The 121,562-nt window shown below is 41.6% G+C and overlaps 9 protein-coding genes across 20 annotated transcripts; 6 read left to right on the top strand and 3 right to left on the bottom strand.

The window, feature by feature from the left end:
- The first annotated feature begins 8,421 nt into the window (after positions 1–8,421).
- LOC117746104 (E3 ubiquitin/ISG15 ligase TRIM25-like) lies at positions 8,422–9,589 on the top strand. The gene is given in 2 exon segments (XM_034554958.1): positions 8,422–9,468; positions 9,470–9,589. Coding segments are annotated over 2 exon segments (990 nt in total). The 5' UTR covers positions 8,422–8,521; the 3' UTR covers positions 9,513–9,589.
- Positions 9,590–12,208: 2,619 nt separating this feature from the next.
- slco5a1a (solute carrier organic anion transporter family member 5A1a) lies at positions 12,209–30,445 on the top strand. Of its 6 annotated transcripts, none has more exons than XM_034554956.1 (11): positions 12,209–12,273; positions 13,373–14,490; positions 14,563–14,800; positions 20,448–20,580; positions 21,512–21,732; positions 22,310–22,474; positions 24,055–24,253; positions 25,862–26,021; positions 26,451–26,695; positions 26,786–26,850; positions 27,058–30,445. In XM_034554956.1, exons 2-11 carry the CDS (start codon positions 13,858–13,860, stop codon positions 27,564–27,566), a joined length of 2,568 nt encoding a protein of 855 aa, XP_034410847.1. In that variant the 5' UTR covers positions 12,209–12,273; positions 13,373–13,857; the 3' UTR covers positions 27,567–30,445. The 6 variants fall into 6 exon arrangements, with proteins under 6 accessions (XP_034410847.1, XP_034410844.1, XP_034410845.1 ...); XM_034554954.1 differs by adding an exon at positions 12,361–12,435 and having other exon boundaries at positions 12,235–12,273; positions 13,373–14,800; XM_034554955.1 differs by adding an exon at positions 12,356–12,435 and having other exon boundaries at positions 12,246–12,273; positions 13,373–14,800.
- A 3,200-nt stretch (positions 30,446–33,645) lies between these two features.
- On the bottom strand, positions 33,646–42,092 carry stard3nl (STARD3 N-terminal like). The gene is made up of 9 exons (XM_034556344.1): positions 41,876–42,092; positions 38,908–39,268; positions 37,720–37,797; positions 37,028–37,105; positions 36,376–36,429; positions 36,038–36,155; positions 35,361–35,459; positions 34,613–34,680; positions 33,646–34,507 (listed from the first exon to the last, which is right to left on the bottom strand). The coding sequence occupies exons 2-8, from the start codon at positions 39,100–39,102 to the stop codon at positions 34,616–34,618; spliced, it is 687 nt and encodes a 228-aa protein (XP_034412235.1). The 5' UTR covers positions 39,103–39,268; positions 41,876–42,092; the 3' UTR covers positions 33,646–34,507; positions 34,613–34,615.
- Positions 42,093–46,907: 4,815 nt separating this feature from the next.
- Positions 46,908–48,584, bottom strand: LOC117746117 (tripartite motif-containing protein 16-like). The gene has a single exon (XM_034554987.1). It carries the CDS (start codon positions 48,582–48,584, stop codon positions 46,908–46,910), a length of 1,677 nt encoding a protein of 558 aa, XP_034410878.1.
- Positions 48,585–55,004: 6,420 nt separating this feature from the next.
- LOC117746119 (tripartite motif-containing protein 16-like) lies at positions 55,005–56,675 on the top strand. Its single transcript, XM_034554989.1, has one exon. The coding sequence runs from the start codon at positions 55,005–55,007 to the stop codon at positions 56,673–56,675; it is 1,671 nt and encodes a 556-aa protein (XP_034410880.1).
- Positions 56,676–61,055: 4,380 nt separating this feature from the next.
- Positions 61,056–62,729, top strand: LOC117746118 (E3 ubiquitin/ISG15 ligase TRIM25-like). Its single transcript, XM_034554988.1, has one exon. The coding sequence runs from the start codon at positions 61,056–61,058 to the stop codon at positions 62,727–62,729; it is 1,674 nt and encodes a 557-aa protein (XP_034410879.1).
- A 3,684-nt stretch (positions 62,730–66,413) lies between these two features.
- tep1 (telomerase-associated protein 1) lies at positions 66,414–91,921 on the bottom strand. Its single transcript, XM_034554986.1, has 56 exons — positions 91,730–91,921; positions 90,754–91,289; positions 90,424–90,615; positions 90,111–90,260; positions 89,192–89,356; positions 88,973–89,110; positions 88,639–88,710; positions 88,233–88,354; positions 87,229–87,386; positions 86,772–86,881; positions 86,595–86,673; positions 85,747–85,927; positions 84,908–85,343; positions 84,617–84,769; positions 84,415–84,486; positions 83,629–83,750; positions 83,368–83,433; positions 82,664–82,810; positions 82,244–82,535; positions 81,570–81,691; positions 81,228–81,341; positions 80,751–80,868; positions 79,942–80,130; positions 79,371–79,558; positions 79,122–79,263; positions 78,634–78,813; positions 78,438–78,530; positions 77,867–78,002; positions 77,536–77,695; positions 77,067–77,200; positions 76,876–76,964; positions 76,395–76,509; positions 76,268–76,294; positions 75,972–76,182; positions 75,660–75,780; positions 75,326–75,450; positions 75,121–75,220; positions 74,795–74,950; positions 73,868–74,080; positions 73,692–73,748; positions 73,424–73,559; positions 72,565–72,816; positions 72,224–72,375; positions 71,196–71,303; positions 70,937–71,041; positions 70,634–70,763; positions 70,437–70,522; positions 70,105–70,231; positions 69,546–69,676; positions 69,315–69,436; positions 68,590–68,733; positions 68,012–68,111; positions 67,728–67,875; positions 67,538–67,620; positions 67,068–67,172; positions 66,414–66,755 (listed from the first exon to the last, which is right to left on the bottom strand). The coding sequence occupies exons 1-56, from the start codon at positions 91,824–91,826 to the stop codon at positions 66,636–66,638; spliced, it is 8,127 nt and encodes a 2,708-aa protein (XP_034410877.1). The 5' UTR covers positions 91,827–91,921; the 3' UTR covers positions 66,414–66,635.
- Positions 91,922–92,137: 216 nt separating this feature from the next.
- zgc:66427 (uncharacterized protein LOC406256 homolog) lies at positions 92,138–97,986 on the top strand. Its single transcript, XM_034555689.1, has 5 exons — positions 92,138–93,003; positions 94,235–94,330; positions 94,434–94,539; positions 95,831–95,931; positions 96,627–97,986. Exons 1-4 carry the CDS (start codon positions 92,460–92,462, stop codon positions 95,886–95,888), a joined length of 804 nt encoding a protein of 267 aa, XP_034411580.1. The 5' UTR covers positions 92,138–92,459; the 3' UTR covers positions 95,889–95,931; positions 96,627–97,986.
- Positions 97,987–99,478: 1,492 nt separating this feature from the next.
- On the top strand, positions 99,479–113,482 carry si:ch211-284o19.8 (protein lifeguard 1). Of its 7 annotated transcripts, none has more exons than XR_004611360.1 (8): positions 99,558–99,726; positions 100,754–101,058; positions 101,213–101,413; positions 103,446–103,574; positions 103,723–103,866; positions 104,091–104,404; positions 110,686–110,856; positions 112,248–113,482. XR_004611360.1 is itself a non-coding variant. In XM_034556190.1 (6 exons), the coding sequence occupies exons 1-5, from the start codon at positions 99,663–99,665 to the stop codon at positions 110,539–110,541; spliced, it is 855 nt and encodes a 284-aa protein (XP_034412081.1). In that variant the 5' UTR covers positions 99,479–99,662; the 3' UTR covers positions 110,542–110,581; positions 110,686–111,565. The 7 variants fall into 7 exon arrangements, 4 of the variants coding, with proteins under 4 accessions (XP_034412081.1, XP_034412082.1, XP_034412079.1 ...); XR_004611361.1 differs by having other exon boundaries at positions 112,282–113,482; XR_004611359.1 differs by lacking the exon at positions 112,248–113,482 and having other exon boundaries at positions 110,686–111,565.
- Positions 113,483–121,562: the final 8,080 nt, after the last annotated feature.

The following is a 121,562-nucleotide window of genomic DNA, read 5'->3' on the forward strand; positions in this document are numbered from 1 at the left end:
TAAGTTATAACGATGCTCCAGCTGTGTTGTTTCTGCAGCAGCAGGAGACGAACTGAGCTTAATGCAACGTGTATCTCCTTTGAGTCTCCTGCTCGGTCTGCAGGCTGCAACATGCATTTAAAAGGCTGACGTTACAACGAAGAAGGCAATAAATAGAGTTAATTTATTGCGATTGTTTCATGCATTTAATGTGCGATTAAATTAAAAACCCCAATTAAGTTTCAACCCACCAGACGTTCCAAGAAGCATTAAATATGTCATGATGAATTTTGCGGAAAATGTGAAAAAAAATCATACGGAAGTAATGTAGAATATTAGATAGAGTTGATAATGGAGTTGTAATGCTTTACTCAGTGTACACATGAAGAGCTGATTATATGTAATGTGGTACAAGATTATTTTACCAACCTTGAAGTGACAAGAAAAACAGTGAAAAATTGACTTTTATTGGTGAGAGTCATAAAATAAACCACAAAAAACAATGTATTTTCTTACAGACATCCTGAAACCAGACCTTCTGCTCCAACTATCTCCTTCACCAATTTGCATCGAGATGCCATATTTGCATAATCTCCCCTCACTTTCCAATTAACAGCAGCTGTTTAATCCCTGTCAGTCACCTTCCTCACGCTGATGAGGATCTGTCTGCGTCACACGTCCAAACTGAGATCCCAATCGTCGCCTCTTTATTGTCGCTATCATCACATTTCATCACGTCCCACCTCCTCCTCCTCCTCCTCCTCCTCCTCCTCCTCCTCCTCCTCTTCCTCCTCCTCCGTGGTCCTCGTGGTGACTGGCTCCCTCTCCGGAGGATTATTTTAGGGGTGCTGTAACCTCTTTGTCTCTTATTTATCAGTAAATCTGAGCGCAGCGGAGTGAAAAGGAGGAGAACAAACTAAAATCCCCCTTGTTGATTTGACTTATTCCCATCTGTTGCTGTAGAAGTGTGTGGAATTGGATTTAATTGTATTTGTAGAGCGACATACATTTTTGAGAAATGTATATATATATATTTATTTTTCATTATCAGCTCGTTGCATGCATCTTTTCAAAAATAAATTACGTCTTCACAGGAAAGAACTCAGTTAGGTTAAAGAAAAGATGGAGAAATAATTAGTTAGGTTAAGGGAACAAAACGACTCGGTTAGGTTTAGGAAAAGATCATAGTTTCAAAATAAAAAGTTAAGACAAATAAATCAACATTGATTTCACATTTCACACATATATATATATATATATATATATATATATATATATATATATAGATTCAGCTATATTCATTCATATATATGTTCAGCCCACGGCTTCACTCTTTCTTTATTTGTTCCCCCCAAGTCCAGTTACTTTTTCTCTGTATGGCAACCCCGAAGGGACATATCATCTCCAATACCAAAACACATTATACAATATATATATAATAATACAAATTATATACAGTATATACTGTATATCATTTTTACGTCTCAAATCGACTAATGTTACTGGAGCTTTAAGGCTCCTCTGAACTCTGAAAACAAAAACACACAAAACCGTGAGAGCAGTAGCATGTGAGCATTAGAGGGAGCGGACAAAATAATGTGAAAAATAAAAATAAAGCAAATGTGGAACATAAACGTCCAGCTTTTCTGATGTGTGCACCCATTTAATAGAACAACAACATCTCCTCCAGACATCTAATCTGTTAGGGAGACATGTGAAACTCTATTAGTGCGTCTGATGAAAAACAGATAGATGGTACTGTATTTCAGCCCGTGGCAGAATGAACTGCTCTCCAAAAAATGAGCTCGACATCCCAGCAAATAGGACACTGTTGCTGCGCTCCTCGGGCCAAACGTCATACTTTACATCAGCTCACTGTTCACATTACAGAATTAGCATATTTATGGGTTTTTTCCGTCTGTCTCATCAACACTTTCTTCTTCTCAGACCAACACTTACTTTGCCTGGTTTGGTGTTTTCAGGTTTTCAACTGTTTCTGTTGATTCGTAGATTGATTTAATTAATCTGCCAACGTATATATTCACAGTTTGTATAATATCCTACAGTACAAATGTTTTTTGTGCGTTTTCCTTCTTAATTCCAGCCACACGTGTCATTTTCGGCTCCTTACATGCACACCGTCTTTTCAAAATAAAGTACCGTCTTCACAGGAAACAAACAAAAGTTAAGTTTAGACTCTAAATTACCATAATTTACTAAATGAACATCATGCTGTATTGAAGAAGTCTTGAAACTAGAGATTGAGACCAAAAACTCATGTTTACAATATTTACTGAGGGAATAAATCAAGAGAGAAGTAGAGTCATTTTCTCATAGACTTCTATACAACCAGAGGAGTCGCCCCCTCGTGGACAGGAGGGAGAATGCAGATTTAAGACATGAAGCATTGGCTTCACTCTTCAGAACCGGAGGTTGTCGCCTGAGTAGGTCCAAAACAAATCATAATTTGTGAAGTCAGAGAGACCTTGACCTTTGACCTTTGACCACCATAAACTGGCCAGGTCATCATATATTCCAGTTGGGTGTTTGTGAAATTTCCTCCAAGGTGTTAATAGTCAACAGTGCCACAATGTTTTCCAATTACGTTACATTACAACTCTTTCCCCCTGTTGAATTGTGGGTAAAAAAATTCAAGGAGACAGTTTGTTAAACATTATACCAAACAAACAGCTTATAGCAGCGCTGTAGAGCCCCATAGAGCATCACTGCAGACAATATATTGTTATTATGATAATATACAGTATTAGATTATTAAAAACAAGAACAACAGTTTGTAGTTTCTTTCACCGTCCTTCCTTCCTTCTTTCCTGTCTCCTTTTCTTATTTCTGCATATAATGTCTTTTCTGCGTTAATGCACTGCTGGATGTTGCTTATTTTTTTCCTTTCTTTCTTTCTTTCTTTCTTTCCTCCTTTCCACTTTACTTTCTCTGTCTACTTTTCACCCACCTTGTCATCCTCTGTGTGTGTGTGTGTGTGTGTGTGTGTGTGTGTGTGTGTGTGTGTGTGTGTGTGTGTGTGTGTGTGTGTGTTTGTGGATGAGGGGTGCGTTCGTTTCTTCTTTATTTTTGAGAGCGACACCGTGAAGTCAGCCACCCTGGTCACGCTCGAGTGAGGTGGCGGGGAGTTTCATTACGCCGTGAAATAACGATCATCCCCGCGATTAAGTTGATTAGATTTCATGAATATTTGAAAGGCGAAACCAAATTGATGATTAAATATTTACTTGTGGTTTTCCTTCACGACAGTCTGGGAGATCATATCGCATTTCCCAAAAGACTGACTGTACTGTACTGAAAAGTCTCCAACATCACATCAGTGCAATTATAATTTAATCAGGTTAATTAATATAAGTTTTAATTACATATAGTTCAAGTTAAGTATCTGATTACACGGGATGGTTGCGGTTTTATTGCATTTTAAAACTGCAGTAATGATAATAAAAAGAGGTGGAAACCCCCACAAATATTCTACTGAACTAATGTTGATATATATTATTCATGTAACAATAAATAACCATCCATCCATCCATTTTCAATACCGCTTATCCTCATTAGGGTCACGGGGGCGCTGGAGCCTATCCCAGCTGACATAGGGCGAAGGCAGGGGACACCCTGGACAGGCCGCCAGTCCATCGAGGGCACATGTAGGGACATACAACCATTCACTCTCACATTCACACCTATGGGCAATTTAGAGATCAATTAACCTGCAGCATGTCTTTGGACTGTGGGAGGAAGCCGGAGAGCCCGGAGAGAACCCACGCTGCCACAATAAATAACCGATGCATATATTTGTCCAGTAAAAGTACTAAAAGATTACACCTGTATTCAAATTATATTTGAAGTCTGAAAGTAAATAGTATTTGTGACCGATATATTATGATATATTACATGAATACTGTGCATACTGTAATACTGTGAGTGTTATTGTAATACTAATGTAATGTAAAAGCAGCATTTCACTGAAGTGGAACTTATTTTAACTCTTTCATATGCTGTACATTTGGAGAGTTGACTTATTGTTGTTGCTTTTGTGAACGATTTAATTATTTTACTTAAATAAAACTGTGAGAAGTTAAGAGGGGAAAAAGGTTGTTTTTTCTGGTGAAATATGAAATATAAGTGGGAACCATTCTTGTCATCAATGCATTGTATTTTAAAATCTTATCAGATGTTGTTTTATGCTTTGTGATTTCCTTCCACAAGGTTTCCTCTTTTTATTCATAAATGTACAGCAATTTGAGCTACATTCTCTGTAATGTGTGATTTAAATAGAGATTATTATTTTTATTATTATTAATAATGGGTAAAATCTTAATCTGAAAAGCATCTAGTGTCAAACAATATTGTTTAACATGAAAACAGTTAATAATATAATTATTAATCTAATATTTGGTGGATGATTATGCTCCCATAATGCTTTTGGAGAAAGAAAGGAAGTATATTGTTGCCTTTTTTTGGCCAATATTTGTTTAAATTTTTGGTCAAATTGTTGCCATTAACAATGTGCTGAATCAGCTCATAAAGTTCCTTTTTAAAGCGAGTTAACCTTAAACTCCCTCAGAGCTGCGTCGTAGGACGTGGAGCACTAGCGGCTCCAAGTGGCTGCAAGCGGTACGTCAATTCAATTCAATTCAGTTTATTTTGTATAGCCCAATATCACAAATTACAAATTTGCCTCAGAGGGCTTTACAATCTGTACACATACGACATCCCTGACCTTTGACCTCACATCAGATCAGGAAAAAGTCCCCAAAAAATAACCTTTCACGGGTAAAAAAGGGAAGAAACCTTCAGGAGAGCAACAGAGGAGGATCCCTCTCCCTGGATGGACAGAAGCAATAGATGTCATGTGTACAGAATGAACATCATTACAAAGTTACATAAACACATTACATGAATATGATAATGTATGAATGGACCTCCAATCCATGAAACAGAAGGAGGTAGAGAGGAGGGGGGGCGGGGCATCAGCAGGGCCAACGCGGGAGGCCGGCTCACCAGGCATCAGACACCTCCAGGTCCAATGGACCCTATGAGACATGAAGTCACAACGACTCCGGGGAGGAAGCAGAGTTAATAAGGTGCAATGGAGAGATGTAAATTCATCCATAAGGAGAGAGAGAAGAGGAGATAGGTGCTCAGTGTATCCTAAAACATCCCCCAGCAGCCTATAAGCCTATAGCAGCATATCAAGGGGCTCGACCAGGGCAAACCTGATTCAGACCTAACTATAAGCACTATTAAAGAGCACTATTAAAGTCTTAAGTCTATTCTTGAATGAGGTGACTGTGTCTGCCTCCCGGACTGAAAGTGGAAGCTGGTTCCATAAAAGAGGAGCTTGATAACTGAAGGCTCTGGCTCCCATCCTACTTTTTAAGACTCTAGGAACCACAAGTAGCCCCGCATTTAGTGAGCGCAGCTCTCTAGTGGGGCAATATGGTACTACAAGCTCCTTAAGATATGATGGTGCATCACCAATCAAGGCTTTGTAGGTGAGGAGAAGAATTTTAAATGTGATTCTTGATTTTACAGGGAGCCAGTGCAGAGCAGCTAATACAGGAGTAATGTGATCTCTTTTCTTAGTTTTTGTGAGTACAAGAGCTGCAGCATTCTGGATCAACTGGAGAGATTTAAGAGACTTATTAGAGCAGCCTGATAATAAGGAGTTGCAGTAATCTAGTCTGGAAGTAACAAACGTGTGAACCAGCTTTTCTGCATCTTTTTGGGACAAGATGTGCCTGATTTTTTAAATGTTAAGTAGATGAAAAAATGCAGTTATTGAGATTTTTTTTACATGGGAGTTAAAGGACAAGTCCCGGTCAAAAATAACGCAGAGATTCTTTACAGTGGTGTTGGATGCCAGGGAAATGCCATCTACAGAAACCACATCACCAGATAATTGATCTCTGAGGTGTTCAGGGCCGAGTAAAATAACTTCAGTTTTGTCTGAGTTTAACATCAGGAAGTTGCAGGTCATCCATGTTTTTATGTCTTTAAGACATTCTTGAATTTTAGCGAGCTGGTTGGTCTCCTCTGGTTTGATCGATAGATATAATTGAGTATCGTCTGCATAGCAATGAAAGTTTATGCAGTTTTTCCTGATAATATTGCCAAAAGGAAGCATATATAAGGTAAATAAAATTGGTCCAAGCACAGAACCTTGTGGAACTCCGTGATTAACGTTGGTGGTCATTGAGGCTTCATCGTTTACAAATACAAATTGAGATCGATCTGATGAATATGATTTAAACCAACTTAGTGCGGTACCTGAAATGCCAATCGACTGATCCAGTCTCTGTAATAGGATGTCATGATCAATGGTGTCGAAGGCAGCACTAAGGTCTAATAATACCAGTACGGAGATGAGTCCTTTATCGGATGCAATTAGGAGGTCATTTGTAATTTTCACCAGTGCTGTCTCTGTGCTGTGGTGTTTTCTAAATCCTGACTGAAACTCCTCAAATAAACTATTCTGATGTAGAAAGTCACACAATTGATTTGCGACTACTTTCTCAAGGATCTTAGAGAGGAAGGGAAGGTTAGAGATCGGTCTGTAGTTAGCCAACACCTCTGGATTAAGAGTGGGCTTTTTCAGGAGAGGTTTAATTACAGCTACTTTGAAAGAATGTGGTACATGCCCTGTTAGCAAAGACACATTAACAATATCCAGCAGAGAGGTGCCAATTAAAGGCAACACGTCTTTAAGCAGCCTCGTTGGGATGGGGTCTAAGAGACAGGTAGACGGTTTAGTTAGTAGAAACCGTTGAGGACAATTGGTCTAGGTTAATGGGAGGAAAGCCATCCAAATATACACCAGGGCATACAGCCGTTTCCAAGGCCACTCCTCTTGAGGACAGATTGGCACTAGTTGAGGGCAAGAGATCATCAATCTTGCCTCTAATAGTTAACATCTTTTCATTGAAGAAGTTCATGAAGTCATTACTACTGAGGTCTATAGGAATACACAGCTCCACAGAGCTGTGACTCTCTGTCAGCCTGGCTACAGTGCTAAAGAGAAACCTGGGGTTGTTCTTATTTTTCTCTATTACTGATGAGTAATAGGCTGCTCTGGCATTGCGGAGGGCCTTCTTATATGTTTGAAGGCTGTCTCGCCAAATTAGGCGTGATTCTTCCAGATTGGTGGAACGCCATATGCTTTCGAGCTTTCGTGAAGTTTGCTTTAGGTCGCGGGTCTGAGGGTTCTACCAGGGAGCAAACCTCCTTTGCCTCACTGTCTTTTTCTTCAGTGGGGTTTATCGAGTCTAGTGTCATTCTCAGTGAGCCTGTAGCACTATCGACAATATGATCAATCTGGGACGGACAAAACACAACGTCACACACAACGCAATAAGAGAAGCATGTACACAATATCACGGGAAAGGCACAGGCAGAAGCATCATGATTATATATGAATATCTTATTTTCATACATTTAAACTACTACATTCCAGAAAAATAATAAAATAATTCACACGTGTGTTTGTTTTACCTTTTTGTACGTTGGGCGTACAAACATACCAAATCATATTGACATGTATTGAAAAAAAACTGGTGACTTTGTTTTAGCTCTTAAAATGGTGTGCATTATTTTATAATCTACAAAAATCACAACATTTCATAGCATGAGATTTGTGATGATGGTAATATTCACAAAGACTATTGAATTCATAATCGTTTTAAAGGGTTGACCCCAACACCTCCATGCAGTAAGACATGTAAGGGATTATAAGGGAGCAATACATTATATAAATGGCCTTATAATGGAATCTGTAGAGTATAGGTTTAAATGCCTTTGACGTCCTCTCAAAGACTCTTTGGTTTGCAGCTCAACATTCCTAGTACAGTGAGTCATTTTACATAGTGAGTCATAAACTGTTAAAGAGGAACGTCTTAAGTCTACTCTTAAATGTGGTGACTGTGTCTGCCCCCCTGGACTGAAAGTGGAAGCTGGTTCAAGAGGAGCTTGATAACTGAAGGCTCTGGCTCCCCATCCTACTTTGATGTTGACGGCAAAGTGATCATCCCTGATGGACAACACCTCCCACCCCATGCAGGACACCCTGGCAGCTCCGCATAGCTCCTTCAGTTATTATTTATATGTCTCTTGAGTGCACTTTACCCCTTTTGCTGGTGTAATCCTGTACATTTTCCCACTGAGGGACTAATAAAAAATTATCTTATCTCATCTTATCTTACTGTGAGCAGAAAGAACATTGAGTCAGCACATTGCCGTGATGTCACAATGTTAAATGACAAACGAGGACAAAACACACCCAGAGTTTGTCAAACCGCTCCTCATTCTGGAATGAAGTAAAGCGTGTAAACCCATCCTTCTTTGTGCTGACCTTTGAACACCGAGCTCTGGTTTGTTTAAATAATCACCTGTTCCCTCCCCTTTCCCCGATCTGCGAGTCGAGTTTGTGTTGTCGCCAAGCTGATCGAGTGAGAGAGCTGGAAGTCGCTGCAGTTTAGGAAAGCAGAATAAAGTTTGGATTTGGGCCCAACTTTTAAAGGTTTAAATGACAATGGCTCAGGCAGAAGTTCAGATGGAGATGGAAATAATTTGCTGTTCGCTGTGTCTGGATCTACTGAAGGAACCGGTGACTATTCCCTGTGGACACAGCTACTGCATGAGCTGTATTAAAGCCCACTGGGATAAAGAGGACGAGAAGAAACTCCACAGCTGCCCTCAGTGTAGGAAGACCTTCACACCGAGGCCTGTCCTGGTGAAAAACACCATGTTAACAGATTTAGTGGAGAAGCTGAAGAAGGGACTCCAAGCTGCTCCTGCTGATCACTGCTATGCTGGACCTGAAGATGTGGCCTGTGATTTCTGCACTGGGAGGAGACTGAAGGCCTTCAAGTCCTGTCTGGTGTGTCTGGCTTCTTACTGTGAGAAACACCTTCAGCCTCATTATGATGTACCTCCATTAAAGAAACACAAGCTGGTGGAGCCCTCCAACAAGCTCCAGGAGAACATCTGCTCGCATCACGATGAGGTGATGAAGATTTTCTGCCGTACTGATCAGCAGTGTATCTGTTATCTCTGCTTAATGGATGAACACAAAGGCCACGACACAGTCTCAGCTGCAGCAGAAAGGACCGAGAGGCAGAGAGAGCTGGAGGGGAGTCGACTAAACATCCAGCAGAGAATCCAGGACAGAGAGAAAGATGTGAAGCTGCTCCATCAGGAGGTGGAGGCCATCAATCTCTCTGCTGATAAAACAGTGGAGGACAGTGAGAAGATCTTCACTGAGCTGATCCGTCTCTTTGAGAAAAGAAGCTCTGATGTGACGCAGCAGGTCAGATCCCAGCAGAGAACTGAAGTGAGTCGAGTCAAAGAGCTTCAGGAGAAGCTGGAGCAGGAGATCACTGAGCTGAAGAGGAACGACGCTGAGCTGCAGAAGCTCTCACACACAGAGGATCTCAACCAGTTTCTACTCAACTACCCCTCACTGTCACCACTCAGTGAGTCTACAGACTCATCCAGCATCAACATCCGTCCTCTGAGCTACTTTGAGGACATTACAGCGGCTGTTTCAGAAATCAGAGATAAACTACTGGACTTCCTGAGAGAGAAATGGACAAACGTCTTACTGACGGTGATTGAAGTGGATGTTTTACCGTCACTATCAGAGCCCAAGACCAGAGCTGGATTTTTAAAGTATTCACGGGAACTCACACTGGATCCAAACACAGCACACAGACAGCTGTTATTATCTGATGGGAACAGAAAAGCTACATTTATGAGTGAACATCAGTCTTATTCTATTCACCCAGAAAGATTCAATGATTATATTCAGGTCCTGAGTAGAGAGAGTCTGACTGGACGTTGTTACTGGGAGGTGGAGAAAGGTGTCGGTGGAATTCATGTAGTAGTAGCATACAAAGACTATAACACTGTCAATGTGAAATTTGGAGATAGTGAGAAGTCCTTTGCATTAGGTTTTTTCAAACAGCGTTATGAATTTAAACATAACAAAGTCCAAACTCCCGTCTCAGGCCCTGAATCCTCCATTGTTGGAGTGTACCTGGATCACAGAGCAGGTATTCTGTCCTTCTACAGCGTCTCTGGAATCATGACTCTCGTCCACAGAGTCCAGACCACATTCACTAAGCCTCTCTATGCTGGACTTCTTCTTTGTGGTCCACCTGGAAGCACTGCTGAGCTGTGTGAGTTGAAGGGGGCAACACTTGTCAAATAGATAATGTGTGAACCAGAATTTTTGCGGTTGGCTCTGTGGTATCCGGTGTTTGCTTTGGCTGTGACTGCTAATGCTATAACTAAGCCTGCAAAACCAAATAGAAATGTAAAACTACAGGGCCCTAAAAGGGAAACGGGCAACAAATGTGCTCTTTTTTTTGTGTGGCCAATGTCCCTTTAAGAATTCTGTATACCAAACATTAATCTTAAAAAGATGAGGATTTTCCTAGGAAAAAAGGGTCGGAGATTGAGATTCCACAACTGAAAAGAGAATCCTTTAATACACTGAAAATAATTTAAATATTTTATAACATTGATATAATCCCTGATAAATACGTCACTAAAAGTCCTGTTTTTAAATATTCCATTCATATATTTGCAGTAAACGTAAAAAAATGTTTTGAATCGGGCCATATTGATGGATACCTTTTTCTTTGCTTTTATTGTTGTAGGTCTGACATATACTCTTTTTTTCCCTTTTTTTTGAGGATATTGATGGTGAGGTTATATATTACCTATTTTTGATGCGAAGTATACTAGCTCATTTGTCAGGTATGTTAAGTGCAGTACTCATGTAAATGTACTTTCAATATGTTTAAAGGCAGGATGTTTTATTATTGAAGCAGTTGAGCTGAAGCTTAAATTATAATTTAAACAATAAGAATCATCGGCTCAGTGTCTATTGTGACCTCCATTGAACTTTAATCTTCTTGCTCCCTGACAGCTATTTGCAGATATTAAGTTCTCCACTAGAGGTCCCTCTTTACGGATGTATTCCACTGTCACATACTGAGGGGTGCTTTAACACACTGTAACTCAAAACTAGCAGCCAGACCTGCACCCAACATTAGTGTGGGGGAATACATATTTATCCTACTCTTTACGATAAATAAATAAAATTAAATAATCTTTGGAATTGCTGATTAATTTTCATTTATATCACTTGTTGTCATCTGCTACTGATGTAACAAATACGATACAGTGTATTACATGTTTTTCCTCTAATTCAACATCAGTATTACTTTTGCTGCATGATTCACATAATTTAATTCATACTCTTGTCATTCATACCTATAATCATATTTTTGTTGTTATTCTGTTATTGAGTTGGAATTTTTGGGATGTCCATGATGGTCTGAGTGCTGCACTTGAGGCTTTTTCATGCTTCTCATTTGAGCTTTACCGAGAAGTCAACCTGTGTTGAAATGTATGAGTGCAAACTGTGAGGGTTTACGTAATAAAATCACAACTTATTGGATAAGAGAAGTCGTTTATTTCCTTTTTTTGGACCCAAAATGCAGCCACAGTATCTGCTGTCAACATCCATTAGCTTTAATAAACTGTAGAAACTTGTTATTTGATCCGCCATTCAATCACACTATGTGTAAAGCTATCAATTACAGGTAATCTAGATGTGTGTTGACTTTAACAATTATTTTAAATCATCTTTCGGATAGATGTTTGAAATTTATATCACAGCTGCAAAGCCATTAAAGTCTCGTTATAAGAAGTACATAATTTAGACATTTTGAAATTAAAATGAAACCTGCCCCATAATATGTAATACTTGTAAACATTGACACTTTTTGCAACCATTGTTTGTTGTTCGTATTATTATCCCTGTATTTTCCTCCAAATGTAGGTAGGCATCACAAATGACTCATCACTGAGTAATGTCGTTGAACAAATGAATCATCAGATATGCTAAAACAGAAAATAAAAATCAAAGAAGATAAACACCCACAAATATTTATTTGGTGCTGTACAGTAAAAAAATAAAAAAATAAAAAATCTTTAACCTAAAACTCATATGATCTAAATTAGATTCAGGGATGTATAAGTATTTATACATCTCACTTTCTTCTTCTAGATATTCTGTTTTCGCTCATTATTTGTTTTAAATTGAGTTGTTATAAGATGCTAGTCAAATAAACTCGCTTCATCAAAAAAAAAAAATGGCATTCCTCTCTTTTCTTTCTCTCTGAGGTGACGCGCGTCATGCTTTTATTTTGAAGTGTTTCCGGTCTGCTTGGGTTTGACGCAGCTCCGGGAGAAGATGTTTTTTAGGTGAGATATTTGACCATTAACGTGTTTTTTTTTGTGTCCGCCTGTGTGTATGTCGGGTTTATAAACGCCTGTTCCTCCGCAGAGCAGCTGGTGTAAATCGGACATGAAGGTTTAAAGGCCCGTGTCGTCGCCTCGCAGTGAAGACCAGACTCGGCATTGATGGTGATGGTTTATCCATCGGGGGGGGGGGGAATAACGTTAGCTAGCTAACGCACCTAGCCGGCTAGCTTGTAGCGGACGCCCGCATGGGTTTGAGCCACATCTGCCTCAATTAATTGACTTAAATGAATCCCTTTGTGAATAAAACGCAGGCCGAATATATCATCAGACATCGGCGGTTAAGCAGTGTGTTATATGTGATTAAATGTGCATGATTTATTGAGCTACACGGGGAAACCGATCTAAATTGATAGATAATTTAATGGGATTCGGCGACACTTTCTACGCATATTGTCTTTTTTGCACTAATTCGTTAACGTTACTACATGTTGTCATTTGTATATATAATATATATTTATTTATATATATATATATATTTTTTTTTTTTTATAGTTAGTCTGATTTTTATTATACTTGTTTTTTTTTTAAACATACGCACACGAATTGGGGGAGTAGTCGTTGCGTTCTGCGCTTTTATTTCGAAGTGCTCCCTTTCCGGTGTCCACTGCTCTCTGCAGCTTGACGCGATTGTTTTTTTTCCAAAACAGCGAGCAGCTGAGCACTGCGGTGTTTTTCTGAGCACCCCGTCACCAGACACACTCTCTCTCTCTCTCTCTCTCTCTCTCTCTCTCTCTCTCTCTCTCTCTCTCTCTCTCTCTCTCTCTCTCTCTCAATCTCTCTCTCTCATTTCACAAACATTGTTTTTCATGCACATCTCCAGGGATTTAAAACGAAATATAATCACTAAACGACAACCTCGCTCGCCCGCTGGGACGACAGCTGGTGCTGTGATAACATCGGGACGGGGGTGGGGGGTGGGGAGGGGGTGATGCCCTTGACTTGGGGGGGAGGAGGAGGAGCTGGGAGGAAAATTGGAATCATCATCATCATCTAATGTACCCGAGAGAAGTGCCATTGTAACTGTGATCTTCATTGGCAGGAGTGTCGGCGATGCTGCGCATGCTCTGCAAGTTCACTTCATCCCTGCCGGCTGAGCAGCAGCAGCAGCAGCAGCAGCGTCCTGTATAGGCGAGCCATCGAGGGGAAAATGTTGTGCATCTGCAGGGATCCTCGGCCCTGGAGCTCCGCGGGTCGAGCTGAGGAGGCCTGAGACAGTCTCTCCACCCTCCGGATCGGATGGTGGCAGAAGGCGAAGTGTGCATGCCCAGATAAACAGAGGCTGTCCAGCCTGCGCTTTGCAGATAAGCAGAAGCTGTGTGAGTCAACTCTCCCTTTTGGGTTGATATTGTTGCTTTTTATTTCTTCTTCCATTCGTGTGCCAGACTTGTGGGAGTCCATGTACTTATTAATAATACATGTCCTGGGCAGCAGCCCCTGAACTGTGAATGTGTGCTTGGAACTGGGGCGTTTTTTTCTGAACGTCTAAAAGGAAGGAAGGAAGGAAGGAAGGTTTGCCTGTAAGTAATGGCTGACTGCGAGGAATCGGAGTTGTCCGAGTCCCTCCAGAAGGAGGACGGCTCCTCCAGCGAGCCGGAGGAGCCGGGCACGGACTTCAAATCTAAAAGTCTGCCCGTTCTGAACGAAGAGGCGCCTCAGGAGGAAACGCTGCTGGCCAGTTCCGCGTCCATAATGGCGGAGGAGAGCGCCGAATTCATCCAGCTGACGGCCAAGACCGAGTCCTTTCAGTCCCCGACGAGAGCAAACTACCAGCCCAAGCCGGGGAAGTCGGCGCTGAACAGGCCGAGCTCGTACATGGAGAGCACGGAGATCCGCAGGAGTAAAAACATGGCGAGGAGGAAGCAGCCGGGGATCTTCGCCTCCAGGCTGGCTCGGATACGTCTGCCCAGCAGGAAGTACCTAAACGTTTTCGTCCAGGACTCTCGCTGCTTCCTGTTCTGCATGTGCTACCTGACGTTCATCCAGTCGCTCATGGTGTCCGGCTACCTCAGCAGCGTCATCACCACCATCGAGAAAAGGTACAGCCTGCGGAGCTCCGAGTCGGGCCTCCTCGTCAGCTGTTTCGACATCGGGAGCCTCCTGGTGGTCGTCTTCATTAGCTACTTCGGCGGGCGGGGCCAGAGGCCTCGCTGGCTGGCGGTGGGTGGCATCTTCATTGCCGTGGGCGCCGCCCTCTTCTCCCTACCTCACTTCATCTCCCCGCCCTACCAGATCCAGGAGGTCAACTCGTCCTTCGGCAACGAGGGCCTCTGCATGACCAGCAACGCCAGCGGCCGCGTCGATATCTCTTCCTGTCCCCGGGACCAGGAGGGCAACGAGCACAACCTGTACGTGGCGCTGTTCGTCATCGCTCAGATCCTGGTGGGTATGGGGTCCACGCCCATCTACACGCTGGGACCCACCTACCTGGATGACAACGTCAAGAAGGAGAACGCCTCGCTGTACCTCGGTAAGACGTTTTGTGTGAGGAAGTGCTCCGACCAGCTGATGTCGCTGAGTAATCCTTTACGATCAAGTTCAGGATCAATCGGTGACATCAGCTCAGCAGGGATTGGTTTCGAATGTCGAGCAGCAAGCGTTGGTGGTCTTTTGTTGTCGTATTGAATCTTGATGGAGAACATCTGACACCTGTAAAAGGGGCGTCTCAGAAGCTACGTTGCAGTTTAGTAGAAAAACGAGGACACAAATAAACCCCAGAATACAATGTTCATGTTGGTTAAAAAAACAAAACAAGCGGCGACCTCAGAAGCCAGTGCGGAAGTACCAAATACTGCAGTTCCTTAAATGCCCACTTGAGGCTGTCTCCAGAGGAGAGTCATTTCTAGTACTCACCTGTTTATATTAGACGGAATTGAGGGCGTGGCCTCTTAAAGTGACAGGCGGGTGCCGCCGCTAGTCCACCAACGATGGTAAAAACAAGCAGCAGTTATGATTTCTCATGTTCAAAGAAGCACAGCATGACACAATTAGGTCTGAACTATACACTCAGTCTCCAGTTCATCCCGGAGGTGTCTGATGGGGTTGAGGTCAGAGCTTCACGCCACACTGGGGAAACCGTTTCTTTGTGTGCTTTGCAGCCTTCATGTTGAAAGGTTTTTGCAGCAATGTGCATTTCTGCAGTGTGTCAACTTGAAGATGCATCTGAAGTCACTGACTAAGCTCCGGTGCCATGCTCAAAGGCACATCAGGATGTGGGGAAAATAGGCGCAATGTTCCTGCCCCATTTTTTTCGTGGCCTACATGTGTCCTACGGTGTCACCCCCCCCCCCCCTCCTCTTCTTCCACATGCTTCCCCTGAAGTTCTCGCCCCAGTGGACTCAAACAAGAAAAAGCCTAATTAAACCAACAAATGAGAGCTAGGTTATGAAAGAGAGGAAGGGAGGCGGAGGGAATAGGGGAAGGTCTTATGTGCATTCCTGTCGGTGGTGGGGGGCAAAAAGAGAGGGGCTTTGATCTGTGGAGCAGCCGGTTGGTGGTACGATGCAGGGAGTCTGAACACCTCCAGTTTTTAATATATATATAAAAACAAGATTTGTAATAGTGACGGAAACAAACATTTAGAAAGGGTTAAGTAACTGATGTTGTTGACTATCCGGATCAATGGAGGGCTACATGCAGGGCTCTGGAAAATATGTTTTTGTTTTTAGTTTTCTCGCTCTCTCTCTACCCTAACTTTATGGAAGGCAATAACCTCCTTTTTATTTTTTATATATTATCAGAAGGTCTACAAAGAAAGAAACCCAATAAAATCCAATATTTAAGTACATTTTATATTTAAAAAAAATAATTTATGCCACAATAACGTCAACAGGTTCTTGTCTCCGTTGACCTCCATCTTCATTCTGTCACCTGTTCATGCCCAGACAACTAGACAACTACCACTAATATGAGTACATGGTCCGTCCTCCAGCTGGTGCCGAACCAATGGCTCACAAATGGCTTAAAAATATAGATTTTTTTCCGTTTTGAATCAAATACTGAGAATAAGAATAAATTTAGACACTAAACAGGTTCTCTTTGCACATCTCCCCCCACCCACCCCCACAAAAAAAGACACGTTTTTATCTTTAAAATAAGCAGCAAAAAAATCATTTATTACAAGTGGAAATCATCAACAATCGGCAAAAGAGTATATACCAAGTTAAGTGCTTGATTTCATTTTATTATATATATTGTTGTGTTGTGTTGTGTGTGTGTTTTGACATTGTCTGTTGGTGGTGAACTTTCCCGTCGGGTTTCGCATCGATGCCTTTACCAAACCACAGAAAACCAGTCGGTGAACTAAAAAACGGATGCGGTGGTCGGTCTGGCCTTATTCTGTCTCTCTGTTTCTCTCAGCCAAGTATATTTTAGGAAATTAACTAGGTTTTGAAATGCAACAAATGGTGATATTTAATGATGCACAGGTGCTGTTACTTCCCTAGTTGACTAACCTTCTCAAGAATAGTTGCAAAGTGCCTTTTCAGGTGTTTTTTGAAAATGCCACACGGGGGAATTTTGCGTGTTTGCCGATTTTTGACTCTCTCCCCGTCTTTGGCCCGGGGTCTGCAGCGTGTCTGATATTGACCATGAAGTGGGCACAAAGGGCTGACTGTCTACAGATAGGCCTCTTATGCTACTTGGCCTACTTAGGTTATTGTGTTAGTGGCAGAATATGAGACGAGCGGAGACAGATGATGTCTCGAGTAAATCTGCAGCTGTGCCGTGGATTCGGCAGGAGTGACTAGTCGCCGGGCCGCTGCTGTATTCATTCAGCCCTCCGACTGATCGAGCGTTTACTAAAGCAGAGGGGATTTTCCTGGCAAAGGGCTCGACGCTAACCGAACTCAAACAGTGCCATTTTGTCTGGTTATCCCTTCTTTTTTTTTTAAGGTCAAACAAAAGGGTGTTTTCTGGATCGTCCCAGCTGCTAATGGAGATGAAAAGGCAAAAACCGTGAGGGAGATTTAAACGTGACTTTTTCTGAAAATATTCAGTGAAATGGCCTCTTCCGGCTGGGGAACGGGGCCAGCCGAGCAGCAACACAATGCAACATATTCTGTCTGGTTGCTGCCCCGCCTCGGGGGGGGGGGGGGGGGGGCGGACATGGGGCGTCGTGCCGGGGACAAAGATGTGGTTTATTCCCTTGTTATTTAACCGGGAATCCAACAGCACAAGTCCAAATCTAGAGCGCAAAGTGGTGTTAAATATTTGTACCACTGGTCTGGTTTCAGTCTTTCCACCAGATTTCAGCAACATGGCTGCAGGGATTTGTCCCCATTTGGCTGCACGAGTGTTAGTGAGGTCCAGCTCTGATGTCGGGGGGGGGATCGGGTCCTTGTTTATGGCGCTTGCAGCGCTGCGTGGTGCCGGTATGGGTCGCGGCCCACTCGCTGTCTGCCGTAGAACAAACGCCCCGGTCCATCTCGGCCCTGCTTTGCCGTAGCCTACATATGAGATCATGCCCAAAGGCGTAACAGACCTCCATTAGAATAATTCAGCACAATATTGCTTTTTAACCCCAATAAGAGACGCTCTGTTTGGCTGCCATGAGAGGCAATCTGGTCCTTCAACGGCGCCAGTTCGGCACGCGTTGTCACGTGACTGTGTGATTCTAGTTTGTTTTAGTTTTTTTGCGAGAACTGTAGGTTGGAATTTAAGAGTCTATAAAATAATTATTTTTTAAAACACCCAAACCTGGATTTGATATAAAGTCGTTGTCGGCACGATGCTTTACTGTTTTCTCAGAAATCAATCAACAGATCTGCGAGAAGCTGCTTTTATTTTCAGCTTCTTTAATCAGCGCGATTGTCATCTGTTTTCCGTTTCAGGGGACGTTATTTAGTTTTCTACCCGTCTGGTGGTAGCGGTTGTTTGAAGCAGTTAACTCGTCCAAGCTAGAAATACGTGTCCGTTTAAGATTAAGTGGACTTTAATCAGCCTCTGTAACGGTGTCAATCTCATCCATGCTGCCTGCTTTTAATTGTGTTTCTAGCTTAATGCTGCCAACCGAGCTCTGATTGCTTGGTATATATTTATTTTATTTTTTAAACCCTTCGGGTTTCGCATTGATGCCTTTTACGAAACCACAGAACCCAGTTAGAAACGTACAGGAAACCAGTCTGTGAACTAAACGGACGCTGTGGTCGGTCTGGCCTTATTCTGTTTCCTTGTTTCTCTCAGCCAAATATATTTCAGGAAATGAACTAGTTTTTGAAATGCAATAAATCCTGCTGTATCGCTAAGTGAGCGTGCACCTTTTCTTGATGTTTAATGATGCACAGGTGCGGTGACTTCCCTTCCTTCTTTAAATATGTAGCAATTCAAAGATTTTACCGTTGCAAACACAGGTTGTGCAGCCATTTGTAAATCCACACAAAACACCATCTGTTCTCGTGGACGCCCTAATGTTTGCCCACAGATTTTTCCATTTAATATTGTGCTGCAGGCATCAGCTGCTGTGGGAACCCCACCAGTTTAACTCAGTATGGTCAGTGGTGTTGCGTAATGTCGTCTGTGACTCTGGCGAAGCTTTGGGAAATGGCTCCTTAGTTGGGCTTTATTTCTTTTAATGGAAAGCCTCCGTTACAAATCGAGGTTGTAGATTTTGACGGTCATGTCTTTTTAGATGGTGAAGAGAAGCTATCAAGTTGCATTATGGGAAACGAAGCTTAATGCCATTCAAAGTACTACAACCCAGCCGCTTAGATTTTGACTATTCTCCTTTTGAAATCGGTTTCTTGTCGAGTCCCTTTTCTTTATGTAACTGAGATGCTGAATCTCTGAAGAATCCCTTTAACCACTCCGTGGCTGTAATATACATAATGTGAATGTTAAGCTGTAGCTTGGCAGTCATGTTGTCTCGCAGTCACCATCAGCGGACAACGCAGGCAAGTCAGGCATGATTACAAACGCATTATTATAGCAGGAAGTTGCACGGGGGAGCTGTCCTCGACCGAAGAACTCATCAGACGAACGTCGACAAATCGATTTTATGCCACTGTCCCAATAATCGAGTCAGTAAACCATAAAAAATTCTAAATGTTATCCTTTTACTGCGTCATAGTCCTCTATTGTATTGTTTTTTTTTTGTGTGTGCACATCATGTTTAAATAGTACACTGTATACAGTTCCTACACAAGATCAGCGCGGCGTGTTATTTCCATTAATAGCAGAGGATAGGATTGTTATTCAGTCCTCAGTCAGCCATGAGAGCAGTCGCTTGCAATTTGTCATTTTATTTTGAAAAGCACAACATTGGTGATTAGAAATTGTGAACGAGGCGTTGTTGAAACTACTGCTGACATGAACCCAGAGCTCCCAGTGAGTTCCCAGCACCAGTTGGATAACGTTAGGTCCAGCTCAGCTTTGAGGTTTTATGTCACGCCATTTCTTTTTTTGTGTTTTTTTGTGTTGTTTCTTTCAACTAAAGCCAGGGACTCTTAAGATGTTAATTCCCTCTAATTGGCGAAATCTTATTCTCAGCCTGAAGCAGGCCTCTTGTTACCCGGTCGTGTGATCTGCACACATGACCCACACACATGGCCTTTTGTGCCCCGCTCGTAAAGCTAGCTTAGTTTGATCTGGAGCGTTGCATAAGGGTTAAAGTTGGGCGTCGAGTTTGGGTAAATGAGCAAATTAAAACGGAGGGGGACACGAAGTCGATCCCCTCAGACAAATGTTGATAAAATCATGTTCATAAGACGCAGACGGTCCGCGGAAGTGATCAGGCTGACAGTGACTTAAAAGCTGTATTGTCTCTACCGACCACCAGGGGGCGACTCCTCTGGTTGTATAGAAGTCTATATAAATGACTCTACTTCTCTTGATTTATTCCCTCAGTAAACATTGTAAACACAAGTTTATGGTCTCAATCTCTAGTTTCAAGTCTTCTTCAATACAGCATGATGTTGATTCAGTAAATTATGGTCATTTAGAGTCAAACAGACCAAATCAGAGCTAAAAAGAGAGTGAATATTAAATAGAACTCCGATTGAATTATAATCTGTGTCTGCTTGTTTGTTTTACTTATAAGACAGTAGCATGTGGTGAGCTTGTTGTGATGTTTTTATGCTGTTTAAAAGTTTGACCCCCCCTCTCCCCCACTTTCTCCTCAGCCATCATGTATGTGATGGGAGCACTGGGTCCAGCGGCTGGTTACCTGCTGGGAGGAGTCCTCATCGGCTTTTACGTGGACCCAAAGACCGCCGTCACCATCGATCAAAGCGACCCCCGCTTCATCGGCAACTGGTGAGACCAGTTTGGAGATTTAAAGCATTCACTCAAGTGATTTTCACCGGTTACAGGGACCAGCGGTTTTAGGAAATACTGAATGTTTTTAAAAAAGAGGTTTGTGATTTTAGTAGAAACCAATGAGCTGAGAGAGACCAACTGGTTTTGGTCTTTTCATGGGATTTGTTGATAAAAATCAAAGTCCTTGTTCTTTTTAATTCCAAATTGTTCACTGAGTTCTAACTAAAATCATTTTACCTCAATACAACAGCCTTAAGTTGGAAGAGTTCTTAGATTTCTATCAGGAAAAATATCTGATCAAAGCGCAGAGCTGACATTTGACGCCATAACTTGATATCTATACTCTTGTGTTGGAACTACTTTCCCCCCCATCGTGTCCTCAACCTGTAATATCTAAACTTCAGAGGGTAATATCCCTTAAAGAGAGACATTCCCTACCCTTAAAGTAAGTCTATCAGTGCAGAATATACTTTTTTTCCCCTTAATTTCTGTGATAAAAGTGTGATTTTTTAAAAAATTGCATCCACCTCCATTTAAAATGATACTGTATGCAAGAAGTGTATCGAACTGCCGCACCACTTTAAATGCGTGAGATGCATGTTTGAGTCACCTTTTCTTGCACCTTGTATCTGGCATCTATGCGATGGTTCGTCATCTACTCGCAGCTCTTAAACCGACAGCGCAGCCGGTGATTCACTAGCCAGCAACCACGGGCTTCCTACATGAATTATAGGTGGTGATGGCAGGAAGGGGATGGATGAGTGTACCAGGGATTTTTGCACAAGCCCGGTGACAGTTTATTTATTTATTTGTGTGCACAATAATGAGTCACTGAGATTAAGATATACTTAACTTCTCCCGTGGGCACCGTGTTTAGTTTTTTCCTGTATTTGACGGGGTGTTTCTTATCCATCCTCCCCCGTCCAAGGTGGAGCGGGTTCCTGCTGTGTGCCGTGGCCATGCTGCTGGTCATCTTCCCCATGTTCACCTTCCCCAAGAAGCTGCCCCCCCGACACAAGAAGAAGAAGAGGAGGAAAAAGGTGAGCCTGGACGACCTGTCCAGCGACGACGACGTCCTCAAGGAGAAGAGCAACAACGTTAAGAGCCAGGCGGTCAACTCGTCCATGGGCTTCGGGAAAGACATCAAAGGTATGCGGGAAGATGCATCACTGATGACGTCAGCGATGATGTCACTTTTTAAAAATAACAAGAGAGTCTCAGCTGGTCAACATCTCTCTTAAAGTTCATTTTGTTTCCCAGGTTTTGTGTATAGGTTTGTTTAGAAATGAGTCGTTAATCAGCAGCTATTTTGATAATCAATTAATAGTTTTGAGAGAAGAGAGATTCTCGTGTTTCAGCTTCTGCAACGTGAGTATTTTCCTTCGTCTTCTACACTTATTATTATTATTACATTATTGGGGTTTTGTACTGTTTTTTTCCGACTAGATAAGACATTTGAAAATGTGTTCAGACATTTTAATAAAAAAATTCAAATAAAGAAACTCAAATTGATTAAATCCCCCTCAAATTTTTTTTTTTCTCCTGAATCACGTTTTTACACAAAGGAAAGTTGACACAAAGAGAACGAGAACAGTGTCAAATTGTACCAAACGAGATGATGTCACAGTGTTGGAAGTTCAGACTAAAACAGGATGAAGTCAGGAGCCAGCAGATTCATTACAAGAGAAAATCTCTCCTTCTAACCTTCTTCCTCCTCCTCTTTCAGACCTGCCCAAAGCGGCAGTGAGGATCCTCAGCAACGTGACCTTCCTGTTCGTCAGCCTCTCCTACACGGCAGAAAGCGCCATCGTCACGGCTTTCATCACCTTCATCCCCAAGTTCATCGAGTCCCAGTTTGGCATCCCGGCCTCCAGCGCCAGCATCTATACCGGTGAGCTGGGTTACGCTCCCACTGATCATTATTGCTACACTTCCTGCCCTCCTTTTATTTAAAACACAGATTTCATTTATTATTTTTTCCTCATTTTTTTTTTCTCATGACGCTCTTACATTCGGGAGGAATTTGAGCATCTAAAAGACAAACCTGCCCGAACGTCTCTACAGGCAGAATGTAGACGGAGTAGAATATTCATACAGCGTCCAGGACTTTTTTTTTTGCATGTTCAGCGTCGCTCTGCTGTTTTTATTTATTTAATCTTGGAGCAGTCGGCCCAGAGCTGCAAGCCAACACGCATTAAGAATGTGCTGGTCTTCATATGAAGGGGGGCACCTGGGAGCCGGAGCACTGAGTGCATGACTCTGCAGACACTCGCCAGCACACGCGTGCTTCAAGGGGCAGACAGGCTACTGCCCTGCATGCAATCACGCTGAGGTTTGCCTTTTTTTAAAAAGGTGTTGCGTTGTTAAACGGACACATTTGACGTATTTAATCAGTTTTTATTGTTATATTCATGCTTTTTAACTTTAAAAAAAAAAAAAAAATCTTTTTATTTTTTCTTAAACCGCTGACGCCTTCGCCAACAAAATAAATGACTAAAAAGAGACGTCATTGGATGTCCTGGACTTAAAAGCAAACAAAAAATGGTCATACCGTATTATTATTTGCTTTGATTTCCAAGAGATTAATAACACACTCGCCTTTTTTTTAATAAATAAATGGTTTTGACTGCAAAGTGCAGCTCATCATTAGTCACACCGGCCGCAGCCGTGAGTCACCTGAAGTTTCCACACCAGCAAAACTTTTTAAAATATTTTTTGTTTTGGAAACCTGTTAGTTGTGCTCATTTTTGCTGTGAAGTGGGGTGGGGGGGGGGTCACAGGACAAGGCACTAGCACCCACCTGCCAGGGTTCGTGGTTCTATTCCCTGAGCAGAATAAGTGTGATATGAAGTGTTGTAAACCAGTCTGCACCGACTGCCATGCTCACCGTCCGAATAACATTCGGCTCATTAGCGGTTGATGAGCTCTTTTGATTGGACGACCTTTACCCAGTCACACTTTTCCTGGAAGAGGCAGATGAGTCATATTCCATTCAGCCAAGGAAGAACAAAAAAAAGGTTCTCTTGACATCATTTTTGTCTTCCTGAACCTTGTTTTTGCTTTTCCATTGATTCTTTTTTTTTTTTTTTTAAATTAGCATTTAACTTTCAGTTGAACTTTTATTAAAAAAAATCTTTAAAGCCTATATACACAGACAGTATTTATCTCGAGTCGTGTTTATTTGCCATCCATTTGTTTTTATGCACATACAAAAAAAAACCTGAGGGTGAACCCTAAAAAGTCAAATGTTTGGCGTATCGAGCAAACTGCGACAGATTAAGTGAATAATAAACAATGACATAAATGTGTCATGTGACATCAACGTTCAGTGGTTTTGTTTTTAAGTTAAACAATGGACATAAAAGATACATTCTCATTGGACCACAGCTTACGAGACTAGCTGTAAGATGCTCTGGTTGAATACAAGAGTTTTCTAATATGCACCTTTCCCCCCCCACCCCCCCTCCTCAGGTTTGATTATCGTGCCGAGCGCCGGCGTGGGCATATTCCTGGGCGGCTACATCATTAAGAAGCTGAAGCTGGGAGCTCGTGAGTCGGCCAAGCTGGCCATGATCTGCAGCGGAGTCTCCCTGCTCTGCTTCTCCACGCTGTTCATCGTGGGCTGCGAGAGCATCAACCTGGGAGGCATCAACATCCCCTACACCACCGGGTGAGGAAGGGAAACCGGGGACGGGGGAAATTATGGGGAATTGGTCGGTTGTCGCGCGTCGCTGCTGACGAGGAAAGAACCACGTCAGCGTCTTGTTGTTCACTGTGTTTTTCGTGGCTCTTACAAAGAACCTGAACACACCCGTGTGTGGGTATAAACGTGGGATTATTTATTCTTTTGGCTCAGATGTGTGAAGTCTAAACTTAGACATTTTTTTTTTTAATGGCCTCCATTGGGGTTCCCTCCCTCTCAGGTGGTCTCGTGACCCCAGGAGTAAACCGGGGTCTTTTTGAAAGGCCTTTTCTCGTACAACGGAGTCGGCGTTAGTTTTTATCGCCCCATCTGTGACCGGCGTCGGGGAGAAGAAGCCGGATCACAGAACAGCGAGCCAGAAAACGGAGGCGTTCTCTCTCTCGTCCCCGAGAGCGATTACATGGCAACGATGGAAAATGTCCAAGGACAGCTTGGAAGAGCCCATCGTTTGGCCGACTGCCTCTCATGTTTCTCCCTCTGGTCTTTTTGTTGTTGTTGTTGTTGTTGTTTTTTCCTCTTTCAGTCTGTCCGTCTTTCTTTTTGCCCACCTCTCTTGATCTTTACTTCTGTCTCTCTAATGCTCTTTGTTATCTTTTTTGTTTGATCTTTCAATATCCTCTTTTCTCGTTATCTTTTGTTCTTGTTTTCCCTTCACACTCATCTGCCTCCCTCTTTTAATCTCTCCTTTTTCTATCCTTCTCTTTGCCCTCTAATCTCGCTCTCTTCCTCCTCTTCTCTCGTCTTCATCTCGTTTCCGCATCCCTCTCTCTCTCTCTCTCTCTCTCTCTCTCTCTCTCTCTCTCTCTCTCACACCATTGAACCTTTCTCATTTCCTCTTCCATGGACTCTATCGTTCATCTTTCCTTCCTTCCTCACTTTTGTTTATCACCAATTCTTTCGAGCGCTCTTTACTTTTACTCCAGATTGACTCCATATTGGTTTCAGCCATGCAGTCTCGGTCTACTTCCACACAAAAAAAACAATCTCCGTCCACACGGCAAACATCACATGACCATTCACACGTAACCCCCGGAAGTTTTCAAACTCCTTCTCGGAGCTTTAAAACTCCGGCGTCGTGAGGACGCTCGGCGTAAACGAGGCAAAACACATGCGTTTTAAAATGGGAACGTGGACGCGGCCTCAGTTGCTTGGTTGATCTGCATTTATGCTCTCCAGGCGATGTACTGTGACTTTTTCCACTTTCCAGTGGCAAAATAAATTTTCTTTTAGTTGTAACTTCTTTAGACGTAAATGTTGATTGCACAATGTAATGACCCCCATCCAAAAACACTGAGTTAGCATCCAAAACGACTACTTTCCAAAACGGACTCAGAATGTGAAAGTGAACAAATTTTAAACTGCTGAATGTTTCATCCGGTTTAATCACAGGTTTCTTTTAAGAACCCACTTCGGCCTGTCCACGAGCTTCAAAGAGCAGGATATTATGCTGTCGGTCACCTAATTATGCGCCAAAAAAAAAATGACCCGTTCCGCTTTGCCTACTGGTGATCTTCACATCCGGAGATTTTAAAAATGCAAACGCTAAAAGGCCGACCGCGTGTTTCCTCTCTGCAGACCGACTCTCACCATGACCCAGAGGAACCTGACCGGAGGTTGCAATGTGAACTGCGGCTGTAAGATCCACGAGTACGCTCCGGTCTGCGGGTCCGATGGCATCACGTACTTTAACCCCTGCCTGGCCGGCTGCAGCAGCGTGGCCAACGACAGCACCGGGGTAAGAGGGATGGATGGGTGGATGGGTGGATGGGTAGAGGGGTGGATGGGTAGAGGGGTAGAGGGGTAGAGGGGTAGAGGGGTAGAGGGGTAGAGGGGTAGAGGGGTGGATGGGTAGAGGGGTAGAGGGGTAGAGGGGTAGATGGGTGGATGGGTGAATGGGTGGATGGGTGGATGGGTGGATGGGTAGAGGGGTAGATGGGTGGAGGGGTAGAGGGGTAGAGGGGTAGAGGGGTGGATGGGTGGATGGGTAGAGGGGTAGAGGGGTAGAGGGGTAGAGGGGTAGAGGGGTAGAGGGGTAGAGGGGTAGAGGGGTAGAGGGGTAGAGGGGTAGTCGCTGGCCTAATGTTTTTAATGCCGGTCTAAGAACTGTGAGAGAGCAGAGAAACCAAACGTCTTGACGTCTTCTTGACTCCGCCCCCTTATCCAGATCCGCAACTACTCGGACTGCGCCTGCGTCCAGAGCCGCCAGGTCATCACGCCGTCGTCCGGCGGTCAGGGCGGCAACCAGCTGCAGCTCGTCATCGTCAAGACCTACCTGAACGAGAACGGCTACGCCGTGGCGGGGAAGTGCAACCGCGCCTGCAGCACCCTCATCCCCTTCCTCATCTTCCTCTTCATCGTCACGCTCATCACCGCCTGCGCCCAGCCCTCCGCCATCATCGTCACGCTCCGGTAGGCCTCGTGTTGCATTTCCAGCGCCGTTGGGTTCGTCGTGGAGTTCCTCCGCCTGACCTTTTTTTTTTTTTCTTTGTGGTGTTGCAGGTCTGTCGCGGAGCAGGAGAGGCCGTTCGCTCTGGGAATGCAGTTCGTCCTCCTCAGGACTTTGGGTGAGTAGAAGAAGAACAGAGCACGACTTCCTTATTTCTTATAAAATAACTGGAGGGAAATAAACAGGATGTAGATTTAGACATTAGTCATTTGGTTCGATGCTCTCTGGTCTTCTTTCCTCTCCTCTTCCTCCACCTCTTTGTTCTTTTCTTGACTTTTCCTTGTTCTTGTCCTTCACCCCCTTCCCCCTTCTCTTCTCCACCCAGCCTATATCCCGACGCCCATTTACTTCGGCGCCGTCATCGACACCACCTGCATGCTGTGGCAGCAGGACTGCGGCGTCCACGGCTCCTGCTGGGAGTACGACGTCACCTCCCTGCGCTTCGTCTACTTCGGCCTCGCCGCCAGCCTCAAGTTCTTCGGCTTCTTCTTCATCTTCCTCACGTGGTACTCCATCAAGTACAAGGAGGAGCGGGTGGAGCGCTGGCTCAAGCGCCACCTGTCGCCCGTCGACACCGTGGGCAGCCTCGTCTGCCACCCGGGCGGCCACAAGGGACACGCCCGCACCCGCTCGTGCCCCGTCAACATCCCGCGGAACGACCCCTGCGCCCTGCCCGCCAACGCGCCGCCGCGCGCCGGCCCCCTCAACCGCGGCGTCAGCACCCAGAGTTGCCCCGGCAATGAGGTCAAAGCAGCAATGCCTCCTCCTGCGGCCGCGGCGCCGCCCGCCCCCGCGCCGGCCCGCTCGCTGGAACACGTTTCAGCCAGAGTCTGAGTTTCAGAAGGAGGAGGGTGGGGGGAGGGGGGAGGAGGGAGAGGCAGGTCTCACCCACTGACGTTTATTCTGAAAACCGCCGTCTAAGGTCCGGCTCTCACCTCATCGTTTTTTTGTTGTTGTTGTCCTCGCTAAACTGCCTCTGTGGGTTAATAAAAATGAATCGGAAACCTCCCGGATCGGCGGTCGAAAGATGAAAAGTCGGACGGATTTGGGGAACCAAACCCTCCTCGGACATGAAAAAAAAAAAAAACCCGCTTGGTTGCTGAAAATGTTGAAAGCGACCGTGTGTTTTCTTTGTTCGCCGTCAGCAGCCGGCGAACAAAAGCTCAGCTTTTCCACTTTGGATGGAGGAGAGTTCACCACTCAAACACACACCCCCCCCCCCTGACCTCGGCAGTATATGTGCCTTCTGTCGCCACGGTCCTCACATGTACAGTATACATACGTGCAAACACACTGGACGTCCAGACAGACTGTGCTCCCCCCCCCCCCCCCCCAACCTGTAGGTAGAAGAGTCACCTGAACGGGTACCTCGGCTTCGCCAGGGTACCCCCCCCCCCCTCCTCCACCTCTACCTCCACATCTGTGTTCTTTTTTAATTTTTAGTTTTTAGTTGTTTTTTTTTGTTTGAGTTTTTCCGGACACTGCATATCATCACAGCGCTCTCACGGAAACAAGAAAAAGAAAAAGAAAAAGGAGAAGAGAAAAAAAAAAAGGAGAACCCGATGAAAATGTGATACACTGCAATTAAGTGTTGACAACCGGAAACCGATGGAATGGTGCTAATATGAAATAGTCGTGTTTTAGTGTTTCTTTTTTTTTTTTTGTTCTTTTTGCTCATTTTTAGGGTTTAGAAAACGCTTCAAAAGAACCCGACTGGACAAACGCAGAACGCATTCCTGTCCCGCGCACGGCCTTTTTGTGCTGCTCCCCTGGCACAATGACGCGTCGTGTTACCCGCTGGAAGTCGTTATTGTTTGGCTTTTGCCGGCTCCACACAATGCATCCATACGTCCGAGCGGTCGCCCTCCTGACGAAGCAGCGTGATAAGTGGTTTAACCTATTAAAAAAAAATATATATATAAATCTTCTCGTTTATTCAGTTTTTCTGTGATTTTTTATTTTTTTTAATTTATTTTTTTTAAACATTTTATAAAACGCAGAAAGGCAGCAAAATGCTCACATTTGAGAAGCTGTAACTTTTAAATGTTTTGTGTCTCCGCTCAATCGGATTATTGTTAAGTTAAATTCATTCAGTTCACTAATCGCTGACGGTTTTAGCTCTAGTTCAGACCCCAATTTAGCTAATGAAGTAGTTCATGTGCAGAATAATTCATTTAAAAAATCAATTGTTACAATGCAGAAAAGGTATCGCATAGATATTACGAGCTTTTTGACAAAAACGATCTCACGTCGAGCTTCATTTCGTAGCTTTCGATAACGTCGTTATGGATCTGTAGGATCTTTTCTTTTCTTTTCTCTGAGCACTTTTGGGACTTTTTCATTCATCTTTGCTGAGAAGTTGCAGGTTAACAACAATAATAATAATAATAATAGTACAACTTATCTTATCACACTGGCAGATTATTGTCATTTATTTAAATGAGCCAACGGCCACTAAAATCATCTAATCTTGTCTTATTTTTATTTTTTTTAAGAGAAACATCTTACTCAAAGAAAACAGGTAGAAATTATACTTTAAAAAAAAAATAATAATAAAAAAAAAAGTCAACAATTCAACCACCATAAAATGTTTTTATTTAGTTAGTTAGTGGATAAAATAGTGAACATTTTAGCGGATGTAGCTGCCTACAGAAAAAAAGTATTATTTTTAATAAGCAACTGAACAATCTAATTATGACGATTGAATGTTGAAATTGAAATACCGCTATCCCACGGGAATGTTTTATTTTGAAAACCATCTATTTTAATTGATGTGGTTTCCTCTTTACTAAAGTCATTTCGATTTCTATTATTTTTAAGGTCAACAAATTCAGATAAGAATGTTTGTGTGAATTTATTTTATTTTATTTTGACCTTAGTTAGAAATGTGTGTCTTAGTTTGTTTTTTTTGTAAATATTTTCAACGCTTTGATTTTTGAATCCTGAAACGAGTAAACGCACACAGCGGTTTTGCGTTTAAAAAAAAAAAAATTTATTATCCATTTTTGGCAAATTCAACAAAAGGGGAATTTACATTAATTCAGACAAATGGTTTTCAAAGTAAAATATTTCAGTTCACCATTTAGTGTTCACTAATGGATCCATTTCACAGTTGGTCAACCAGTTATTTATACAAAAATACAGATGGTTATGGTGATAATTTGCTTCCTATTGGGGGGGGGGGGGGGTGATTACTCTATAAATACATTTCTGAGCTATAAGAACCGGAGTAACAGTATTACTTATTAATAATCCACTTGTTTCCTAAAGAGCAGCTTTCTTGCTCCTGACCGAGTTAGTGTTAAATCTTTTCCTGCTAACCGTGACTCGTATGTATAATTTAAGAGGCTCTGAGGACACCTGCTGGGTAGAAATGGAACAGCATGTAGACCGGAAGGCATGAATTCAACCAAAATCATGTCTCAGGCCCAGGATGAGAAGACAGATAAATGTGATAATAAAAAATTTAAAAAAACACCAAAACAGTGTTAACAAGGTGGGGGGGGGGCGGAGTCTTCTTGTGTCTCAGACAATCAGTATTTTTTACATTTGAGACTTTGAAAATAGATGTTTATTTTGTGATTGTTCACTTTCTGTTTCCTCGTCAAATCAATCTGGTGATTATTTGCTTAGTTCATTGGTTAATAGTGTTTAGTGTATAAAATGTAAAAAAAATAATAATAATTAAATAAAACCTGTTACAGCGTCTCCAAGATCGAGTTGACGTTTTTTTTAAACATTTTTAAACATGGTCTTTTGTTTCCGAAAGCCCAATTTTCATTGTTTAGTTTACAATCATAGAAGTTGATTAATAAACAAATTTTTTTCAGATCTGCAAAAAACATCAGCAGGTCATTTCACTCACTGCAATCAAATAAAATGGGTTATCATTTTACTTAAACCCCTCTGTTGGACGTTTGTAAGCAATATAGATATAAAGGAGTGACAAATACATTAATAAGCACGTATTCAATGTTTACACACTGCTTATAAATGCTTAATAATGCTTGTGCCAAGAACAGTTAATGGCACCCACATGTTTTTAAATGTAAAATGTGCCAAACTTCTCAGAGATTATTGTTGTCTCATCACTAAGGCTGCAACTTGTTTATTGATCAATCTGACCAGCTGATCGATTCATCTCTGTCCAAAACTCAAATATATAAATTTGACTCTCACACGAGAAGAAGAAACACCAACCGGTGAATCCTGTAAAACGACTCTAATGTTACGATTAGTCTGAAGTAATGCGGCACATTTATATCTAAACTATTATTCAATTTTCTGTTACCTATTATTTCTTGTGTACAATCACAAGTTAAATTCCTCATTGCGAATCTTCTTTTTTTTAAATGTCTTCACAAACAGTGTCGAGCTTTTATTTTTCCAACGTTGAAAATATCAGAAATCTAAAATGTTAAAAATTCAAGAAACACACTATTCAAACATGACAAACTGGACATTTTGATAGTTTTTTTTTTTTTTTTTTTACTTTTAATTCAGCTAAAATGTGCACCGTGTTGAATGTTTCTTAGATAACAATCACAGCTTTTGTTTTTGTTCCTTTTGTGGCATCGAGGTGAACTTTGGAGAAGACAAAGTTTCTGTCAGACGCACTTTGTTGAAAAGAAAAGTCTGAGGGACACAAAAGAAGCATTTTTAAATATATGAAAGAGAGGGGAGGGGGGGGGGGGGGGTGTAGTCGGTGATCATCCGACACTTCAACACAGTAGACTAGAGTGGAAACACAAAACCCGACATTCCATTTTCATGTAAAGCGAGAACCGTGCAGCCGGCTTTTCTTTAAAGGAGCTCACTGAAAATAGTTCCATAGTAATAGTTGTTACTGTTTCTTATTGTCTACAAATCCCAGTTACATTTTTTTTTTTTTTTTTTTTTTTTTAAAGACCAAAAACCAGCAATTTGTTAGTCCGCCTCATTGGTTCCCAATGAAGACGTAAATCTTCACAAATATGTAGTTTAAAAAAAAAAAAAAATGGAGCTCCGTAATTTCCTTAAACAGCTGCTCGCTCTTTTTTTTTTAAATTTAATCCAACAACGGGAGGAAATAGTTGTTTGTTGGGGCGGATTAATCCTCGTTCAGTGCTCTAGTCGGTATGTGTGGCAGCAGGACTTTGTATATAACAAGAATAAACAACTTGTTCGTGGTAAAGAAATAAGTCACCATTAAAAACACACCAGTGAGGCTCACTGGTGTGTTTTTAATGGAGTTCTGTGGCACAAGGGAAGCGTGTATATGTTAGGAGGAGAGGTTTTTGATGGTTTTCGGTCTTTTTAATTGGATTTGTTGACAATAAGGGGAATATATATATATATATATATATATATATATATATATATATATATATATATATATATATAAAATGTTTACCCTTTCAAGGCTTGATCCATGGCCTCGTTTAGTAGTGTGAAGGCGAAATGTGGTCCAACTCAGTGGGCTTTGACAAAGTGTTGTCAAATTAACATTTTATGTTTGTGTATTAATACTGTAAAACAATGTGTCAATTAGTGAGCTTCAGAACAAACAAACAGTACTTTTCTTTTAGTAGCTGCAACGATAATGGTCTGATTTTACATTTGGTAGCTCAAACATAATATTTTTGCAACATTTAAGCTGGGAAAAAAAAAGAAAGGAGATTAATTGTGTTTTAAGACCCAAAATGAAACGCTCACACACTTAAAATCAGTCACGCGTAGCGGCCTCGAGTATTTCACCCTCATGTTGTTGATTTTCTCTGAGCCCACTGACATTTGTGGACACCAGATTTGACAGCGTCTCTAGTTCTTTTGTGTTAATCCTTCTTCCGCCTCCTCTTTGTGTGCCGTGCAGTCGTTCCATGTAGTGTCGTGGCCTCGTTTCCAGACCGTGACTACAGACGAATACTCTGGATTCTGTATGAGCTTCTTCGGGCGGATGTAGGTTAGAATATTCTCAGTTTGACTTTCTTTTCTTTAAAGAAAAAAAATAGGAAAAACAATAAAAAATCAGTATTGTATTTATTTGAAAAAGGAACAGTGTGCGACGCTGATGAGAGGCAAACTGTAGATTTGTGGACACGCTTGTGTACAAAATGTCTTGGGTACTTGACTTCTGTCAATAAAGATGTGAACAAATAATAAAACGGTATTACAGAAACTGCTGGTTTATGGGTTTGATTCTCCGGACACATGTCATATTTGTAGTATGATACAGATGTCATAGTTCAGTATGACATAAAAGTAATGTTTTTCATAAACATGCCATGAAATGTCCTAACATATATAATGCAATGAAATGTCATGTTGTAAAAATGTCTAAAGAAATATGGTATAGTACATTAAAAGGTTATAGTCATTAAATTGTCATAGAAAAACGTTTTAAAGAGCCCTGGTATAGAACATTTCATAAAAATGTTATAGTAAGGCATAAAGATGTAATAAAAAAATAATGTATAGTATGACAAAACGTCCTACAGATATAGAAACAATGTATGTATATTTAGTCATTATGCAACACTGTTGCACAATGCACTGCTGTCGGAGCGACACAAAACAGTGTAGTTATTTTTTTTTTTAAAGTCACAATATAGCATTTCTAAAGTTAGTAAGTCGAAAGAAAATCCAAGCATAGTTTCTTGGAAAAGAGTAATATAATAGTCATAAGGTATAAAAACTGCAATAAAATGCCAGTATGCCTAAAAGGTAATAAAATCATAGTATATTACGTTGGAAAAAAAGTCAGAATAAAAAAAAAAAGTCCCAGTTAATATCACATTCTATTCTGATATGAATACTTTTACCCCAAATCAGCATTCACAATGCAGGACTTTTAAACTTTTGGTCATACTTCTCTTATTGGAGTTCAAAGATCGGATCACATGGGGAAAAAAAAAAAAAAAAAACTAAAACGACACAAGATTTCACATTTTAATGATTCCATGTTAGACAAGCTTTTCATAAAAACAAATCCACTCGGCTCGCAATGGCATGCATGAAGATACGCACATGTATTTTCATTTATTGATCATACCTTGAGCTCCGACTGCGTTCCATAGCAGCTTTTTTTGGGGCTCAGTGTGTACAGTCGCTACAGAGCAGCTCGAGCTTCACGTTGAAGTGCTCGTTCAGCATTAAAGTCAAATAATACTTCGCAGATGATGTTCTTCAAATCTCGACGCCGTAATGATTTTTCGCGCAAGCCGCTTCTCAGTTATTAAACGGCAGTTAAATATGAAATATTACTCCTCTCGTTTGCTTCGAGCGTCGTCCATTAGCGGTGACACTAGCTGAACAACAACAACAACAACAACAACAACAACATATTCCTTTACAGTGACTGAACCCAAGCGGGTGAAAAATTATCAGCAAATCAAATAAAAAAAAAAAGGCATCAATTACGTCGAGAAAGAATAATAAACGTTTTGTTTGTTCGAAGGTTTTTTGTTAAAAACACTTTACTGGGCCGACGCTGAAATACAACAAATCACATTCTTCTTCTCGGTGTAATATCCATGAATATCACTTCTCCTCGGCGCTCCAGAGTTTATTAAAACGTGAGGAGAACAGAAACCCAGAAAGTCAACAGGTCGTGATACGGAAGTTGCTTTTTGAGCGGCGCCGTCCCGGGTGCACATGCAGAAAGGCCGATTTTCAGAAACAGCGGTGCATTCGTGGCGATGAATGATTATACAAAGACTTGTTTTTTTTGGCAGAATGTGTAAGGCAGCATTTCCTCCTCAAGTAGCACAATAGGAGCAGGAAGGGAAGTGGAGATCCTGAGGAGAAAGAGAAAAGGAAAAAAAAAAGGATCAAAATGAGGCTCATGGCTGAACAGCGTCCTTAAAAAAAAGAAAGAAAAAGGAAGCCGCGTCGCTACCTACCCGCTAGATCACCTGCTGAATGAGCCCTTTTTCTGGCTCGTGTTTGTCATCCAGGTCGTCGTCGGAGTCTGAACAAGAGACAGAAACAAATCGGTGGGAAGACAATAAAAGGCAAACTGTCCTCTCTCCATCAGTAGGATGGGAGCCAGAGCCTTCAGTTATCAAGCTCCTCTTTTATGGAACCAGCTTCCACTTTCAGTCCGGGAGGCAGACACAGTCACCTCATTCAAGAATAGACTTAAGACTTTCCTGTTTGATAGTGCTTATAGTTAGGGCTGAATCAGGTTTGCCCTGGTCCAGCCCCTTGATATGCTGCTATAGGCTTATAGGCTGCTGGGGGATGTTTTAGGATACACTGAGCTCCTATCTCCTCTTCTCTCTCTCCTTATGGATGAATTTACATCTCTCCATTGCACATTATTAACTCTGCTTCCTCCCCGGAGTCGTTGTGACTTCACAGCTCAGAGGGTCCATTGGACCTGGCGGTGTCTGATGCCTGGTGGGCTGGCCCTCCTGCCATGGCCCTGCTGATATTGGGCTATATAAAATAAACTGAATTCAGTTTCTCCCTCGTCATTCATTCGTCATAGTTTCCGTGGACGGGAACCTCGTATCCGACAACCTGGACGGACACAACGACAACATCGGCACATCGGTCTCTCGCGGGCCTTTGAGAACGAGAGAGAGAGAGAGAGAGAGAGAGAGAGAGAGAGAGAGAGAGAGAGAGAGAGAGAGAGAGTTCACGGACCTGCCACGGACTCCGGAGGCGAGTAGAACTGCCCGTCGGATAAAGGACCCGGACACATGAGAGGCGCTCGATCGGCGGCCTCCACGATGGACTGATATCCTGAAACACAAGAAGGGCGGAGCCGTGAACGGGGAGACTGGACGCGGTCGCATTAAATGGTGGCAAATAATAATAATAATAATAATATTAATAATAATAATAATAGTAGGTGAAGAAAAAGGAGGGAAAAAAATGGCAGAGCAGTAATTGACCCTTGGCTAAGCCCCGCCCCCTGCTGCTACTACCTCAATGATGGAGCCCACACGGTCACTAACTTCACTCCATGAAGAAATATTGTGATTTCTTTTCTAGAAGGGTCTAAAATATGTGTTTGAAGGATTGAAAAACTAAAACACCTGGTGTATATTTCTCCATTAAGATGAGTTTACTTCAAAAATACTAAATACATGTCTGGGGATCTTTTGCAGCCGAATTTAAATAGTTTGCAGGATATTAAACCTTTGTTTCTTTATTATGCTTCTTTTCTTTTCATGGTTTGTTCAAAAGTAAGAAATGTAGTCCATGAATATGAGATACTAGTTATATATTTATATTTATTTTAGAGTATTGGTACTTTTAAGTAAAGAATAATCTAAATGCTTCTCCTCCTGGATAATGGCAGCATGACCGTGACTCACTGTTTTCGTCCTCGGCCTCCTGAGGCAGAACCTTGAAGTCGAGCAGCCAAGTTTCTATCCAGGCCAACACGAAGGAGATGATGGGCAGCAGGTACCCGAAGGCCCCCTGAGACAGCAGCTACACACACACACACACACACACACACACGCTTTAGTTTTCAGTAGACTCACTGTGGTACCTCATAAGATAAAAAAAAGGAAGAAAAATAAGAAATACAAATAAATCTCTGATAATTGAGATATACTAAGTTTTGACTGGGCATTCACATTTAAAGAAAATGAAATTAATTATAAACAATAATTATCACGGTGCCAAAAATGTGACATGTGACTCTCACCTTTGATAAAATGACTTTAACAATCAAGAAAGCACAGCTGACTGCAGTCGTGATCTGGAAAACAGGAAACACTGATTACTTTTACAATTAATTCACCAATTACAGTTGAACTGTTAGATATTCTGGTGTAATATTTATGTATAATAATGTATAATATTCAAGTTTTACTACTTTTAGATGGTTGTATTTTTAATGTTATTATTAAATGTGGAATGTTTAATCATCCTTATTTGTTACTATATTCTTTTTTTAATCATATTTAATAATTATACTCCACTTGTAGCTTGTATTTCTTAGCGTTATGCGTTTGTAAAGAAGATAGTAAATTGTTTTTAAAAAAAGAGCTACATAAATAAAGTTATTACCGTCGTTATTATGTCTGAACATTGGCTTTTTAAATGTTTTTCGATATGAATGAATGTAAGGCCCGTGAGGATGATAAAGTATATTGTATCTCAAATCAGTGGCAGATATAAGAACCGCTACACAGAAATAAAAGATAATTTGCATCCAGGTAAACAACAACAAAACTAAAATTAACTTTGATTAAAAGCTCATAGAAAGTAGGACTTTATCCCTCGGCAGCGCCCTCTGCTGGCACAAATAAAGAAACACTGCAGTCTTTTAAAAAAAAAAAAAAAAGAAAACTCACTGCGATGGCCCACCAGTGACGGAGCTTACAGACTGCGTAGGCCAGGATGAGAGAGGCGAACCGGAACACCGCCAGGAGCTGGGGGGAGGGGAGTGGTGGGGGGAGTGGGGGGGGGAGAGAGGGAGAGAGAGAGAGAGAGAGAAAAAAGGAGGGAGTAAACATTTAGGGAATGATTAAAGAAAGAGGAAGAAGCGACGACAGGAGAACAAATAACACCAGAGAAATGGAGAAGGAAGAAAGGAGGGAAACCAAAAGGTGGAAGCAGTAGAGTAAGAGGACGTGTGATAAAGATAAGAGAAAGAACAATAAAACACGACAATGAATCATTTGAATATGGTCTTCCGATAGAGCACCTCCCACCCCAAAAGTACAAAATATACATGTATTAGAATCTGAATTTAATAGATCCCAGGATTCCCTCATGCATTTCCATTGGAATAATATAACGTAGACTCATTTATTTATTAACTTATGTAAATGTGTAAATTCATTATACATATTTAGAGGCCTAATAGATTTGTTCACCAAGTTTTCTTCAGTTAAAAAAAAAAATATCTATGTATATATTTTATGTGTGTAAAAACATTACAATAATTGATTGACTTATTTCCTTTTTCCCTCTCTCCTCCTGCACGTTCCTCTGGTCACAGTTGTGCATAAAAGGAGGACACAGTCGCACCAAAAAAACTTACAAAGATGTCGAAGAAGGAGGCGCGGTAGTTGTAGTGCAGGACTTCTTTCTCCAGCTGCTTCTGAATGCCGCCGTTCACCTGCCAAACACAAAGAACTGGTGAGAACACTCAAATGTGTTTATTAAAATGATTTGATGGGGAAATCCTGCACGAAATCTTAAGAAGTAGACTTCACTGCAGCAACATGAACTATTTAAATAGCTCTTTACGTTATTAGTTGGGATTCATATATGTGTATACGTATATATACATAAACATATGCGTATATATATATATAATTTTATTTATATTATATATATATACACATTTATACATATACACACACATACATATATAAATACATATATATATATACACACATATACATAAATAAATATATATACACATGTATGCACACACACACACACACACACACACACACACACACACACACACACACACACACACACACACACACACACACACACACACACACACACACACACACACACACACACACACACACACACACACACACACACACACACACACACACACACACACACACACACACACACAGGAGAGCAGGAGAGCAGGAGAGCAGGCCGCTACAAAAGGCCTCACCCGACTGGATGGAGCTCATTCAGCTGCCTCGTCGGCTCCTCTGTGGTCATCGGTATGAAAGGAATGAATTGTCTGGGCAGGAGGTGCCACTTGGTATGCAATGAACTATGATGCTTTTATCTTTAGTTTAATTCTCATGCGGGGACTCAGTAAACAATCGAATCACTGAGATGTGCACACACAAGAGAACTGAGGGTCATATTTATATTATATATATATATATATATATATATAAATAAAGATTTATGTACGTGAGCAGAGTTACTGTTCAACACATAAAGTTCCTCCAAATACAGTTATACAGACAGTGTGTGTGTGTGTGTGTGTGTGTGTGTCTGTGTGTGTGTCTGTGTTTGCTGAAACTGGAGCGTTCTGGGAATGTGCGCCGCAGTAAAATCACTTCCTCCTTCAGGGCTCAACGTGTTACGGGCCCACGGCCTTGATGTCATTCCTCCAGCAGCACCTGAACTGTTTCCGCTCGACACAATTCAAACAAAAACATTTGACAATGAAGCCGCCGCCGCGTGACCAGCTGTGGCTACGTCTTAGGGCAGTGTGTGTGTGTGTGTGTGGATAACGTCTTACATTGAGCTCTATGATCCAGAGCATGGTGATGAACAGGAAGTCAAAGGTGACGAAGAGGCAGAAGGTCCTCCTCACGTCCGAGATGCACTTCTTCTCCCCGGCTTCGCACGACTCCACCCTCGGGTAGGTGTTGATGGAGCCCATCCCCCTGCCGGTCAGCCGGGAATCGGCGCTGCTGCTGCATCGGCTGTCCATCTTTGGCCACGCACCCAACACCACCACCCAACACCACCACTACCCTGAGCCGGGCCAGCCCCGCCCACTGGTCAACAGAAGGTGGCGTCAGAGGAGGCGGGTCATTGGTGCAGGACGGTTTAGTGGATGGGGACTCGCTCTGTGGAGGTCGATGTCATCACTGCATCTGCAGGGGGGGGGGACAAGAGGTACAAAATCATGATTCATCCACTGCACACTGAAGAAAGTGAAACATTTGGAGCCGGCTACGTTCCCGTTATCGGACAAAAACCCGACTCCAGACGAAAGTAAACTTTGATCTGTGTCTGCCGAGCGACCATAAAACATTGTGATGCGTTTGTTTCAGGAACTAATTATTTGCCCTTTGATTACCAAAGTCTGGTTTATTTTGGTGATATCAACATCAAATATAAAACACGGTGTTGTTGTTGTTTTACAACGACGGTATTATAATCACATGATTAATAAATCAAATGGGGATTCTCCGCACAAAACGTTTGATCGATTCTACAATTTTTTCACTCTTGTTATGGACAAATTTAAGGGAACGCATGTTAAGAGAAAAAGGGCTGTGTTTATTGTCTCTAAATAACAATAAAAATGAGATACATACCCACATGTGTTTTGGGAGGAGGAGCCCACCTCGTAATATAAATATAATATATAATAAGATTAATTCAGAGTTAGTAGAATACAAGCTTTGAGTCACCACAGAGAAAATAGGAAGTTACGTAACATTTGATTTGAGTGTTGAAGAAAGCCAAAGCTGACATGACTTCTTTGTAATCTTTCCCTAAAAGCACAAATCTACTCCAGCCTCCTCTTTTCATGCAACGGGGATTTTTTATAAACGACACAAAACAATATTCCGGGAATTGGCTAAATGTTTTTTTTTTTTTTTAAAGTATTTCTATGGCAGAAAAAAAGAATAACATTTATGTTTATTTATTCCGTAAATCCCATGCGAGAGAGGATACTCAAGACATCTGCAAGTGCAACGAGAACGTGAGTAAAGCAACGTCACGAGGAGAGTGTCCGTCGTCAGAGACAATAATAACAAAGATAACAATAGATATTATAATATGTCATAGAGAACGAGCGGCTCTCACAGTGACACACAGCACCGGAAAACCAGTCTTCCTAGTTCAGAGTTGGAATGAGGAAACTTCTTAAAAGCTCAAGATGAATCGGATGACTGTAGGACAGAAATGCCCAACGTGCTCCTCCTCCTTCTTCTTCTTCTTTAACTACAAATTCGTACATATTGATATCAGACGGCATTACAATCGATGATCAGATCGATCACATGATCAGAGGATGTGCCGTGAAAAGAACTTGAACTAAATACAGAAGAGATGTAGAATCCTTCTGCAAAATCCACCAACTTCCTAATTTCTAATTATATGAGAGGGAGGAAGGAGAGGGTGAAGAGAGAGGGAGGGAGGAGAGGAGAGGAGAGGAGAGGGTGGAGAGGAGAGGGAGGAGAGGAGAGGAGAGGAAGGGTGGAGAGGGAGGAGAGGGAGGGAGGAGAGGAGAGGGAGGGAGGAGAGGAGAGGAGAGGAAGGGTGGAGAGGAAAGTTGGAGAGGGAGGAGAGGGAGGAGGGCGACACCAGAGCTTTAGACAATCAGTTCCTCGGCATGACCACCAGCCCATTCCTCATAAAATAATATATCTAATTGATTAGATTATGTTTCTTGACGCCGAATCGATTGATTATATTTGGTCACTTAAAAGGTTGACACACACACACACACACACACACACACACACACACACACACACACACACACACACACACACACACACACACACACACACACACACACACACACACACACACACACACACACACACACACACACACACACACACACACACACACACACACACACACACACGTCAGGTTTTTAGCTCTAGTTTGGTCTCCACATTTTCATCTTCACAATGGACCTTGAACACATCATGTGTGAAGAACATTCGGAGGAAAAACATATTATTCTACATGTCTCGTTTGCCTTCTTCCACACGTGAAGCCACAGAAACAGCTTTCTTTCACCGGTAAACATTATTTCCTGGTTTCGAGAAAAAAAAACTGTATGAGCTCTACTGTGAGATATCTCGAGGGGTTTTGTATTTCATTCATTCTAAAATGAGCCATAACCTCTGGCTGTCAAATCTAACTAGTAAAAGTACAAAAATAATCAAAATATACCAGGTTTTAGAATACCAGAAGTACAAGTACTAATTACGCAGAATGGCAGATTTCTAAATCATAAACTAGAAGTATGCATTAATGTATTCACCACTTAAATGTTGTTTAAGCGCATTACTAACCCGTGGTAATATATCATCATTTATCAGGTGAATTATATTTAGTATTCACAATATGAAGCGACAAAGTAACTACAGGTGTTTACGTAAATAATACTTGCCGAAGGTATTGACATCAAATGGAAATAAAGCATAAAGTACCTCGATATTTGATGTAGTACTTGTGTAAATGTACTTACTGCTAATGTCTCTGTGGGTGAGCGAGACATTCAATTAAATCTAGTCTGCACTTGACATTTCTGATTTGAGACGCAAAGTGCCTGAGGCAGAGAGGAGGCCAAACAACAACAACAACAACAACAACAACAACTACACTGTGGGTTCATTAGCACATATTGGAGCTGACCGGGACACCAGCACAAACCATGAACACAACATGGAGAAATGTCCAAGGCAGAAGCGATCAGCTGTCAGGTGCCACAATATAGCAGAGGTGTTTACCAGCAGCTCAAAACGTGACGTCACAACCAGCTCGTGGAGCCCGGCGCCGTCGTGTCGTCGTCCTCGCCGGTCAAAGTCGCTCCTTGTCGGGGTTCGAGTCGCTCCTGAATCGGCCCCTCGGAGAGGGTTCGGTCTGCAGGGTTCAACCTCAACGCAGCAGGCGAGTCATCCGTTTCCCCTTCTGCGAACTCGGGCCGGATGTCGGCAGCCGGAATATGAAGAGGGGGGGGGGGGGGGACGGAAAACACCAGTCGTGAAGGATTCTGGGATATGAAGTGTAGGAGCTGGAGCAACGGCTTTCTGGGTCCCCCTGGTGGCCAACATAAAATATAAAATGTAAAATGTAAAATATAAAATGTAAAATGTAAAATGTAAAATGTAAAATGTAAAATGTAAAATGTAAAATGTAAAATGTAAAATATAAAATATAAAATATAAAATGTAAAATATAAAATGTATTTATCTATTCATTCAGGTACTAGATATATTCTTAACTTTTGCCTACAGTTTGTGTTTGTCCGTTTGTTTGTTTTTCAATTGATTGATTTAATTCATTTTCCGGGAACAGTCCACATTAATCAACACAGTATGTATTTTTGTATTGATTTATTTGTTCTTTCATTAATTTGTTCTTTTATTCCTATTTTTAGACACATGGCACACACTGTACATGCAGACATCATGTACGTTTTTAACAAACGGAAAAAGAAAAACACGTGTGTGTTTTTGGTTGTCTGAACAAGACCTGCGATGAGTTGGATGAGAATTTACGAGCTTCATTAACAGCTTATTTTCTTTAATAATTCAAAATACAAAACTCCTTGTCTTTTTGTCGAGGGAAGCAGTGTGACGTGCTGTCTGATGGGATTTACACAGAAGCCATACAAGTCTGTTTCGCAAAGCAAAATGTTATCTGATTAGAAAAGGTCGGACTTCTTAACGGGGATGAACTCTGATCTCATCACGCGACATCAAAGGTTTCAGAGATCCCTTAATCAATGTTAAATAGCTTTCCCTCAACACAGAACTACAAAGGCAGAAACTTCATTAACTCAATATATATAGTCTAATTATTCAATGAAATAATTTTTTTACTTTCGCATAGCATTATAAAAATAATTCAACAATCCCATACGGGTGTCATGTTGCCCACATACTTTGTTCAGGTGTCCACTGTCGTATTTGTTTTACTATTAATTATATTAAACGGGATTTTTCATTGAAATGATGCCTTTGTATTAAATGGCGAATTCTGCCAAGTACACGCAACCCTTGGAAACACAGTACTTTTTCATGTACATTTCGGGAGGAAAACTCACTCCGTTATACTCTCACATTAGTTTCATTTTGTATTCATCAGCTTTGTATGAAACCCTGAAATGAAGACAAGAAGAAAATACTTTGTTCATGTTTGTTTATTCATCATGTAAACACTTTGTTCTCACATCCCATCAGTAAACTGTATGACTGTTGATTTATTTACACATTTACAAAACGTGGTGAAAACAAAAGATTACTTTGAAGTCTGGCGCTTTGTCTCCTAAAGCTCGTGTGGTGGAGAAACACAATTATAAATGCATCAATACAAATATTCATCAAACATTTAGGGCACAGTATTATTCCACTCCAGCTCTCTCTGCCTCTCGGTCCTTTCTGCTGCAGCTGAGACTGTGTCGTGGCCTTTGTGTTCATCCATTAAGCAGAGATAACAGATACACTGCTGATCAGTACGGCAGAAAATCTTCATCACCTCATCGTGAAGAGAGCAGATGTTCTCCTGGAGCTTGTTGGAGGGCTCCACCAGCTTGTGTTTCTTTAATGTTGGTGATTCAAAATGAGGCTGAAGGTGTTTCTCACAGTAAGAAGCCAGACACACCAGACAGGACTTGAAGGCCTTCAGTCTCTTCTTCAGTTGCTCCACTAAATCTACTCATGTGGTGTTTTTCATCAGAACAGGCCTCAGTGTGAAGGTCTGCCTACACTGGCTATTTATTTAATTCATGTTCATATCACTGATACTATTTTGAATATATAAATATTAAGTAGAATATACAATATATGTCCTTCAAGGCTCACCTTTAAAGATTATTAAAAAAACAGGAACAAATTGAAAATCATAAGATCATTGGATCATTCGGGACTACAGATAAAAAATAGCCTCTTGGCTAACTCTGGCGCATTTACAGAAATGTTTTTATTAATGTGCACTGTCCCTTATCAAATAAACCAAAGTAAACCATAACAATTGTCCTGGAGCTAAAACTAAATATAAGCAGCGCTTTTTTTTCTTTCAATAATTTTATTTTAAGTTTTTACAAGTTACACATTACCTCACATTACTAGACAACAAAACCAATAAATAAAAAAGACATAACAGCATAACAACCAACTATACGAACAATCAGACACGGACAGAAGAACACAGACATAAATCGAACATAAATCATCATCCTCCATATTGAACCTAATATAACAATTGTATTTATCTCATTCTTACCACCATTTTATTTTGAATTCATACAGGCCACTTGTCGAATGTCCCCCCCAAGGAAGATTATGTGCAACATGCACGCTACACAGGAAGCCAGGCACATCAACAACCAATGCTAAAAAGAAAAAGGGTACAACAGAATTGCAGATCAGAAAACTCTCTATTATGTCCGTCAAAACCATTAAATCTTAATAAATATAAATATTGCGGACCCATTCCTTCACAGAGTCACTTGGGTCCCATGTTTGCAAAGCCCCTTCGTATGGTTTCGGCATAGTCCTCGCCAATAAAATTCATAAATGGGTTCTGGACGGAAAAAAACCCTGTTCATGTCTTTTTTATCTCACAAACTTTTTTATACGCATGAAGTCTAATAGTTTTTCAAATCTGAAAATGGAGACCACCAAAGTTTTATACAAAACCAATAATGTATAAATATTTGTTTTAAAATGTACAAATACATAAATAAAACCTTGGTTCACAGTTAATCACACACAGCTGAAGCTGAACACAGAATAATCAGTCAGGAGTGAAAACAAGGACAAGTTTAAAGAGTCAAAGTACAGGTTTAGATAGATATATAGGTAGATAGGTAGATAGGTAGATAGGTAGATAGGTAAATAGGTAGATAGATAGATAGATAGATAGATAGGTAGATAGATAGATAGATAGATAGATAGATAGATAGATAGATAGATAGATAGATAGAGTACTTTATTCATCCCCAGGGGGAAATTGGTTAGTGAGACGGTGAGAGAAACCAAACGACTGTACTCTGAGAAACTCCAACAGCAGTTCTCAGTAAACGACTCTGCTTCTGTCTGAAAAGATCTCTGATTGATCAACTGCCAACATGAAGCTCCTCACTCCACTAACGACTTGTATGTAAAACCCTCTGAATGAATCCTCCTGTGTTTGAGAAAGACAAAGAGACATCCTGACACCAACGAGGACTCTCTCCCTCCTGGAGAGAGACGTTAACAAGTCAATTCAATTTGTTGTGTACAGCCCAACATCTCTAGTGGGGTAATATGATACTATGAGCTCTCATCATTTTGTGACACTGCGGGTTCCATTTTGATTACTTTCCGTGCTTTACTTTATACATTTAAACGAAACGCTAAAAGAAGCCTTCTTTCTATGTTACTAATACACTATGTCATAAGGCTCACTAGTCCTCATTGTTTCCAACTTTTTAAGTATCGGAATTTACACATTCTTTATGAGCAAGATAAAGTCAATAGTTATTTACACATTCTTCATTAGTACACAAGCTGCAGCATTCTGGATCAGCTGGAGAGATATAAGATACTTATTAGAGCAGCCTGATAATACGGAATTGCAGTAGCCTAGTCTAGTAGTAACACATTTTTCTGCATTGATTTGAAGTAAAATTACTTCAGTTTTGTCTGAGTTTAACATCAGGAGGTTGCAGGTCATCCAGTTTTTATGTATTTAAGACATGCTTGAAGTTTAGCGAGCTGGTTCGTCTCTTCTGGCTTGATTGATAGATAGAATTGAATATCATCTGCATAACAATGAACGTTTAAGGAGTGTTTTCTGATAACATTGCTTACAAGAAGGATATACAAGGTGAATAAAATTGGTCCAAGCACAGAACATTGTGGAACTCCATCACTAACATTAGGGTTCATTGAGGTTTCATTGTTTACATATACAACTTGATTTAATCTCTCTAATAGGATGTCATGGTCAATGGTGTCGAACAAGCACTACGGTAACAGCGATGAGTCCTTTATCTGATGCAATTACAAGGTTGGTAGTAATGTTCACCAGTGTCAAGAGAAGCCCCTGTAGACAACAACAAACACTAATCAACAGACATCACTCTTTTTTTTATCAAACCCTTAAAAGGATTCACGTTTCCCTGATGGTTGGAAAGAATACTGTCGATATTAAAATATCACCCCAAAATATAATCTTTAAATGCTCAATAGGTGGAAGCATTAGAATGACACGGCGGGTTTTGAAGTTGAAGGACAAACTAAAGTTAAACCTCCAGTCAGTTTCACAATTTCTACATCAGCTTTGTATGGAACCCTGGAATGAAGACAAGAAGACAAGACTTTGTTCATGTTTGTTTATTCATCATGTAAATATTCAGTTTGTTTTCACATCCCATCAGAAAAGTCTGTTAAATGACTCTTGATCAATGACTTTACAAAGTTTAGACAACTAAAATATATTTGACAAATGAAGGTCTGGTGCTTTCTCTCTTAGGAAACATGCAGTGGAAGAGAAACAACAATATAAAATCTACAATAGAAATATTCAAAACAATATTCAGACATTTAGAGCTCAGAGAAGTTTAAAAGTGAGCTCAGGTAAACAAATCATGATGAGCACTGAGAGTGTCTAAACAGACACAGGAACTCAACTATTTACAGATGATCAGTGATCTCTCATAAGATGTCAAAGTAGCACCAAGAATGTTTGACTGACAGCTGATCTCAGTGCAGTGAAGAAACGATTCAACAGCTCTCAGACACAAACAGAGTTTAACCCTCAAATGACTTCTGTCTATTTTAGTTTACACAACTCAGCAGTGTCTCCCAAGTTGTAATAAAAACTAAATCCAGCATAGAGAGGCTGAGTGAATGTGGTCTGGACTCTGTGGAGGAGAGTCATGGTTTCAGAGACGCTGTAGAAGGACAGAATACCTGCATTGTGATCCAGGTAGAGTCCTATTCTGGAGGACACAGGACCTGAGGCAGGAGTTTGGACTTTGTTGTGAAAAAAGATATAACTTTTTTTGTGGCATGTTAATGCCCAAGACTTGTTATTGTATCCAAATCCAGATACATTCCAGCCCCCTTTTCTGCTGATATTCTTGTATGCGACTGCTACAATACCTTCTCCTCCTCTCCACTCCACCTCCCAGTAACAACGTCCAGTCAGACTCTCTCTACTCAGGACCTGATCACATCCAGTGAATCTTTCTGGGTGAATAGAATAAGACTGATGTTTTCTCATTGATGTAGCTCTTCTGTCCCCATCAGATACTGACAGCAGTGTGTTTGCTGTGTTTGGATCCAGTGTGAGTTCCCGTGAATACTTTAAGAATCCATCTCTGGTCGTGGGCTCTGATAGTGACGGTAAAACATTCACTTCAGTCACCATCAGTAAGACGTTTGTCCATTTCTCTTTCAGGAAGTCCTGTAGTTTATCTCTGATTTCTGAAACAGCCGCTGTCACGTCCTCAAAGTAGCTCAGAGGACGGATGTTGATGCTGGATGAGTCTGTAGACTCACTGAGTGGTGACAGTGAGGGGTAGTTGAGTAGAAACTGGTTGAGATCCTCTGTGTGTGAGAGCTTCTGCAGCTCAGCGTCGTTCCTCTTCAGCTCAGTGATCTCCTGCTCCAGCTTCTCCTGAAGCTCTTTGACTCGACTCACTTCAGTTCTCTGCTGGGATCTGACCTGCTGCGTCACATCAGAGCTTCTTTTCTCAAAGAGACGGATCAGCTCAGTGAAGATCTTCTCACTGTCCTCCACTGTTTTATCAGCAGAGAGATTGATGGCCTCCACCTCCTGATGGAGCAGCTTCACATCTTTCTCTCTGTCCTGGATTCTCTGCTGGATGTTTAGTCGACTCCCCTCCAGCTCTCTCTGCCTCTCGGTCCTTTCTGCTGCAGCTGAGACTGTGTCGTGGCCTTTGTGTTCATCCATTAAGCAGAGATAACAGATACACTGCTGATCAGTACGGCAGAAAATCTTCATCACCTCATCGTGAAGAGAGCAGATGTTCTCCTGGAGCTTGTTGGAGGGGTCCACCAGCTGGTGATTCTTTAATGGAGGTACATCATAATGAGGCTGAAGGTGTTTCTCACAGTAAGAAGCCAGACACACCAGACAGGACTTGAAGGCTTTCAGTCTCCTCCCAGTGCAGACATCACAGGCCACATCTTCAGGTCCAGCATAGCAGTGATCAACAGGAGCAGCTTGGAGTCCAGTCTTCTTCAGCTCCTCCACTAAATCTGCTAACATGGTGTTTTTCACCAGGACAGGCCTCGGTGTGAAGGTCTGCCTACACTGAGGGCAGCTGTGGAGTTTCTTCTCGTCCTCTTTATCCCAGTGGGCTTTAATACAGCTCATGCAGTAGCTGTGTCCACAGGGAATAGTCACTGGATCCTTCAGTAGATCCAGACACAGCAAACAAGAGGCAGTCTCCTGGTCGAGCTTAATTCTTTTCTGTGCCATATTCTCCTTGTGGCCGAGGCTGTGTGAGTTTCTCTGATTATAAAACAATAATCTGGGTTTTTTATCAAAAATCTCCTTTTTTCACTAATCCTCACTGAATGAGGTTTCTGCTCCAATGAAGGCAACATGTACTCAGAGTCGAGCTTCCTGGGTTTTAAATCTGGAACTAGAGGGAGGAGTTATCAAGCTTTCATGTGATTGGACAAGAACACCTAATTTGAAATAAAAGAAATTAACTAATATGACAAACTTTACTGGGACTATTAATGTAATATCCAGTAACTCTCATTCTAGACACCACCACTGACTGTCCCTAGCATTTTCTACTGAAGATAAAATAAAATGTAAGCAGCTCGTTTATCTCACAAACAGCATTGTAACTGATGAAAAGTGACTCTTAATATAATTTAAAAATCAATGACAAATAGTTAAATACAAACCCTTGTTTACATCTTATCTCAGACAGCTAAGGTTGAACATTGAAAAATAATTCAGGAATGGAAACAAGGACCGGTTTAAAGAATCAAAGTACAGGTTTAGTGAGACGTTGAGAGAAACTAAATGACTGTACTCAGACTTCACGGTTTCTCTTAAACTTAACCAAGTACTCTAAAAAACATTTGTTTTGTAACATAATGTTGCGATGCAAGTAAATATTAGGTAGAATATACAATATATGTACTTCAAGGCACAGAATTAAAGATGAATAAAAAAACAGGGAACATTTGAAAATGTGAATAATGCAAATTATAAGATCATTGAAATGACCATCTACATTTTACAGAAGATAAAACACAATTTAATTTCACAAACCATATTGTCACGGATGAAAAGTGATTCTTAATATTATGCAGAACTCAATGCTAATGGGTTGTGTAGCTACCACTGAAGAAACTGGTGACATTCCTTCGATATTGTTTTAGGAGTTTAAAATACCATTTATATAAATTCTACTACTAGTAGATTTGTCAACTTGTTTTTGACACAATCTAAAAATGAAGACAATAACGTTGGATATAAACCCAATAATGTGTCAATATTTGTTTTTAAATACACAAATATATAAATTAAACCTTAGTTCACAGTTAAACTCACACAGCTGAGGCTGAACACAGAATCATTTTTCAGGAGTGGGGACAATAACAGGTTTAAAGAATCAGAGTACAGGTTTAGCGAGAGAATGATTATTGTTTGTTGTCTGCTGCTGAGCAGGTAGTCTACGGGCTTCTCTTGAACAGCCTGTTAACGTCTCTCTCCAGGAGGGAGAGAGTCCCATGGGGCTTAAAACGGTTGGAAAGAATACTGTCAATATTAAAACATCACCTTAAAATAAAATGTTAAATGTTCAGTAGGTGGAAGCATTAGAATGACACGGCTGACTTGAAGTTGAAGTTAGACCTCCACTCAGTGAGTATCATAAGACAAACTACTAAAAAAAGGAAATAATTCATTTAAAATGATGTCATCATCGCCTACAATGTCTGTAAAGTTAACCGGTAGTTTTGTTGTAAACCTAAAGTTCATTTTGTTCACTAAGCTCATAAACTTATTTTAACCCCAAACCTTCACGGTTTCTCTTAAACTTAACTAAGTAATCTTATTGCCTTGTAATCTTGTTGTCTAGAGAAACTAAAAGACTGTACTCAAGCCTGTTAACGTCCCTCTCCAGGAGGGAGAGAGTCCTCGTTGGTGTCAGGATGTCTCTTTGTCTTTCTCAAACACAGGAGGATTCATTCAGAGGGTTTTTACATACAAGTCGTTAGTGGAGTGAGGAGCTTCAGGTGTGCAGTTGATCAATCAGAGCCCTTTTCAGACAGAAGCAGAGTCGTTTACTGAGAACTGCTGTTGGAGTTTCTCAGAGTACAGTCGTTTGGTTTCTCTCATTGTCTCGCTAAACCTGTACTCTGATTCTTTAAACCTGTTATTGTCCCCACTCCTGAAAGATGTTTCAGCCTCAGCTGTGTGAGCTTAACTGTGAACTAAGGTTTTATTTATATATTTAAAAACAAATATTTACACGTTATTGGGTTTATATACAACGTTATTGTCTTCATTTTTAGATTGTGTCCAAAAAAAGTTGACAAATCTACTAGTAGTAGAATTTATATAAACGGTATTTTAAACTCCCAAAACAATATTGAAGGAATGTCCCCAGTTTCTTCAGTGGTAGATACACAGCCCATTAGCATTGGGTTCTGCATAATATTAACCTTTTGAAAACCAACCTATTTTTTAGTTTTCTGTACTAAAACCTGTCATCATCGCCTACAATGTCTGTAAAGTTAACCGGTAGTTTTATTGTAAACCTAAAGTTCATTTTGTTCACTAAGCTCATAAACTTATTTTAACCCCAAACCTTCACGGTTTTTCTTAAACTTAACTAAGTAATCTTGTTGTCTAGAGAAACTAAAAGACTGTACTCAAGCCTGTTAACGTCCCTCTCCAGGAGGGAGAGAGTCCTCGTTGGTGGCAGGATGTCTCTTTGTCTTTCTCAAACACAGGAGGATTCATTCAGAGGGTTTTTACATACAAGTCGTTAGTGGAGTGAGGAGCTTCATGTTGGCAGTTGATCAATCAGAGACCTTTTCAGACAGAAGCAGAGTCGTTTACTGAGAACTGCTGTTGGAGTTTCTCAGAGTGCAGTCGTTTGGTTTCTCTCATTGTCTCGCTAACCAATTTCCCCCTGGGGATGAATAAAGTACTCTATCTATCTATCTATCTATCAACTATCTACCTATCTACCTATCTACCTATATATCTATCTACCTATATATCTATCTAAACCTGTACTTTGACTCTTTAAACTTGTCCTTGTTTTCACTCCTGACTGATTATTCTGTGTTCAGCTTCAGCTGTGTGTGATTAACTGTGAACCAAGGTTTTATTTATGTATTTGTACATTTTAAAACAAATATTTATACATTATTGGTTTTGTATAAAACTTTGGTGGTCTCCATTTTCAGATTTGAAAAACTATTAGACTTCATGCGTATAAAAAAGTTTGTGAGATAAAAAAGACATGAACAGGTTTTTTTTCCGTCTAGAACCCATTTATGAATTTTATTGGCGAGGACTATGCCGAAACCATACGAAGGGGCTTTGCAAACATGGGACCCAAGTGACTCTGTGAAGGAATGGGTCCGCAATATTTATATTTATTAAGATTTAATGGTTTTGACGGACATAATAGAGAGTTTTCTGATCTGCAATTCTGTTGTACCCTTTTTCTTTTTAGCATTGGTTGTTGATGTGCCTGGCTTCCTGTGTAGCGTGCATGTTGTACATAATCTTCCTTGGGGGGGGGGGGACATTCGACAAGTGGCCTGTATGAATTCAAAATAAAATGGTGGTAAGAATGAGATAAATACAATTGTTATATTAGGTTCAATATGGAGGATGATAATTTATGTTCGATTTATGTCTGTGTTCTTCTGTCCGTGTCTGATTGTTCGTATAGTTAGTTGTTATGCTGTTATGTCTTTTGTATTTATTGGTTTTGTTGTCTAGTAATGTGAGGTAATGTGTAACTTGTAAAAACTTAAAATCTACTAGTAGTAGAATTTATATAAACGGTATTTTAAACTCCCAAAACAATATTGAAGGAATGTCCCCAGTTTCTTCAGTGGTAGATACACAGCCCATTAGCATTGAGTTCTGCATAATATTAACCTTTTGAAAACCAACCTATTTTTTAGTTTTCTGTACTAAAACCTGTCATCATCGCCTACAATGTCTGTAAAGTTAACCGGTAGTTTTGTTGTAAACCTAAAGTTCATTTTGTTCACTAAGCTCATAAACTTATTTTAACCCCAAACCTTCACGGTTTCTCTTAAACTTAACTAAGTAATCTTGTTGCCTTGTAATCTTGTTGTCTAGAGAAACTAAAAGACTGTACTCAAGCCTGTTAACGTCCCTCTCCAGGAGGGAGAGAGTCCTCGTTGGTGTCAGGATGTCTCTTTGTCTTTCTCAAACACAGGAGGATTCATTCAGAGGGTTTTTACATACAAGTCGTTAGTGGAGTGAGGAGCTTCAGGTGTGCAGTTGATCAATCAGTGCCCTTTTCAGACAGAAGCAGAGTCGTTTACTGAGAACTGCTGTTGGAGTTTCTCAGAGTACAGTCGTTTGGTTTCTCTCATTGTCTCGCTACACCTGTACTCTGATTCTTTAAACCTGTTATTGTCCCCACTCCTGAAAGATGTTTCAGCCTCAGCTGTGTGAGCTTAACTGTGAACTAAGGTTTTATTTATATATTTAAAAACAAATATTTACACGTTATTGGGTTTATATACAACGTTATTGTCTTCATTTTTAGATTGTGTCCAAAAAAAGTTGACAAATCTACTAGTAGTAGAATTTATATAAACGGTATTTTAAACTCCCAAAACAATAATGAAGGAATGTCCCCAGTTTCTTCAGTGGTAGATACACAGCCCATTAGCATTGAGTTCTGCATAATATTAACCTTTTGAAAACCAACCTATTTTTTAGTTTTCTGGTCGAAATAACATACCCAAACTAAAAAGGGTGTATCTCAGCAACCACAAAGGCTATTTGAATAATGTTGGTGTTATAATAAAGGCAACCCATGTGTGCTTTTGTTCAGATGTGTAGAGATTAGTATATTTGTTACTGGTTAAGAATAAATAAAGATGAAAGACAGCCAAAGTCTTCAGTTTTCAGGTTTGCCTAGGAAAAGAAAGCACTTTCAGGATTATTATCTCTTGGAAGGATGCACAGCAAAGGTTATGAATCAAAGAGATCATAGCACAATATGGGACCAGTCTCTCTGCAAAGTTTGACTTTGAAAAGTAAAGCTGAACAAAGTTAGAGAGGTTTTAGTACAGATAAATTAGGCAAAATTGGCATTTGGGTACCAATCTGTGCATTTGGGCATCAATGTGTGCAAATTGAATTTTCTCTTGTACAAAACCATATATTTCTTACTTATGGTGTTCAATACATCAAATACAGCAGTCTTTGTTGATTAGAAGAAGAACAATGTTTTAAAAAATAAATAATAAAAAAGCCACATAAGCAACATTTGTGACTGTAAAGCTATAAAGCGATTCATGTTGCTGTGTTCTTTGGCTCATATCTCGGTGATGCTTTTGATTTTCTAAAGATGTTTAGAATCTGTGTTAAATCCTCTTGCTCTTTGCTATCTGGCTTTTTCTGATAGCACCGAGCTACAGGTTGCTAGTTCCGGAAACGTGCTGAGTGGGCTGACTCCTGACAAAATGATGATTATGATATTTTAATAATTCTTTCAGTTGGTGTTTGAGTTGTGTGGAAATGGCTTACTGATTCTTGTAGCCCAAGTTCTCTTGTTTAATTTGATGTATAACATCAATATATTTGCTCATGTTTATTGTAATGTGTTACACAGTCTAACTATAATGTATAAATCGGGCCCCAATTGGGGGCCATGGTTTTCAAAATCACTTTTCATCCATAAGAATGTGGTTTGTGAAATTAAATTGTGTTTTATCTTCTGTAAAATGTAGATGGTTATTTCAATGATCTTATAATTTGTATTATTCACATTTTCAAATGTTCCCTGTTTTTTATTCATCTTTAATTCTGTGCCTTGAAGTACATATATTGTATGTTCATCCCTGAGAAATAAAACTCAATCTGTGGGTACAAAATCAAGAGGGAAGTTGAAGACACACATATATGTATATACTTAAACCCGATTTCCACAGTTGGCTTACTAACTTAAAATCAGCATGAAACATCCCAAGTAGATAACATCTCTGTGTATCTTCTTCCCTTTATTTCTAGACACTCAGAATGACATTCAACCTAATGCATTTAATTTTAAGTATATTTTGTGCTTGCATCGGGATTGTGCGACATTATGTAGCAAAACAAAGTTTGTTTTAGGCAACAAGATTACTTAGTTAAGTTTAAGAGAAACCGTGAAGGTTTGGGTTAAAATAAGTTTATGAGCTTAGTGAACAAAATGAACTTTAGGTTTACAACAAAACTACTCGGTTAACTTTACAGACATTGTCCTTTTTTAGTAGTTTGTCTTATGATACTCACTGAGTGGAGGTCTAACTTCAACTTAAAGTCAGCCGTGTCATTCTAATGCTTCCACCTACTGAACATTTAACATTTTTATTATAAGGTGATGTTTTAATATTGACAGTAATCTATCCAACTGTCAGTGAAACTATGAAAATAAAGTAAAATCGGTATATGGAATCAAAAACAATCAGAACTGACTTGTTGAATCTGTTTGCTTGTCCTCTTGTTCCCTCCCCCTCATTGATATGCAACTGTGAAGATGGGTGTAACCAACATCAGATAGGGCAGAAGCTGAACAGCTCCATTCAGTGAAGAGGAACAAAAGGCACAGAGTTTGATTCAAGCCTGACTAGAGCAACTCTCTCAAAGTCTCTATGACAAGTCGATATGGGTCCAAAAAGAATTAAGCTGGACAAGGAAAGCTTCTCTTGTTTGCTGTGTCTGGATCTACTGAAGGATCCGATGACTATTCCCTGTGGACACAACTACTGCATGAGCTGTATTAAAGCCCACTGGGATAAAGAGGACGAGAAGAAACTCCACAGCTGCCCTCAGTGTAGGCAGACCTTCACACCGAGGCCTGTCCTGGTGAAAAACACCATGTTAGCAGATTTAGTGGAGAAGCTGAAGAAGACTGGACTCCAAGCTGCTCCTGCTGATCACTGCTATGCTGGACCTGAAGATGTGGCCTGTGATGTCTGCACTGGGAGGAGACTGAAAGCCTTCAAGTCCTGTCTGGTGTGTCTGGCTTCTTACTGTGAGAACCACCTTCAGCGTCATTATGATGTACCTCCATTAAAGAAACACCAGCTGGTGGACCCCTCCAACAAGCTCCAGGAGAACATCTGCTCTCTTCACGATGAGGTGATGAAGATTTTCTGCCGTACTGATCAGCAGTGTATCTGTTATCTCTGCTTAATGGATGAACACAAAGGCCATGACACAGTCTCAGCTGCAGCAGCAAAGACCGAGAGGCAGAGAGAGCTGGAGGGGAGTCGACTAAACATCCAGCAGAGAATCCAGGACAGAGAGAAAGATGTGAAGCTGCTCCATCAGGAGGTGGAGGCCATCAATCTCTCTGCTGATAAAACAGTGGAGGACAGTGAGAAGATCTTCACTGAGCTGATCCGTCTCATGGCGAGAAGAAGCTCTCGTGTGAAGCAGCAGGTCAGATCCCAACAGAGAACTGAAGTGAGTCGAGTCAAAGAGCTTCAGGAGAAGCTGGAGCAGGAGATCACTGAGCTGAAGAGGAACGACGCTGAGCTGCAGAAGCTCTCAGACACAGAGGATCTCAACCAGTTTCTCCACAACTACTCTTCACTGCCACCACTCAGTGAGTCTACAGACTCATCCAGCATCAACATCCATCCTCTGAGCTACTTTGAGGACGTGACAGCGGCTGTTTCAGAAGTCAGAGATAAACTACTGGACGTCCTGAGAGAGAAATGGACAAACGTCTTACTGATGCCGACTGAAGTGGATGTTTTACCGTCAGAGCCCAAGACCAGAGCTGGATTCTTAAAGTATTCACGGGAACTCACACTGGATCCAAACACAGCACACAGACAGCTGTTATTATCTGATGGGAACAGAAAAGCTACATTAATGAGTGAACAACAGTCTTATTCTATTCACCCAGACAGATTCAGTGAATGCTTACAGGTCCTGAGTAGAGAGAGTCTGACTGGACGTTGTTACTGGGAGGTGGAGTGGAGAGGAGAAGGAGTTATTGTAGCAGTCGCATACAAGAATATCAGCAGAAAAGGGGCCGGAGAAGAATGCATATTTGGAATAAATAACAAATCTTGGGCATTAACATGTGTCAAAAACGGTTATATCCTTTTTCACAACAAAGTCCAAACTCCCGTCTCTGGTCCTCAGTCCTCCAGAATAGGAGTGTACCTGGATCACAATGCAGGTATTCTGTCCTTCTACAGCGTCTCTGAAACCATGACTCTCCTCCACAGAGTCCAGACCACATTCACTCGGCCTCTCTATGCTGGACTTTGGCTTCTTTATTCCTCTGGAGACACTGTTGAGTTGTGTAAACGACAATAGACAGAAGTCATTTGAGGGTTAAACTCTTGAACTCATTTATTCTCCATGTTTGTGTCTCAGAGCTGATTGTTGAGGCTTTTCTTCACTGTACTGAGATCAGCTGTCAGTCAAACCTTCTGGGTGCTACTTTGACATCTTCTCATGAGTTGTTCAGTAAATGTTTGACTTCCTGTAGGTGGCGCTCCTTCCTGTGTCTGTTTAGTCATGGAGGCTCTCACTGCTCATGATGACGTTTGTTTACCTGAACTGACTTTTCTCTGCTTGAACATTTAAACTTCATCCGATATTTTTGTTCTCTATGTGTGCATTTGTAAATAAATCTTTAATAGCCTGTATTTGTCTTTAACATGGCTGAGTTTCTGGTCAAACTGATTGATCGTGTGGATGTGTCCATGAAATCATTGATCAAGAGTCATTTAACAGACTTTACTGATGGGATGTGAGAACATGATGAATAAACAAACATGAACAAAGTATTTTCTTTTTGTCTTCATTTCAGGGTTTCATACGAAGCTGATGTATACAATATGAAACTAATATGTGAGTGTAACTGAGTCAGTTTTCCTCCTGAAACAACACAAAGTACAGAGTTCATGTTTAGAGCAGAAGAGCATTTATCAGTCTCTGTCCTTTAAACATCTTTGGCACAGAGAAATTAGCATATCACTTGTTGTTTTTTACAACCAAGAGTTAATTGTCTACCAATCATTTCCATCCACACATATCAGACAATGGCACACTTCTAAAGGTTGGCTGGGTATATGTTCATATGGGTTCCAGACTAGCAGAAATGCTCAGTGTTCACTGAGAGACATGGGATCTCCATTTTGGTGCATAAACTGTAGAAATGCAGCACCTCATTTCATATATTTGGTTTTAGTATAAAAAAAAAATGAGCTGAATGCGTTGATCTAACAATAAAGTTGTTCTATATACTACACATGTTGCTGGAGTTTGGGTCTCTTCAGGCCTTTTCTCTCCTCCATGAACCTTGGAAGTAGGTGAAGTTGTGCCAGAAACCACAGATCTACTTCTGATTGAATGACTAGAAGAATGAACCAAAGCAGAAAAGATTAAGGAGTATAAACAATATAAAATCCACAACGGCTGCAGCCACAAATGGACAAATTAAAGCAAAAGAAGAACTGCACAGTTTTTACACACTATGTAACACACATCCAACCCTAGAAGAAACTATTACTTTCGTGGATCCAGACCACGTCACTTTTTGGATTCAAACCTACAAAAAGGTGATAAGTCTGCTAGTATTTTTTGTTGTTGGACCATAAAGAGATACATTCAGAATTTCATTCATTTTACACCAAACTATATGGTTCCAAAGTTCGCTTTGACAAACTAAAATGTGATAACTTTTTACAAAAAGCAACACTTCCAACTCTCTTTAGAAGACATTAACTAAGCTGTATTATCTGTATTAGAAAGATGCTACTCTATGTAGCAGCTACAGACCCCTGTTCATCCTTACTACTGAGATTAAAGTGATTGCACATATTTTGGTATCCCGTCCTGAACCATATATGATCAAATCAGTTCACTGTGGCCAGACAGGCTTTATTAAGTCACGATTGGCTTCTGATAATATGCGGCGTCTTCTGCATATTATTCATGCTGAGAAAGATATCGCGTCCCCAAGTGCTTTACTTAGCAAGGATACTGAAAAAGCTTTTGATAGGGTTGAATGAGATTATCTGTGGGGAATATTGGAAAGATTTGGATTGGGGACAAAATGTATTAAATTCATCCAGCTTTTCCGTAAAAAACCCTACGTCTACAATTGTTACTAATGGAATTGCTTCTCCCCGGTTTAACATTACAAGTTCCTGTCGTCAAGGCTGCCTGTTTAGCCCCTCTTTATTTGCTCTGTCACTTGAACCCCTTGCACTAATGTTAAGAGAAATCTATTTTTCCAATAACCTTTAATGATACCAGTCATATCATTTCCTTATATGCTGACGATATTGTATTATATGACAAAGCACCTACCTACATCCCTCACATTCTAAGCACTGTTGCAGATTAGGATTAGGGTTATCTGACCTCAGGGTTCTGAACTCTGACCTCTGGGTTCTCAGACCTCAGGGTTCTAAACTCTGACCTCATGGTTCTATACTCTGATCTCATGGTTCTATACTCTGATTTTATGGTTTTATGCTCTGATCTAAGGGTTCTCTGATCTCAGGCTTCTATGCTCTGATGTCAGGGTTGTATGCTTTGACCTCAAGGTTCTCTGATCACAGGGTTCAATGCTCTGATCTCAGGGTTCTAAGCCCTGGTCTCAAGGTTCTATAATCTGATCTAAGGGTTCTCTGATCTCGTGAGGTCAGAGTATAGAACCCTGAGGTATAGAAATACTCTGACCTCACGGTTCTATGCACTGACCTCAGAGTTCTCTGATCTCAGGGCACTATGCTCTGATTTTAGGGTTCTATGCTCTGATCTCAAGATTTGACAACAGAACCAACATTGTCACTGATTACAAGTGATTCTTATTATTGTATGTCTAAATACTAGTTTTTAAATAGATAAATAAAACCTTGGTTCAGTTAATCTCAAACAGTTTAGTTAGAACACAGAATGATACTTCAGGAGTGAGGACAAAGAAAGGTTTAAAGAATCAAAGTACAGGTTTAGTGAGACGGTGAGAAAAACTAAACGACTGTACTCTGAGAAACTCCAACAGCAGTTCTCAGTAAACGACTCTGCTTCTGTCTGAAAAGGTCTCTGATTGATGAACTGCCAACATGAAGCTCCTCACTCCACTAACGACTTGTGCATGTAAAACCCTCTGAATGAATCCTCCCGTGTTTCTGAAAGACAAAGAGACATCCTGCCACCAACGAGGACTCTCTCCCTCCTGGAGAGGGACGTTAACAGGCTTGAGTACAGTCGTTTAGTTTCTCTAGACAACAAGATTACAAGGCAATAAGATTACTTAGTTAAGTTTAAGAGAAACCGTGAAGGTTTGGGGTTAAAATAAGTTTATGAGCTTAGTGAACAAAATTAACTTTAGGTTTACAACAAAACTACCGGTTAACTTTACAGACATTGTAGGCGATGATGACATCATTTTAAATGAATTATTTCCTTTTTTAGTAGTTTGTCTTATGATACTCACTGAGTGGAGGTCTAACTTCAACTTCAAGTCAGCCGTGTCATTCTAATGCTTCCACCTACTGAACATTTAACATTTTATTTTAAGGTGATGTTTTAATATTGACAGTATTCTTTCCAACCGTTTTAAGCACCATGGCACTCAATTGGGGGGCAATTTACACATTATAGTTAGACTGTGTAAAACCATAGAATAAACATGAGCAAATATATTGATGTTGTACATCAAATTAAACAAGAGAACTTGGGCTACAATAATCAGTAAGCCATTTCCACACAACTCAAACACCAACTGAAAGAAATATGAAAATATCATAATCATCATTTTGTCAGGAGTCAGCCCACTCAGCACGTTTCCGGAACTAGCAACCGGTAGCTCGGTGCTATCAGAAAAAGCCAGATGGGAAAAAGCAAGAGGACTCCACACAGATTCTAAATATTTTTTCCAAATCTTTCTGCACCAAAGCATCTCCGAGATATGAGCTAGAGAACACAGGAACATGAATCGCTTTAGTGCTTACAGTCACAAATGTTGCTTATCTTTTGGCTTTTTAAAAAATCATTTTTCTTCTTCTAATCAACAAAGACTGCTTTATTTGGATGTATTGAACACCATAAGTAATATAAAAGTGAAATATGGTTTGGTACATGAGAAAATTCCCCAAATGCCCATTTCGCCTAATTTATCCGTACTAAAACCTCTCTAACTTTGTTCTGCCTTACTTTTTCAAAGTCAAACTTTGCAGAGAGACTGGTCCCATATTGTGCTATGATGTCTGTGTTTTTAACCTTTGCTGTGCATCCTTCCAAGAGATAATCATCCTGAAATTGCTTTTTTTCCTAGGTGAACCTGGAAATTCAACTTTTGCTGTCTTTCATCTTTATTTACTCTTAACCAGTAACAAATATAATAATATTTACACATCTGAACAAAAGCACACATGGGTTGCCTTTATTATAACACCAACATTATTCAAATAGCCTTTGTGGTTGCAGAGATACACCCATTTTAGTTTGGGTATGTTATTTCGAGCAGAAACCTAGAAAATAGCTTGGGGTTTAAAAGGTTAATTTTGTTGAATCTGTTTGCTTGTTGTCCCCCACCATTGATATGCAAGTGTGAAAATGGGTGTAACCAATGAACAGCTCCATTCAGTGAATATCAGCAAATGAGGAGGAACAAAAGGCACATAGTTTGATTCAAGACTGACTAGAGCAACTCTCTCAAAGTCTCTGTGACAAGTCGATATGGGTCGAAAAAGAATTAAGCTGGACAAGGAAATCTGGTCTTGTTCGATGTGTCTGGATCTACTGAAGGATCCGGTGACTATTCCCTGTGGGCACAACTACTGCATGAGCTGTATTAAAGCCCACTGGGATAAAGAGGATGAGAAGAAACTCCACAGCTGCCCTCAGTGTAGGCAGACCTTCACACCGAGGCCTGTCCTGGTGAAAAACACCATGTTAACAGATTTAGTGGAGGAGCTGAAGAAGACTGGACTCCAAGCTGCTCCTGCTGATCACTGCTATGCTGGACCTGAAGATGTGGCCTGTGATGTCTGCACTGGGAGGAGACGGAAGGCCTTCAAGTCCTGTCTGGTGTGTCTGGCTTCTTACTGTGAGAAACACCTTCAGCGTCATTATGATGTACCTCCATTAAAGAATCACAAGCTGGTGGAGCCCTCCAACAAGCTCCAGGAGAACATCTGCTCTCTTCACGATGAGGTGATGAAGATTTTCTGCCGTACTGATCAGCAGTGTATCTGTTATCTCTGCTTAATGGATGAACACAAAGGCCACGACACAGTCTCAGCTGCAGCAGAAAGGACCGAGAGGCAGAGAGAGCTGGAGGGGAGTCGACTAAACATCCAGCAGAGAATCCAGGACAGAGAGAAAGATGTGAAGCTGCTCCATCAGGAGGTGGAGGCCATCAATCTCTCTGCTGATGAGACAGTGGAGATCAGTGAGAAGATCTTCACTGAGCTGATCCGTCTCATGGCGAGAAGAAGATCTCGTGTGAAGCAGCAGGTCAGATCTCAACAGAGAACTGAAGTGAGTCGAGTCAAAGAGCTTCAGGAGAAGCTGGAGCAGGAGATCACTGAGCTGAAGAGGAACGACGCTGAGCTGCAGAAGCTCTCACACACAGAGGATCTCAACCAGTTTCTACTCAACTACCCCTCACTGTCACCATTCAGTGAGTCTACAGACTCATTCAGCATCAACATCCGTCCTCTGAGCTTTGAGGACGTGACAGCGGCTGTTTCAGAAATCAGAGATAAACTACTGGACGTCCTGAGAGAGAAATGGACAAACGTCTCACTGATGCCGACTGAAGTGAATGTTTTACTGTCACAACCAGAGCCCAAGACCAGAGATGGATTCTTAAAGTATTCACGGGAACTCACACTGGATCCAAACACAGCACACCCATGGCTGTCATTATCTGATGGGAACAGAAAAGCTACATTAATGAGTGAACAACAGTCTTATTCTAGTCACCCAGACAGATTCACTGAATGCTTACAGGTCCTGAGTAGAGAGAGTCTGACTGGACGTTGTTACTGGGAGGTGGAGTGGAGAGGAGAAGGAGTTATTGTAGCAGTCGCATACAAGAATATCAGCAGAAAAGGGACCGGAGAAGAATGCATATTTGGAATAAATAACAAATCTTGGGCATTAACATGTGTCAAAAACGGTTATATCCTTTTTCACAACAAAGTCCACACTCCTGCCTCAGGTCCTCAGTCTTCCATTGTTGGAGTGTACCTGGATCACAATGCAGGTATTCTGTCCTTCTACAGCGTCTCTGAAACCATGACTCTCCTCCACAGAGTCCAGACCACATTCACTCGGCCTCTCTATGCTGGACTTTGGCTTCTTTATTCCTTTGGAGACACTGTTGAGTTGTGTAAACGACAATAGACAGAATTAATTTGAGGGTTAAACTCTGTTTCTGTCTGAGAGCTGATTGTTGAGGCGTTTCTTCACTGCACTGAGATCAGCTGTCAGTCAAACATTCTCGGTGCTACTTTGACATCTTATGAGAGATCACTGATCATCTGTAAATATTTGAGTTCCTGTAGGTGGCGCTCCTTCCTGTGTCTGTTTAGCCATAGAGGCTCTCAGTGCTCATCATGATGTTTGTTTACCTGAGCTCACTTTTAAACTTCTCTGAGCTCTAAATGTCTGATGAATATTTCTATTGATTTTCTTTTTATATTGTTGTTTCTTGATTGATCAAGAGTCATTTAACAGACTTTTCTGATGGGATGTGAAAACAAACTGAATATTTACATGATGAATAAACAAACATGAACAAAGTCTTGTCTTCTTGTCTTCATTCCAGGGTTCCATACAAAGCTGATGTAGAAATTGTGAAACTGACTGGAGGTTTAACTTTAGTTTGTCCTTCAACTTAAAACCCGCCGTGTCATTCTAATGCTTCCACCTATTGAGCATTTAAAGATTATATTTTGGGGTGATATTTTAATATCGACAGTATTCTTTCCAACCATCAGGGAAACGTGAATCCTTTTAAGGGTTTGATAAAAAAAAGAGTGATGTCTGTTGATGATTAGTGTTTGTTGTTGTCTACAGGGGCTTCTCTTGACTTGCCTGTTATTTTTCCCTTTAATCAGCACCTCTCTACTAGATATTATCAATCTGTCTTTACTAACAGGTCATGTGTCTTTCAAAGTTGCTGTAATTAAACCTCTCCTGAAAAGCCCACTCTTTATCCAGAGGTGTTGGCTAACTCCAGACCGATCTCTAACCTTCTCTTCCTCTCTAAGATCCTTGAGAAAGTCAAATCAGTTGTGCGACTTTCTACATCACAATAGTTTATTTGAGGACTTTCAGTCAGGATTCAGAAAACACCACAGCACAGAGACAGCACTGGTGAACATTATTAACAACCTTCTAATTACATCAGATAAAGGACTCATCGCTGTTACATTAGTGATGGTTCGACACCCTTGACCATGACATCCTATTAGAGAGATTAGATCAGTCGATTGGCATTGAAGGAACGACACTAAACTCGTTTAAATCATATTTATTAGATCAAGTTGTATATGTAAACAATGAAACCTCTAACGTTAGTGACGGAGTTCCACACGGTTCTGTGCTTGGACCAATTTTATTCACCTTCTATATGCGTCTTGTAGGCAATGTTATCAGAAAACACTCCATAAATGTTCATTGTTTTGCAGATGATATTCAATTCTATCTATCAATCAAGCCAGAAGAGACCAACCAGCTCGCTACATTAATTCCTTTGGAGACTTCAGAGTTCTCTGATCTCAGGGTTCTATGTTTTGACCTCACAGTTCTATGCTCTTATCGCAGGGTTCTATGCTCTGATCTCAAGATTTTACGACAGAACCACTGATGACAAGTGATTCTTAATAGTGTATGTCTAAATACTAGTTTTTAAATATATAAATAAAACCTTGGTACAGTTAATCTCACATAGCTGAGGTTGAACACAGAATAATGAGAGAAACCAAACGATTGTACTCTGAGAAACTCCAACAGCAGTTCTCAGTAAACGACTCTGCTTCTGTCTGAAAAGGTCTCTGATTGATCAACTGCCAACATGAAGCTCCTCACTCCACTAACGACTTGTATGTAAAACCCTCTGAATGAATCCTCCTGTGTTTGAGAAAGACAAAGAGACATCCTGACACCAACGAGGACTCTCTCCCTCCTGGAGAGGGACGTTAACAGGCTGTTCAAGAGAAGCCTGTAGACTACCTGCTCGGCAGCAGACAACAGACGCCAATCAAGAAGCACATGAATGAACCAGATCAGCTGATTCTGCTGTTTGTTGGTGATTTATGAATCTGTACTTTGATTCTCTAAACCCACTCCTGAATGATTCTTCTGTGTTCAACCTCAGCTGTGTGAGCTTAACTGTGAACCACGGTTAGTATTTAAATATGTCTATATTTAAAAAAAACTAAACTATTAAGAATTAAGTATTATTTTAAGAATCAAGAATCACTTTTCATCAGTGATAATGCTGTTCCTGTGGTCAAGGCTACCCCTTCAGCCCTCTTTTTTTGCTCTGTCATTTGCACTAAGGCTAAGTAAAATTCCATCTATTTTTCCAATAACCTTTAATGACACCAGTCATATCATTCCCCTATATGCTGATGATATTTTATTCTATGTTGACAAAGCCTCTACCTCCATTTCTCACAATATAAGCACTGTTGCAGATTTCAGTTCCTTGTCAGGTTATGAAACCAAATTGGACCAAATTAGCCCCTTGACCCTTAAATCTACATTTAATACAGAGGTCCTTGCCCTCTGAAATCCCCATCGTTAAACATTTAAAATACTTTGGAATGGAAATCTTCAATTCCCTAAATACAATCATCTCAAAAAACTATATGGAAATTTATAAATGTATTGAATCTGACCTGAACAGATCTTCTCATTGATTGTGATAATTAATGTTGTATACTACCTCATAGGTTTTCCAGGTTAAGATTCCATTACAAATACACACAAAGAGAATAAATATATTGAATAAAAGACGGTCTGGTGCTTATATTTGAGATTGTATGTCTAAATATTTGTTTAAATTGTAAAAATCTATAAATACAAACTTAACTTCACAGTTAAACTCAGACAGTTGAGATTAAACATTGAAACATAATTCAGGAGTGGAAACAAGAACAGGTTTAAAGAATCAAAGTACAGATTTAGCGAAACGGTGAGAGAAACCAAACGACTGTACTCTCGAAACTCCAACAGCAGTTCTCAGTAAACGACTCTGCTTCTGTCTGAAAAGATCTCTGATTGATCAACTGCCAACATGAAGCTCCTCACTCCACTAACGACTTGTATGTAAAACCCTCTGAATGAATCCTCCTGTGTTTGAGAAAGACAAAGAGACATCCTGACACCAACGAGGACTCTCTCATAAATCTGTAGCATTGATGAAGCTGACTTTTTATCAAAATCTAAGACTGGAGCGGTTGTGTAGCTTTTCTATCATGGCCTTAAAAGCACGCTCACATTCGGAAGAATAGTTTTTAATGGGGCGTCTGTAATACCCAGAAAAATCCAGTTCTTTCAAGTTACCAGGTACTGGCCATGTTTTCAAGGCTTTCACTTTTTCAGACACTGCATGGCCCCGGTATCTGACGTATGTCTGCAAAAATGTGCATTTCTCAGAGTTTTAACCCGTGCTCTTTCAAACAGAGTAAAACTTGCATCAGCCTGGCTTCATGTTCTTCCAGCGTCTTAAAGAATATGAATATGTAACACAATAACTCTTTTTAGATTCATATCCATCGGGCAGATGAAAGCTGCTTTTTGGTTTACCTCACTCCTCATCCTCAAATTGGTAGTTCAAGGTCATTTTCTGTGCAAAAACCTCAGGGATAATAATTAGCCTTCAATTAAAATCTGACAATAACCAGAATGTTATCACATATTTCTGAATATAAAATAAATACTGCTAATTTAATTAATATATTATTGACTATTTTGTTGAACGTGAAGAAAGTATTACATACAATTATTTTGGGGTAAATCCATGTTTTCTGAATTAGTCCTTAAAAAAAATCATAAAAAAGAAAACACAAAAAAAGGTCCAGATTTAAACATTCAATTTATTATCAAAGAAGAAAAGTTTAAAGTAAAGACACTTGTGAACATATCTTTGTAACTATTACCAAGATGCTTATCGTCACATACGATTTTTCAAAACAGATTATTTAGTGCATATTCATCGCCATTGAGAAAGCAAAACATTACTGGCAATTACTAGCGTAATTTCCAAAATGCAAAATTTAGTGCTTAATATCATGATAATTACTCTTTCCAGGAGAGAAAGTAGAGCTTTCCCAGTCCGTCACCACAAACCAGTTCAGTAGGGTTCACAGGGTTCACCTCCAAATGCAGAACAGGACCTCCACACACAAACATACCAACCTGGAGGAAGAGAAAGAGAGGGGGCAGAAGGCAAATTAAGACCATTTTTAAATTATTTAAAAATGAATGTGAAGGAAGAACTTTATCCTCATGCTGCGTAAAAAGAGAACACAACTTTCAGAGTACTTTGCTTTCTTGCCCGGAGTTTGATGAGAAGACCGGTACCATTCTCACTCTCTCCATGTAATGTGAACCTAGAGCCAGCTGGTTAGCTTAGCTTAGCACAAAGACTGGAGAAAGGGAGGAACAGCTAGCCTCGCTCCGTCCTGTATTTTTTCCCCAACATGTTATTCTTGCGAGACTCCGTCGTACCTGTTTCTTGGTGTTTCTGTCCCACAGCTTCACCGTCCGGTCGTAGGAGGCGGAGATGATGGTGCGGTCGGTGAGTTTCAGCACGCTGATCCTGTCACTGTGAGCCTGGACACAAAACATCATCACCGCCATTAAAAACAATACAAAGTGAACCAACTATTTCTGATGTTTGCTCAGGTCAGATGGGATGGTTTTGACACACACACACATACACACACACACACACAAAAACATTAAAACATTTTGGTGAGTTTTTGTGGCTTTTCTCTGTCGTCCTTCATAGTAAATTAAAATATCTTCAGGTCGGAATCTGTAGACGTCACGTTGGGATCTTGATCCTGGTGGTCATTTTTCAACATTTCATTAACTTAAATCAATCCATGATCCAACATGTTGAAAGTAGTGATACCTCACTACAAATATATTTTTTTAAAGTCTTATGTTCCGTTTCAGAGTCTCTCAGCTCTTACAGGTTTCCTGCTGCTCCACGAGGAAACCTCCGGAGGCTTGTTGAACCACATGTTGCCGCTCACGTCGCCACACACGACAAATTCTGGAAGAGCATACAACACATTTGATTTAAGCATACTTCTGCTCCTGCATATTCCAGCTTTTTATGCGTTTGTTTATTGTGCGATTAGTGGAAACAGACGTTAGTACCTTTGTCCACAGTTCCAGCTGTTATCAAACTCGCCTTCCCCTTCTCTTCCTCTTCCTCTTCCTCTTCGTCATCGTCTTCGTCTTTGTCGTCCTCTAGGGTTATCGTGCTGAAAGCTGTATTGAAACGAGTTTTGGGTCCCATGGCAAACTGAGGAAAGAGAGGACACTCAACATTTACTCTAATTTAAGGATGTGGTACACTAAACCGCAGGTTCCATGAGTAAATCTGAGCGCGACAATAAATATGTTTCGGATATTCAGCGATAACTTTGGTCAAAACTCACAACAAAGCCAATTTGGACTTTTCCCTTTTCTTCGCCCAGCAGCCACATGCTTTTCTCGTCGTTACGGATCACCCCCAAAATGTGGCAATTTCGTTCCCAACTGCATTATAAGACAAATACACAAAAAGCTTTACGGTTTGGTTTCATTATTTTGGGTTTAAAAAAAACAAAAAACAAAACTCAGTGTTTAATAAACAGAGATTGAAACTTAAATATTACATTTAAAAACAAAATCACTGTATTTAAGAGCTTTGCTATTATGAAGTTAATTATGAAGTTAATTACTGTGCATTAAATGATCAATAATTACCACTTTCAGCTAATTGGAGCGATCATTAAGGGCTAATTTAACCTAAAAAGTGACAAATATTTGATTTAAAAAGGGCGAAACAAATATCAGCTTAATTAAAAAAAAAATTCTGATCACCTCAAACAAAAAGTCACATCACGCATTTCAGGAAAAATAGTCTTCTTCTCAAATAATAATAATAAAAAAAAAAAACAGATAATAAAAGTTCAACTTTGACAATGATTGGTTAAAACCCCAGACAAATATTTTAAGTAAATAGTAGTGTTACCTCGTAACTCTGTGGTACCATTCATCAGCCACGTCTTTTGTGACGTCGAATATTATTGCCGTGTCGGAGACGCCCATCAGGACCGAGCAGAAGTTGAGGCAGATCACGGTGTTTTTCACCGAGTGCGTGGTTAGCTTCACCAGGCTGAGAGCAACAGAAACACAGGGACAGACCGGTTAGTGCTCATATATTTACAGTCTCCATAGATTTAACTCGACCCCAAAATGTGTTTGGCTGATTGTCACTTGCAGAAAGATGCACGTGTCGGGTTTGTCTTAAAACATGCTCGTCGGGAGTGTTTTTTAAATTGTGTAAAAGAAATACATCTGCACTACTTTCATTGCTATTTTCAGACTGAAGCGGTTGTGATTTTCACGCCTGCCTCAGAACATTTTTGTTGGCGTTTAGCCTTTAAAAAATATTTTCACTGCACAAAACCGCTCACTTTTCCAATTGACCAAATCAACCATTTAAATAGCAATGTCTTTTTAAGAGATCGGGAGAGGACACTTGGTTTTAATTCATGTTATGTCCTAAACCACACTTTAAATATGACCAGATTATGCACCGTTTCACTACCAAAAAATGGAGTTGGACACTTTAGAACATGCGCTATAAAATCAGATTAGATTGTTGAAATAAGCCCAAAAATGTAAATGTTAATTGGTTCATAACTGAATAAAAAAGGTAAAACATATATGACGACTGGCTGCAGTTGTGTTTACCCTGCAGTGCTGTGTTGTTGATTCCACACCAGCTTCCACACATCAACAGTGAGCTTCGAGTAGCTGACAGCCAACTGGTCATCGGGCATTGAGCAGATCGCTGTGACGGAGCTGTCTGAAGCCTGGTAGACACAAACAGACACACCGTGTGTGATTAACACACACACACACACACACACACACACACACACACACGTGTCCAGTATGCTGTACGTCCATTTATTTCTTCACCTGCTTCTGGCCGACCAGAGCGTTGTGCTGCCATACTTCCAGCAAACCGGATTCATAACCAGCGAAAAGCAAAGAATCTCTCCGAGAGAAGCACAGAGCTGTGGCTGGTCCTCTCAGACTGGGAGGACTCTCTGAAAAGACACAACACAGAGGTTAACTGGGAAGGTCACAGTCACACACACACACACACACACACACACACACACACAACATAACATATATTTGACACATCGCATTGAATTCCTGATCACACCGACGGGGAACCCGGTCCTGTCTCCTTCACTGAGCAGCATCAGGAGACGAGTGATAAATACAAACGAGGGTGGTTTAAAATGATGCGTGTGAAAACATATTGAAGGCAGAATATTTGCTGTGAGTGAACCTTTCACTTTTCAAAATTTCTTTAAAAACAAACCGTTTCTTTTCATGGTCCAGATGAGAGAAGATCAGACTTATATATATATAAACTGTATATCCCAGAGTTTTGGAGTGATGCATTTCTTGAATGTTCACATTTTTAAAATGGTATATTATTTGAAGGTAGAATATAAAGCATTACCCGTTGTCCACGTCCAGCATCGCAACGAGCGGTCTTCAGAAACTGTGAGGAATTCTGGGAGTCCTCCTTTGCAAATGACTCCACATATCGCACCGCTGTGACCCTGTAAGGTGCCCAGGTGCTCCACCTGTATGTAAAGACAGAATGTGAGACAAAAAAACATTGTATTATGTCTTTTTTTTTTTTATTGCATTGCATGTAGATCACATCAAAAGGAAATGTGTGAATAAAACAACAACAAAAAAGCATGAATAGGACAACAATTATGTACATTTGGATGACAGAAATATTTGACTAAATTTGGTTAAACCACTTTGGTTAAACCGACAGACCTGCAGTGGTTTCCAGAGCTGCACTGTGCCATCTTCAGAAGCAGTGAAAACAGTCATTTCTTCTGGGTTGACTTCTTTTTTCTGGTCTTAAAAACAAATTAAAAACAAAACACTTTTATACTCGTTACACTGGTCAACATGACCGAAAGAGGGAGAGACAAAGTGCCGGTGCACTTTCAACTCTTATGGCAGTTTACCTGTATTCGGTAGGAGTGAGCAGTGGTGGATACTTTTCTTGTGTGCAGCAACGTGGCAGATTTCCACGTTTGTTTCCCAGTTCCAAACATGCAGCGCTCCCTCTGCGCAGCCGGCCATCACATACCGCCCCTAGTCACAGAAACAGAATCCCATAATGAGGCCGAGGGCTCACTTACTGCAAAACGAGGCTCATTTGCTCCACAAATCCAACGATTCAAAAAACACATAAAAAGCCATTTCAGGGGAGGAGGAAACCACACAGCCTGTATTCTCTTTGATATATAAATGCAGAATTTGCTCACAAGACAGCAGATGGATGTAAGAGGATTCCTCAAGTCGATTGCTCCGATACAGTGGCCCGCCTGCAGATCCCATAAACAAAGCCTCCCGTCGCTCGAAGAGCTAATCTGTGACAAAAGAGAGGGAGTTTGCATCAACGCGACCCGTGCTGTGGATAACACGCTGTAGTCAGAGGACTCTTTTGGGTAATGGCTCTCTTCGGGCTGCAGACCCTGCGTAACTCGGGTTAGTTCTATCTCTTTCGCGTAATGAAGATTTTACCACACAGTCGGGAGTCCAAACACAGCTGGTGATCCAGTCTTTGTGAGAGTGAAGGAGCGATTTGGAGAGAACAGCGGGAGTGGAGCTCACATCCCACACCATCAGGGCCTGAAACAAAGACATACCGACAACGTCCTTTAAATTGACCGTAGAGTTGAATCAACGGCGCACAAAAACGGTTTAAAATCACAAACTGAATATTATAACCTTCGTTAACGTTGGATGTATTGCAGGGTTGTTGTTTTTTGTATTCGTTTTAGCTAGATGTACCAAATAAACTGGCAACTGAATACATGTTGTGACATAGTCAATTCGAGGGGAAATTAATTCAGAAACTGTTGATTGATCAACTGAGCGTACAGGAATTACTGTTTTTGGGGCTAATCCAGCAAAGGAACTACAATGCATTGATGCACAGATCATAAAATTCCATTATTTCATTGCCAACGATGGCCTGATACCCTCAGTGATATCAAAAGGGAAAATAGGCTTGTGGCTAAATGAGACTCCAGAGGTTGTCGGGGACATTAAATGTCGTCACGTCGAACATGGAAAGTCGTCTAGTTGACTGTTGTGATTATACTCCTTTTCTAATCTTTGAGAAAAGGATGTGAGACTGGAAATTGACGCCGCCATGACCACTCAATAGGAAAAAAAAAGCGTAGAGAATCAAATTTGGAGGCTTAGTGGCATTGACGTTGAAGTCTTGCTATCATGGTGTAGTTTGTTTATGGCCTAATGTTAGCATGCTATCTCCGGCAAATGCATTGACATGAATCTTGTTGAAGAAAAAAAAAAACATGTAAGTATCATAAATGTTTATTTGCCACAGGGCTTTATGTTCTGCAATAATCCAAAATCTACAGGAAAAATTGGCCAATTTTGCTTCTTTTTTTTTTTTGTCGAGGCAACAAGTGCGATGCTAACTTCCGGAGTTGGCCTCCAAAAAAATCCAAAAATAAAACTACAAATCTGTGTGAAAATCCATTTGGCAAATTCAGTTTTCATTAATACGGTCGGCATTGCACCTTGTCTTTTCCACCGGAGAGCAGCTGCGTCCCATCAGGGCTGAACGCCAGGCAGGTGACTGCTCCGCTGTGAGCCCTCAACAGCTGACGAGGGTCAATACAGGGCTCGAGGGCCAGATCGCTCAACAACCACAGAGCGATGGAGAAGTCCTCTGATTCAAAGGGGAATACAGAAGGGAGAATACTAAAACACTTATGAGTAGAGAGATTGATGTTTGAGGAGAGAGTACCTTCTAATGAGAACATGTTTTTAAACATGTGTGTATCCTTTTGGGGGATCAAAAATAAAAAAGGACATTTCTGTATGGTCATGTTTTTACTGCACCACCAGTGACACACACCTGAAGCTGTAGCCAGGTATGTGGCGTTTTGAGCCAATGCCAGGACGGGACCCGACTGCCCATTAAACATTCCCCACATTTCCAGGCCTCCCAGCAGTCCCTTCTCTTCATCTTTTTTCTTCCAGACCCTCACACGCTTGTCACTTCCTCCAGACAGCAGCATCACGGGTTCGGTCTGCTCAGCGTCCAAAACCACCCACAGCAGGCTCAATATGGACACGTCGAGGTCCGTGGAGTCCCAGACCTTCTCCCCTACGATTACAATTTAAATTGTTATGGTCATTTTGTGCAATATTTATACAGAAATAGAGGCGGTGAGTTGACTCAAAGGTCAGTAGGGCTCAAGATCCAAGTGCATGCTCCTGCATGAGTCACTACAATATAATGAGTAGGTTATTCATGTACTGTATGTATCTTCTCACTGTTTTAACATATTGTGTTTTATTTCCTTGACATGTTGCTACTAGTGTTTTTAGGGGGATCCCTCATGGCTGGCTTTATCATTATGAATTGAAAGATTTAATCCTGGGCTTCACTAATGTGTAAATAAGTAAATAAGTATAATAATTCAGTAAGTAAAGTTTTTTTATTATATTTTAAAAGCACCCTTCCTGAGCAGGAAACTACTTTATAATAAAAGTATGGACATAATATAAGTGTAAGAAATAAAATAAGCTGTAAATATAGTCTGTGAAGTGTTGGTCCTTAAGAATCAATAGACTATATCTATACAGACAAAAACATATTATTTTCTTTTAGACATCAGTATATATGTATTTGCCTATTTGCTCAGATTCCAGTGATTCAATCTCGAAAACGTTTTCCTTTTTTTGGTAACATTCGTGGCACATAAACAGACCTGAGTCGAGACTGAAGAGCCTGATGCCGTCGCCGTGGTAACCCACAGCGGTGTAGTCTCCATTCGCAGCCACGCACAGAGCAGCAGGCTCCGGCGTTACCGACTTCCACTTCTTCGGAGGAGGCTCGTACTCGCACTAAAAGCAGCAAACGAGAGGATCGATTTAAAAAAGAGAACATTTTAAAAGAAGTAAAAGAAAATATATTTGTTATTTTTCACCAAATAGCATCGGTTGTTTTGATCTTCACAAAAGAAACAAGGAGCTTACTTGATCATTTTTAAATGCAGTGACTGAACGTCCGAGTCCTCCTGACCAGAGCTGGAGCTGTTTTACAGAAAATGAGTGTGAATAGCTATTTAAACAAGTGACAACGGTAATAATAATCCTATTTCTTTCTCTTAAAAGAAGATAGCAGGTTCAGCATGTGCGAGGTTGTTCCTCACCGTGTGATCAGAGCCGGCGCTCAGCAGCATACTGCCTCCATCCAGGAAGGTGAGGGCCTCCGTGGCGCCGCAGTGAGCCTGGAAACATCCCACACAGGTGGAGGTGGGCACCGACCACACCCTGACCTCTCCAGACAGAGAGCCGGAGCAGAGCATGGAGGACGACGGAGAGAAGGAGAGACTGCGCACCGAGTGCTGGTGGCCAGTCAGGGACTGAGGGAACAGACGGAAGAGAAACCGTGGTTAAAAACTCCATCTTGGTTCAGTCTGGACACATTTAATACTAATAATGGCAAAATACCATGAATAGCTGTCTATTTCTGGATGAGTAATACACCACCTTAATATCTCACTGAGAGGATTAGGAAACTAAACAATCAAACAAGTATAATTTTAAAAGAGTAGTCAACCGATTTAGCATCTCACACACGCCAACATTGTCTCTGAGAAAAAAGGTTCAAATTGATCCAGCAGGACCAGAGTTAGTCCTATTATTCCCACACATTCCTCTTCCTTGCCAAACCCTCGCTCCTACATTACCCACAATGCAACTCAACCACTGCGATATTGGCTGGAAGTTAATGTGTGTTATAAGAGTGATGGATATAGAGTGCTGCAGCTATAAAACCCAGAAATGGTTCCGCAATTTTTTTACTGCTAATGGGGTTTTGGTTAGATGCCTAAAATAAGGCCTGTGGGTGTCATTATCAGATTGTACACAGCTCCACCTGGAGCTTTATTTATCTCCAATAAAAGGGTTTTATTCAACTTTTGAACATATGCAGTGGCGTTCTCCTTTAAAGTGTCAATCTTAAAATGTTGTTTATTCATCATCTTTTAACGTGTTCAAAAATATTACATTTAATTTGAAGTGGTGGGCATTAAACTGACTTGAGCTCCCCATATACGACTATCTCGACAACTCACGGTTAGCGGTGTATTCTGGAGCCAGTTCCACATAATCACGTTCCCATTCCAGCAACCAGCAGCCAGCAGGCGACCCTCGGGGTCAAAGGTCACACAGTTCAAAGGACTGGAGCTGGGCAGGGCGGCTACCTCGTTGACTTTAGTCGAGGACCAAACCTTGAAAGTAGAAAAACATTCGGTCAGCATAATCTAATTAGATAATGTTGACTGTAAATGTACAATTAAATAATAGTTGAGATTATTCGCTGTAACCAAAGTGGTTTTCTAGTCTTCCTGGGACACGTAAAAAAAGTAAACAACTTAAATGTGATTTGTTTGAAACGAACTTTCAGCATGAAGTCCAAAGACACAGTTGCCAGGTGCTTCCTGTCTGCAGTGATATCGCTGGCTGTTATCACATTAGTGTGGCCCTCAATAAGAGCGGTCCTGCAAGGAGACACAAACACAAACACAAGTTAACCCAAAACATCAGTAGCTCGTGCTACATCTGAAGAGCAGCGCGGTTTGAGATGCTCAGTGCTCTCCTCTCACCTGCAGCCATTTGCGACGTCCCAGATCTCTATGCGCCCATCGAAGGACGTGGTAGCAAGACGTCCATCCTTGAGAAAGACACAGCTTGAGATGCCGTCGCAGCTGCTCACCAACGACTTCACTTCCTGTTTACAGCCGGGAGAAGAGATTCGTGTAGACATTTGTGTGGCTTTTTTAATCTCAACATGCGTGATAGAACATGGCATATTAACAATTAGTGTTTAGGTGTACTAATCAATTTCTGCAGGAATCAGATTTTTTTTTTTTTAAAAGCGGGGTAAACACGCGATTGGACAGGATTGCTACGCTAAATAGAAAACCACGAATCTTGCACCTCTCCGGTCTGAGTGCTGATGAAATGAAGCGTTCCCTGTCCAGTGCCAACCACCATCAGCTCTTCATCAGAGCTCCCGACCAAACAGGTCGGTACCGAAGAGAAGGTCGACACCAGCTCACTGCGATGAAACACACGTAGACCCTCAGAGCATTCCTTTACATCAATATTGAAACAAAGATTCAAAATTTAAAAAAAGGTTCAAAGCGACAAAAAAGGGATACAAAATAATAATACTCAATGACGATTAGAAGATGTGCATTAAATGTGTCCCCTAAAATCCACCAACCACATTGCAGAAGATCCTCTTACCTAGTTTCCTGGAGACTCCTACTGTCATTGTTTAGCCACTCAACTACCCGGGCGCCTCCTTTTCCCACCAGGCCTTGTGCCCAGGTGTGAGCGGAGGTCTCAGAAGGCTCGTTGAGGGCTTCCTGAATGAACAGAGCCGGCCAGGAGGAGAGGAGGGGTCCGTGCCGCCGCAGGAAACTCCGGCATTCTTCTAGACGAGCCCGACAGCCAACTGAGAGCACAGAGAGAAACTGGTCAGAAGGAGGAATAAAACACACTCTGCAATGTGTGTGATTAATCTATTCTTAAGCACTTACGTGAGGGTGCAGACTTATTCTTGTCATCTACAGGAGGGAGCACATTTCACAAGTTTAGCCACGGGTAAACATGCCCTTGTAACAATTTCAAATTCATCCATCGTACAATATCATCCCGCATGCTCACCATACAAGCTGTAGGTCTCCTTGAGGTGGTGCAGGAGGCCGTGGCGCACGTTAGCATACAGGAAGTAGTAGCTGGAGAGCAGAGAATGAAGCATCTCCAGCTGGCCACTTTGAATCTGAACAAAGCCCCCCCCACCCCCAAAAAAAGGCAGTTAAACATCTAGCGTAAATATCAAGAGGAACTGGTTCTCTGGGGGATTTCATTGACCGGCGTGTATTTATGTTCTTTGCACAAGCACATTGTCCTGAAATTGTCAAACCTGAAGGTCTACCGACTGAAGCTTATAGTGAGTGTAGGTGAGCGTCAGTGTGCAGGATGTCTGATTGCATCTTAATAGCTTTCTCAACGGCTAAAGAATTTGTTTTTCCCCAAAAAACTGACTGACGACTGAGTTTATTAGAGAATACGTAAACGGTGCTTGTTTACTGTATTGCAGGTATGTATTGCATGTTGTTTTAAGTGGGGCCGGAATATGACCAACCAGGTTGGAAGGCAGGTGCATGAGCGAGTTGGCCTCACAGTGAAGAAAGGTATCCGTGCCCTGCGGGTCGGCCAGTGTCCACAGATGAGCTGTGCAAAGAGACAGGGCAGCGATGTGGTGCCAATTCAAATATAATAAAGACATTGACTAATGCTTGTACTGTATGACAACAGACTGCATGTACTTTATACCTGCCAGTACGAGGTGAGCTCTGGGTCGGTCACTTTCTGTTAGGAGGAGAAAGTCCTCGAAGGCCCTCCTCACCTCCGGATTGGTTAGAGCCAGCATGTCGTCAGTGTTGTGGCACTGAGACGGACCAGTCAGTCTGCAGATAAAGCATCCATCGGTTTAATATCACTATATTTTCAACTCACACCTCAGTGGGCTTTATCTAAACTGAAAATCCCTCTAATGTGGAGGAAATCAGTATAAACAGCGTAAAACCCGTAAAATGGTGATCAAATTGTAATGAGTGTGTGTATTTATTGGTATTGCAAATCATAGTACGTGAAAGTAAAGTTTAAAAAACAGCCTGCAAGGTGCAAAAAAAATTGCTGATACAATGACCTCATCTCAAGCAACCAAAGTCAACCGGGAGAGACCGTTGCCACAGATAATGGCAGCGTCCGTACTACCTGCACTCATACGGGTGCATTGTACCTTTTCAAACTCTGCGCTATATGGGTGAACGTTGCCATGGGCACGCGTCCCTTGGGCGTCCTGAAAAGAAGCATCACTTCCTGCCACGAGACCCGGCAGTCCCATGAGGATAAGTCGTTGCATGTGTTCAGTATAGAGTACAAGTCCCTCTCCCTCAGGCCTGATGATCAACAGGGAAAAGAAGAAGGAAAACAATGCTGAGGCAGCCAAAAAAAGTTTAAGTAAATGACCACTTTGGTTGTAATATCCCTTTAAATACTTTTTAGCACATCGCTGTCTCTATTTACCCAATCTCTAGTTTAAAAATAACGCAATGGATAACATTTCTTACCAGTGGCGCTGAGGGTGAGCGCCGCTAGGGCCCAGCGGAGCCCCGGCAGGCTTCTGTACTCCGAGCAGAGTCTGTCCAGGCTGTGCTGCACCAGCTGGCTCAGAGACTGAGGCAAGTCCTGGAGCCTCTCCTTCAACTAAGACACAGAGACAGAGTACGGTGGAACCACCAAGTTGATGATCATAGGCATGCGACATGTTGGGTCGGTCCAACCTTTCAAGAATTTAGGTTTATTTGTGAGGGTTTGTTTTCACAGCCCTATTTAATACTTTTAGAGCGTTATTCTACTCTTCGTTGCATCTTGTTTGAAAAGGCTGGATTTAACAGTGAGATTTGTTTATCATTTGTTTATGAAGCCCTTAATGGCAATGTACCGCCACACATCCCATCCTTAGTGAAATGGTCCTGTCATCATTATTTCTCTTGTTCAAGTACAGTCTCACACAGCTGCTAGCCATTTAAGAAGGTTTCATGTGAGCAGCCACACAATCCAACACATCCAACAGTGGAAAAACAACCATACCAACGTGCAAGTGTGTAAAAAAAAAAAAGAAGAAAACTGTTATTACACCTTATCAAAGGTGGCAAAGTTCCTCAGATCTTCACAGGCCAGGTGGAGGTAGAGAGGACTCACTGCTCCCTTCTTCATTATCAGCGTCTGGAGCTGGACGAGCAGAGCGTCAGATTAAAAGAGTGTGGGGCAAACTGTCGAGCAGCCTCGTGCACAGATGCAGAATGTGGACACTGTGATGTCTACTAAGAGGAACCTGGTTGTTGAAGGCAGAGTCACTGAGTTTCTTCCCGAAGGAGTCCAGTCCCCTCTGAACTATCTCCTTCCGGTCCGGCATGGTCAGCTGCGCCAGGGCAAACAGCACAGTGCTCCTCTTCTTGGCCAGGGTTTGTAACAGTGCTGCTTTGGTTGGGATGCTCACGACCAAACAAACACCCTGACAAGAAGAAAGAAATATAGAATATGAGTTGTACTGGAGCAGGTAAACCACTGGAATTTCAACCACAGATCTTTTTTAGTGTGTAAGCAACCTCCAAGGAATTCTGTTTTTAGCATTTCTTTTTAATTTACTTGTTCGGAACAATAAAAAAAAAAAAGGTAAAGAATAGACCATGTTTTGTTACCTTGTTAGAACGACTCTGCTCTGAGACTGGAGACATGACATGTACTTGATGCTGACACGCTTATAAAATAACTTCTAGGTATTTAAATGAGAAGTGACCTTTATAGGTCCATGTAACTGACCTGAGGAAGCTGCTGCGGGATCCAATCAGAGCTGAGCTGACCTCTGCCATCTTGGAGAAGATCCACCCCGTCGATGAGCAGCACCAGAGGTTTCGTCTTCTTTATGTCACTCAAGTTGGAGTGAAATTCTAACAGCAGATCTCTGCAATTAAAAACAATTAAAAGGAAAGGGAACAGCTGTTAGTGCATAGACAACATGGAAGCACCTGCAAGTTATTTAAAAAAAAGGACAATTGAGAATCTAGCTACTTGTAAGAATGGGGAAGAGGCGATTCCTCCGTTGTATCTTTCATCTTCCTCAACCGCTGAACGAGGAACCGAAGCAGGTTCTCCACAGAGCGTGCCGATAGGCTGGCAGCTGTAGAGTAGGAGATGACATCACAGGCGAGGTTTTTCCTGGACTTAGCTCCGGTCCTGAGGCTGTCTGCTAGAGCAGCCTGAGTGGAGGGAGGGGGAGAAACATGGGTGGCAATGTTTCCAATGTGGAGGATCTAAAACCCTTTACCAGTTCATCAGGGAAAGCTGGCTACAGTGCTGCAATAAGGCAGGTTTAAGGTTAAAATGTTTAGTCCTTCAAAAACACAAATCTTTACACCCAACAGGTGATATGGAGAGAAAAAATAAATAATAAACTTGTGAGTGAGTGATGATAATCAATGTAGCTCCTATATTTGGAGATTTTGGAGAACAAGCAAGCCTCCATGTGGTGTTTCTTTTATTCTGTCCAAGCTCCTAAAGAGATGTGACTGTCTACATGTAAATCACCAGATTTCCTGACAAGAAGAATAGAAGTAGGATACAATTCCTAAAATAAATGTACCATGAAGACTGTTTTGCCCTCTCCGGGTCCGCCCTCCACCACCATCAACCCTCCTTTGCTCTGGGCCTGCTCCACCATCTCCACAGCCCCAGACAGCAGCTTCGCCCTGCCGAAGAACTGCCTCTGCAGCGCCTCCTGGTGGACCTCCTGCTCCATCGCATCGGACAAAGCCTCGACCTCGACCTCCTCCTGCGACATTAAAGAATAGTTTACGGTTTACACATCTCTGAAGTCTGAAATGACACCAATCAATAATTTATTTTTTTTACTTAATTTGAATATTAAGTAGTTTCACACAGTGATGGAAACTAACGGAGCACATTTACACGTTTTAAAGTATAATTTTGAGACACTTTTTTTTTTACGGTATTTTATACTTGTATTTTTAGGAGGTAAAATATTGTACTTTTTACTAGTCACTTTTCAGATTGAGCTTTTACGTACCAAACATATGGACCGCTTTATGAAAGATGCATTATAATATATATATTATATTCAACAGTAGCAATTATAAGTAGCTCCACTTAAAGTACCACTTATATAATTTACACATCTTTAATAATGAGCCAATAATATAATAATATAACACTTAATAATTTTGCATAATAAAGTACATTTGATACTTTAAGTATATTTTTGGGGGTCATTTCTTCTTTTACTTAAGTACTTCTTCCACCACGTGTTTCACACTATTTAATCTCGGGTTTCACAAAATTAGAAAAGAAATGAAGCATGAAAATACCATATTTTGTTATTTAAATGACGAAGAGTTTGGAAGTTAAATTGATTGGACGGCCAAAGTGACTAACTTCCACAAACAGCTTGACCACAGCCGTCCACAGGTCTTCCAGCACGGCCTTGCCAAAGTCCTCCAGGTTTTTCAGATGTGGCTTCCCCTCCACAAAGCCTCCCCACTCACACGAGTAACTATGACAGGAAAACAGACGACGACGGCACCTCAGGATTATGACATATTATTATGACTCATTTCAGAATGCGATATGCCATATATATATATATATATATATATATACATACATATCTTTTTAAAAAAAAAAATATATATATATATATATATATATTTTAAAATATATATATATATATATATATATATATATATATTTAAATATATATATTTTAAAATATATATATATATATATATATATATTTTAATAAGATATATATATATATAAAATAAAAAGTCTTAAATGAGAAATATTCTAAAAAGTATATTGAACTATTGATTTAATACAGCAGCGTCAGTGCATATAACAGAGGTGACTCACTTTTCAGTGACCTTGACTTCACTGGCCTTGATCCTTCTCTTCAGAGTCGCCATTTTAGACTCAGCCTCCTTTGATTCGGGGACAAAGTCAGATTTCCAAGCCACCGGAACTGATCTGGGAGGAACGTTTTAATAAAAAAAAAATTTTTTTTTAATTAAAAACAGAAAAATACTTACATTGATTTCCAGAAATATGTAAAGTATTACAGCACCGAAGACCACTTAATGAAAACAAACATTTTACAAAGAAATCTACATCCCACGACTCATTTGTTCCAACTTTAAATGTGTAAAGAGAAAAGGCTTCGACCGGTGGTGATGTGTGAATGTCAGCATGGATTACTTGGTGATGTTTGGATCTCGGAAGTAGCAGAACATTCGCTGCTGTACCGTGTCGGGGTACAGAGCCTGGAACTGACGGATCTCCATCTCTGTGATGGACAGGCCCGCCGGGGCCGACGCCAGCTGCACACGGAGAAATAAAATCATGCATTTCTTTCATAATTTCAAAGAATATTTTCACTTCAAAGTCACGTGTGAAAACAGACACCATTCTCTTTCGCTTTAAATTATTTGAAAAGGATTTTTTTTTCGTCCCCTATATTACAAAAATAAATAAATATCAGGAACGATAACGTGATGGTTAGCCGTCGCTGACATTTCTACCTTTAAATAATAATTTTCCAGTTTATGCACAAAACTTATTTTTCTCATTGTATTGTGCAATAACCTTTTACATCATAATGATGAAGGTAAAGCAAAAGACGTGTCTAGTGACCCTTTAAAGATACAAAGAATCTACTTTTAGGCTGTTTTGTTATCGTCATAACTGTAAATAACAAATACAAATCATTGGAAAATAGTGCAGTATGAGTTTTATTAGTTTATTAATTATTAGTTTAAGGATTTTAAGTGAGCGAATTTGAATCAGAATTTGAATAGACCATGTTCTTGCACAAAATAAAGCAGCTCCACTTCATTCATTCTTTAATTTGATGTCATAGCGACAAGTCTTACCCAGCTGTGCTGCGGCAGGTCCGGGAGGACAGGTGTAGGGGGCACCAGGCCGTACCTCTCCCCCAGGATCCCCACCATCATCTGGCTGCGACATACCTCCGACAGGCACAGCTCGGTTGCCCGGGTCGACTCCTCCTCCGTCACGCCCCAACGCAGCTCCACCTCCTGCAGGTGGAGGCAGTGCGAGGCGGCGCGACGCCGGAGCTCCGGGAACACGACGCGCACCAAGACGTCGCGCTCGGAGTGCATGTCTCTGAAGGTGGAGGAGATGAAGACACGTACGCCTCGCCACCTGACGACAGAGGGATGGAGTTGGTGGAAAAGTTAAAAAGGGAAAAAGGAAATGTCTCCTGGTCTTCGATGGCAAGCAGCAAACAAGTCAAGTTTGCTTCTCTGCCACAAAATTAAAATTAAAATTACCGTAACTTGGGGCTGGCTGGTATTGGGACAACACTGTTTGTGGTCAGAGGGCCTATAGCGCCCTCTGGTGGTGGAGGGACCTTGTACACTTTGTCTAAATGCTCCACGTGGTCCAGCAGCCTGGAGGATCCTCGTTCTGCCACAAACCTTATCACAACGTTAAAGAAACAGTTAAATATTATAGAAAATATAGGTTATTCTCTTTCTCGGCTTGAGTTAGAGGAGAAGTTAGATAAATAAATATGAAGCTACAGCTTTAGCTTAGCATAAAGACTGGAAACGGCGAAAAGTCTTAAAGAAACAGAATCCTCCTTACCAGAACTCAATAATTAAAATGTGTGTAAAAAAAAAGAACAATTTGATGTTTTACCTGGGGTTTATTTGCTAGACTATTTATTTGCAAAGAATGACTTCCTGGTAATTTACACATTTCAGTTTTTGCACAGATTAAACAAACAAGATAAAGAGTTAATTTGTGAGCTTTAGAGGTCTTAGCTAACTGGCTGTTGGCTCCAGCTTCACATTTAACGAACAGATATGAGAAGGATTTGGGCAACAACGTTCCTACCATTATAAATATATCATAACCAGGAAGTTAAGCGTTTGCTTTTAGGAGCCAGTGGGCTTTACATTTCTTACATTTATAAAAATCATCTAAATCAGTTTGTTTTTTTTGTCTTAAAATGAGCAACCAGACATTTTACCTCAGCATTTGGTCACTGAAGCCAGACAGATTCACACAGTTCCTGTCAGCGATGAACTCTGACTCTCTGCAAGTAGACAAAACAACAATAAATTCAACCAAGTTAGAAACAGGACGGGGAAGCAGAAAACCAGCCGAATCTAGTTTGTCGTCTACATTATTGTGCTTTTTTTTTGTTTGTTGCAAAGAGGTAAAATAAAAACAAAAAGGACCCGTCTCTGCTGAGAGAATATTGTTAGAGAACAGAGAACCGGAGCATTACCGCTTTGCCAAGAAGATTTGCACCACGAGGGCGTTGTTGTTTATTTCCCTCCTGTGCGTGTTGACGGCCCAGTCGATTGTGTCGACGACATAATGGTCAGTCACCACGATGATGTTGTCCACCTGAGATGCAAAAAAAAAAAAAAAAACACGTGAGGTATCACAAGGAAGCATCTCGTACCGTCGTCTCAAGCAGCGGAAATTTTACTTTTAAGTATTTAATTGACGTTAAGAACCTGAAACTCAAGTGCCGGCTCAGCAAATAGCAGTAAATTATAGGAGCCACAGCGTTCGCAATTTCAGACCAGTTTTTTTGGATTTGAAAACTCAAACTTAAGCTGCCCTGGAGCAGAAGTCTGGCCACCCGCAGTCACAGAATATTATAATTTCAGGTGTTTCCTTTTTAAACATTTTATAGCTCATGTTTGTGCTGGTTGCCCTCCGACAATATTATATTAGACATATAAGCAGAAGGTAGAGAAAGCATCCCTAAGACCCGTCTTAAAGCATCCCTGAAATCAGTTAAATAAGTGTTGTTTATTGTGATACAAACCAAGAAGAGATGGAGACCATATGTAACAAATAAAATAAACATGTATTGCATGCAGCTGGCATAAGCTCAGCGGTGATTTATTTTCCTATGAGCTTTCTGCAAGCCAGTTTTAAAAAGACTTAACTCTGAAACCATCTATATATGTCCCCCCCCCCCTTTATGCATAAGCACTTATTATACAAAATAAAGACGTACTTTTATTTGGAAAATAAATCCGGATCTCAATAAACTAACCTTGTTTTTGTTGCTCAGCATTCTGGACATGGCGTCGTGGTTCCTCTCGTCATATGGCAGATCTGAACATGCCTGAGAAAGGGAAGTATTCATGAATACAGAACAGAAACTTCAGAAACACAGCTTCTTTTTTTTTTTTTTTTTTTAAATACTACTATCAACTAACGCTGGGAGTGATTTTAAAAGTGAAAAGAGCCCCGACCTTCATTTGCTTAATCACACTTCTGACATTATCCAAGAGAACATCGGACTTCAGCTCCACTTTATGACAGTGGCTCCACTCGTGTATGCAGATCTCACTGTCCTCGGCGCTGCTGGCGAGCATCAGCGAGAGCAAAACCGCCGACTCCTGAATCTGAGAGAATGCACAAGTGGGGAGAGACTATAGTAATTATAAATAATCAAGTTAAGTTTTTTTTTTTAAAAAGTAAATTTAAACCGAGTCAAATTATTATTTTGTCTTCTTTTGTGTTATTCGTAAACAGGCCCTCACAGAAGCAGTGAGCTCTTTGTTTTTCTTCTTCTTCTTTTTCTTCCGGCACGGCTCCTCCTCCTCCTCCACCTCCTCCTCTTCCTCCTCCTCAGCCTCCTCCTTAACCTCCTCCTCCTTCTCCTCTTCCTCCTCCATTTCCTCCTCCTCCTCCACCTCCTCCTCCTCCACCTCCTCCACCTCCTCCTCTTCCTCCTCAGCCTCCTCCTCTTCCTCCGCCTCCTCCTTCATTTCCTCCTCCTCCTCCTTTCTCTCGGGGTCTGGTGGGAGGCAGAAGTCCAGCTTAGGACCCGAGTCGTCATCATCGCTCATGCTGGAGGAGAGCAAGATGACGGTGCGTCCGGGGAGCGGCGGCACATTGTAGCGGCAGGAGATCTGGACCGCCGTCTCCAGAGCTTCGCGGTAACGGTCCAACAGAGCGACGGTGAACTCTCTCTTACTGGATACACAGACACAGTTCATTCAACAGAGCATATTTTCTTTTTAATACATGCAAATATTGTCTTTTCAACTGATCTAAACAATGTTTTTGTACGTTTCCCTAACATCACCGCTGTGTCTGCAGTTCAGTGACATGTTTTACTTTATTATTTTCTGGAGGCGCTGCTCTCTGCTTTTCTTTTTTTTCGGTCCTCAAGCCAATTAACCGAGTTGTCGTTGTTTATCTGTTTATTTCAAACTGCCGTTGCTTCTCTCACTTCCTGTGACAGCAGACGTATTTGAACTCGTGTCGTATCAGCCACAGACAAACAAAACTATTTCAAGTTTCACTCTAAAATGTTACAAAATTAGAAAAGAAAACATCCAAGAAAAATGCTGATACTCAAAGTAGGTTCCCATACTTGGCTTTGAGGACCTGGGTCTTCTTGGCTCGGTATTGTCGATAGATAAACGGCACGCCGAGCGTCACCCTAAGGCGGCTCCTCGGCGCCGTCTCCCAGTCCAGACTCTTGAAGCGTTTGCTCTTGGGAATCTTACTCAGGATGTCCTTCAAGATTGGGAGTGCTTGCACAGATGCTGAGGCTGCAGGAAAGAGAGGCAAAGGGGAGGCGTTGGGATGAGTTCATTGATCATTAAAACACAGTTGACATTCAAGAGCAAGACTGGCGTTATTATGCATTTTTTTAATTCTCAACAATTCCCATGAAAGGGCAAAAACTGTCTATATGTATGTATGTTTGTATATATTACAATATTCAGTGTACTATTATGTAAGACCAATAGGATCCAGCGGGCCTGAACCTGACTGCCACAGTCAGAAACCATATATTTGTTTAATGTGTATATATATATATATATATATCTCAGGTCCAGGCCCTCTGGATCCTATTGGTCTTACATAATAGTACACTGAATATTATACAAAACAAGACATTTGAGGGCATTTTTCATTGTTAATCCTGAAAATAATCGGCACATTAAATCGACAATAAAAATGATCAGTCAGGAAATTGGTTAACAATAAGAAAAAATATTAAATATCACCTGCTTTATCCTTTGAGAACCACAGTAACAGAAAACAGGAGTTTGTTTCAACGCAATACAGTTTAATTCATTTAAAATATTGTTTTTGTTAATTTCAATAAACAATTTTTTCCAATTATATTTTTGTTCTACACTTTAAAAAGCGGCATTCCCAAACACTGACTAAGTGGAATGCGACACCACGTCTTGTGCACGTGTTTCTCACCCAAAGAGTTGAGCTCCAGGATGACTTTGTAGGCAGCGAGGAATCTGGTGGGAAACTGACGGCTCTGAATAACCGCTTTCTGTAAACAAGTAAAAAACACAGAAAGAAATTATTAAAGTGCGAGTTAAATTACAAGAGAAACAACCGACTCGTATGTTTTACTCTGCTGGTTCTCACCTTGTTGGTCAGCCGGCTCAGGATCTTCTTGTGATGAGCCTCGCTGATGCCCTTCGTGATCATGTTCCTCAGGTTCCTCAGCATGGCCATGAAAGGAAGAGACTTGTTGTCTGCACGGCAGGGGAAATATCCATCAGTATGTGCGATCAAGTTTTAGTATTCGCAGGCGCGTCAGATGCATACAGTTTTATGTGCTTTCAAATGTTTAAACTTAATATTCATGTTGGGAAATATGTATCCATTGCTTTCTTTGATTGTATGTCTACCAGACGGGAAATTTAAATCAAACAGTACTTAAAATTAAAGAGTTGTGTGATGACTGACGGTACTTTTTTTTTTTCCATGGCACTTGGAACTGGTAATACTGTTGGCGTTTATTCTTTTAAAAACAATTGGGAGCAACTTGTGATTTAAAAAAAAAAAAAAAAAGGAGCGACGTGACATTTTGGAAACAGACCTATGAGCTTCTCCCAGGTGGCGGCATTGTTGCCCTCCATGCTGAGCAGCCGTTCCCACGTCTCCGGCTCTTTGAGCTTCATTCGCTGGCCGGCTCGCTCCCTGTCCCACGTGCCCTTTATTCCACTGCGGGTGAACGTCTTTGGGTCAGCAGGGTACCTGGGATCAACACATCACATGTTAAAAAGCCCAGAGGCAGGTCGGTGGTAAAGTTCCTAGGACAACAGAGTCACCTGAGACTGAACCCTTTTCTTATTATTCTGAACCTCCCCTGTCTCCTTTTATATCTTCATATTGTCTAAACAATAAATATATAAAACGCTATTTCTTTACCTAAATAAAGAGCTTTCCGTAGGCCTGTATTAAAGAGATAAAAGCTGCATTTGCGTGATTTAAACCCTCTACAAGACATTGTATGCGGTAGATACAAGAGATAAAGTATGTTTACGCTTCCTAGAAAATGAACATACCATCACTCCCCCCCATTCAAAAAGATTAATGAATGAATGCAGATATAAGGTATTTCTCCACCTGCGTGACTTACGTCCATTAGTGAATATGAACAGATAATTAATGACATGTAAAGATGTCTTTATAGGAGATATAACACTCTTTTTTTTTTTTTTTTTAATACTGCACAACACTTTAAGTGTCCTAATATTTAATATTCCAATTCTGCCTTTAACTACTTCATTATGTGTTCTAAATGTTTAATTATTATCATACAGTGGGTTTTATTTTCCATCTTATGTTATGCATTCTATTTCCTCACATTTTAAAGTGGGTTTTACATTTGACATCTTATTTTCCCTTTTTTTAATCTTTATTCAATGTCTATTGTCCCTTACTGTAAAGCATTTTGTGCTGCATTTCTTGTTTGAAATGTGTTAAATAAATAAAGTTAATTATCGTTAACTATTTATTACAGGTTTAAATACTGCGTATTGACTGGAAGGTGGGGTTAAAAGCAAAACTGTAAGATCAGTGTGCGTTTGTGTGGCTTACTTTTTCCCCAGAATGGCCATCACTTGTTCAGCCGGTTCTTTAATGTGAAGCTTCTTGATCAACTTCTTCAAACTGAACTCGCTCTGCTTTTTATCCACCACCTTTTTGCTGTCCTCTTGCAGCTGCACGCACACACACACACACACACGCACACACACACACACACACACACACGCACACACAGACACACATGAACCGATGCTCTGATTGGTTTAGTTTAACAATCTACATTAGATCCTTATCTGCAGACGCAACAGAGATGTATGTAAATATAAGCCCTGTAGCTAAACTCCTCCTCTAAATTGAGTAAAGAAAACATTGAATTAAATAACAGTAACTCAAAATGTAGAAACATCCAAAGTCCTTATTAAGTGGCACAATAGAAACGTACTGCACATTGACTTACAAACTTTTTCAGAATAGATTTATCTGATCGGAGCAAGTTCGCCCACTGTTTCAGCTGCTGGTCAGTCGGTTTCTGAAAATCAAAGATGGTGCAAGTAGAACAAACCAGGAGAGATGAATAGAGGATATACAAGTCTTCATTTAGAGAATTGAGTCAATGTTACTGAAATAGAAACAACTTAAAGTGTTTCCCCCCTCAATCAAAGTTGTTAAAAGTGTCTGTGTGAACCTTTGTTGTTCACCAAAAGGGAAAACTAAGAAACGCTATTACTGACAAACTTAACTTTAACCTTAGATTTTAACATTACACTAAAAAAAATGAAATGCTTCTGTACCTGGGACTCGCGGCTTTTGCGGTTGTGTTTACAGCGGTGTTTGCGCGTGTTGTATTTGGCCAGCTGATACTCATTGAACTGCTTGAACTTGTCAGCCATTGCCTTCTTCAAGCACGAGGGCAGCGAGTGGCTGAAGCACTGGAGACAAACACACACGGGGTTGAGACTGCACCGAACGGACCGGACCGAACACATCCGGGTTCACCCACTAACACTTACGGTGCTGTAGATTCGGACTACTTCCAGCCAATCGGAGGGCAGCTGGACGGCAGCGCAGAAGTATCTGCGGACGTGTATCTTGGTGGAGGGCTGATTGGCAGCCAGGGCCAATAAAAAGTTTGCAGTGATGCGGATGTTCAGCTCCTGTCGAGTGTAAACGGCCACCTGAATGGAGAAAGAAAGGATGAGCACACTGTACAGGACCGATGACATCATCATAACCCTTTACTGTCATAATATGACTGAAAGTCACCTCCACTGACATTATTATATGGTGAATAAGTACGGGGGGGAACAAAAAGGCACTTGTCGCATACAGTGTTGATAATTTAAATGTGAGTTGAAAGAAATGGACTAATCCAACTTGATTATCATAATCAATGTGGTAACTTAGAGGCTCATGTTTTCTGGAGTTGCACTAAACTGAAACATCTCCAATCATAAAAGGTTTGCTTGCAGGCGGACAAAAGTTGTGGAAAACTGATCCTCCAGAAAAAAGAAGAAAAAAAAAGAGCAATGATTTGATCCAATTCATGAAATGTATTCACACATGTTGACCTAACTTTTTAAAGGAAATTGTTAGACAAGTCATTTGGAAAATTAGATCCCTTACATGAAGCAAAATAAATATATAATAACTGGAAAATAAAAATATATATATATATATATATTTACTTTTTTTTCTTAGTGATGACCTTTCAGAATTGAAATATAATAAATACAAATTAAAGAATGATTTTTGTACTTCTAGTTTGTGGAATGCATTACATTGTGTACAGTCTATTACTCCATAACTAACTGTATAGATCCATTGACAAACAATCTATGAATTCTTCGAAGTCTCCGTAGAGTTGAAACATGTCCACAGAGTGAAACTAAAAGTTCAGGAGCGAATTTGGCGCTGCAATTAAAAACACACCTTGAGAAGAAACTGTGGATCAGAGACAGAAATGTCCTTCGCCAAGGTTATGATCTTTTTCCAAATACTTGTCTCCGAGTCCCAGTCCTTCTGGCCTGGAGCTATGCTCTTATTGACCAGGGAGCAACACACCATGTTCAGCAGGAGATACTGAAGGACAAACAGAAAGACAACGTGTTACGAGTCACTTTACTCAACACGAGAATATCATTTGGTGGCATGAGTGCAGCGAAATGCTAAACATGCAAAGCCACCACCAAAGAAGACAATATTTCTATGACATAAATATGCAGTGTAAAATATTTTCTCCCACCTTTTTGTCTTTCAGCTCCTCTGCAATATTTTCCTTCGCTCCATCAAACTCGGCAAATTCCTCTTGTTTGATGGCCAGAGTTTGTTCTAGTTCCTTGTTGCCCAACTCTGTTTCCAGGGCAGGAATTTCCATGGCTACCCCAGCATCTTCCTCTTCCACTTCAGGCAAAATATAATCTTCCTCTGAATACTCCTGATGCAGAAGACGTTACATTAAAGCAGTAATACCACCGATGGGATGCATCGAAACATTGTGTCGGACATTGTAAATAAGAAGGGGTCATTTCATTTTCTGTTTGTGCAAAAACAAATGAAAAATGGTTTCATGTACCACGCTTGAGTCTTCAGAACTGGACAGCATCCCTTCAGATGTTTCATCACTGCCTCCATCGCCTCCACCATCCACCTTTTGTTCTCCCCCCAGAGCATGTTGGAGGAATGAAGGCGGGTGAGCAAAGCGACTGAGGAGAGCACCGCTGGCCAGGGTCGTGTAGAGCAGCGACTCCTTGGGGATGGATGTCGAGGAGGCGAGGGAAAAAGAGAGACCAGGTGAGTAGTCGGTTAGGAGCTTGTTCTCTGTGCTGAGGTGAGGAGAGGTGAGGAAAGACGGGGAGAGGAGAGAGGAGGTGGTGGAAGACAGGCTGGAGGGCTGGAGCAAGGGGCAAGAGGAAGGTTGGACTGAAAGGGTTAAGCGTGGAGAGCAGAGCTGAGGCATCAACGTGGAGGTCTGAGCCAAGAACTTGTTTTCCAGACACAGAGGAGCATAGCTGGCAGACAAACTTCTCCCACACGTGACCTGCTGCTGCTGCTGCTGCTGCTGCTCTCCTTGGGCCACATTATCCTGCTGCAGAGACAACGCCTTCATCTCTGCAAAAGAAACACACACACATTGTCAACGGCTGTCCCAAACCGGCATTGAGACTAAGCAACTCGGCAGCATTCCTCCAAAGGTTTAAACAAGCATTGCACAACTGTAGTTAAAAGGGTGTGTGCCGCTCAGTTGAAAGCGCCCATGAAAAAAAAGGGGACAAAGTCTGGAAATAATCAGCATAAGGACTGACACATTTAATATGTCAAACTTAAGTCACAAAGAAAACACTTTCTGTAGGCTAAGAATGTTCAATCTGTGGTGTATTGTCAAGTTTAAACAACAAAATCCGGTATTAACTCAAGCAAGCTCTGCAACATTATCGAGACAGATGAGGAGAAGGGAGTCAACTTTAGTCGAGATGTTTATCATATTCTCCTTTTTATGTTGCGATGACTCAAGTTTTCCTAGAGGTTTAGGTGAAAACGCCAAGACTTACCGGAAGTAAAAGACCACCGGGGGCCCCGAGCGTTGACGCACAAACAAGTGTCCTCTTTGTGTGTAGTTAGCCTCGGGTGTACCGGAGTGTTTCGCATTTATTTCTGAATCGTTTTTCTAGCTAAATGCAGCTCATGATTTAACTACTTTAAATGTCCTCATCGAAGCAGTTGTCACCGAGAGCTCTGATTGGTCAGAATTCTGTGTACGTCTTTACCGTAACGGCACAAGTAGAGGGGCCTCAAATCAGCGAAAGAAAGGCAAAATTACTTTGGAATAAAAAAAAAGTAATCATAAAGAAATACAACATAAACGTGTACATATTAAATATATATATACTAAAAAAAAAATTAGAAAAACGTTTTAATGTTTAGATTACGGTCCGCTCGCGTGACACTACCGTAACTGTGTGCGCGCGGCGCGAAGCAGGAAGCGAACGCGCTCCATTTCCGCTGCAGCAGCGAGAAACCAACGGGCACGTCAAAAAAAAAAAAAAGAGAAAGAAAGAAAAGAAAAGGGAAATGTGGACAGTTTGGACAAACTAAGGCGAGAGGAGGACCGTCGAGTGACACATATCGTGTTTGTGGAGCTCAGGTACAAGGCGGCTGTTTTATAAAGTTCCCCCGGCGAATTATTTGACAGTTTAAGGGTCGTTTCGAGGTTAACTCGCCCCCCCTTCCCACCACATCTTGTTCTGTGGCGGACCGCTTTGAGGAAGCAGCTCGTCAGAGATGGGGACGAGAGCAAGCCGTCTGCAGGAAGACCCGGTCCCCTCTGCGTTCGGCAAAGATGGCACCAAGCGGGACTCCTGTCGGCGACCCCGCTGCAGCAGGCCCACCAGCCTCATGGTGGACTTCTCCGGCAGCTTCGAGGACGCGGAGGCCAACCGGAGCCGATCGGAGGAGGGCAGCGACTCGGACCCGGGGCAGCACGGGGCGAGCGCGGACTGCAGCCCCGCGGACCACCACGGCATCCCGTCTGGCGTCGGCCAAGCGTCCCCCGCGGATGATGATGATGATGACGACGACGTCGCCAGCGTGGGGAAACCCGAGGAAGACGGGAACATAAGCCTCGAGCCCCCCGCGGTAGCGGAGCATCAGTCCGGAGAGGAGACAGGCCGCACGCCCCACCGCACTTTTTCCGAGCGGCTGCCCGGGAATCGGCACTCTTCCGCCCGCAGCGTGGGCGCGAGATCCGCCCGGGTCCGAGGCACGCACCAGCGACCGGTGTCCGAGGCTTGGATCGGCCTTTACCGTGTTAACAACCGCCATGGCAGTAAGTCAACACATGTGTGTAGTGCAGTAGTATTGTGTGTGTGTGTATATACGTGCCATTTTAATTTATAATGTATTGTGCTGCATAAATAACAGTTGTCATAATAATTGGCTCGTTTCCATCAGTAGTTGATGTTTTGTAATTTACAGCTCACACACATGGATTACTTTGAATTATTGGATGGTGTTAGAGCTTACGTCAATTTAAATTACTAAATATCTTTGCATTAAAAATGAAACTGATGAAACTGGGGTTGATTGCTTCCATAAGACAACTAATATTTAACTTAAGACATGATTGGGGTGACTGGTGTTCAGAGAAGATATTAGTAATATGGATATTATGGTGAACTATGAGGTAACCTAGGTAACAGTATTCATTGTCAAGAATACAGAATAGACAATTTAACACATCACTCCAGAACACACTTGTAATGAACACACATGCTGACATTTAGTCTTGTATACCACTGACATTTGCATCAACATATCTCCCAGTGCAGCCAGCCCCCTCTGAAATTAAAATGGATTTACATTCTTCAACAGATAATCTCTTTTCCCGTGCTTGCACACGGACGAAAAATCATCAGAGACCCTATTGTGTGAAGCAGAGCTACGTTGTAAAAACTGGAAGTAGTGACATGCGAGCTCTTTCACATCACAAGGCCCGTTGACAGTGCAGCATGCAAGTCGAAAACATTAAGTAACCGACCGCCTTGTTGTTGAAGTGCATTAAAAAACGGGAACTTGAGGCTACAGAGGAAGTGAAAAGGCACACTTGGTCGGCAGTGGACAATAGGTGGCCAGCATGACATTATGAGCCAAAATGCAACAGAGTGGTGGGTTTTCCCGGGCCAGCCCTGTAGCAAGAGTAGGGAAATGGGTCACTACTTCACATGCCCGCTTCACATGTTGGCAGCAGCTCATAGACGGAGGCGGGGAATGTAGGGCAGCGAGGCTCAGAGTCTGTCCCATCCTCTCTCGGCTCTAGTGGCGGCCAATCCTGCAGTCAAACACAGTTTAAAAACTATTTTGGGTCCGTTACACACAAGGTCACATCATTCACACCGTCTCCGGGATGAGAATGACCGATTGTGTTTCAGCCTGCTCTTCGGTTATGTGTAATCGAGATGTCCAAACATAGCACTGGTGCGCTATGTGATTGGCGCATCATCTAACAATCATGTCTCGGTGTGTTAATCTCAGCTCTGCTGTCTCTCTGCTCTGCGCAGATATCCGCTGTCCCTTCTGCTCGAAGCCCTTCCCGGGGGGTCGGATCGAGGATCACCTGTTGAGCTGCCTCACGTCTCCTCCCCTACCATATAATAGTAAGTGTCATATCACAGACATGACCCGGCGCCATGTTTTTTTTTTAAGGCTGGAAAAACTTATGGTTGCTGTGTTTGTGTGTGTGTGTGTGTGTGTTTCCAGCGGATGTGCTCAGTAAAGACAGCGGAGAGTGCGCCATCTGTTTGGAGGATCTGGTCCAGGGAGAGACCATCGCCAGGCTGGCTTGCCTCTGCGTCTACCATAAGAGGTAAACAAAACAAGTTCAGTTGGTGTATTTGCATTTAAAAAAAAATGCAAACATACTGTATGTAAAGAGGAGCGTGCTTCGTGCAAATTAATTAACGCACAGTTCGGATCGTGTTCTGGTTTTGAGTCACAGATCGGATCAGCAGAAAAGAAAAAAAACAAATTTATTTATATATATATATATATATATATATATATATATATATATATATATGGGGAAGCAAAGGTCGTCCTGTACTAGTGCACTTATCACTGCACATTTCTGATTCCTGAGTCCTTTTACACAATATGTCAACAACCAAAGTTGAGTTAAGAATCGTTATTATTGAGCATGAGATAAAAATGGATACGTGCAGTCGGTATAAGAAGCAAGAATCTGTTCACTTAATGTCGCAAAAGAAAAAAGATAAGCCGTTTGTGTGCTTCGGTCCTCCTGTTTAAGTAAATTGTGTTCATATTTGCCCAAAGAACTTTTTACAACTGTGATAATAACTGTGCCATTAGTACATTTTAATTGGACGCTCTCACAGACGTACAAAGAGTTTTGCAAGCGCTTTGAAACTTCTAGTGAAAAGAATAAGACCATGAAGTTGTTTTAGAACCAGCAGTGTCTGCATGTTTCAGCCCGTTTACTGCTGCTTTTCAAAGCATGCTGTAATGTTCAACACTTTTGGTTTCCCCAACTTTAAAGGAGCCATTGGTTTCCCATAATTTCAGTAGAGTATGAGATCGGACTTGTTGAAACTTGAAAATGTACCAAGATTAGGTCAATCTTAGGTCCCCCTCCACCCCCTGTGATGGATAACCAGCAGAGGTGGAAAAAAACAAAACTTTCATCTTGGATAAAACACAAACACGTCTCTTATCTTTTAGTTTTGGTCATAAAACGTATATGTGCTCTTAGGTGTGGCTGTTTGGAATTTTAGAATGTTCCCAACAATGTTTAACAAAAGAAAAGTAATTTTGAATTAATGAAAATATCCTAAAGCCTCAGGCAATATCTTCAAATTGCTTCTTTTTTTTATTCAGCCGACAGTTTAAAATCCAAAGCTGCTCCTTTTTAAAAAAAATTATCGCACAAGGGAGACAAAATTGAGCAAATTGTCCCGATTGAGAAGTTGCAACGAGAAATATTTGGCATTCACAGTTTCCCACTGTCAGTCAGTGGATTTAATCCTTGTGGGAGACTCCGCTATTCAAAAACGCACCGCAGAGGCTCTGACACGCATGAGCTAATCAAAATGTAATGTTCTGTGTCTCCACCCGGTCCTTCCTGTTCTTGCTCCCTGCAGCTGCATTGATTCCTGGTCCAAGGTGAAACCCTGCTGCCCCGAACATCCCTTTGATTGACTCGTGGGTCACATGTATTCTGCACAGTGACCTACCGACTCGGGTACGTACGACTCACTAATTGACCACGACGGCCAATTAACAGATTTCTCCCAATACTGACGATGGAATATCCTCATTTTTGGTTTTGATACGTAATTGTCCTTTTTTTTTTTTTTTTTTTAAATAGCGGGCTTTCCTTGAATAAACACAATTTCTTTTTCTTTCATATAACAAACGAAGCCAAAGTTCTTGAACCCACACAAACCGTAACAATAACTTTTCTTGAATGAAAAGAGTACAAAGATTCACACATTTTGTGCTAGTTTTCAGTGTTTAACAGACAAATTACAGATTACAGTTGGTAAAAAAATAAAATAAAGTATCCAGGCTCAAAGTAAATATTAGAAAATATAAAAAATAAAATAAAAAATGACTTAAACAATTACTCAATTAGCTAAATGGATAATCTATTATCTTTTCAGCTCTTAATTAATTTAAAGACGTATATTAACGACATTTACATTTTCAGGACCTTTTTTAAAAACTAACAAAATGCAATATATGTTTTGGTGCATAACATTAGAACATTAGTTTAACTATTTAATGTGATTTTTGCATGCATTCATCATATTTGACTCAAATGTGATATTGAGTTCGTCCATATTTCCTCCGGCCCTGTTGCAGACTATATTTTAATACAGTAATGACAGTGTGCAAGACATTGTCTAATGTCCGTGTCTTTTTCCGCCCTTACAGGAGACTACACTGAATCCCAATAAAGTCCCAATTAAAAATGTGTAATTGAACAAATAAAAAGCCCACTGGATCCTACGAAGAGGCTCCCGTTAGCGACGCCCCGTTTGGATCGGTCCGAGTCGAGACCATTTCATGTAAACAGCTGCTTCGTCTCCATCGAGTCTCTGGCCGAGACTCTGGTTGGAACGCACGTGGAGAAGGTTTTTTCCTTTTCTATGTTTCGTAATCTGCGGGAACATTTTCATCCCAGAATGATGGAACTCATCTTAAAATATATATAAAAAAAAAAAAGGTGAACTGTGACTCTGCATCCTCTCCTGTGTAGTTGTTATCACGTATCGTTCCATGTCATACATCGGATGAATGTTTTATTCCTTCGGCGATCCCCCAAAATGAACCATCCTCTTACCGAAAGCGTGAACCGTAACCACATTGCTTTATTTTGAACCGGCTGGAGGTTGAGGGCTTGTTTTTTTTGGTGACTGGGGGGGGGGGCTGCCGTTATTAGGTGTTTTCTTTTTTTAAATATATATTACCTGTACGCATTTCAGGGGAAGTTTGGGGGCTAATTGTATTTTTTTTTTAAAAAGTGGGTCAGTTCTTTTGTAGGTGGTTAGTTGGCGCTGAGTTTTACGTGCTGCTACTTGCTGAGTGTTTAGGGCGGTTGTGGGTATTTCATAGGGCCATAGTAGCGCTGGTGTTGGCACCAATTTGAGCACTTTTGTCCTGCAGGGCTGACTTATTTAATTTTTTTACACATGCGGTCTGGGATAAAGTTGTGTATGCGTGTCTTCAAATGACCAGGAACAGGAAGTGATCTGAGCGTGACTGTGCATTCAGGAAAGTGTATGTGTGTGTGTGTGTGTGTTTAATGTAAATAGCCCCGACGTCTTCTTGGTCAAGCGGGTCACCCTTTTTTATATTTTGATGCTATTTTTTGTTAAACTAAAGTCACGCTGGCAAACATCCTGTTTACACGTGGCATTGGTACGCAACGAGGCGGCTCACCCCCGTTGTACTTTTTTAAAATCTTTTTTGTATTTTTTAATATTATTCGGTCCCCACCTCTACCCTTCTCCCGCCTCATTCCCAAACACTCTCTTGGGGTGTGTTACAGATTTTTTTTTTTTTTTTTTTTGGTCCAGATCCCAAGTGACAGTTCTTGCCATCTGGTTTCATTAATGCCATATTGGGGTGGGATAAAGGGGTGGATGGGTTGAGGGATGTATTTGTTTTGGGGGGCATGTTTACACCATGTGTCATCTGCCTCTTTTCCCCCAACACTGGAGGCTACGGACAGCTGATGGTTAATTATTACATAACTAACCCCCACCCTTTTCTGCCTTTAAAAAAAAAAAAAGGATATTTAGATATTATATCATCACATTATGATCATTGCTTAAAAAAAAGTGTTCGGTGGCTTTGGCCATTTTGTGTGTGTTGATTGCCTTTGCCTGGTGACGGGGTTCTTGTGACCGCGGGTATTTGTAGTGTTTTTAGGGCTGAAATGAGGCGGAGGCCCACCAGTACGGTTGCTCAACAGATTGCTCTCTGACGCAGGTTGTTCACAGAGGGGGAAAGAACAAAAACATGAATTGATTGCCTCGCTGTCTGCTTCGCGTGTTTTAAATCTATGAGCTCACAAGTGGTATGGATCAGGTCGGAGGTCAGCCCGGTGCACAGCTTTCCTACCGGCTAGTTTGTTCACCCCAGCCTCTTTTTTTTCCTTTTCTTTTTCCTCTCTTGCCCCTCGTGTTCTGCGGGCTGAAGTGCCATGACTTCCCGTGTGTGTGTGTGAGTGTGTGTGTGTGCGCGCGCATGTCTGATCCTCCAGCATTAGCTCCGAGCTTTTGAAGTCGACGTATTAGATGAGAATGTTTTTCAAAGAGTCGCCACAGCGGTATCTGCACCTGCAAGATATGGACAATCTGCCTTTTACTCTGGTATAAAACAACAAATTGAAATTTTATTTATTAAATTGTAAATATGTAATGCAATTCAAGAAAATGGCTTGGTCTTTGTCTGTTCAATATACTGTTTCTAAGCTCCAATCTTTTGTATGTCTCAGAAATTGTTTTTTATATGTATTTTTTACAATAAATATGTGTGCGAGATGTTTTGTGAACGTCTTGTTTTGTGTTTTTTTAAGTGTCAGTGGTGGGTTTTGTGGTTGTTCAGTGAGACCAAAAAAAAAAAGAAAATGAAGAAATTAAAATGGGGAATCTAACAGTTGGGAGGCCATCATATTTGTTTTAATTGTTTGCAATGGGAACGCTGCGTATTTACAACTCAATACAACCAGCAGGGGGAGCAAGTGCTGCACTTTGGGTTTTCTTCTGGTGGTGGAGAGTTGAACAGCTGCATTTGTCATAATCTATTTTATTTTTTTAATTCTGTTTCCTCAGCTCAGAGTCCGTCATTCCAAAATCCCTTTTGATTGGACCAGGACTGCCACTTCACAATTACATTAATACTAACTTTCTTAATAACTATGATTTAAAAGAACAGTATTACATTATTTGTTCTTTCCTCCATTTAGAATGACATCTTTTGCATAATAAACTGTACAGATGCAGTAATAGTTTTCAAATCCGAGCTTTAATTCTGGTGCAACGAATGATAATTTGCATTATTGATCAATCTGCAGATTATAATTTTTTGTGTATTGTTTTGTCTCTGAAATGTCAGAAAACTGACGTCTCAAATCACTGCCAGCTATTTTCTTTTTCTATTATGGTTTGTTTTTAACTATAATTATTAATCTACTGGCTCTGTAGCACTCTGAGATTGCTTTACAAATAAAATGCATTATTATTATTCATACTATGTTCATTGTACTCAAGTCGAGACAGTCATATGAGTAGAGGACCCTGGAAGTCCCCTCACCCCATTTCTGATGACTTGACCGACTGAAGCAACAGTAGAGTTTTCCTTGCGGAAAGGTTTTTTTCTTTCTTTTTTAATTCATTTGATGCTGTTGGGAAGTGAAACTACACCACGGGGTGGGAGGATAAATGACACCCACCACCAAGCGACATGTACTTTCTGTGTCGTCTCCTCCTCGCACAACACAGACACAACTATAAACCTGCAGAAAAAGGTAAGCGGAACTCTACGATGTTGTCTCAACGTGTTCTGTGTGTAAAGTAAAATAGCTTCTGTTTTACTCTGCTGCGTCTTGTATTTGTCTGGAGAATTTACTCAATAACCCTTTTAAAGGGTCTGTTTACTCAAATCAAAAAGATACATATTCGGCTATTTACCCCCTACTATTATTTAATAATGCATAATACTTATACTTGTGAAGTATACGTATCTCTCTAAAAACCTGACAAAAAAAACACCATCAGATTTGCTTGGTGTGATTTGGAGGAATTTGAGTTAATTCAGTTTAAGATTGTCATTTACATTATTTTATGTGTGATAACTGCACTTACACTTATGTCACACATTTAATTCAGTACTTTAACTTGTGAAAGAGTACGTTAGGCCATGGTATTTCTACTTCTACTTAAGTATAGGATCTGAGTACTTCATCCCCCGTCGACTAAGACACGAATAGACCAGAACAATCTTTAATATTATTAGAAACGTCTGTTTTTACTATAATGACAAGTTGAAATGTCTGCTGTGAAAAAAAAGGTCTATTGTCTCTATGCTACTACTTACTGCTTTTGGAGATTGAACCATGAATAAAATCTGTCGGAAAGCCCAAGACTTCATGAACTTCCTAAAACTAAATGACGCAACACTTGTATTACCGACCACGTTCGCTGGGAGTGAGAGAAGTGACATCACAGCTCTAGTTTTACTTCCTAATGTTTTCACCATTCTTGCAACAAGACACAAAGTACCCTGCATGAGCTCACGGGCAGATGTTAAATAAAAGTGTTTGACTCAATGAAACCAACAGATACAGACAGGAGAAGCCATTTCTGCTGTTTTGTTCTCCCTCCACTCTCTTTCTCGTCGACGATTGACCACTGATGATCGGATGGATATACAACGCGGTCTACTTAGTAGAACAGCAACTTATCACGTCAGCTGCTCAACACAATGTGTCCCATGAGACCCACGTTTGCTTTTGCTTCAGTCAAATCTTTTTATTTGACTGAACTTCTGAACAGTTTCCTCCAGAATGTCAGACACAGCAGAGCCCCTCCCATCCAGAGAGACATGGGATGCTCCTCGTTATGAGGTGTCACCACCACCATCACCACCATGCTCCTACGAAGGACAGCAACCTCCACCCTACTCTGCAGCCCCAGAACTGTGCCCTCCACCCAAAGTCGAGAAAACGTGCATCTATCAACCTGCAACTGGTTACGAGTCTTTCCGGGACATCTGCCCAGAAGCCTCGTCGGACACAACTCCACTGATGGCCTCGTCCTCCTTTGATGACAAGACAGTGAGACGAGCGTTTGTTAGAAAGGTTTGTATGACTCGCCGTGGGGGCTGATCACAGATCAGTGTCAAAATAAGAGCTTTTATACAAAAACATACAACGTACACCTATAAGATCGGTTGCTGTGCAGAATATTTGTTTGAGTTTTTATAACTCGCTCTTCATCTTCATCCCCGTGCAGGTGTTTAGCATCCTGACTCTCCAGCTGCTGTTCACCTTCAGTGTGGTGTGTGTGTTCACCTTCTCCAGCGTGATCAAAGAGGCGGTGCAGACCAACCTGGGGGCCTACATCAGCTCCATCGTCATCTTCATCGTGGTCGCCGTGGCCCTCAGCTGCTGCAAGTCCTTCAGTCGACGTCACCCCTGGAACATCGTGGCATTGGTGAGTTACGAACACAGGGGGCATAAAACCCCAATCATCTAATCGGTCAAATTTGCACACAACATTTAAATAATATACCAAAAGGACCGTTTTGTATCGGAGACATGAGTATCGGATATGAAACATGTGAGACACACAGTTACATCCTCGACAAAAAAAAGTGAGATACCTCAACTATATGTAGCTTAAAGGTTATACATCTATCCATCGACGTGCTGCCTTGATGACTTACCCACTAGATTTCTAAAGACTGTGCTGAGCAGTTTGTTACCACAACTCGTTCACCTAGTCAACATCTCACTCCAGACTGGAACATTTCCAAAGGCCTTAAAAACTGCTGTCATTAAACCTCTTCTAAAGAAGAGCAGCCTGGATGCCACAGTACTGAACAACTACCGGCCCATATCAAACCTGCCATTCTTAGGCAAAGTCCTAGAGAAGGTTGTATACCAACAGCTTACTGACTTTCTCCTGTCTAACAATGCTTTTGATAGTCTCCAATCAGGTTTTAGGCCCCACCACAGCACTGAGACAGCTCTGATCAAGGTGACAAATGATATCCGCCTGAACACAGACGCAGGCAAAGTCTCAGTCTTCTGCTGGACCTGAGCGCTGCCTTTGACACAGTTGACCATGGGATCTCATTACAGAGGTTAGAAAACTGGGTGGGAATCTCTGGTACTGCTCTCAACTGGTTCAAGTCCTATCTCGAGGACAGGACGTATTTTGTTGAAATTGGTAACCGTGTCTCAGACCAAATGGCTTTGACCTGTGGGGTTCCCCAGGGGTCAATCCTAGGACCCCTATTATTCAATCTGTACATGCTTCCATTAGGCCAGCTAATACGCAGCTATAACGTGTCCTACCACAACTATGCAGATGACACTCAGGTCTACGTGTCACTGACGGCAGGTGAATATGAGCCTGTAGATTTACTTTGTCACTGCATCGAACAGATCAGTGTGTGGATGCAAAACAATTTTCTCCAGCTAAATTCTGACAAAACTGAAATCATTGTCTGTGGACCACAGAAACAAAGAGAAAGTGTTAGTCACCTTGAGACTCTCTCTCTAAAACCTAAAAATCAGGTCATAAATCTAGAGGTAATTAAATCAATAACATCAACAGCTTTTTACCATCTAAAAAACATTTCCAAAATCAAAGGAATAGTGTCTAAACCAGACTTGGAGAGACTAATCCATGCGTTTGTCTCCGGCAAGTTAGACTACTGTAACGGCTTGCTCACTGGGCTCTCTAAACGAGCTGTAAGACAGCTGCAGTACACCCAGAACGCTGCTGCTCGAGTCCTGACTAGAACCAGGGAATACGACCATATTAGTCCAGTGCTCAGGTCTTTGCTCTGGCTTCCTGTTGCTCAGAGAATAGACTTTAAAACAGCTCTGCTTGTGTACAAATCTCTTCATGGTCTAGCACCAAAGTACATGTGTGACATGTTAGAGCCATATGAACCATCTCAGGCTCTGAGAAGCTCAGGGAGTGGTCTCCTGCTGGTCCAGAGTCAGGACTAAACACGGTGAGGCTGCGTTTCAGTTTTATGCTAAAATCTTGAACAGTCTTCGAGAATATGTGAGACAGGTCCTCAACTCTGACAATGTTTAAATCCAGGCTGAAAACGGTTCTATTTGACAACTGAAAGTATTTTATATGCACTCTTCGCTTTTAATATAATAATAATTTTTATTTATTATTTTTGCCTTATTGTAATCTGTAAAGCACTTTGAATTTCCTTGTGTGCAAATTGTGCACTATAAATAAACTTGCCTTGCCTATTGTTTCCAAATTAAATGCATCTTTTGTTTGCATTTGATGGTAGGACAGGCTTGCACGCCAACATAAATATAGGGTTGTATGGGCGTGCATGTATGGACTATAGAACTGTGATTCATTTAAAGAGCTAAACAAGCTGGACCTGTCTCCGTGTGAAGCGGTTCAAATGTGACACTATCTATAAGGCAAAATAAAAAAAAACTTTCTCTGATGATATTTAATACGTTGAATGTCGTGCCCACAGGTTGTGGTCACCCTGAGCTTGTCATACATGGTGGGAACCATCGCCTCCTTCCACGACACCACTGCGGTCGTCATCACTATGGGAGCGACGGTGGTCATTTCTGTCGCAATCATTGCGTTCTCCGCACAGGTCAGAAAACCAGGCGGAGAGCTGGGTTTCAAAAAATGCTTTATCTATACAGACGTCATGGTCTGTGCTTATTTTTTTAACAGAGCGATCTGCAGACTATTCGGTTGCCCCACTCAAACTTTTTTTTGCTTGTTTGTGATATTTGCAGACTCGTTATGATTTCACTATTTGGTACGGTGTTCTGCTGATTCTGGTTGTGGACGTGCTCCTGTTTGGGTTCTTCTGCACCTTCTACTACTCCTACATCAGTGAAGTCGCCTATGGGTGTCTGGGTGCTCTGCTGTATTCACTGGTACGGGAGAAAAGAACATAATAATAATAATACTATGCAACACTTCCTTTGCTAAACAGCCGAAGGAACAAAAGGAGCTAATTGGAATTCAGCCATTATTCATTGTATTATTTACCCTGTTGTTTTCCTACTGTGACATGTCTTCTCTTATAAAATATGCCTTTAATCACTATTAGTGATCTGGTGGTGCTCTCTCACCCTGTCCTAACTCTTCCTCCCTTCAGTTCCTGATGCTGGACTGTCAGCTGATGATGGGGATGATGAGCCACCGTCTGGATCCAGAGGAATACATCAACGCTGCTCTCATGATCTACCTGGACATAGTCCTCATCTTCCTCTACCTGCTGGGGAGGAGATGAAACTAAAACACATTTACACACAAATGGACTGACACTCCAAACTGTACAAAGAAAAATGTCCTTATTATCTATTGTTATGACTCAGGGTAAAAAGCCTCCCCTTAATGCTGTTCACCTTCCTGCCTTAGGGGCGTGCTATGATGTGTTTGGCCTTGCTCTGTGCCTTCTTTTCATTGCAGGTGATTGGACAGCGGTACTTAAGAGGGAACCTGTGGGTCCGGCTCTCTCTCCCCAGCTTCCAACCAGGGCCATGCTGCACTGCACTGGTTCTTGGGTGGTGGGGTTAGAAAGGGTGTCGGTAGGGGTGAGAAGCCCTTTTGGTTTAACCCTGTTTTCGGGTAGGGAGATAGGTAAGACATCTGTACTTTCTTTTGTTTCTTTTGTAGTCTAGTGAAGTTAGGTGACTTGCTCAGATTGTTTTGTTTGTTATTTTGGGCCAGGCTCACCCTGAAGAATTTATGACACGGAGTGCACAATAAACAACCATTGTTCTCTACAAACTGCAGCATTAGTCCTAGTTTGGCAGGTGGGGAGACCGGTCCGTATGCTACGCTCCAGCTCCCCTAGGCTGGGCGTAACATAATAGACTGTAACTCCTGTTTAACTGACAATACTATATAAACAAAATGATATATCAAATATTGTTGTGCTGTATTTGATGATGTTTGCAGTGCATGTTCACCTGTACAAAAAATGATGAGATCCATTTAATAGAATTTAGGTACTTATTCATTAGAAATGCTCACGTCAAACCTGCCTGAAGAACCATCATTACATTGTTTGATTAAAAGTCAGATGCTGATACAAAAGATCCAATAACAATTTGTGGGTGTTTTTCTGACTAATTCAAAATTCACACATTGAGTAAGTTGTACAAACTGTGGATCTGTCAAACCGGACTACGACATCACTCTAAAGATGCAACTATATCATCTGCCAATTAGGTTTTTTATTGTTTTGTTAGTTAAGTGTAAAAACTGAAATAATGCACTATAACATTTCCCAGAATTCAAAGGGGGCATTTTTAAAAGTTGACCTGTTTTATCAAACAGTCCAAAACCGAGCGACCGAGAGTTTCATATTTTTGCTTGAAAAGCAATTGATTATAAAAATAGCTGTAGATACATTTTCAGGGCAATTGATTAATCATCATCGATCTTATTTATGTATTCTACTGATATTAAAGTTATAATAACATGCTTGTTTGATTTTAATTGATTTATTCTAACTTGAATGCACACCGATGGTGAAAAGTGAGCAAAGAATCTTTAACTCAGCTCAAAATTCATAATTTTTTTTTAAAAAAGCAATATTTATGTAGTTGGCCTCGTCGACATCTGACCGAGTGAAACGATGGCGGACTTTGCAGTTTCTGTCCGGGATTCTTTCTTTCTAGTTCATACCATCAGGGTAGCCCAATATCACAAATTATGAATTTGCCTCAGAGGGCTTTACAATGTGTACACATATGATATCCCTGTCCCATGACCTCACATTGGATCAGGAAAAACTCCCAAGAAATAGAAAGAATATTTTCACAGGGAAAAAAGGGAAGAAACCTTCAGTGAATGAAAGTTTTGTGTCACCGCCTCCTCACGCAGCACTGGTGTCTCACACAGCTCTGGTCCTCTCACACAGCACTTGTCAGACAAGTCTAATCCATCAGGAAAAAGTAAGAGCATTCACTGAACTCTCTATTGTGTATTCTGAACTTGTTCTGTGTAAAATAAACACAAATATTCTGCCGTTCACTCTGCTTTTTATTGACTTGTAGTATTTATTGGTACTTTTAACAAGACAACAATAACAGTCCTGCTTCAGGGTGTTCTCACTCAGAGCACAACCAATGTAATGTAGCCCTTTACTTACTGCAACGATTGTATTTGTATTGATTTGAGGTAATTAGTCAGAGGAAGAAGAAGAAATGTGTGTTTTCTCTGTGGAACCTCACAGCGCTGAGCACGTACTTCAATGGTAAATGCTCAAAATCAATTACCAATTCATCCAAATATGTTTATGTAAAACGAGGCAGATCCACATAACTTTATTGATGTCTCTGGCACACAAAGGTTCTCCTTGGTCACCAACGTTAAGTGTTAATGTGTCAGTCCAGCATTTCAGTTTATTTTATATAGCCCAATATCACAAATTATGAATTTGCCTCAGAGGGCTTTACAATGTGTACACATATGATATCCCTGTCCCAGGACCTCACATTGGATCAGGAAAAACTCCCAAGAAATAGAAAGAATATTTTCACAGGGAAAAAAGGGAAGAAACCTTCAGGAGAGCAAGAGGAGGATCCCTCTCCCCGGATGGACAGATGCAATAGATGTCATGTATACAGAATGAACAGCATTACAGAGTTACAAAACATTCAATGAATATAGAGTAATGTGATCTCTTTTCTTAGTTTTTGTGAGTACACGAGCTGCAGCATTCTGGATTAATTTAAGAGACTTATTAGAGCAGCCTGATAATAAGGAGTTGCAGTAATCTAGTCTGGAAGTAACAAACGCCTGAACCTGTTTTTCTGCATCTTTTTGAGACAAGATGTGACCAAAGATAACGCCGAGATTCTTTACAGTGGTGTTGAATGCCAGGGCAATGCCATCTACAGAAACCACTTCACCAGATAATGGATCTCTGAGGTGTTCAGGGCCGAGTAAAATAACTTCAGTTTTGTCTGAGTTTAACATCAGGAAGTTGCAGGTCATCCATGTTTTTATGTCTTTAAGACATTCTTGAATTTTAGCGAGCTGGTTGGTCTCCTCTGGTTTGATCGATAGACATAATTGAGTATCGTCTGCATAGCAATGAAAGTGTATGCAGTGTTTCCTGATAATATTGCCAAAAGGAAGCATATATAAGGTAAATAAAATTGGTCTAAGCACAGAACCTTGTGGAACTCTGTGATTAACGTTGGTGGTCATTGAGGCTTCATCGTTTACAAATACAAATTGAGATTGATCTGATGAATATGATTTAAACCAACTTAGTGCGGTACCTGAAATGCCAATCGACTGATCCAGTCTCTGTAATAGGATGTCATGATCAATGGTGTCGAAGGCAGCACTAAGGTCTAATAATACCAGTACGGAGATGAGTCCTTTATCTGATGCAATTAGGAGGTCATTTGTAATTTTCACCAGTGCTGTCTCTGTGCTGTGGTGTTTTCTAAATCCTGACTGAAACTCCTCAAATAAACTATTCTGATGTAGAAAGTCGCACAACTGATTTGCGACTACTTTCTCAAGGATCTTAGAGAGGAAGGGAAGGTTAGAGATCGGTCTGTAGTTAGCCAACACCTCTGGATTAAGAGTGGGCTTTTTCAGGAGAGGTTTAATTTAGTCTTAAACATTTTAATTACTTTGTCAAACCTCTTCATTCTAAAGCTGTCCGTCACCGTCATTGAAGTCTCCTCTACTCTGCATGAGACTCCAACAACTACACCTTTAATTTGAGTTTTTTTTTTCTTGCTCACCTATATATTGCCAATTGTGTAAAATCAAAGATTACAAGACTTCATCAAGTTTTTAAACGTCTCACTTCAGCTGCAAAATAGAACGAATCCCATCAATCGGATGACAGAAGTTATTTGACTGAACTTCTGTGTTTGAACCCCCAGTTTCCTCCAGAATGTCAGACACAGCAGAGCCCCTCCCATCACGGGATGCTCCTCGTTATGAGGTGTCACCACCACCACCACCACTGTTATACTCCTACGAAGGACAGCAACCTCCACCATACTCTGCAGCCCCAGAACTGTGCCCTCCACCCAAAGTCGAGAAAACTTGCATCTATCAACCTGCAACTGGTTACGAGTCTTTCCGGGACATCTGCCCAGAAGCCTCATCAGACACAACTCCACTGATGGCCTCGTCCTCCTTTGACGACGAGACAGTGAGACGAGCGTTTGTTAGAAAGGTTTGTACGATTGTTTTCTTCTCAGGGATGGCACAAGACGAGTAACGGGATAACGAAGCAGAACAATTATATATTTGAAATGCAAAATAATGATTTTTCTCTTCTAGTGTGCCCTTATCTATGCTCTCTTTTTTTGCTGTAAATGAATGTATGATTTATCCTTCTCAGGGCTCTAGAGAGTTCGTAAAAATAAATCTATCTGAGAAAGAAAATGATTTGTAGACATATGCAACCTGTGGAAAGATGATGCATATAAACGCTGCTTTGTTTTCAGGGGTTGGGAACCACTCCTTGACACGAATCAGTCAAAAACTGTAAATTGTAAAAAGCATAAAACCAACTTAATTAGATTTTCAGCGTTTGGTGTTCAGGTCATAATAACAGAATGCATCTTGGCTGGGAGACTTTTACATGTTTGTGTAACCAACCACATGCAAACCTATTTAATGGATAGTTTTAATACTGTTCGACATATGCAACCTGTTAAAAGAAGCTGCAAAATAGTCAAATGTGTTTTTTTAGAGAGATTTTGAGCCACATCTGTGCAATAATATTAATTATATAAACATACTTATTGTTGCAATACATTTTTAACACTGCTGAGCATTTTAAAGCACAAGGGTTTCTGTAGAGAGAGAGGTATTTAGTGAACGCTGTAAGTGTAATAATCCAAAAGAAAAAGGTTTTAAAAAGTTTGTTATCCATAAAGGGGCATGGATCATGAGTGTCAAAAATAAATGCAGTTTTTCGCTTAATCATTAAGTGCTCGTTCTTCATATTCATCCCTGTGCAGGTGTTCGGCATCCTGACTCTCCAGCTGCTGTTCGTCATCAGTGTGGTGTGTGTGTTCACCTTCTCCAGAGGTGAGGCGGTGCTGGTGTGGGCCTACTTCAGCTCCAACATCATCTTCATCGTGGTCGCCGTGGCCCTCAGCTGCTGCGAGTCCTTCGGTTGGCGTCACCCCTGGAACATCGTGGGATTGGTGGGTTACGAATACAGGGGCATAAAACCCATAGAATCATCTAAACGGGAAATTAATATCACACAATATAGACACTTTCACAGATACCTGCATTATGAATACACAACAAATCATTTAAATAATAACTAAAATGACAGTTAACCCTGAAATGAAAAAAATACTGTATCTTTGTCGTAAAACAGAAGAAAAAAAACATATTGTTATGAAACAGTCACATCCTCAACAGAGATGTGAAATATCTTGATCAAGTAGACATTTCAAATGAAGAATTCCTTTCTTATAAAGGATAACTACAGAATGCAGAACATGACACAAACAATGCCGGGTTACTCCCTGAAGCTAACAAAAGAAAGATGCACTCACAGGAGCTTTCAAAAGGGCTGATTATTATTGAATGCCAAAAACAATCAGGATCCGTCTGTTCGAAGCAGTTAAACGTGAAGCAAATAAAAGCTTTCGTTCAGATGAGGTTGAAGTTTAATACGTTGAATGTCGTGCCCACAGGTTGTGGCCACCCTGAGCTTGTCATACATGGTGGGAACCATCGCCTCCGTCCACGACACCACTGATGTGGTCGTCACTTTGGGAGCAACGGTGGTCGTTTCTTTCGCAATCATCGCGTTCTCCGCAGAGGTCAGAAAACCAGGCGTAGCCAAAGAGCTGCGTTTCAAAATGCTTCCTGTGTACAGACGTCATGACCGGTGTCAGATGGTAGGTGTTGTAAAGGTGAATGATTGGTCGATTCATTGATATAGATGTTTGATAGAATCTTAATCAGCAACTGTGCCGACCATTGATTGTTTTTTAAAGAAAATACATCTTTGGTTTCATATTTTGATGTCATTGTAAAGTTAATATCCGTTTGGGTTTAGACTGCTGGTCAACCAAGACATTTAAAGACCTCCCTTTGGACTTTACACAATTTTCCGATTTCTATGCACAAAAATAATAATCTATGAATGGAGAAACTACTGATTGACTGAATATTACAATAACCGCTCAAAATGTGTTCTTTATGACAGCCGTTTTGACACAACAGCCACAGTACAGCCCTTTTATATTCAAGGTCTTATTTAATATGTTGAATTTAAGTAAATATGTGCAACTCCTGGTTTAGATACTGTGTTACGAAACCAAATCTTCAACACTAGACTCCAAAATACTTTAATGTATTATTTTCAGTCAAAAGACTTATTTGTTACAGATGGAGGGTGATATACTCTCAAGGTTGTGCCATCAGGCTGGTGTGCAAATAAGAACACAAAGAATATAATTACTGCTTGTATTAATGTGTCCCTGTGTTCTTTGCAGACTCTTCAGTTCTCTGTTTGGTCCAATGTTCTGCTAATTCTGACTGTGGACGTGATCATGTTTGGGTTCATGCACCTTCTGCGTCATCATCACTGATGACTTCTGTGGATGTCTGGGGGCTCGGCTGTACTCACAGGTACAGGAGAAAAGAACAACATACTGTACATACAGTATATATATGTATATGTGTGTGTGTGTATGTATGTATGTATATATATATATATATATATTTCATTGCAGGTGATTGGACAGCGGTACTTAAGAGGGAACCTGTGGGTCCGGCTCTCTCTCCCCAGCTTCCAACCAGGGCCATGCTGCACAGCACTGATTCTTGGGTGGTGGGGTTAGAAAGGGTGTCGGTAGGGGTGAGAAGCCCTTTTGGTTTAACCCTGTTTTCGGGTAGGGAGATAGGTAAGACATCTGTACTTTCTTTTGTTTCTTTTGTAGTCTAGTGAAGTTAGGTGACTTGCTCAGATTGTTTTGTTTGTTATTTTGGGCCAGGCTCACCCTGAAGAATTTATGACACGGAGTGCACAATAAACAACCATTGTTCTCTACAAACTGCAGCATTAGTCCTACTTTGGCAGGTGGGGAGACCGGTCCGTATGCTACGCTCCAGCTCCCCTAGGCTGGGCGTAACATAATAGACTGTAACTCCTGTTTAACTGACAATACTATATATATATATATTTTAAAAATTATATCAAATATTGTTATGCTGTATTTGATGTTTTTTTGGCAATGATGAGATGCATTTAATAGAATTTAGGTACTTAGTAAGTTGTACAAACTGTGGATCTGTCAAACCGGACTACGACATCACTCTAAAGATGCAACTATATCATCTGCCAATTAGGTTTTTTATTGTTTTGTTAGTTAAGTGTAAAAACTGAAATAATGCACTATAACATTTCCCAGAATTCAAAGGGGGCATTTTTAAAAGTTGACCTGTTTTATCAAACAGTCCAAAACCGAGCGACCGAGAGTTTCATATTTTTGCTTGAAAAGCAATTGATTATAAAAATAGCTGTAGATACATTTTCAGGGCAATTGATTAATCATCATCGATCTTATTTATTTATTCTACTGATATTAAAGTTATAATAACATGCTTGTTTGATTTTAATTGATTTATTCTCACGTGAATGCACACCGATGGTGAAAAGTGAGCAAAGAATCTTTAACTTTGAGTTGTTTCAATGCAATTTTGAGATTTCTTTTTTGCGTTTTCAGGGCTCAAAATTCATTTAAGAAAATAAAATAAAAATGAGCAATATTCATGTAGTTCACAAGAAAATCAATCTGACCCCAAGGATCACTCAGGGGCTGTTCTGGAGCTTTTAATGGTATCACATAAGCTTCCTCTGTCTTGTACCCAGCTGTTTTGAAGGTTAAGCATAAACAGACACAACGATGTAGAGGTCTGGAAACAGGCTTTACAGGAATTATTGCATTAATAATTTTTTGCCTTCCCAAAAGCTGGCACCAAACATGTTCAAGTCGAGTATTGAGAAACACAAATTAGATAATGTGTCCTAAACGGTCCCATCTTTAATTTGTGTACCCATCATCGGCCTAGCAACCGGCGCCGCTCGTGTGGCTGCCTTTTACAGTAGCTCCTGCTCACTACCTAGTTTTTTTTTTTTTTCTTACATTATGTTATTTTGTTACTTCTTGTCGCTTTTTCCCCGTCATATTAGTTACCGTTCCTAATCGGTACATTATGGCAGCTAGACACGTCGAGCTTGTCGTGGTCTATCTGCTGCTAATTGAACTTTTCACCTCCGTGTCTGGGGACCCAGCATGCAGCCATGGTCCAGTTGTTGTTTTTTCAAGGGACCAACTGTTGGCATTCCGGGACGCGGCGGTGCTACTACCCGTGGAGAGACCCGATGTTCCCCGTGAGTTGAGGAGGAAGAAACGTGGATGCCGGGCGGGGGCGGAACGTCGCGCCAGGAGAAGACGTTACAAACCCGTCCTACCCTCCATCATCATGGGAAACGTGAGGTCTCTCTCCAACAAGATGGACGAGCTAGCGGCGCTAACTCGTGCGTGAATACCGGCAGTGTAGCCTCATGGTGTTCACGGAGACTTGGCTAACGGAGCTAATTCCGGACACGCACGCTGTGATGATAGATGGTGTAACTCTGGGCACATCACTGTTAAAGAGCAGACCTGCACAACGGACATTGAGCTGTTAGCTGTTAGCATGAGGCCATACTATCTGCCAAGGGAATTCTCGCATGTTATCATGGTGGCTGCGTACATCCCCCCCTCTGCTGACGCTGAAGCGGCCTGTGACGTCATCCACTCAGCGACGAGCAGGCTGCTGACACAACACCCCAATGCCCTCCTCCTTCTCTCTGGGGACTTTAACCATGCCCCTCCGTCCTCCACTCTGCCCACATTCACCCAGTACGTCACATGCCACACCAGAGACAATAAGACACTGGATCTCCTCTATGCCAACACCAAGGAGGCATACTCATCATCACCTCTCCCTCCCCTGGGCCGATCTGACCACAACCTGGTGCACCTCCTGCCTGTGTACACCACTCTTGCACAGAAGCAGCCAGCTGTGACCCGCACAGTTAGACAATGGACCGATGGAGCCGAGGAGGCTCTGAAAGACTGTTTTGAGACAACTGTGTGGGAGGTATTCAGTGATGCCCATGGGGAAGACATTGACGGTCTCACCGACTGCATCACAGACTACATCAACTTCTGTGTTGAGAACACCGTACCCACCAGGATTGTACGGTGCTTCTCAAATGGCAAACCCTGGATCTCTCCAAAGATAAAGGCCCTCCTCAAGGAGAAGAAGAGGGTCTTTAGATCTGGCAACAAGGAGGCGCTGAGGACTGTGCAGAGGGAGCTGAGGGTGGAGATCAGGGAGGGTGAAGATGTCTACAGGACCAAGATGGAGGACCAGCTGCAGCAGAACAACACCATCGGGGTCTGGAAGGGCCTCAAGACGATTTCTGGGTTCAAGGGGTTCAACAAACAGCCTGAGGGGGACCATAAGTGGGTGAATGATCTGAACTCATTTTTTAACAGATTTGACCAGCCATCCTCCCCTCCCCCCACCCAGACCTCCCTGCTGCGGCCGCTGCAGCCCCCATCTTTTGCACCCCCTGCGGATTATTGCCCCCCCTCCCCCTGCACCTCCCCCCTTTCTACAGCACTCGGCCCCCCTTCACACCTCTCATACTCATACTCATACTCAGCACTCTACGACCGGCAACCCACCCCCACTCCAACACCTCACAGCACCACACCCCCCAGCGTGTCCCGTCACCAGGTGAGGAAGGAACTGAGGAGGATCAAGGTGAGGAAGGCCACGGGTCCAGATGGCATCAGCTCAAGGCTCCTCAAATCCTGCGCAGACCAACTGTGCGGGATAGCGGAGCACATCTTCAACTTGAGCTTGAGGCTGGGGAAAGTACCACAGCTATGGAAGACATCCTGCGTGGTACCGGTACCAAAGACCCCGCAGCCCAAGGACCTCAACAGCTATAGGCCGGTGGCGTTGACATCCCACCTGATGAAGACCCTGGAGAGGCTGGTCCTTGTCCATCTCCGCCCCCTGGTGAGCTCATCCCTGGACCCACTTCAGTTCGCCTACCAATCTGGCATCGGGGTGGATGACGCCGTCATCTTCCTGCTGCTGAGATGCCTCTCTCACCTAGAAAAGGCTGGAAGCACTGTGAGAGTCATGTTCTACGACTTCTCCAGTGCCTTCAACACCATTCAGCCTTTGCTCCTGAGGGACAAGCTGAAGCAGACCGGGGTGGAACACCACCTCACTGCATGGATCCTGGACTACCTCACCAACCGTCCACAGTATGTGCGGATACGGGAGTGTGAGTCAGATCGGGTGTACTGCAGCACAGGGGCTCCACAGGGAACCGTTCTGGCTCCATTCCTCTTCTCCATCTACACATCAGACTTCAAACACAACTCTGCCAACTGCCACCTGCAAAAGTTCTCTGACGACTCTGCGATCGTCGGCCTCATCTCGGCCGATGATGACAGGGAGTACAGGGAACTGAACCAGGACTTCTTAGGATGGTGCCAGCGGAACCGCCTCCAGATCAACTCCAGCAAGACCAAGGAGCTGGTGGTGGACTTCCGCCGGGGTAAACGCTCTCCTCCAACACCAGTGAGCATCCAGGGACTGGACATTGAGATTGTGAAGTCTTATAAGTACCTGGGTGTTCACTTGAACAATAAACTGGACTGGTCTGACCACGCTCATGCACTCTACAAGAAGGGACAGAGCAGACTCTTTCTACTGAGGAGACTGAGGTCCTTTGGGGTGCAGGGAGCACTCCTGAAGACCTTCTTCGACTCGGTGGTGGCATCAGCCATCTTTTATGGAGTGGTCTTCTGGTGCAGCGGCATCACAGCAGCTGACAGGAGAAGACTGGACAAACTGGTGGGGAAGGCCAGCAGCGTGCTGGGGTGTCCTCTGGATACTGTGGAGGTGGTGGGAGACAGGAGGATGATGGCCAAGCTATCGTCCCTGATGGACAACACCTCCCACCCCATGCAGGGTACTCTGGCAGCGCTGCACAGCTCCTTCAGCCACCGGCTGATTCATCCCCGGTGTCTGGGGGAGAGGTACCGCAGGTCCTTTCTCCCCGCTGCTGTCAGGCTACACAACAAGCTGAGCTCCCAGTAGGCCACAAACACTTGAACACTTTGGACTTCGCACTGAACAGCACTTTAGCCCAGTTGCCCAGTTGTGCAATACTAATACGTTTAAGTACTTTTTTAATTTTTAATTTTTTTAATGTTTTATTTATTTATTTTATACACTTTATCCACTTTATTCTATTTCTACTCCGTCTATATATATAATATTCTTCTTGTTTTTTTACTCTTTTATCTTAATTCTGTTATACTACTTGTTTTACTTATTACTGTGAGCAATGCTGCTGTAATCCTGTAATTTCCCCACTGAGGGACTAATAAAGGATTATCTTATCTTATCTTATCTGGACAACATCTGACCGAGTGAAACAATGGCGGACTTTGCAGTTTCTGTCCGGGATTCTTTCTTTCTAATTCATATCAGTAAGTAAAACTCTACACCACAGGTCACAACAATAAATGATATCAATCAACATGAAACTTCAGTTTTGTGTCACCGCCTCCTTACACAGCTCTGGTGTCTCACACAGCACTTGTGTCAGACAAGTCTAATCCATCAGGAAAAGGTAAGAGCATTCACTGAACTCTCTATTGTGTATTCTGAACTTGTTCTGAACAACAAACAATAACAGTCCTGCTTCAGGGTGTTCTCATTAAGAGCACAACCAATTTAATGTAGCCCTTTACTTACTGCAATGATTGTATTTGTATTGATTTGAGGTAATTAGTCAGAGGAAGAACAAGAAATGTGTATTTTCTCTGTGGAACCTCAAAGCACTGAGCACGTACTTCAATGGTAAATGCTCAAAATCAATTACCAATTCATCCAAATATGTTTATGTAAAACGAGGCAGATCCACATAACTTCATTGATGTCTCTGGCACACAAAGGTTCTCCTTGGTCACCAACGTTAAGTGTTAATGTGTCAGTCCAGCATTTCAGTTTACGTGTTATCAATTAAAAGGTGTACACAGGACACAAGCTTCTCCTTCTTTAGTTTTAAAAGGCGGACTGCATACAAAATGTTGCGTTTCTGCCAACCACTGGATTTAAACTAAAATCTCCACTTAATAAAAAACAAATCGTTCCCATCCGTTTCCCACTCTGCTATAACGTCTCTATTTCCCATGACCTTAAAGACGTCTCAGCTGCTGCTGCTCACCTTCCCCAGAAACTCCAACAAACAGAAATCCCTCGCTGCATCTGTAAGATGTTAATTTTCTTTCTTCGCCAGTTAAATTTATTTAAATTCTGTTTATTTTATATAGCCCAATATCACAAATTACGATTTTGCCTCAGAGGGCTTTACAATGTGTACAGATATGATATCCCTGTCCCAGGACCTCACATCGGATCAGGAAAAACTCCCAAGAAATAGAAAGAATATTTTCACAGGGAAAAAAGGGAAGAAACCTTCAGGAGAGCAACAGAGGAGGATCCCTCTCCCCGGATGGACAGAAGCAATAGATGTCATGTGTACAGAAAGAACAGCATTTACAGAGTTACAAAACATTCAATGAATATGACAGAAAAGTATGAATAATTCATAGGGCTCACCATTTTTTTCTTGAGAGTAATGTGATCTCTTTTCTTAGTTCTTGTGAGTACACGAGCTGCAGCATTCTGGATTAATTTAAGAGACTTATTAGAGCAGCCTGATAATAAGGAGTTGCAGTAATCTAGTCTGGAAGTAACAAACGCCTGAACCTGTTTTTCTGCATCTTTTTGAGACAAGATGTGACGAATGTTTTCAACGTTATGTAGGTAAAAAGTGCAGTCCTTGATATTTGTGTCATGTGGGGGTTAAAAGACAAGTCCTGATCAAAGATAACACCTAGATTCTTTACAGTGGTGTTGAATGACAGGGCAATGCCATCTACAGAAACCACTTCACCAGATAATGGATCTCTGAGGTGTTCAGGGCCGAGTAAAATAACTTCAGTTTTGTCTGAGTTTAACATCAGGAAGTTGCAGGTCATCCATGTTTTTATGTCTTTAAGACATTCTTAAATTTTAGCGAGCTGGTTGGTCTCCTCTGGTTTGATCGATAGATATAATTGAGTATCGTCTGCATAGCAATGAAAGTTTATGCAGTTTTTCCTGATAATATTGCCAAAAGGAAGCATATAAAGGTAAATAAAATTGGTCCAAGCACAGAACCTTGTGGAACTCCGTGATTAACGTTGGTGGTCATTGAGGCTTCATCGTTTACAAATACAAATTGAGATCGATCTGATGATTAGGATTTAAACCAACTTAGTGCGGTACCTGAAATGCCAATCGACTGATCCAGTCTCTGTAATAGGATGTCATGATCAATGGTGTCGAAGGCAGCACTAAGGTCTAATAATACCAGTACGGAGATGAGTCCTTTATCTGATGCAATTAGGAGGTCATTTGTAATTTTCACCAGTAGGCGCAGCCAGGGGGCGGAAAGGATCCGGTTCGGGAGTCTCGGGATCGCCTCTCTGCTGTTTGCAGATGATGTGGTCCTGTTTGCCTCCTCGGACCGTGACCTCCAGCATTCACTGGGGCGTTTTGCAGCCGAGTGCGAAGCGGCAGGGATGAGAGTTAGCACCTCCAAATCTGAGGCCATGGTGCTCTGCCGGAAAAAAAACTGCCTACCCCAAGCGAAGGAGTTCAAGTATCTCGGGGTCTTGTTCACGAGTGAGGGTAAGGTGGAGCGGGAGATCGACAGGCGAATCGGTGCGGCTTCAGCAGTAAAACAGGCACTGTACCGGTCCGTCTTGGTAAAGAGGGAGCTGACCGAAAGAACGAGATCTCGGATACAAGCGGCCGAAATGAGCTTCCTCCGTAGGGTGGCCGGGCTTAGCCTTAGAGATAGGGTAAGGAGCTTGGACATCAGGGGGGAGCTTGGAGTCGAGTCGCTGCTCCTTCGTGTCGAAAGGAGTCAGCTGAGGTGGTTCGGGCATCTAGTCAGGATGCCTCCATTAGAGGTTTTCCGGGCACGTCCAACTGGTAGGAGGCCCCGGGGAAGACCGAGGACACGCTGGAGGGATTATATCTCCCGGCTGGCCTTGGAACGCCTCGGGATCCCCCAGAATGAGCTGGAAAGTGTTGCGGGTGAGAGGGAAGCCTGGGTCGGCCTGCTGAACCTGCTGCCACCGCGACCCGACCCCGGATAAGCGGGTGATAATGGATGGATGGATGAAAGATAACTACAGAATGCAGAACATGGCACAAACAATGCCGGGTTACTCCCTGAAGCTAACAAAAGAAAGATGCACTCACAGGAGCTTTCAAAAGGGCTGATTATTATTGAATGCCAAAAACAATCAGGATCCGTCTGTTCGAAGCAGTTAAACGTGAAGCAAATAAAAGCTTTTGTTCAGATGAGGTTGAAGTTTAATACGTTGAATGTCGTGCCAACAGGTTGTGGCCACCCTGAGCTTGTCATACATGGTGGGAACCATCGCCTCCGTCCACGACACCACTGATGTAGTCGTCACTTTGGGAGCAACGGTGGTCATTTCTTTCGCAATCATCGCGTTCTCCGCAGAGGTCAGAAAACCAGGCGTAGCCAAAGAGCTGCGTTTCAAAATGCTTCCTGTGTACAGATGTCATGATGTGTGTCAGATGAAAGGTGTTGAAAAGGTGAATGATTGGTCGATTCATTGATATAGCTGTTTGATAGAAGCTTAATCAGCAACTGTGCCGATCATTGATTGCTTTTTAAATGTACTCTTTTGTTTCATATTTTGATGTCATTGTAAAGTTAATATCCGTTTGGGTTTAGACTGCTGGTCAACCAAGACATTTAAAAGACATCCCTTTGGACTCTGGGAGACAGAAGCACACTTTACACAAATTTCTATGCACAAAAATTATAATCTATGAATGGAGAAACTACTGAAAAGATTGACTGAATATTACAATAACCACTCTAAATGTGTTCTTTATGACAGTTGTTTTTTACACAGCACAACCCTTTTATATTCAAGGTCTTACTTAATGTGTTGAATTTAAGTAATTATGTGCAACTCCTAGCTGCTGTGTTACGAAACCAATCTTCAACATTAAACTCCCAAATACTTTAATCTATTATTCAAAAGACTTATTTGTTACAGTTGGAGGGTGATATACTCTCAAGGTTGTGCCATCAGGCTGGTGTGCAAATAAGAACACAAAGAATATAATTACTGCTAGTATTAATGTGTCCCTGTGTTCTTTGCAGACTCTTCAGTTCACTGTTTGGTACTATGTTCTGCTAATTCTGACTGTGGACATGATCATGTTTGGGTTCATGCACCTTCTGCTTCAGCATCACTGATGACTTCTGTGGATGTCTGGGGGCTCACTGGTACAGAAGAAAAGAACATACTCTATCTATCTATCTATATATACACACACACACACACACACACACACACACACACACACATACATTTACATATATAGTTGTGTGGGGCAGTGCAAGAGAGTATTACAAACAAACAGTCACAATCAGAAGTGTTCAATTAAAAAAAAGGTTTATTGGTTCCCTTTATTGTATTCCCTGCCAAAGCTTCATTTAATCAAAACTCAAAAAGAGTCCATAAATAAACAAAACGTCCCGGAGGAGAAAGTATTTCCTTTAAAAAATTTTTAGCAAGTCCAAGTCCGGGTTATGGGGTCCTCCTCCTCGTGGTCCGGTTTTCTCTTTTCCTCCTCGGGGCTGTCCTTTTTTGTCCAGCTTGTCCCACTCCACTCTCTCATTTATGAGGCTTCCCAGCCCTGACTCAATTAAGTGTCTTAAGCACCTGCAGCTGGGTGCGTGATGTGGTGTCTGCCATGGCGGCCATTTTGTGGGGTGGCCGCTGCTCCTGAGTGGAAACGTAGCGCCCCTCCACTACCTGTCCCCTTGTGATGCCACACATCCCTCTGCCCGGGTCTGACGTCCTCGGCAGGGTGAATGAGGACCAGAAGGAATCACGGCGGGAAAGGGCATCCGCGTTTCCATGGCGCCCTCCCAGAGAAATTAAAAGGCTGGAGGCTTAAGAACCACCTAGTTACCCTGCTGTTTGTCTTTGTTTTTTGCCATCCATTGCAAACGTGAATTATCCATCAGAGTGAACCTCCTTCCCAGCAGGTAATATTTTAGGGTTTCCAGGGCCCATTTTAAGGCTAGGCACTGAAGAGGAACAGTTCTTTTGTTCTTTGTTTAGCATTTGCCATTCTTAAGGGGACGACTTCCGGTTACCGGGTGGCGGAGACTACTATGACCAATATGTACTGATGTCCGCGGGCACTCTTGGGCAATGGCCCCACAATATCCATGCCCACCCTTTCAAAAGGGTTTCCTATGATCAGCAACGGGATCAGGGGGTTCCGATAAGTCGGTTTTGGCGCGGTGATCTGACAATCTGGGCAACTGTGGCAGTAGTTCTCTACCTCTTTGTGGATTTCCAGGTGAACTCCCATCAAGTGAGTATGGGCTAACTGCAGAACTGTGGTGAGGTCAGGGCACAAGTAGTTGCTCAACGATTTGTTCCTTACTTCTTGTTACCTGATACAAGAGGCCATTTTTCACTGAAAAAATTAGGGTAGGAAGTAGTCTCCCGGGTTCCCACCAACGTTCCCTTTAGGACCTGGATATTTTCTAGGGCACCATCGGCGTCCTCCTCCCTTGGCCCCGGTTGTGGCTCCCGACTGAGCTTCTTTAGGGCTTCCCTCCACAGCATCCGGAAGGTTGGACAGTCGCGCCCAATCAGAACAGGTACTGGAAGGTTCCTAATTACTCCCGCCTCGACTTTAAACGTGCCCTTAGTTGTGGTCAGTTTCACCACGGTGGTTGGGTACTCGCGGGTGTCTCCGTGGACACCCACCACCGGGACGAGTTCCCCTTGAGCAGGGGAAGATGCCTCCAAGACGGCCTCTTGGATCAGAGTCCTGGAACTTCCCGAATCGAGCAAGGCTTCTACATCCCGTTGATTTACAGTTACGGGCACGTGGGTCGCCAGTCTCCACTTGCCCCAGGAGGGCAGCAAAGTGGACATGGGGGCCGCTGGCGGACTCGGCTGTGGGCATGGGCTCATCCCGCCTTTCACACTGCCATGAGATGTGACCCATTTCGCCACAGCGATAGCACTGGCGGACCTCAGGGGTCCGAAACTCTCGTCTCTCGTTGCTGCCCAGGTGGACTGACTCCTCTATTGGGTTGGCCGGCAGAGGCCCTTTTTGGCGACGCACCCTTGGCTGGGCGGGGACAGAAACCCCAGGCTGACTACAGCGTGGGTTGAGCATCTCTGCGGCCGCCTGGTACTGCTCGACGGCTTCTACCAACTCTGTTGATGTTGCTACTCTCTGGTGGCGGATTACCATTTTTGCCTTGTAAGACAGAGCCCTTAAATACCGGTCCATAACCAGGGTCTCTATGATGTCCCCGGGGCTCTCCACTTTGGAAAGACCAGGCATGGAAACGTTGGGCCATGCTACATTTTGTAAGTCCCTGGCGGCTCAG

The sequence above is a fragment of the Cyclopterus lumpus genome, chromosome 17 (assembly GCF_009769545.1).
Source record: "Cyclopterus lumpus isolate fCycLum1 chromosome 17, fCycLum1.pri, whole genome shotgun sequence".
NCBI lineage: Eukaryota > Metazoa > Chordata > Actinopteri > Perciformes > Cyclopteridae > Cyclopterus > Cyclopterus lumpus.

Bases quoted from the DNA above. Each gene is read 5' to 3' on its own strand.
- slco5a1a (XM_034554953.1), top strand. From the start codon at position 13,858: ATGGCTGACTGCGAGGAATCGGAGTTGTCCGAGTCCCTCCAGAAGGAG. The intron at 20,581-21,511 runs GTGAGACCAGTT...CCCCCGTCCAAG, and splicing joins CCCCGCTTCATCGGCAACTG to GTGGAGCGGGTTCCTGCTGT. The intron at 21,733-22,309 runs GTATGCGGGAAG...CTCCTCTTTCAG, and splicing joins CTTCGGGAAAGACATCAAAG to ACCTGCCCAAAGCGGCAGTG.
- tep1 (XM_034554986.1), bottom strand. From the start codon at position 91,826: ATGCGAAACACTCCGGTACACCCGAGGCTAACTACACACAAAGAGGAC. The intron at 90,616-90,753 runs GTACATGAAACC...CTTCTGCATCAG, and splicing joins GTTCTGAAGACTCAAGCGTG to GAGTATTCAGAGGAAGATTA. The intron at 69,677-70,104 runs GTAATGCTTTAT...GTGTCTTTTCAG, and splicing joins ATGCTGGACGTGGACAACGG to AGAGTCCTCCCAGTCTGAGA.
- si:ch211-284o19.8 (XM_034556188.1), top strand. From the start codon at position 99,663: ATGTACTTTCTGTGTCGTCTCCTCCTCGCACAACACAGACACAACTAT. The intron at 99,727-100,753 runs GTAAGCGGAACT...ACTTCTGAACAG, and splicing joins CTATAAACCTGCAGAAAAAG to TTTCCTCCAGAATGTCAGAC. The intron at 103,867-104,090 runs GTACGGGAGAAA...TCCTCCCTTCAG, and splicing joins GTGCTCTGCTGTATTCACTG to TTCCTGATGCTGGACTGTCA.
- zgc:66427 (XM_034555689.1), top strand. From the start codon at position 92,460: ATGGGGACGAGAGCAAGCCGTCTGCAGGAAGACCCGGTCCCCTCTGCG. The intron at 94,331-94,433 runs GTAAGTGTCATA...GTGTGTTTCCAG, and splicing joins TCCTCCCCTACCATATAATA to CGGATGTGCTCAGTAAAGAC. The intron at 94,540-95,830 runs GTAAACAAAACA...TGCTCCCTGCAG, and splicing joins CTCTGCGTCTACCATAAGAG to CTGCATTGATTCCTGGTCCA.
- LOC117746118 (XM_034554988.1), top strand. From the start codon at position 61,056: ATGGGTCGAAAAAGAATTAAGCTGGACAAGGAAATCTGGTCTTGTTCG.
- stard3nl (XM_034556344.1), bottom strand. From the start codon at position 39,102: ATGGACAGCCGATGCAGCAGCAGCGCCGATTCCCGGCTGACCGGCAGG. The intron at 37,798-38,907 runs GTAAGACGTTAT...TGTGTTTGGCAG, and splicing joins TCTGGATCATAGAGCTCAAT to GTGAACGGCGGCATTCAGAA. The intron at 37,106-37,719 runs GTAAGTTTTTTT...CCCTCCCCCCAG, and splicing joins CCTCCTTCTTCGACATCTTT to CTCCTGGCGGTGTTCCGGTT.
- LOC117746119 (XM_034554989.1), top strand. From the start codon at position 55,005: ATGGGTCCAAAAAGAATTAAGCTGGACAAGGAAAGCTTCTCTTGTTTG.
- LOC117746117 (XM_034554987.1), bottom strand. From the start codon at position 48,584: ATGGCACAGAAAAGAATTAAGCTCGACCAGGAGACTGCCTCTTGTTTG.